Below are 123,776 nucleotides of genomic sequence, written 5' to 3' on the forward strand. Positions count from 1 at the left end.
GAGGGGAATCAGGTAATGAGGGCGAGTGTCCTCCTTGGAGGGGAACCAGGTAAATAGGGTGAGTGTTCTCCTTGGAGGGGAACCAGGTAAAGAGGGTGTGTGTCCTCCTTGGAGGGGAACCAGGCAAAGAAGGCGTGTGTCCTCCTTGGAGGGGAACCAGGTAAAGAGGGCGAGTGTCCACCATGGAGGGGCAGCAGGTAAAGAGGGCAAGTGTCCTCCTTGGAGGGGAACCAGGTAAAGAGGGCGTGTGTCCTCCTTGGAGAGGAACCAGGTAAAGAGGGCGAGTGTCCTTCTTGGCGAGGAACTAGGCAAAGAAGGTGAGTGTCCTCCTTGGAGGGGAACAAGGTAAAGAGGGCGAGTGTCCTCCTTGGAGGGGAACCAGGCAAAGAGGGCGAGTGTCCTACTTGGAGTGGAAACGGGTAAAGAGGGGAAGTGTCTTCCTTGGAGAGGAACCATGTAAAGTGGGCGAGTGTCCTCCTTGGAGGGGAACCAGTTAAATAGTGCGAGTGTCCTCCTTGGAGCGGAACCAGGTAAAGAGGGCGAGTGTCCTCCTTGGAGAGGAACCAGGTAAAGGGGGCGAGTGTCCTCCTTGGAAGGAACCTGGTAAAGAGGGCGAGTGTCCTCCTTGGAGGGGAACGAGGTAAAGAGGGCGAGTGTCCTCCTTGGAAGGGAACCAGGCAAAAAGGGCGAGTGTCCTCCTTGGAGAGGTACCATAAAAATGATGAGTGTCCTCCTTGGAGAGGAACCAGGTAAAGAGGGCGAGTGTTCTCCTTGGAGGGCAACCAGGCAAAAAGGGGGAGTGTCCTCCTTGGAGAGGTACCATAAAGATGGCGAGTGTCCTCCTTGGAGAGGATCCAGAAAAAGAGGGCGAGTGTCCTCCTTGGAGTGGAAGCAGGCAAAGAGGGCGTGTGTCCTCCTTGGAGGGGAGCCAGGTAAAGAGGGCGAGTGTCCTCCTTGGAGGGGAACCAGGTAAAGAGGACCAGTGTCCTCCTTGGAGAGGAACCAGGCAAAGAGGATGAGTGTCCTCCTTGGAGACGAACCAGGCAAAGAGGACGAGTGCCCTCCTTTGAGGGGACCCAGTTAAAGAGGGCGAGTGTCCTCCTTAGAGGGGAACCAGGTAATGAGGGCGAGTGTCCTCCTTGGAGGGGAAATAAGGAAAGATGGCGAGAGTCCTCCTTGCAGAGGAACCAGGTAAAGAGGGTGAGTGTACTCCTTGGAGGTGATCCAGCTAAAGAGGAAGAGTGTCCTCCTGGGAGGGGAACCAGGTAAAGAGGGTGTGCGTCGTCCTTGGAGGGGAAACAGGTAAAGAGGGCTAGTGTCCTCCTTGGAGGGGAATGAGGTAAAGAGGGCGAGTGTCCTCCTTGGAGAGGAACCAGGTAAAGAGAGTGAGTGTCCTCCTTGGAGGGAACCTGGTAAAGAGGGCAAGTGTCCTCCTTGGAGAGGAACCAGGTAAAGAGAGCGAGTGTCCTCCTTGGAGGGAACCTGGTAAAGAGGGCGAGTGTCCTCCTTGGAGGGGAACCAGGTAAAGAGGGCGAGTGTCCTCCTTGGAGGGGAACCAGGCAAAAAGGGCGAGTGTCCTCCTTGGAGAGGTACCTTAAAGATGGCGAATGTCCTCCTTGGAGAAGAACCAGGTAAAAAGGCCGAGTCTCCTCCTTGGAATGGAACCAGGCAAAGAGGGCGAGTGTCCTCCTTGGAAGGGAACCAGGTAAAGAGGGTGAGTGTCCTCCATGGAGGGGAACGATGTAAAGAGGGCGAGTGTCCTCCTTGGAGGGGAACAAGGTAAAGAGGGCGACTGTCCTCCTTGGAGGGGAACCAGGTAAAGAGGGCGAGTATCCTCCTTGGAGGTGTACCAGGCAAAGAGGGCAAGTGTCCTCCTTGGAGGGGAACAAGGTAAAGAGGGCGAGTGTCCTCCTTGGAGGGGAACCAGGTGAAGAGGGCGAGTGTCCGCCTTGGAGGGGTACCAGGTAAAGACGGTGAGTGTCCTCATTGGAGGGAACCAGGTAAAGTGGGCGTGTGACCTCCTTGGAGGGAGAACAGGTAAAGAGGGCGAGTGTTCTCCTTGGAGGGGAACCAGGCAAAAAGGGGGAGTGTCCTCCTTGGAGAGGTACCATAAAGATGGCGAGTGTCCTCCTTGGCGAGGATCCAGGTAAAGAGGGCGAGTGTCCTCCTTGGAGGGGAGCCAGGCAAAGAGGGCGACTGTCCTCCTTGGAGGGGAACCAGGTAAAGAGGGTGAGTTTCCTCCATGGAGGGGAACCAGGTAAAGAGGGCGAGTGTCCTCCTTGGTGAGGAACCAGGTAAAGAGGATGAGTGTCCTCCTTGGAGTGGAAGCAGGCAAGGAGGGCGTGTTTCCTCCTTGGAGGGGAGCCAGGTAAAAAGGGCGAGTTTCCTCCTTGGAGGGGAAGCAGGTAAAGAGGACCAGTGTCCTCCTTGAAGAGGAACCAGGCAAAGAGGATGAGTGTCCTCCTTGGAGACGAACCAGGAAAAGAGGACGAGTGCCCTCCTTGGAGGGGACCCAGTTAAAGAGGGCGAGTGTCCTCCTTGGAGGGGAACCAGGTAAAGAGGGCGAGTGTCCTCCTTGGAGAGGAACCAGGTAAAGAGGGCGTGTGTCCTCCTTGGAGGGTAACCAGGTAAAGAGGGCGAGTGTCCTCCTTGCAGGGGAAACAAGGAAAGAGGGCGAGAGTCCTCCTTGGAGAGGAACCAGGTAAAGAGGGTGAGTGTCCTCCTTAGAGGGGAACCAGGTAAAGAGGGCGCGTGTCCTCCTTGGAGTGGAATCAGGTAAAGAGGGCGAGTGTCCTCCTTGGAGAGGAGCCAGGCAAAGAGGACAAGTGCTCTCCTTGGAGGGGAACCAGGTAAAGAGGGCGAGTGCCCGCCTTGGAGTGGAATCAGGTAAAGAGGGCGAGTGTCCTCCTTGGAGAGAAACCAGGGAAAGAGGACGAGTGCCCTCCTTGGAGTGGAATCAGGTAAAGAGGGCGAGTGTCCTCCTTGGAGAGGAACCAGGTAAAGAGGGTGAGTGTATTCCTTGGAGGGGAACATGGTAAAGAGGGAGTGTGTCCTCCTTGGAGTGGAACCAGGTAAAGAGGGCGAGTGCCCTCCTTGGAGGGGAACCAGGCAAAGAGGGCGAGTGTCCTCCTTGGAGAGGAACGAGGTAAAGGGGGCGAGTGTCCTCCTTGGAGGGAAACTGGTAAAGAGGGAGAGTGTCCTCCTTGCAGGGGAACCAGGTAAAGAGGGCGAGTGTCCTCCTTGGAGAGGAACCAGGTAACGAGGGCGAGGGTCCTCCTTGGAGGGGAACCAGGCAAAGAGCGCGAGGGTTCTCCTTGGAGGGGAACCAGATAAAGAGGGTGAGTGTCCTCCAAGGAGGGGAACTAGGTAAAGTGGGCGAGTGTCCTCCTTGGAGGGGAACCAGGTAAAGAGAGCGAGTGTGCTCCTTGGAGGGGAACCACGTAAAGAGGATGAGTGCCCGCCTTGGAGTGAAATCAGGTAAAGAGGACGAGTGTCCTCCTTGGAGAGGAACCAGGCAAAGAGGACAAGTGCCCTCCTTGGAGTGGAATCAGGTAAAGAGGGCGAGTGTCCTCCTTGGAGGGGAACAAGGGAAAGAGGACAAGTGCCCTCCTTGGAGTGGAATCAGGTAAAGAGGGCGAGTGTCCTGCTTGGAGGGGAACAACGGAAAGAGGACGAGTGCCCTCCTTGGAGTGGAATCAGGTAAAGAGGGCGAGTGTCCTCCTTGGAGAGGAACCAGGTAAAGAGGGTGTGTGTCCTCCTTGGAGGGAACCAGGTAAAGAGGGCAAGTGCCCTCCTTGGAGGGAGCAAGGTAAAGAGGGCGAGTGTCCTCCTTGGAGCGGCACCAGGTAAAGAGGGCGAGTGTCCTGCTTGGAGAGGAACGAGGTAAAGGGGGCGAGTGTCCTCCTTGGAGGGGAACCTGGTAAAGAGGGCGAGTGTCCTCCTTGGAGGGGAACGAGGCAAAAAGGGCGAGTGTCCTCCTTGGAGACGTACGATAAAGAAGGCGAGTGTCCTACTTGGAGAGGAACCAGGTAACGAGGGCGAGTGTCCTCCTTGGAGGGGAACCAGGCAAAGAGCGCGGGTGTCCTCCTTGGAGGGGAACCAGGTAAAGAGGGCAAGTGTCCTCCATGGAGGGGAACTAGGTAAAGTGGGCGAGTGCCCTCCTTGGAGGGGAACCAGGTAAAGAGGGCGACTTTTCTCCTTGGAGGGGAACCAGGTAAAGAGGGCGAATATCCTCCTTGGAGGGGAACCAGGTAAAGAAGGCGAGTGTCCTCCTTGGAGGGGAACAAGGTAAAGACAGTGAGTGTCCTCCTTGGAGGGAACCAGGTAAATAGGGCGAGTGCCCTCCTTGGAGGGGAACCAGGTAAAGAGGGCGAGTGTCTTCCTTGGAGGGGAACCAGGCAAAGAGGGCGCGTGATCTCCTTGGAGGGGAACAAGGTAAAGAGGGTGAGTGTCCTCCTTGGAGGGGAACCAGGTAAAGAGGGCGAGTGCCCTCCTTGGAGGGGATCCAGGCAAAGACGGCAAGTGTCCTCCTTGGGGAGGAACTAGGCAAAGCGGGCGAGTGTCCTCCTTGGAGAGGAACCTGGTAAAGAGGGTGAGTGTCCTCCTTGGAGGGGAACCAGGTAAAGAGGGAGTGTGTCCTCCTTGGAGGGGAACCAGGTAAAGAGGGCGAGTCTCGTCCTTGGAGGGTAACCAGGTAAGGAGCGCGAGTGACCTCCTTGGAGCGGCTCCAGCTAAAAAGGGCGAGTGTCCTCCTTGGAGAGGAATTAGGTAAAGGAGGCGAGTGTCCTCCTTGGAGGGAACCTGGTAAAGAGGGCGAGTGACCTCCTTGGAGGGGAACCAGGTAAAGAGGGCGAGTGTCCTCCTTGGAGGGGAACCAGGCAAAAAGGGCGAGTGTCCTCCTTGGAGAGGTACCATAAAAATGATGAGTGTCCTCCTTGGAGAGGAACCAGGTAAAGAGGGCGAGTGTTCTCCTTGGAGGGCAACCAGGCAAAAAGGGGGAGTGTCCTCCTTGGAGAGGTACCATAAAGATGGCGAGTGTCCTCCTTGGAGAGGATCCAGGAAAAGAGGGCGAGTGTCCTCCTTGGAGTGGAAGCAGGCAAAGAGGGCGTGTGTCCTCCTTGGAGGGGAGCCAGGTAAAGAGGGCGAGTGTCCTCCTTGGAGGGGAACCAGGTAAAGAGGACCAGTGTCCTCCTTGGAGAGGAACCAGGCAAAGAGGATGAGTGTCCTCCTTGGAGACGAACCAGGCAAAGAGGACGAGTGCCCTCCTTTGAGGGGACCCAGTTAAAGAGGGCGAGTGTCCTCCTTAGAGGGGAACCAGGTAATGAGGGCGAGTGTCCTCCTTGGAGGGGAAATAAGGAAAGATGGCGAGAGTCCTCCTTGCAGAGGAACCAGGTAAAGAGGGTGAGTGTACTCCTTGGAGGTGATCCAGCTAAAGAGGAAGAGTGTCCTCCTTGGAGGGGAACCAGGTAAAGAGGGTGAATGTCCTCCTTAGAGGGGAACCAGGCAAAGAGGGTGTGCGTCGTCCTTGGAGGGGAAAAAGGTAAAGAGGGCTAGTGTCCTCCTTGGAGGGGAATGAGGTAAAGAGGGCGAGTGTCCTCCTTGGAGAGGAACCAGGTAAAGAGAGTGAGTGTCCTCCTTGGAGGGAACCTGGTAAAGAGGGCAAGTGTCCTCCTTGGAGAGGAACCAGGTAAAGAGAGCGAGTGTCCTCCTTGGAGGGAACCTGGTAAAGAGGGCGAGTGTCCTCCTTGGAGGGGAACCAGGTAAAGAGGGCGAGTGTCCTCCTTGGAGGGGAACCAGGCAAAAAGGGCGAGTGTCCTCCTTGGAGAGATACCTTAAAGATGGCGAATGTCCTCCTTGGAGTAGAACCAGGTAAAAAGGGCGAGTCTCCTCCTTGGAATGGAACCAGGCAAAGAGGGCGAGTGTCCTCCTTGGAAGGGAACCAGGTAAAGAGGGTGAGTGTCCTCCATGGAGGGGAACCAGTTAAATAGTGCGAGTGTCCTCCTTGGAGCGGAACCAGGTAAAGAGGGCGAGTGTCCTCCTTGGAGAGGAACCAGGTAAAGGGGGCGAGTGTCCTCCTTGGAAGGAACCTGATAAAGAGGGCGAGTGTCCTCCTTGGAGGGGAACGAGGTAAAGAGGGCGAGTGTCCTCCTTGGAGGGGAACCAGGCAAAAAGGGCGAGTGTCCTCCTTGGAGAGGTACCTTAAAGATGGCGAGTGTCCCCCTTGGAGAAGAACCCGGTAAAAAGGGCGAGTGTCCTCCTTGGAGAGGAACGAGGTAAAGAGGAAGAGTGTCCTCCTTGGAGGGGAAACAAGGAAAGAGGGCGAGAGTCCTCCTTGGAGAGGAACCAGGTAAAGAGGGTGAGTGTACTCCTTGGAGGTGATCCAGGTAAAGTGGAAGAGTGTCCTCCTTGGAGGGGAACCAGGTAAAGAGGGTGAATGTCCTCCTTAGAGGGGAACCAGGCAAAGAGGGTGAGTGTCCTCCTTGGAGGGGAACCTGGTAAAGAGGGTGAATGTCCTCCTTAGAGGGGAACCAGGTACAGAGGGCGACTGTCCTCCTTGGAGGGGAACCAGGTAAAGAGGGCGAGTGTCCTCCTTGGAGGTGTACCAGGCAAAGAGGGCGTGTGTACTCCTTGGAGGTGTACCAGGCAAAGAGGGCAAGTGTCCTCCTTGGAGGGAAACCAGATAAAGAGGGCTATTGTCCTCCTTGGAGCGGAACCAGGCAAAGAGGGCGAGTGTCCTCCTTGGAGGGGAACCAGGTAAAGAGGGCGAGTGTCCTCCTTGGAGGGGAACCAGATAAAGAGGGTAAGTTTCCTCCTTGGAGGGGAACAAGGTAAAGAGGGTGTGTGTCCTCCTTGGAGGGGAACCAGGTAAAGAGGATGAGTGTCTTCCTTGGAGGGGAACCAGGTAAAGAGGGCGAGTGTCCTCCTTGGAGGGGAACCAGGTAAAGAGGGCAAGTGTCCTCCTTGGAGGGGAACCAGGTAAAGAGGGCGAGTGTCCTCCTTGGAGGGGAACCAGGTAAACAGGGTGAGTGTCCTCCTTGGAGGGGAACCAGGTAAAGAGGACGAGTGTCCTCCTTGGAGAGGAACCAGGTAAAGAGGGTGTGTGTCCTCCTTGGAGGGCAACCAGGTAATGAGAGCGAGTGTCCTCCTTGGAGAGGAACCAGGCAAAGAGGACGAGTGTCATCCTTGGAGAGGAAGCAGGCAAAGAGGATGAGTGCCCTCCTTGGAATGGAATCAGGTAAAGAGGGCGAGGGCCCTCCTTGGAGTGGAATCAGGTAAAGAGGGCAAGTGTGCTTCTTGGAGAGGAACCAGGTAAAGAGGACGAGTGCCCGCCTTGGAGTGGAATCAGGTAAAGAGGGCGAGTGTCCTCCTTGGAGTGGAACCAAGCAAAGAGGACGAGTTCCCTCCTTGGAGTGGAATCAGGTCAAGAGAGCGAGTGTCCTCCTTGGAGAGGAACCAGGTAAAGAGGGTGAGTGTCCTCCTTGGAGGGGAACCAGGCAAAGAGTGCGAGTGTCCTCCTATGAGGGGAACCAGGTCAAGAGGGCGAGTGTCCTCCATGGAGGGGAACTAGGTAAAGTGGGCGAGTGTCCTCCTTGGAGGGGAACTAGGTAAAGAGGGCGAGTGTGCTCCTTGGAGGGGAACCAGGCAAAGAGGGCAAGTATCCTCCTTGGAGGGGATCCATTTAAAGAGGGCAAGTGTCCTCCTTGGAGAGGAACCGGGTAAAGTGACCGAGTGTCCTGCTTGGAGGGGAACCAGGTAAAGTGAACGAGTGTCCTACTTGGAGGTGAACCAGGTAAAGTGAGCGAGTATGCTCCTTGGCGGGGAACAAGGTAAAGTGGGCGTGTGACCTCCTTGGAGGTAAACCAGGTAAAGAGGGCGAGTGTCCTCCTTGGACCAGAACCAGGTAACGAGGGTGAGTGTCCTCCTTGGAGGTGAACCAGGTAGAGGGCGAGTGTCCTCGTTGGAGGGGAACCAGGTAAAGAGGGCGAGTCTCCTCCTTGGAGGGGAACAAGGTAAAGAGGGCGAGTGTCCTCCTTGGAGGGAAACCAGGTAAAGAGGGCGAGTGTCCTCCTTGGAGGGGAACCAGGTAAAGAGGGCGAGTGTCCTCCTTGGAGGGGAAGCAGATAAAGAGGGCGAGTTTCCTCCTTGGAGGGGAAACAAGGAAAGAGGGTGAGAGTCCTCCTTGGAGAGGAACCAGGTAAAGAGGGTGAGTGTACTCCTTGGAGGGGAACCAGGTAAAGAGGGCGAGTGTCCTCCTTGGAGGGTAACCAGGTAAAGAGGGCGAGTGTCCTCCTTGGAGCGGCACCAGGTAAAAAGGGCGAGTGTCCTCCTTGGAGAGGAACTAGCTAAAGGGGGTGAGTGTCCTCCTTGGAGGGTACCTGGTAAAGAGGGCGAGTGAACTCCTTGGGGTGGAACCAGGTAAAGAGGGCGAGTGTCCTCCTTGGAGGGGAACCAGTCAAAAAGGGCGAGTGTCCTCCTTGGAGAAGAACCCGGTAAAGAGGGCGAGTGTCCTCCTTGGAGAAGAACCCGGTAAAGAGGGCGAGTGTCCTCCTTGGAGAGAAACCAGGTAAAGAGGAAAAGTGTCCTCCTTGGAGGGGAAACAAGGAAAGAGGGCAAGAGTCCTCCTTGGAGAGGAACCAGGTAAAGAGGGTGAGTGTACTCCTTGGAAGTGATCCAGGTAAAGTGGAAGAGTGTCCTCCTTGGAGGGGAACCTGGTAAAGAGGGTGAATGTCCTCCTTAGAGGGGAACCAGGTAAAGATGGTGACTGTCCTCCTTGGAGGGGAACCAGGTAATGAGGGCGATTGTCCTCCTTGGAGGTGTACCAGGCAAAGAGGGCAAGTGTCCTCCTTGGAGGGAAACCAGGTAAAGAGGGCTATTGTCCTCCTTGGAGCGGAACCAGGCAAAGAGGGCGAGTGTCCTTCTTGGAGGGGAACCAGGTAAAGAGGGTGAGTGTCATCCTTGGAGGGGAACCAGGTAAACAGGGTGAGTGTCCTCCTTGGAGGGGAACCAGGAAAAGAGGATGAGTGTCCTCCTTGGAGAGGAACCAAGTAAAGAGGGTGTGTGTCCTCCTTGGAGGGCAACCAGGTAATGAGAGCGAGTGTCCTCCTTGGAGGGGAACCAGGTAAAGTGGGTGAGTGTCTTCCTTGGACTGGAACCAGGCAAAGAGGGCGATTGTCCTCCTTGGAGAGGATCCAGATAAAGAGGATGAGTGTCCTCCTTGGAGAGGAACCAGGTAAAGAGGGTGTGTGTCCTCCTTGGAGGGCAACCAGGTAATGAGAGCGAGTGTCCTCCTTGGAGGGGAACCAGGTAAAGTGGGTGAGTGTCCTCCTTGGACTGGAACCAGGCAAAGAGGGCGAGTGTCCTCCTTGGAGAGGATCCAGGTAAAGAGGGCGAGTGTCCTCCTTGGAGGGGAACCAGGTAAAGAGGACGAGTGTCCTCCTTGGAGAGGAACCAGGCAAAGAGGACGAGTGTCATCCTTGGAGAGGAAGCAGGCAAAGAGGATGAGTGCCCTCCTTGGAATGGAATCAGGTAAAGAGGGCAAGTGTCCTCCTTGGAGGGGAAACAGGTAAAGAGGGCGAGTGTCCTCCTTGGAGGGGAACCAGGTAAAGAGGGCGAGTATCCTCCTTGGAGGTGTACCAGGCAAAGAGGGCAAGTGTCCTCCTTGGAGGGGAACAAGGTAAAGAGGGCGAGTGTCCTCCTTGGAGGGGAAGCAGGTGAAGAGGGCGAGTGTCCACCTTGGAGGGGTACCAGGTAAAGACGGTGAGTGCCCTCATTGGAGGGAACCAGGTAAAGTGGGCGAGTGTCCTCCTTGGAGGGGAATCAAGTAAAGAGGGCGAGTGTCTTCCTTGGAGGGGCACCAGATAAAGAGGGCGAGTGTCCTCCTTGGAAGCGAACAAGGTAAATAGGGCGAGTGTCCTCCTTGGAGGGGAACCAGGTAAATAGGGTGAGTGTCCTCCTTGGAGGGGAATCAGGTAATGAGGGCGAGTGTCCTCCTTGGAGGGGAACCAGGTAAATAGGGTGAGTGTTCTCCTTGGAGGGGAACCAGGTAAAGAGGGTGTGTGTCCTCCTTGGAGGGGAACCAGGCAAAGAAGGCGTGTGTCCTCCTTGGAGGGGAACCAGGTAAAGAGGGCGAGTGTCCACCATGGAGGGGCAGCAGGTAAAGAGGGCAAGTGTGCTCCTTGGAGGGGAACCAGCTAAAGAGGGCGTGTGTCCTCCTTGGAGAGGAACCAGGTAAAGAGGGCGAGTGTCCTTCTTGGCGAGGAACCAGGCAAAGAAGGTGAGCGTCCTCCTTGGAGGGGAACAAGGTAAAGAGGGCGAGTGTCCTCCTTGCAGGGGAACCAGGCAAAGAGGGCGAGTGTCCTACTTGGAGTGGAAATGGGTAAAGAGGGGAAGTGTCTTCCTTGGAGAGGAACCATGTAAAGTGGGCGAGTGTCCTCCTTGGAGGGGAACCAGTTAAATAGTGCGAGTGTCCTCCTTGGAGCGGAACCAGGTAAAGAGGGCGTGTGTCCTCCTTGGAGAGGAACCAGGTAAAGGGGGCGAGTGTCCTCCTTGGAAGGAACCTGGTAAAGAGGGCGAGTGTCCTCCTTGGAGGGGAACGAGGTAAAGAGGGCGAGTGTCCTCCTTGGAGGGGAACCAGGCAAAAAGGGCGAGTGTCCTCCTTGGAGAGGTACCTTAAAGATGGCGAGTGTCCCCCTTGGAGAAGAACCCGGTAAAGAGGGCGAGTGTCCTCCTTGGAGAGGAACGAGGTAAAGAGGAAGAGTGTCCTCCTTGGAGGGGAAACAAGGAAAGAGGGCGAGAGTCCTCCTTGGAGAGGAACCAGGTAAAGAGGGTGAGTGTACTCCTTGGAGGTGATCCAGGTAAAGTGGAAGAGTGTCCTCCTTGGAGGGGAACCAGGTAAAGAGGGTGAATGTCCTCCTTAGAGGGGAACCAGGCAAAGAGGGCGAGTGTCCTCCTTGGAGGGGAACCTGGTAAAGAGGGTGAATGTCCTCCTTAGAGGGGAACCAGGTACAGAGGGCGACTGTCCTCCTTGGAGGGGAACCAGGTAAAGAGGGCGAGTGTCCTCCTTGGAGGTGTACCAGGCAAAGAGGGCAAGTGTCCTCCTTGGAGGGAAACCAGATAAAGAGGGCTATTGTCCTCCTTGGAGCGGAACCAGGCAAAGAGGGCGAGTGTCCTCCTTGGAGGGGAACCAGGTAAAGAGGGCGAGTGTCCTCCTTGGAGGGGAATCAGATAAAGAGGGTAAGTTTCCTCCTTGGAGGGGAACAATGTAAAGAGGGTGTGTGTCCTCCTTGGAGGGGAACTAGGTAAACAGGATGAGTGTCTTCCTTGGAGGGGAACCAGGTAAAGAGGGCGAGTGTCCTCCTTGGACGGGAACCAGGTAAAGAGGGCAAGTGTCCTCCTTGGAGGGGAACCAGGTAAAGAGGGCGAGTGTCCTCCTTGGAGGGGAACCAGGTAAACAGGGTGAGTGTCCTCCTTGGAGGGGAACCAGGTAAAGAGGATGAGTGTCCTCCTTGGAGAGGAACCAGGTAAAGAGGGTGTGTGTCCTCCTTGGAGGGCAACCAGGTAATGAGAGCGAGTGTCCTCCTTGGAGGGGAACCAGGTAAAGTGGGTGAGTGTCCTCCTTGGACTGGAACCAGGCAAAGAGGGCGAGTGTCCTCCTTGGAGAGGATCCAGGTAAAGAGGGCGAGTGTCCTACTTGGAGGGGAACCAGGTAAAGAGGACGAGTGTCCTCTTTGGAGAGGAACCAGGCAAAGAGGACGAGTGTCATCCTTGGAGAGGAAGCAGGCAAAGAGGATGAGTGCCCTCCTTGGAATGGAATCAGGTAAAGAGGGCGAGGGCCCTCCTTGGAGTGGAATCAGGTAAAGAGGGCAAGTGTGCTTCTTGGAGAGGAACCAGGTAAAGAGGACGAGTGCCCGCCTTGGAGTGGAATCAGGTAAAGAGGGCGAGTGTCCTCCTTGGAGTGGAACCAGGGAAAGAGGACGAGTTCCCTCCTTGGAGTGGAATCAGGTAAAGAGAGCGAGTGTCCTCCTTGGAGAGGAACCAGGTAAAGAGGGTGAGTGTCCTCCTTGGAGGGGAACCAGGCAAAGAGTGCGAGTGTCCTCCTATGAGGGGAACCAGGTCAAGAGGGCGAGTGTCCTCCATGGAGGGGAACTAGGTAAAGTGGGCGAGTGTCCTCCTTGGAGGGGAACTAGGTAAAGAGGGCGAGTGTGCTTCTTGGAGGGGAACCAGATAAAGAGGGCGAGTGTCCTCCTTGGAGAGGAACCAAGCAAAGAGGACAAGTGCCCTCCTTGGAGTGGAATCAGGTAAAGAGGGCGAGTGTCCTCCTTGGAGAGAAACCAGGCAAAGAGGACAAGTGCCCTCCTTGGAGTGGAATCAGGTAAAGAGGGCGAGTGTCCTCCTTGGAGGGGAACCAGGCAAAGAGGGCGAGTGATCTCCTTGGAGGGGAACAAGGTAAAGAGGGTGAGTGTCCTCCTTGGAGGGGAACAAGGTAAATAGTGCGAGTGTCCTCCTTGGAGGGGAACCAGGTAAAGAGGGTGAGTGTCCTCCTTGGAGGGGAACCAGGTAAAGAGGGCAAGTGTCCTCCTTGGAGAGGAACCAGGTAAAGAGGACGAGTGTCCTCCTTGGAGGGAAACCAGGTAAAGAGGGCGAGTGTCCTCCTTGGAGGGGAACCAGGCAAAGAGGGCGAGTGACCTCCTTGGAGGGGAACAAGGTAAAGAGGGTGAGTGTCCTCCTTGGAGGAGAACAAAGTAAATAGGGCGAGTGTCCTCCTTGGAGGGGAAACAGGTAAAGAGTGTGAGTGTCCTCCTTGGAGGGGAACCAGGTAAAGAGGTTGCGTGTCCTCATTGGAGGGGAACCAGGCAAATAAGGCGTGTGTCCTCCTTGGAAGGGAACCAGGTAAAGAGGTCGAGTGCCCTCCTTGGAGAGGAACCAGGTAAAGAGGGCGTGTGTCCTCCTTGGAGAGGAAGCAGGTAAAGAGGGTGAGTGTCCTCCTTGGAGAGGAACCAGGCAAAGAGGGCAAGTGTCCTCCTTGGAGGGGAACCAGGTAAAGAGGGCGAGTGTCCTCCTTGGAGGGAAACCAGGTAAAGAGTGCAAGTGTCCTCCTTGGAGCGGAACCAGGCAAAGAGCGCGTGTGTCCTCCTTGGAGGGGAACCAGGCAAAGAGGGCGAGTGTCCTCCTTGGAGGGAAACCAGGTAAAGAGTGCAAGTGTCCTCCTTGGAGCGGAACCAGGCAAAGAGCGCGTGTGTCCTCCTTGGAGGGGAACCAGGCAAAGAGGGCGAGTGCCCTCCTTGGAGGGGAACCAAGCAAAGAGGGCAAATGTCCTCCTTGGAGGGGAACCACTTAAAGAGGGCAAGTGCCCTCCTTGGAGAGGAACCGGGTAAAGTGACCGAGTGTCCTCCTTGGAGGGGAACCAGGTAAAGTGGGCGAGTGTCCTACTTGGAGGTGAACCAGGTAAAGTGAGCGAGTGTCCTCCTTGGCGGGGAACAAGGTAAAGTGGGCGTGTGACCTCCTTGGAGGGAAACCAGGTAAAGAGGGTGAGTGTCCTCCTTGGACCGGAACCAGGTAACGAGGGTGAGTGTCCTCCTTGGAGGTGAACCAGGTAGAGGGCGAGTGTCATCGTTGGAGGGGAACCAGGTAAAGAGGGCGAGTGTCCTCCTTGGAGGGGAACAAGGGAAAGAGGGCAAGTGTCCTCCTTGGAGGGAAACCAGGTAAAGAGGGCGAGTGTCCTCCTTGGAAGGGAACCAGGTAAAGAGGGCGAGTGTCCTCCTTGGAGGGGAACCAGATAAAGAGGGTGAGTTTCCTCCTTGGAGGGGAATCAAGGAAAGAGGGCGAGAGTCCTCCTTGGAGAGGAACCAGGTAAAGAGGGTGAGTGTACTCCTTGGAGGGGAACCAGGTAAAGAGGGAGTGTGTCCTCCTTGGAGGGGACCAGGTAAAGAGGGCGAGTGTCCTCCTTGTAGGGTAACCAGGTAAAGAGGGCGAGTGTCCTCCTTGGAGCGGCACCAGGTAAAAAGGGCGAGTGTCCTCCTTGGAGAGGAACTAGCTAAAGGGGGTGAGTGTCCTCCTTGGAGGGAACCTGGTAAAGAGGGCGAGTGAACTCCTTGGAGGGGAACCAGGTAAAGAGGGCGAGTGTCCTCCTTGGAGGGGAACCAGTCAAAAAGGGCGAGTGTCCTCCTTGGAGAGGTACCATAAAGATGGCGAGTGTCCTCCTTGGAGAAGAAACCGGTAAAGAGGGCGAGTGTCCTCCTTGGAGAGAAACCAGGTAAAGAGGAAGAGTGTCCTCCTTGGAGGGGAAACAAGGAAAGAGGGCGAGAGTCCTCCTTGGAGAGGAACCAGGTAAAGAGGGTGAGTGTACTCCTTGGAGGTGATCCAGGTAAAGTGGAAGAGTGTCCTCCTTGGAGGGGAACCAGGTAAAGAGGGTGAATGTCCTCCTTAGAGGGGAACCAGGCAAAGAGGGCGAGTGTCCTCCTTGGAGGGGAACCTGGTAAAGAGGGTGAATGTCCTCCTTAGAGGGGAACCAGGTAAAGAGGGTGACTGTCCTCCTTGGAGGGGAACCAGGTAATGAGGGCGAGTTTCCTCCTTGGAGGTGTACCAGGTAAAGTGGGCGTGTGACCTCCTTGGAGGTAAACCAGGTAAAGAGGGCGAGTGTCCTCCTTGGACCAGAACCAGGTAACGAGGGTGAGTGTCCTCCTTGGAGGTGAACCAGGTAGAGGGCGAGTGTCCTCATTGGAGGGGAACCAGGTAAAGAGGGCGAGTCTCCTCCTTGGAGGGGAACAAGGTAAAGAGGGCGAGTGTCCTCCTTGGAGGGAAACCAGGTAAAGAGGGCGAGTGTCCTCCTTGGAGGGGAACCAGGTAAAGAGGGCGAGTGTCCTCCTTGGAGGGGAAACAAGGAAAGAGGGCGAGAGTCCTCCTTGGAGAGGAACCAGGTAAAGAGGGTGAGTGTACTCCTTGGAGGGGAACCAGGTAAAGAGGGAGTGTGTCCTCCTTGGAGGTGAACCAGGTAAAGAGGGCGAGTGTCCTCCTTGGAGGGTAACCAGGTAAAGAGGGCGAGTGTCCTCCTTGGAGCGGCACAAGGTAAAAATGGCGAGTGTCCTCCTTGGAGAGGAACCAGGTAAAGAGGGCGAGTGAACTCCTTGGAGGGGAACCAGTCAAAAAGGGCGAGTGTCCTCCTTGGAGAAGAACCCGGTAAAGAGGGCGAGTGTCATCCTTGGAGAGAAACCAGGTAAAGAGTAAAAGTGTCCTCCTTGGAGGGGAAACAAGGAAAGAGGGCGAGAGTCCTCCTTGGAGAGGAACCAGGTAAAGAGGGTGAGTGTACTCCTTGGAAGTGATCCAGGTAAAGTGGAAGAGTGTCCTCCTTGGAGGGGAACCAGGTAAAGAGGGTGAATGTCCTCCTTAGAGGGGAACCAGGCAAAGAGGGCGAGTGTCCTCCTTGGAGGGGAACCTGGTAAAGAGGGTGAATGCCCTCCTTAAAGGGGAACCAGGTAAAGAGGGTGACTGTCCTCCTTGGAGGGGAACCAGGTAATGAGGGCGAGTGTCCTCCTTGGAGGTGTACCAGGCAAAGAGGGCAAGTGTCCTCCTTGGAGGGAAACCAGGTAAAGAGGGCTATTGTCCTCCTTGGAGCGGAACCAGGCAAAGAGGGCGAGTGTCCTTCTTGGAGGGGAACCAGTTAAAGAGGGCGAGTGTCCTCCTTGGTGGGGAACCAGGTAAAGAGGGCGAGTGTCCTCCTTGGTGGGGAACCAGGTAAAGAGGGCGAGTGTCCTCCTTGGAGGGGAACCAGTTAAAGAGGGCGAGTGTCCTCCTTGGTGGGGAACCAGGTAATGAGGGCGAGTGTCCTCCTTGGAGGGGAACCAGTGAAAGAGGGCGAGTGTCCTCCTTGGTGGGGAACCAGGTAAAGAGGGCGAGTGTCCTCCTTGGAGGGGAACCAGGTAAAGAGGGCATGTGTCCTCCTTGGAGGGGAACAAGGTAACGAGGGTAAGCTTCCTCCTTGGAGGGGAACAAGGTAAAGAGGGTGTGTGTCCTCCTTGGAGGGGAACCAGGTAAAGAGGATGAGTCTCTTCCTTGGAGGGGAACCAGGTAAAGAGGGCGAGTGTCCTCCTTGGAGGGGAACCAGGTAAAGAGGGCGAGTGTCCTCCTTGGAGGGGAACCAGGTAAAGAGGGTGAGTGTCATCCTTGGAGGGGAACCAGGTAAACAGGGTGAGTGTCCTCCTTGGAGGGGAACCAGGTAAAGAGGGTGAGTGTCATCCTTGGAGGGGAACCAGGTAAACAGGGCGAGCGTCCTCCTTGGAGGGGAACCAGGTAAAGAGGGCGAGCGTCCTCCTTGGAGGGAAACCAGGTAAAGAGTGCAAGTGCCCTCCTTGGAGCGGAACCAGGCAAAGAGCGCGTATGTCCTCCTTGGAAGGGAACCAGGCAAAGAGGGTGACTGTCCTCCTTAGAGGGGAACCAGGCAAAGAGGGCAAGTGTCCTCCTTGGAGGGGAACCATTTAAAGAGGGCAAGTGTCCTCCTTGGAGAGGAACCGGGTAAAGTGACCGAGTGTCCTCCTTGGAGGGGAACCAGGTAAAGTGGGCGAGTGTCCTACTTGGAGGTGAACCAGGTAAAGTGAGCGAGTATCCTCCTTGGCGGGGAACAAGGTAAAGTGGGCGTGTGACCTCCTTGGAGGTAAACCAGGTAAAGAGGGCGAGTGTCCTCCTTGGACCAGAACCAGGTAAAGAGGGCGAGTGTCCTCCTTGGAGGGAAACCAGGTGAAGAGGGCGAGTGTCCTCCTTGGAGGGGAACCAGGTAAAGAGGGCGAGTGTCCTCCTTGGAGGGGAAGCAGATAAAGAGGGCGAGTTTCCTCCTTGGAGGGGAAACAAGTAAAGAGGGCGAGAGTCCTCCTTGGAGAGGAACCAGGTAAAGAGGGTGAGTGTACTCCTTGGAGGGGAACCAGGTAAAGAGGGCGAGTGTCCTCCTTGGAGTGTAACCAGGTAAAGAGGGCGAGTGTCCTCCTTGGAGCGGCACCAGGTAAAAAGGGCGAGTGTCCTCCTTGGAGAGGAACTAGCTAAAGGGGGTGAGTGTCCTCCTTGGAGGGAACCTGGTAAAGAGGGCGAGTGAACTCCTTGGGGTGGAACCAGGTAAAGAGGGTGAGTGTCCTCCTTGGAGGGGAACCAGTCAAAAAGGGCGAGTGTCCTCCTTGGAGAAGAACCCGGTAAAGAGGGCGATTGTCCTCCTTGGAGAAGAACCCGGTAAAGAGGGCGAGTGTCCTCCTTGGAGAGAAACCAGGTAAAGAGGAAAAGTGTCCTCCTTGGAGGGGAAACAAGGAAAGAGGGCGAGAGTCCTCCTTGGAGAGGAACCAGGTAAAGAGGGTGAGTGTACTCCTTGGAAGTGATCCAGGTAAAGTGGAAGAGTGTCCTCCTTGGAGGGGAACCAGGTAAAGAGGGTGAATGTCCTCCTTAGAGGGGAACCAGGCAAAGAGGGCGAGTGTCCTCCTTGGAGGGGAACCTGGTAAAGAGGGTGAATGTCCTCCTTAGAGGGGAAACAGGTAAAGAGGCTGACTGTCCTCCTTGGAGGGGAACCAGGTAATGAGGGCAAGTGTCCTCCTTGGAGGTGTACCAGGCAAAGAGGGCAAGTGTCCTCCTTGGAGGGAAACCAGGTATAGAGGGCTATTGTCCTCCTTGGAGCGGAACCAGGCAAAGAGGGCGAGTGTCCTTCTTGGAGGGGAACCAGTTAAAGAGGGCGAGTGTCCTCCTTGGTGGGGAACCAGGTAAAGAGGGCGAGTGTCCTCCTTGGAGGGGAACCAGGTAAAGAGGGCATGTGTCCTCCTTGGAGGGGAACCAGGTAAAGAGGGTAAGCTTCCTCCTTGGAGGGGAACAAGGTAAAGAGGGTGTGTGTCCTCCTTGGAGGGGAACCAGGTAAAGAGGATGAGTCTCTTCCTTGGAGGGGAACCAGGTAAAGAGGGCGAGTGTCCTCCTTGGAGGGATCCAGGTAAAGAGGGCAAGTGTCCTCCTTGGAGGGGAACCAGTTAAAGAGGGCGAGTGTCCTCCTTGGAGGGGAACCAGGTAAAGAGGGTGAGTGTCATCCTTGGAGGGAAACCAGGTAAACAGGGTGAGTGTCCTCCTTGGAGGGGAACCAGGAAAAGAGGATGAGTGTCCTCCTTGGAGAGGAACCAAGTAAAGAGGGTGTGTGTCCTCCTTGGAGGGCAACCAGGTAATGAGTGCGAGTGTCCTCCTTGGAGGGGAACCAGGTAAAGTGGGTGAGTGTCCTCCTTGGACTGGAACCAGGCAAAGAGGGCGATTGTCCTCCTTGGAGAGGATCCAGGTAAAGAGGATGAGTGTCCTCCTTGGAGAGGAACCAGGTAAAGAGGGTGTGTGTCCTCCTTGGAGGGCAACCAGGTAATGAGAGCGAGTGTCGTCCTTGGAGGGGAACCAGGTAAAGTGGGTGAGTGTCCTCCTTGGACTGGAACCAGGCAAAGAGGGCGAGTGTCCTCCTTGGAGAGGATCCAGGTAAAGAGGGCGAGTGTCCTCCTTGGAGGGGAACCAGGTAAAGAGGACGAGTGTCCTCCTTGGAGAGGAACCAGGCAAAGAGGACGAGTGTCATCCTTGGAGAGGAAGCAGGCAAAGAGGATGAGTGCCCTCCTTGGAATGGAATCAGGTAAAGAGGGCAAGTGTCCTCCTTGGAGGGGAAACAGGTAAAGAGGGCGAGTGCCCTCCTTGGAGTGGAATCAGGTAAAGAGGGTGAGTGTGCTCCTTGGAGGGGAACCAGGTAAAGGGGACGAGTGACCGCCTTGGAATGGAATCAGGTAAAGAGGGCGAGTGTCCTCCTTGGAGGGGAACAAGGGAAAGAGGACGAGTGCCCTCCTTGGAGTGGAATCAGGTAAAGAGAGCGAGTGTCCTCCTTGGAGGGGAACCAGGTAAAGAGGGTGAGTGTCCTCCTTGGAGGGGAACCAGGCAAAAAGGGTTAGTGTCCTCCTTGGAGAGGTACCATAAAGATGGCGAGTGTCCTCATTGGAGAGGAACCAGGTAACGAGGACAAGTGTCCTCCTTGGAGAGGAACCAGGCAAAGAGTGCGAGTGTCCTCCTATGAGGGGAACCAGGTCAAGAGGGCGAGTGTCCTCCATGGAGGGGAACTAAGTAAAGTGTGCGAGTGTCCTCCTTGGAGGGGAACTAGGTAAAGAGGGGGAGTGTGCTCCTTGGAGGGGAACCAGATAAAGAGGACGAGTGTCTGCCTTGGAGTGGAATCAGGTAAAGAGGGCGAGTGTCCTCCTTGGAGAGGAACCAGGCAAAGAGGACAAGTGCCCTCCTTGGAGTGGAATCAGGTAAAGAGGGTGAGTGTCCTCCTTGGAGGGGAACCAGGTAAAGAGGGCAAGTGTCCTCCTTGGAGAGGAACCAGGTAATGAGGATGAGTGTCCTCCTTGGAGGGGAACCACGTAAACAGGGCGAGTGCACTCCTTGGAGGGGAACCAGGTAAAGAGGGCGAGTGTCCTCCTTGGAGAGGAACCAGGTAAAGAGGGTGAGTGTCCTCCTTGGAGAGGAACCAGGCAAAGAGGGTGAGTGTCCTCCTTGGAGGGGAACCAGGTAAAGAGGGCGAGTGTCCTCCTTGGAGGGAAACCAGGTAAAGAGTGCAAGTGTCCTCCTTGGAGCGGAACCAGGCAAAGAGCGCGAGTGTCCTCCTTGGAGGGGAACCAGGCAAGCAGGGCGACTGTCCTCCTTGGAGGGGAACCAGGCAAAGAGGGCAAGTGTCCTCCTTGGAGGGGAACCATGTAAAGAGTGCAAGTGTCCTCCTTGGAGAGGAACCGGGTAAAGTGACCGAGTGTCCTCCTTGGAGGGGAACCAGGTAAAGTGGGCGAGTGTCCTACTTGGAGGTGAACCAGGTAAAGTGAGCGAGTGTCCTCCTTGGAGGGGAAAAAGGTAAAGTGGGCGTGTGACCTCCTTGGAGGGAAACCAGGTAAAGAGGGCGAGTGTCCTCCTTTTACCGGAACCAGGTAATGAGGGTGAGTGTCCTCCTTGGAGGTGAACCAGGTAGAGGGCGAGTGTCCTCGTTGGAGGGGAACCAGGTAAAGAGGGCGAGTGTCCTACTTGTAGGGGAACAAGGTAAAGAGGGCGAGTGTCCTCCTTGGAGGGAAACCAGGTAAAGAGGGTGAGTGTCCTCCTTGGAGGGGAACCAGGTAAAGAGGGCGAGTGTCCTCCTTGGAGGGGAACGAGATAAAGAGGGCGAGTGTCCTCACTGGAGGGGAACCAGGCAAAGAAGGCGTGTGTCCTTCTTGGAAGGGAACCAGGTAAAGAGTGCGAGCGTCCTCCATGGAGGGGAACCAGGTAAAGAGGGTGAGTGTCCTCCTTGGAGAGGAACCAGGTAAAGAGGGTGGGTGTCCTCCTTGGAGAGGAACCAGGTAAAGAGGGTGAGTGTCCTCCTTGGAGAGGAACCAGGCAAAGAGGGTGAGTGTCCTCCTTGGAGGGGAACCAGGGAAAGAGGGCGAGTGTCCTCCTTGGAGGGAAACCAGGTAAAGAGTGCAAGTGTCCTCCTTGGAGCGGAACCAGGCAAAGAGCGCGAGTGTCCTCCTTGGAGGGGAACCAGGCAAGCAGGGCGACTGTCCTCCTTGGAGGGGAACCAGGCAAAGAGGGCAAGTGTCCTCCTTGGAGGGGAACCATGTAAAGAGTGCAAGTGTCCTCCTTGGAGAGGAACCGGGTAAAGTGACCGAGTGTCCTCCTTGGAGGGGAACCAGGTAAAGTGGGCGAGTGTCCTACTTGGAGGTGAACCAGGTAAAGTGAGCGAGTGTCCTCCTTGGAGGGGAAAAAGGTAAAGTGGGCGTGTGACCTCCTTGGAGGGAAACCAGGTAAAGAGGGCGAGTGTCCTCCTTTTACCGGAACCAGGTAATGAGGGTGAGTGTCCTCCTTGGAGGTGAACCAGGTAGAGGGCGAGTGTCCTCGTTGGAGGGGAACCAGGTAAAGAGGGCGAGTGTCCTACTTGTAGGGGAACAAGGTAAAGAGGGCGAGTGTCCTCCTTGGAGGGAAACCAGGTAAAGAGGGTGAGTGTCCTCCTTGGAGGGGAACCAGGTAAAGAGGGCGAGTGTCCTCCTTGGAGGGGAACGAGATAAAGAGGGCGAGCTTCCTCCTTGGAGGGGAAACAAGGAAAGAGGGCGGGAGTCCTCCTTGGAGCGGAACCAGGTAAAGAGGGTGAGTGTACTCCTTGGAGGGGAACCAGGTAAAGAGGGAGTGTGTCCTCCTTGGAGGGGAACCAGGTAAAGAGGGCGAGTGTCCTCCTTGGAGGGTAACCAGGTAAAGAGGGCGAGTGTCCTCCTTGGAGCGGCACCAGGTAAGAAGGGCGAGTGTCCTCCTTGGAGAGGAACTAGGTAAAGGGGGCGAGTGTCCTCGTTGGAGGGCACCTGGTAAAGAGGGCGAGTGAACTCCTTGGAGGAGAACCAGGTAAAGAGTGCGAGTGTCCTCCTTGGAGGGGAACCAGGCAAAAAGGGCGAGTGTCCTCCTTGGAGAGGTACCATAAAAATGGCGAGTGTCCTCCTTGGAGAGGAACCAGGTAAAGAGGGCGAGTGTTCTCCTTGGAGGGGAACCAGGCAAAAAGGGACAGTGTCCTCCTTGGAGAGGTACCATAAAGATGGTGAGTGTCCTCCTTGGAGAGGATCCAGGTAAAGAGGGCGAGTGTCCTCCTTGGAGGGGAACCAGGCAAAGAGGGTGACTGTCCTCCTTGGAGGGGAACCAGGTAAAGAGGGCGAGTGTCCTCCATGGAGGGGAACCAGGTAAGGAGGGCGAGTGTCCTCCTTGGAGAGGAACCAGCTAAAGAGGATGAGTGTCCTCCTTGGAGTGGAAGCAGGCAAAGAGGGCGTGTGTCCTCCTTGGAGGCGAGCCAGGTAAAGAGGGCGAGTTTCCTCCTTGGAGGGGAAGCAGGTAAAGAGGACCAGTTTCCTCCTTGGAGAGGAACCAGGCAAAGAGGATGAGTGTCCTCCTTGGAGACGAACCAGGCAAAGAGGGCGAGTGTCCTCCTTGGAGAGGTACCATGTAAAGAGGGCGTGTGTCCTCCTTGGAGGGGAACCAGGTAAAGAGGGCGAGTGCCCTCCTTGGAGGGGAACCAGGCAAAGAGGGCAAGCGTCATCCTTGGGGAGGAACCAGGCAAAGCGGGTGAGTGTCCTCCTTGGAGAGGAACCAGGTAAAGAGGGTGAGTGTACTCCTTGGAGGGGAACCAGGTAAAGAGGGAGTGTGTCCTCCTTGGAGGGGAACCAGGTAAAGAGGGCGAGTGTCAACCTTGCAGGGTAACCAGGTAATGAGCGCGAGTGTCCTCCTTGGAGCGGCTCCAGGTATAAAGGGCGAGTGTCCTCCTTGGAGAGGAATTAGGTAAAGAGGGCGAGTGTCCTCCTTGGAGGGGAACCAGGCATAAAAGGGCGAGTGTCCTCCTTGGAGAGGTACCATAAAAATGGTGAGTGTCCTCCTTGGAGAGGAACCAGGTAAAGAGGGCGAGTGTTCTCCTTGGAGGGGAACCAGGCAAAGAGGGCGACTGTCCTCCTTGGAGGGGAACCAGATAAAGAGGGCGAGTGTCCTCCATGGAGGGGAACCAGGTAAAGAGGGCGAGTGTCCTCCTTGGAGAGGATCCAGGTAAAGTGGGCGAGTGTCCTCCTTGGAGGGGAACCAGGCAAAGAGGGCGACTGTCCTCCTTGGAGGGGAACCAGATAAAGAGGGCGAGTGTCCTCCTTGGAGAGGAGCCAGGTAAAGAGGATGAGTGTCCTCCTTGGAGAGGAGCCAGGTAAAGAGGATGAGTGTCCTCCTTGGAGATGAACCAGGCAAAGAGGACGAGTGCCCTCCTTGGAGGGGACCCAGGTAAAGAGGGCGTGTGTCCTCCTTGGAGGGGAGCCAGGTAAAGAGTGCGAGTTTCCTCCTTGGAGGGGAACCAGGTAAAGAGGACCAGTGTCCTCCTTGGAGAGGAACCAGGCAAAGAGGATGAGTTTTCTCCTTGGAGATGAACCAGGCAAAGAGGACGAGTGCCCTCCTTGGAGGAGACCCAGGTAAAGAGGGCGAGTGTCCTCCCTGGAGGGGAAACAAGGAAAGAGGGCGAGAGTCCTCCTTGGAGAGGAACCAGGTAAAGAGGGTGAGTGTACTCCTTGGAGGGGAACCAGGCAAAGAGGGCATGCGTCGTCCTTGGAGGGGAACCAGGTAAAGTGGGCGAGTGTCCTCCTTGGAGGGGAATGAGGTAAAGGGGGCGAGTGTCCTCCTTGGAGAGGAACCAGGTAAAGAGGGTGAGTGTCCTCCTTGGAATGGACCAGGTAAAGAGGGCAAGTGTCCTACTTGGAAAGGAACCTGGTAAAGAGGGCGAGTGTCTTTCTTGGAGGGGAAACAGGCAAAGAGGGCGAGTGTCCTCCTTGGAAGGGAGCCAGGTAAAGAGGGTGAGTGTCCTCCTTGGAGGGGAACCAGGTAAAGAGGGCGAGTGTCCTCCTTGGAGAGGAACCAGGTAAAGAGGACGAGTGTCCTCCTTGGAGGGGAACCAGGTAAACAGGGCGAGTGCACTCCTTGGAGGGGAACCAGTTAAAGAGGGTGTGTGTCCTCCTTGGAGGGGAACCAAGCAAAGAAGGCGTGTGTCCTCCTTGGAAGGGAACCAGGTAAAGAGGGCGAGTGTCCTCCATGGAGGGGAACAAGGCAAAGAGGGTGAGTGTCCTCCTTGGAGGGGAACCAGGTAAAGAGGGAGTGTGTCCTCCTTGGAGAGGAACCAGGTGAAGAGGGTGAGTGTCCTCCTTGGAGAGGAACCAGGCAAAGAGGGCGAGTGTCCTCCTTGGAGGGGAACCAGGCAAAGAGGGCGAGTGTCCTCCTTGGAGGGGAACCAGGTAAAGAGGGCAAGTGTCCTCCTTGGAGAGGAACTGGGTAAAGTGACCGAGTGTCCTCCTTGGAGGGGAACCAGGTAAAGTGGGCGAGTGTCCTACTTGGAGGTGAACCAGGTAAAGTGAGCGAGTGTCCTCCTTGGAGGGGAACCAGGTAAAGTGGGCGTGTGACCTCCTTGGAGGGAGACCAGGTAAAGAGGGCGAGTGTCCTCCTTGGACCGGAACCAGGTAACGAGAGTGAGTGTCCTCCTTGGAGGTGAACCAGGTAGAGGGCGAGTGTCCTCGTTGGAGGGGAACCAGGCAAAGACGGCGAGTGTCCTCCTTGGAGGGTAACCTGGTAAAGAGGGCGAGTGTCCTCCTTGGAGGGAAACCAGGTAAAGAGGGCGAGTGTCCTCCTTGGAGGGGAACCAGGTAAAGAGGGCGAGTGCCCTCCTTGGAGGGGAACCAGGCAAAGAGGGCAAGTGTCCTCCTTGGGGAGGAACCAGGCAAAGCGGGCGAGTGTCTTCCTTGGAGAGGAACCAGGTAAAGAGGGTGAGTGTACTCCTTGGAGGGGAACCAGGTAAAGAGGGAGTGTGTCCTCCTTGGAGGGGAACCAGGTAAAGAGGGCGAGTGTCCTCCTTGGAGGGTAACCAGGTAAAGAGCGCGAGTGTCCTCCTTGGAGCGGCTCCATGGAAAAAAGGGCGAGTGTCCTCCTTGGAGAGGAATTAGGTAAAGGGGGCGAGTGTCCTCCTTGGAGGGAACCTGGTAAAGAGAGCGAGTGACCTCCTTGGAGGGGAACCAGGTAAAGAGGGCGAGTGTCCTCCTTCTAGGGGAACCAGGCAAAAAGGGCGAGTGTCCTCCTTGGAGAGGTACCATAAAAATGATGAGTGTCCTCCTTGGAGAGGAACCAGGAAAAGAGGTCGAGTGTTCTCCTTGGAGGGGAACCAGGCAAAAAGGGGAAGTGTCCTCCTTGGAGAGGTAGCATAAAGATGGCGCGTGCCCTCCTTGGAGAGGATCCAGGTAAAGGGGGCGAGTGTCCTCTTTGGAGGGGAACCAGGCAAAGAGGGCGACTGTCCTCCTTGGAGGGGAACCAGGTAAAGAGGGCGAGTGTCCTCCAAGGAGGGGAACCAGGTAAAGAGGGCGAGTGTCCTCCTTGGAGAGGAACCAGGTAAAGAGGATGAGTGTCCTCCTTGGAGTGGAAGCAGGCAAAGAGGGCCTGTGTCCTCCTTGGAGGGGAGCCAAGTAAAGAGGGCGAGTGTCCTCCTTGGAGGGGAACCAGGTAAAGAGGACCAGTGTCCTCCTTGGAGAGGAACCAGGCAAAGAGGATGAGTGTCCTCCTTGGAGATGAACCAGGCAAAGAGTACGAGTGCCCTCCTTGGAGGGGACCCAGTTAAAGAGGGCGAGTGTCCTCCTTGGAGGGGAACCAGGTAATGAGGGCGAGTGTCCTCCTTGGAGAGGAACCAGGTGAAGAGGGTGAGTGTCCTCCTTGGAGAGGAACCAGGCAAAGAGGGTGAGTGTACTCCTTGGAGGTGATCCAGCTAAAGAGGAAGAGTGTCCTCCTTGGAGAGGAACCAGGGAAAGAGGGTGAATGTCCTCCTTAGAGGGGAACCATGCAAAGAGGGTGTGCGTCGTCCTTGGAGGAGAACCAGGTAAAGAGGGCGAGCATCCTCCTTGGAGGGGAATGAGGTAAAGGGGGCGAGTGTCCTCCTTGGAGAGGAACCAGGTAAAGAGAGTGACTGTCCTCCTTGGAGGGGAACCAGTTAAAGAGCGCGAGTGTCCTCCTTGGAGCGGAATCGGGTAAAGAGGGCAAGTATCCTCCTTGGAGAGGAAACAGGTAAAGAGGGCGAGTGTCCTCCATGGAGGGAACCTGGTAAAGAGGGCGAGTGTCCTCCTTGGAGGGGAACCAGGTAAAGAGGGCGAGTGTCCTCCTTGGAGGGGAACCAGGCAAAAAGGGCGAGTGTCCTCCTTGGAGAGGTACCTTAAAGATGGCGACTGTCCTCCTTGGAGAAGAACCAGGTAAAAAGGGCGAGTGTCCTCCTTGGAGGGGAACCAGGAAAAGAGGGCGAGTGTCCTCCTTGGAGGGGAACCAGGTAAAGAGGGTGAGTGTCCTCCATGGAGGGGAACGAGGTAAAGAGGGCGAGTGTCCTCCTTGGAGGGGAACCAGGTAAAGAGGGCGACTGTCCTCCTTGGAGGGGAACCAGGTAAAGAGGGCGAGTGTCCTCCTTGGAGGTGTACCAGGCAAAGAGGGCAAGTGTCCTCCATGGAGGGGAACGAGGTAAAGAGGGCGAGTGTCCTCCTTGGAGGGGAACCAAGTAAAGAGGGCGACTGTCCTCCTTGGAGGGGAACAAGGTAAAGAGGGCGAGTGTCCTCCTTGGAGGGGAACCAGGTGAAGAGGGCGAGTGTCTGCCTTGGAGGGGTACCAGGCAAAAAGGGCGAGTGTCCTCCTTGGAGGGGAACCAGGTAAAGAGGGCGAGTGTCCTCATTGGAGGGGAACCAGGCAAAAAGGGCGAGTGTCCTCCTTGGAGAGGTACCATAAAAATGATGAGTGTCCTCCTTGGAGAGGAACCAGGCAAAGAGGATGAGTGTCCTCTTTGGAGACGAACCAGGCAAAGAGTACGAGTGCCCTCCTTGGAGGGGACCCAGTTAAAGAGGGCGAGTGTCCTCCTTGGAGGGGAACCAGGTAATGAGGGCGAGTGTCCTCCTTGGAGGGGAACCAGGTAAAGAGGGTGAATGTCCTCCTTAGAGGGGAACCATGCAAAGAGGGTGTGCGTCGTCCTTGGAGGAGAACCAGGTAAAGAGGGCGAGTATCCTCCTTGGAGGGGAATGAGGTAAAGGGGGCGAGTGTCCTCCTTGGAGAGGAACCAGGTAAAGAGAGTGAGTGTCCTCCTTGGAGGGGAACCAGTTAAAGAGCGCGAGTGTCCTCCTTGGAGCGGAACCAGGTAAAGAGGGCGACAGTCATCCTTGGAGGTGAACCAGACAAAGAGGGCGAGTGTCCTACTTGGAGTGGAAGCGGGTAAATAGGGGAAGTGTCCTCCTTGGAGGGGAACCAGTTAAAGAGCACGAGTGTCCTCCTTGGAGGGAACCTGGTAAAGAGGGCGAGTGTCCTCCTTGGAGGGAACCTGGTAAAGAGGGCGAGTGTCCTCCTTGGAGGGGAACCAGGTAAAGAGGGCGAGTGTCCTCCTTGGAGAGGAACCAGGTAAAGAGGGCGAGTGTCCTCCTTGGAGGGAACCTGGTAAAGAGGGCGAGTGTCCTCCTTGGAGGGGAACCAGGTAAAGAGGGCGAGTGTCCTCCTTGGAGGGGAACCAGGCAAAAAGGGCGAGTGTCCTCCTTGGAGAGGTACCTTAAAGAGGGCGAGTGTCCCCCTTGGAGAAGAACCCGGTAAAGAGGGCGAGTGTCCTCCTTGGAGAGGAACCAGGTAAAGAGGAAGAGTGTCCTCCTTGGAGGGGAAACAAGGAAAAAGGGCGAGAGTCCTCCTTGGAGAGGAACCAGGTAAAGAGGGTGAGTGTACTCCTTGGAGTTGATCCAGGTAAAGTGGAAGAGTGTCCTCCTTGGAGGGGAACCAGGTAAAGAGGGTGAATGTCCTCCTTAGAGGGGAACCAGGCAAAGAGGGCGAGTGTCCTCCTTGGAGGGGAACCTGGTAAAGAGGGTGAATGTCCTCCTTAGAGGGGAACCAGGTAAAGAGGGCGACTGTCCTCCTTGGAGGGGAACCAGTTTAGGAGGGCGAGTGTCCTCCTTGGAAGTGTACCACGCAAAGAGGGCAAGTGTCCTCCTTGGAGGGGAACAAGGTAAAGAGGGCGAGTGTCCTCGTTGAAGGGGAACCAGGTAAAGAGGGCGAGTGTCCGCCTTGGAGGGGTACCAGGTAAAGACGGTGAGTGTCCTCCTTGGAGGGAACCAGGTAAAGTGGGCGAGTATCCTCCTTGGAGGGGAACCAGGTAAAGAGGGCGAGTGTCTTCCTTGGAGGGGAACCAGGCAAAGAGGGTGAGTGTCCTCCTTGGAGGGGAACTAGATTAAGAGGGCGAGTGTCCTCCTTGGAAGCGAACAGGGTAAATAGGGCGAGTATCCTCCTTGGAGGGGAACCAGGTAAATAGGGTGAGTGTCCTCCTTGGAGGGGAACCAGGTAAAGAGGGCGAGTGTCCTCCTTGGAGAGGAACCAGGTAAAGAGGGTGAGTGTCCTCCTTGGAGGGGAAGCAGGTAAAGAGGGCGAGTGTCCTCCATGGAGGGGCAGCAGGTAAAGAGGGCGAGTGTCCTCCTTGGAGGGGTACCAGGTAAAGAGGGCTTGTGTCCTCCTTGGAGAGGAACCAGGTAAAGAGGGCGAGTGTCCTCCTTGGAGAGGAACCAGGCAAAGAAGGTGAGTGTCCTACTTGGAGTGGAACCAGGTAAAGAGGGCGAGTGTCCTCCTTGGAGTGAAACCAGGTAAAGAGTGCAAGTGTCCTCCTTGGAGGGGAACAAGGCAAAGACCATGAGTGTCCTCCATGGAGGGGAACCAGGCAAAGAGGGCGACTGTCCTCCTTGGAGGTGAACCAGGCAAAGAGGGCGAGTGTCCTACTTGGAGTGGAACCGGGTAATGAGGGGAAATGTCTTCCTTGGAGAGGAACCAGGTAAAGTGGGCGAGTGTCGTCCTTGGAGGGGAACCAGGTAAAGAGGGCGATTGTCCTCCTTGGAGGTGAACGAGGTAAACAGGGCAAGTGTCCTCCTTGGAGGGGAACCAGGTAAACAGGACGAGTGTCTTCCTTGGAGGGGAACCAGGCAAAGACGGCGAGCGTCCTCCTTGGAGGGGAACCAGGTGAAGAGGGCGTGTGTCCTCCTTGGACTGAAACCAGGTAAAGAGTGCAAGTGTCCTCCTTGGAGGGGAACCAGGCAAAGAGGGCGACTGTCCTCCTTGGAGGGGAACCAGGCAAAGAGGGCGAGTGTCCTCCTTGTAGGGGAACCAGGTAAAGAGGGCAAGTGTGCTCCTTGGAGAGGAACCAGGTAAAGTGGGCGAGTGTCCTCCTTGGAGGGGAACCAGGTAAAGAGGGCAAATGTCCTCCTTGGAGGGGAACCAGGTAAAGAGGACCAGTGTCCTCCTTGGAGAGGAACCAGGCAAAGAGGATGAGTTTCCTCCTTGGAGACGAACCAGGCAAAGAGGACGAGTGCCCTCCTTGGAGGGGAACAAGGTAAAGAGGGCGAGTGTCCTCCTTGGAGAGGAATCAGGTAAAGAGGGCGTGTGTCCTCCTTGGAGGGGAACCAGGTAAAGAGGGCGAGTGTCCTCCTTGGAGGGGAAACAAGGAAAGAGGGCGAGAGTCCTCCTTGGAGAGGAACCAGGTAAAGAGGGTGAGTGTACTCCTTAGAGGTGATCCAGGTAAAGAGGAAGAGTGTCCTCCTTGGAGGGGAACCAGGTAAAGAGGGTGAATGTCCTCCTTAGAGGGGAACCAGGCAAAGAGGGTGTGGGTCGGCCTTGGAGGGGAACCAGGTAAAGAGGGCAAGTGTCCTCCTTGGAGGGGAATGAGGTAAAGGGGGCGAGTGTCCTCCTTGGAGAGGAACCAGGTAAAGAGGGTGAGTGTCCTCCTTGGAGGGGAACCAGTTAAAGAGCGCGAGTGTCCTCCTTGGAGCGGAACCAGGTAAAGAGGGCGAGTGTCCTCCATGGAGGGGAAAAAGGTAAAGAGGGCGAGTGTCCGCCTCGGAGGGGTACCAGGTAAAGACGGTGGGTGTCCTCCTTGGAGTGGAACCAGGTAAAGAGGGCGAGTGTCCTCCTTGGAAGTGAACAAGGTATATAGGGCGAGTGTCCTTCTTGGAGGGGATCCAGGTAAATAGGGTGAGTGTCCTCCTTGGAGGGGAACCAGGTAAATAGGGTGAGTGTTCTCCTTGGAGGGGAACCAGGTAAAGAGGGTGTGTGTCCTCCTTGGAGGGGAACCAGGTAAAGAGGGCGAGTGTCCTCCATGGAGGGGCACCAGGTAAAGAGGGTGAGTGTCCTCCTTGGAGGGAAACCAGGTAAAGGGTGCAAGTGTCCTCCTTGGAGGGTATCCAGGCAAAGACCACGAGTGTCCTCCATGGAGGGGAACCAGGCAAAGAGGGCAACTGTCCTCCTTGGAGATGAACCAGGCAAAGAGGGCGAGTGTCCTCCTTGTACGGGAACCAGGTAAAGAGGGCGACTGTCCTCCTTGGAGAGGAACCAGGTAAAGTGGGCAAGTGTCCTCCTTGGAGGGGAACCAGGTAAAGAGGGCGAGTGTCATCCTTGGAGAGGAACCAGGCAAAGAGGGCAAGTGTCCTCCTTGGAGGGGAACCAGGTAAAGAGGGCGAGTGTCCTCCTTGGAGGGGAACCAGGTAAATAGGGCGAGTGTCCTCCTTGGAGGGGAACTAGTTAAAGAGGGTGTGTGTCCTCCTTGGAGGGAAACCAGGTAAAGAGGGCAAGTGTCCTCCATGGAGGGGAACCAGGTAAAGAGGGCGAGTATCCTCCTTGGAGGGGAACCAGGTAAAGAGGGCGAGTGTCCTCCTTGGAGGGAAACCAGCTAAAGAGGGCGAGTGTCCTCCTTGGAGGGAAACCTATCCTCAAAATCAGTCCATTCTCGTTGTTTGGCTATTGATGAGCAGCAATGAGCAGTTTTTTTTTCTATTTTGAACATAAACACAATGGCCCAGAAATTCCAGAACAGGGCTTGCAGCGCGTGCAAGCCCCGTATTTGCACTTACCCCGCGCTCATGCCGATCAGCTTCTGGGACGCCTGAACTTGCAGAAATAGAAAGCACATTCCCGGGCAGCGTATGACGTCACGCCGCCCAGGAGTGCAGCCAGTGCGAAGCCAGGAGCGTGCAGTGTAAGTGAGACACGCCCCTTGAGGTCTCAGTTTCACTGGACACGCCCCCAATGTTTCTGTCAAGCTGCTAAAGATTTTTACATGCAAAGCAGCAGTTTAAATAGATTTTTGGAAGTTTTTTGAAGATTTTGGTAACTTTTATAAACTTTTTAAAATGTTTACATTATTTTGAGTAATCTGAAGTAGTTTTAAAGAGAATTAAAGCAATTTAAAGACTTTTAAAAGCCCTAAAAGAATTTTTTAAATTCCATTTCTTTATTTAGCAATGTCGTCGTCATACGTGTCTTCACACTGTTCCCTTTGGGGAACTGTATGAAGTGCTGGAAGGATTTATGGCCATGATTAACGCTCATTCCGTGACCGTAACCACCTTTGAACCAGCCATTAGGGCGGTTAGTCCTATGGCGGGAGGGTTTTACGGGCTACCACAAGCTATACAAGGAGGGGGGGCCACCCACACCCACGGACGCAAATATCCCACTGGATGTCAACCCAGAATTTAGAGCCGGAGCTCTGACTCCACTTGCCGGGACTGTCTGGAGTGGGGTTCGAAACCCTACCCTGATCTGGCCCAGCGGCAGGGATCCTACCGCTATGACAAAGGCCCAATCCAATTAGCAACGTGAAATGGCAGCATAGGGCTCCAGTCACGGGGAGGGAAAAGGCGCAGGAAACGTATGGGTGTCACCTTTTGTGCGGAGTGGGCCTTTTGCGTAGCAGTAAGCATCCCCGCCGCTGGGCCAGAAGGAGTAGGGTTTTGAACCCCACTCCAGACAGTCCCGGCAAGTGGAGTCGGAGCTCCAACTTTAAATTCTGGGTGGACATCCAGCGGGATACTTGCGTCCGTGGGTGTTGGTGGCCCCCCCCCCTCAGATGGGTTGTGGGAGCCCGTAAAACCCTCCCGCCATAGGACTAACCACCCTAATGGCTGGTTCAAAGATGGTTACGGTCACGGAATGAGCGTTAATCACGGCCATAAATCCTTCCACCACTTCATACAGTTCCCCAAAGGGAACAGTGTGAGGGTACGTACGATGATGACCTCTTGCGCAATGCACCTCCTTGGACCCTCAGTCGCAGATGCGAGGGGGCAAGTCGTGCAATTGTTAAATTTTTTATTTTATTGACATGTAAAATGTTGGCCCAGTAATTCCCTTCCAAATGCGCTAGTACGGTCGGGGTACTTACGCATCTGGCCGGATGAAATGCCGGTTTTCAGCATGCACAGTGCATGTGGGGAAAACCGGCATTTCCTGTCCTCTGAACGAAGGGGTTCAGAGGCAGAACGCGTGCGACTGCACAGGCAGCGCGTGCGCAGTATAATTCGCCGCTTTCATTAATGCTTTCAGTGAGGTCCAGTCATTACAACTTACACATGAAAAAAGCATGGGTACAGTTGCTCCAGAGGCTGCGGAGGAAGATATTTCTTATCGTGGAGCTTCTGAAAGTATGTATGTCTGTACATATTCCTTTGCGTGTTATGTATATATTCCTTTACTTATGTGTATGAATGTATTATTTAATTATGACTTTCAGAGAAAGTAACTTATTGGAAAATCATAATTAAAAATATACATTCATACACATTAGTAAAGGAATATAAAACATACATACATATACGTAAAGGAATATATGTGGACATACATACATAACTCATTCTCACATTCCATTCACACAGCCACAATTGCTCCTTCTACCTACCGTTCTGAAAACCCGTTTAAAAAAAAAAAATTAAAGTTTAAAACTTACTTAAAATTTCTTAAAATAACTTCCCTCCCTTTCCCAAACCTAAATATTGCATTTCATAAGCTCCTCCATAAAATATATCTCCTTCCCCAGCCAATGAACAACTTTACACTTGCTTTTTTCAAGTGTAAGTTCTAGGGACTTACCCTCACTGAATCCATCAGTGAAATCTACAAAGTTCACTGCGCAAGCGCTGCCTGTGCAGTCGCACGCGCTGTGAATAGACCTCGGGTCTGGAAATGCCGGCGTTCCCCGCATGCGCTGTTCCTGCTGAACGCTGGCATTTCCAACGGCCAGATGCGTGAGTAACCCGACCGTACTCACGCTTCTGGCCTGGAATTTCTGGCCCAATAGCTCTACTAGACATGTTAAACTACTAGTTATTTAATCAGGGCTGCAGCTACTGAAAGTTCGACTGTACTGAGGTTTGTGGCCATAGCTGGCAGACGTATTGTTCTGAAGTCTGATGTCTCACACCTGAAGAGTCTGTTTATGGCGTGTTGTAATGACCTTTTTCTGTTGCCTGGAGTCAGAAATAGAAATCAAAGGGAGATGATTCCCCACTCTGTTAATCAACTCTTTGACACATTATATAATATATATCTCCAACTTTGACTAGTGTATCCTGTCTGATATAAACCAACCCCACAGTCACTGAAACATAAACTAACCCACAGTCACTGACACCCATCTCCTCCTGTCTGATATAAACCAACCCCAGTCACTGGCACCAACCTCCTCCTGTCTGATATAAACTAACCCCACAGTCACAGACACCAATCTCCTCCTGTCTGATATAAACCAACCCCAGACACTGACGCCAATCTCCTCCTGTCTGGTATAAACCAACCACACACTCACTGACACAAATCTCCTCCTGTCTGATATAAACCAGCCCCAGACACTGACGCCAATCTCCTCCTGTCTGATATAAACTAACTCCACAGTCACTGACACCAATCTTATCCTGTCTGATATAAACCAACCCCACAGTCACTGACACCAATCTCCTCCTGTCTGATATAAACCAACCCCACAGTCACTGACACCAATCTCCTCCTGTCTGATATAAACCAGCCCCACAGTCACTGACACCAATCTCCTCCCATCTGATATAAACCAAACCCAGTCACTGACAACAATCTCCTCCTGTCTGATATAAACCAAACCCACTGTGATGAAATATTCCATTCATCACTGCCTGTGACTGTGGTCGGTTTCAGTGTCATTTCCCTTCCCCCAGTCCTCATTGTATTGTTTATTGGAATGTGCTGGAATGTGCTGTGTGTGTAGGGCTCCGCCCATACCTGGCCCCTTTTGTAAGCTAGCTCAGTCTGGCCTCAGTCTCCAGAAGGAAGATACCTCTCTCTCTTACGTGTTACTTTCTAAGTTAATAAAAGCCTTGTTTTGTTTCGCTAACATCGAGTCTCGGAATTATTGAGGCACATCAATTTTATTGACTTATTTTTCAACACTATGGATCAACTCCTGAAACCCGAATGTTTGGATTTGGATCAACATGCTCCGGACGCATCAGCACGCTTCAGACACTGGTTTGAGTGTATGGAATTCTTCCTGGACAATTCCGCAGCCGTCAAAGATGCTACGGACGCTGCGAGGATGAGACTCGGAATTCTGCGGAATTGGGTAAGCCACCGGGTTTACCCCCTCATCCAAGACGCCGATACGTACCTGGCCGCCTGCGACATCTTAAAGGCGCATTACCAGCAGCCTACGAATGAGGTGTATGCTAGGCATCTGCTCGCTACTCGCGCACAGCGACCTGGGGAATCGGTGGAGGAGTTCCTAAGCACCCTGAAAATGCTTGGCAAAGACTGTAAGTGCCGAGATGTAAAAGCCGCAGTGTACACTGACGAGCTTGTTCACGATGCCTTTATCACAGGCCTCAGCTCCACTTACATCCGGCAAAGACTGCTGGAAAAAACGGGGTTGGACCTGAAACAGGCTGCGGACACCGCGCGATCCCTGGATGTGGCCCAGAGAAACTCGGACGCCTACTCTTCAGCCCGCGCCATCCACACCGCCACGTGTGCACCGAGGGCGCCGCCATCTTGGAAGGCATCTTCCCCGCCCGGCAGCCCGACACCGGCGGGGCCCCGCTCTCCCCCCAGAAGCCCTACGACAGCCGCGACGCGTCAGGGACCCAACTGCTACTTCTGCGGGCAGCCAAAACACACCAGAAAACTGTGCCCGGCGAAAGGCACCACCTGCTTTAAGTGCGGTAAGAAGGGGCACTTTGGGAAGGTGTGCAGAGGGAACCCCGCCGGAAAACCAACCGCCGGAAAACCCGCCACCGCCGCGTGTGCGCCGTGGGAGCGGCCATCTTGGACGCCATCTTGCCCGACCTCGTGGGGTCCGCCATCTTATGAGCAGACAGCGTGGACGCCATCTTGTATCGATCAGGGCCCTACAGTGGCATCGGTCACAGTGGACCAGACCAGGCCGCACCCGCTATCCAAATCAATGGTGGACATCGAGGTAAACGGGTGCCGGGTTAAATGTTTAATTGACAGTGGAAGCACGGAGAGTTTTATCCACCCTGAACTGGCACAGCAACTCTCCCTAAAGGTGGTCCCTGCTCAGGGTACCATCTCTATGGCTGATAAAACCCAGACATCGACCATTCTGGGTTACTGCACGGTACAATTGGGTGTTAACGGAACTGTATACGATAATTTTAAAGTATTAATCATGAAGAACCTATGTGCGAGCGTGATCTTGGGCCTGGATTTCCAGTGCAACCACCAAAGCATCACGCTCAAGTACGGTGGGTCCCAGCCGCCCCTCACAGTGTGCGGTCTGGCTACCCTGAAGGTAAAGCCGCCTTCGCTATTCGCGAACTTACCCCTAACTGCCGGCCAATAGCGACCAAAAGCAGGAGGTACAGCTGGGAGGACAGGCGGTTTATCGCGACCGAGGTAGACAGGCTCCTGAAAGAGCGCATTATTGAACGCAGCAACAGCCCGTGGCGCGCCCAAGTGGTAGTGGTAAGGGGTAGCGAGAAGAAACGGATGGTGATCGACTATAGTCAAACGATCAACAGGTACACCCAACTAGATGCCTACCCGCTACCCCGCATATCAGAAATGGTGAACCAAATCACCCAATACCGGGTGTTCTCCACCATCGACCTCAAGTCAGCGTACCACCAGCTCCCTATCAGACCAGAGGACCGCCCGTACACCGCCTTCGAGGCGAACGGATGCCTCTACCAATTCCTCAGAGTCCCCTTTGGGGTGACGAATGGGGTCTCGGTTTTTCAGAGGGAGATGGACCGCATGGTCGATGACCACCACTTGCAGGCAACCTTCCCCTACCTCGACAACGTCACCATCTGCGGCCACAATCAGTAGGATCACGACTCGAACCTCGAGAGGTTCCTGGAAACCGCACAAAAACTCAACCTCACCTACAACGAGGACAAGTGCATTTTCAACACCACGCGCCTCTGCATACTAGGCAGCGTGGTGGAGAATGGGGAAATCGGACCAGACCCCGACCGATTGCGCCCCCTATGGGAGCTGCCCCTGCCCAACACTCCCAAAGCCCTGAAAAGGTGCCTGGGGTTATTTTCTTATTATTCCCAATGGGTCCCCAACTACTCCGACAAAGCCCGCCCCCTCTTGAAAGCATCCTCTTTTCCGCTCTCTGCTGAGGCCCACGCCGCCTTCAAAAGCATTAAGCAGGATATTGAGTGGGCCACGCTACAGGCAGTGGACGAGAACACTCCATTTCAAGTGGAAAGTGATGCGTCTGACTTCGCCTTGGCGGCCACCCTCAACCAGGTGGGGCGGCCCGTAGCTTCCTTCTCGAGGACCCTCCAAGGGCCCGAGATCAGACACTCCTCCGTGGAAAAGGAGGCCCAAGCCATCGTGGAGGCAGTGCGCCACTGGCGCCACTACCTAGCCGGCAAACGCTTCACCCTACTTACCGACCAGCGGTCGGTAGCGTTTCTGTTCAATAATAAACAGAGGGGGAAGATTAAAAATGATAAGATTCTTAGGTGGCGGATCGAGCTCTCCACCTTCGAGTACGACATCATTTACCGGCCAGGGGCCCTTAACAAATCCCCTGACGCCCTCTCACGAGGGATGTGTGCCAGCGCCACCGGGGATCGGCTACAGACCCTCCACAACGACCTCTGCCACCCAGGGGTCACGCGGCTGTTCCACTTCATAAAGTCCCGTAACTTACCCTACTCGATTGAGGAAGTTCGGTCTCTGACCAGGAACTGCCGCACTTGTGCTGAGTGCAAGCCTCGGTTCTACCACCCAGATAGAGCCCACTTAATCAAAGCTACATGGCCCTTTGAGTGGCTCAGCTTAGATTTCAAGGGCCCCCTCCCATCCGTCGACCGCAATGTTTACTTCCTGAACATTGTGGACGAATACTCCCGGTTCCCATTCGCCTTCCCCTGCCCAGACATGACCAGCGCCACAGTCATTAAATGCCTCAACAGCCTGTTCTGCCTGTTCGGTATGCCGAGCTACATCCATACGGATAGGGGGGAGTCCTTCATGAGTGAAGAGCGATGCCAGTACATGCTGTCCAAGGGGATCGCCACGAGCCGTACCACCAGCTACAACCCCCGGGGTAACGGCCAAGTGGAGCGAGAGAACGGGACAGTATGGAAAGCAGTCACTCTAGCTCTAAGGACCAAGGGCCTCCCTATCTCCCGCTGGCAGGAAGTCCTCTCAGATGTGCTCCATTCGATACAGTCGCTATTGTGTACTGCCACTAATGCCACGCCTCATGAACGAATGTTTGTCTTTCCCCGGAAATCCACCTCAGGCGTATCCATGCCGTCATGGCTCTCCACCCCAGGTCCGGTACTCGTGCGAAGGCATGTGAGGGGCCACAAGACGGACCCTCTCGTGGAGCCAGTACACCTACTCCACGCCAACCCTCAATACGCATATGTCCGGCACGCCGACGGAAGGGAGGACACCGTGTCCATTAAAGACGTCGCCCCAGCCGGCATCGACAACAACCACGGCAATAGCAGCAACAACGATCACAGCAACTCTTACCCACCCACTACTCTTTCATCACCCCCGGAAGAACATCGACCAATGGCACCCCCACCAACTACCCCTTCAACAACCCTGGCGGCACCCCCGGCAGAGACCCAGGAGACTACCGGGGACACCCAGCCGACACCCGCGGCACCACAACAGCCACGTCGGTCGCAGAGGACTATCAAACCCCCGAACAGACTAAATCTATAGAAGGGGTGAATGTGATGAAATATTCCATTCATCACTGCCTGTGACTGTGGTCGGTTTCAGTGTCATTTCCCTTCCCCCAGTCCTCATTGTATTGTTTATTGGAATGTGCTGGAATGTGCTGTGTGTGTAGGGCTCCGCCCATACCTGGCCCCTTTTGTAACCAACTCAGTCTGGCCTCAGTCTCCAGAAGGAAGATACCTCTCTCTCTTATGTGTTACTTTCTAAGTTAATAAAAGCCTTGTTTTGTTTCGCTAACATCGAGTCTCGGAATTATTGAGGCACATCACCCACAGTCACTGACACCATTCTCCTCCTGTCTGATATAAACCAGCCCCAGTCACTGACACCAATCTCCTCCTGTCTGATATAAACCAACTCCACAGTCACTGACACCAATCTCCTCCTGTCTGATATAAACCAACCCCTCAGTCACTGACACCAATCTCCTCCTGTCTGATATAAACCAACCCCACAGTCACTGACACCAATCTCCTCCTGTCTGATATAAACCAACCCTACAGTCACTGACACCAATCTCCTCCTGTCTGATATAAACCAACCCCACAGTCACAGACACCAATCTCCTCCTGTCTGATATAAACCAACCCCACAGTCACTGACACCAATCTCCTCCTGTCTGATATAAACCAACCCCACAGTCACTGACACCAATCTCCTCCTGTCTGATATAAACCAAGCCCACAGGCCTAGAAGGCTTAAACTCAGCCCGTTACTATAACTGGACTTGTCTCCATTCCCGTGCCGAGGGGATTGCTGTACCAGATGGGAGGGGCAACATTAGGGGACTCTCGATTCTCCACCAATTCCCATTCCCCTTCTTTCTGCTGGATCATGGAGGTGCCACTGTGTGTAATGTGCAAGTCAGTAAGAATTGTCAGTGAGGATTAATCAGCACTTTCTAATTGGAGATGTAAATCAGTGGAAACTTTCAGACACTGAATTGTAAATTTTGTACCAAAGATTAATTTAGGATTGAAGTAAAATACATAATTTTTTTGTAAACTAATTTCTGATCAAAGTCCCTGAATTAAGGGGAAAAGTTCACAGACAGCGGTTCTCAAAGGGACACTGCAGCCCTGAGAAGTCAATCAGCTGTATATCCAGAAAATTAAACTCCAGCCCAGTTATAGGGATATTAACATCAGCAGATACAAACCCCAAATCTGAGAATGAACATGGTTCAATCCTGGATGTGATTAACAGCAGAATCCAACCCATGCAGTCACTTGTGAACTCGCTGGTGTGTCAGTAGGTTGGATGTCTGATTGAATCTCTTCCCACACACGGAGCAGGTAAACAGCCTCTCCCCAGTGTGAACTCGCTGGTGTGTCAGCAGGGTAGATGAACAAGTGAATCCCTTCCCACACACGGAGCAGGTGAACGGCCTCTCCCCATTGTGAAGTCGTTGGTGTGTCAGCAGGTTGGTTGATTTAATGACTCTCTTCCCACACATACAGCAAATGAATGGCCTCTCCCCAGTTGGTGTACAATGAGATTGGATGACTGCCTGAATCTCTTCCCACAGTGAGAGCAACTGAATTGTTTATCGTCGGTGTGAACTCGCTGGTGTTGAATCAGTTCCTCAGAGCTTTTAAAGCAGTTCGCACAGTTGGAGCATTTAAAAGGTCTCTCGTCAGTGTGAATTCGCTGGTGTCTCAGAAGGTGGGATGAATTAGTGAATCACTTCCCACACACGGAGCAGGTGAACGGCCTCTCCCCGGTGTGCCGGTAGCGATGTGTTTTCAGCTCAGACGGGCAAGTGAATCCCTTCCTACAGTCCTCACATTTCCACAGTTTCTCCATGGTGCGGGTGTCCTTGTGACTCTCCAGGTTGGATAATCAGTTGAAGCCTCATCAACACACAGAACACGTGTACGGTTTCTCCCCGCTGTGAACGGTGCAATGATTTTTCAGGCTCTGTAATTGGTTAAAACAATTCTCCGTCCACATTCAAAGGCCGATATTATTCACGTCCAAATGTATCGAGAGCCTTTGTCAGATCTTGAGGTGATGTTTGGTTTGAGTTTCCCATCTACAAATCCTCCCCTTCTAATACCCTGTAAAAAGAGTTTACAAAAGACATGACTGAGAGTACAGGATAGAAATTCAGAACAGACAATTCTAGGTACTGACTCTGGCTGGGTTCAGTTCTACACTCACTGGTTCCCCTCCCTCTCCTCCCCTGAAGGTGCTGACTCTGGCTGGGTTCAGTTCTACACTCACTGGTTCCTCTCTCTCTCCTCTCCTGAAGGTGCTGACTCTGGCTGGGTTCAGTTCTACACACACTGGTTCCCCTCTCTCTCCTCTCCTGAAGGTGCTGGCTCTGGCTGGGTTCAGTTCTACACTCACTGGTTCCCCTCCCTCTCCTCCCCTGAAGGTGCTGACTCTGGCTGGGTTCAGTTCTGCACTCACTGGTTCCCCTTCCTCTCCTCCCCTGAAGGTGCTGACTCTGGCTGGGTTCAGTTCTACACTCACTGGTTCCTCTCTCTCCTCCCCTGAAGGTGCTGACTGTGGCTGGGTTCAGTTCTACACTCACTGGTTCCTCTCCCTTTCCTCCCCTGAAGGTGCTTGTAACGATCAAAAACATGTCATTCTATAGTGGACACTAGGTGGAGCCGTAGAGCTGTATATAGCTGTATGTATTAAGACTACACTACCCAGCTGTATATATATTATTAAGACTACATTACCCATGAGGCTAGGCTACCCACAAGGCAGCAGTCAAGATGGAAGCCTCTACAAGATGCTGTACAAGTCCACATGTGCTCAATAAAAGTGTCTAGCAAAAGCTAGCTGTGTTCATAATAAGAATGTCTATTTATTAATGAACATAACATGGTACCAGGGTGGTGAAGATCTGCTGAAATTGTGAAAAGCAACATGGAGAATTTGAAGCCACCAGAGCATTTGAATCTCACAGAAAAAATCGACTACAACTGGCAGACTTTTAAACAGCAATTTGAACTCTACATTGCAGCCATCGGATTCGGTACGAAGCCAGATGCAAGGAAGATAGTGTTGCTGCTCACGGTTGCAGGCCCACAGGTGATAGAGGTATTTAATACATTTGTATTTAATCCAGCGGAGAACAGAGAAAAATTAGAAGATGTGCTAAAAAAATTTGATGCACATTGCTCTCCCAAAAAGAATGAGACGTATGAAAGATACATCTTCCGTTCTCGGACACAGCAACAAAATGAGACTTTTGTTAGCTTTATAACTGATCTGAAACTGAAAGCACAGACATGTAATTTCCCTGAGCTGAAATCATCCATGATTCGTGACCAGATTGTGTTTGGTATTCATGATAAAAAAGTCAGGGAACGTCTGTTGAGAGAAACCGAACTAAATTTGGAAAATGCAGTGAAAATATGCCAAACCAGCGAGCTAGCTCGAAAGCACGCGAAGACTTTCAGTGAAATCAATAATGATGCGATTGTAATGAGTGAAAATGCTGCTGTCGGTGCTGTGCCCTACAAGGGGAAGAAACGTGGGCAGAACAGAAATGAAAAGCAATCGGAGGATGACATTTTTAATTGTAAATGCTGTGGTTACAAACACCAGTTAAGACAATGCCCAGCGTTTGGAAAAATGTGCACAAAGTGTAATGGAAAGAATCACTTTGCCAAACAATGCTTTTCAAAAGTACAAACTAAGAAAGGGCAACGAGTTAATGTAATTGAGGACACTGATTTAAGTGAGACATTTTTTGTCGGAATGGTGTCATGTGACGATATCAAAAAAGATACAGAAAATGTGCAGCCCTCAGAAATGGACAATGCTGAACATAAAGTCAATGCAGTAAAAGTGGACAAATGGATGAGCCCACTGCAGGTAAATGGAGCATTAGTTACCTTGAAACTAGACACTGGGGCAAAAGCAAACTTAATCAGTATGAGTGACATTAACAATATGAAAGAAAAGCCCAAAATACAGAAAAAGTCAGTACTACTGAAGAACTATAATGGATAGAAAATAGATAGCTTAGGTGTATGCAGACTTAAAGTGACAGTCAAAGACAAAGTGCATCATCTCATGTTTTCTGTTGTGGCTGAAAGACTTGATTCGATACTAGGTGACAAAGCTTGTGAAGACTTAGAACTGGTCAAGAGAGTCTACCATATAAACTGTGCCATAAGCAGACCAGATGACTCAGGTGATGAAGCAGAGAGCCCATCAAGGATGAAAAGGCCAAAGGGTATCCATGTCTTCAAAAAGCCTAGTTTCTCCAAGAAGAAAGACAAAGACTTTAAGGTCAAAGAGAAGCCAAAGGAAGAAAAGCACAAAGAGGAAAAACACAAGGAGAAAAAGTCCAAAAATATAACCGCAGCAGATGTTGTTAAGTAGTGGAAAGAGAAAAAGAAAAAGAAGAAGCCTGCACCAGAGCAGGAAGCAGTTCCGGTGGATACTCCTTCTTCCCTCAGGCCAATCTTTGGTGTTCCATTAGCCGAGGCTGCTGAGAGGACTATGCTGTATGATGGGATCCAGCTGCCAGCAGTTTTTCGAGAGTGCATTGATTACATTGAGAGTTATGGCATGAAGAGTGAAGGAAACACTGAAACCCTCTCCAAGCAAAGATCGCAAGGAGACCTCGATCTATACAAGAGCAGATTGATGACAATGCCGCAACTGCATCTTGTCATTCACCGCCAGAACAATCTCATGAAGACACATCAGACTTACCCATGTTGAGAAGATCCACACGTGAAGTAAAAGAGCCTGATAGACTTAATCTTTGAGTACAATGTAAAGCTTTGAAAATGTGTTGACTGTTTTGAAAATGTTTATGTTTATAGAGCACTAACAAAAGTGTTACTGATATTATCTTTATTGTTTTCTTGAAAGTTGATTGATATTGATTTTGTTAAACCTCAAAGAAAGGGGGATGTAACGATCAAAAACATGTCATTCTATAGTGGACACTAGGTGGAGCCGTAGAGCTGTGTAGAGCTGTATATAGCTGTATGTATTAAGACTACACTACCCAGCTGTATATATATTAAGACTACATTACCCATGAGGCTAGGCTACCCACAAGGCAGCAGTCAAGATGGAAGCCTCTACAAGATGCTGTACAAGTCCACATGTGCTCAATAAAAGTGTCTAGCAAAAGCTAGCTGTGTTCATAATAAGAATGTCTATTTATTAATGAACATAACAGTGCTGACTCTGGCTGGGGTCAGTTCTACACTCACAGGTTCCCTTCCCACTCTGCCCCTGAAGGTGCTGACTCTGGCTGGGGTCAGTTCTACACTCACTGGTTCCCCTCCCTCTCCGCCCCAGAAGGTGCTGACTCTGGCTGGGTTCAGTTCTACACTCACTGGTTCCCCTCTCCTCTCCTGAAGATGCTGACTCTGGCTGGGTTCAGTTCTAGACTCACTGGTTCCCCTCCCTCTCCTCCCCTGAAGGTGCTGACTTTGACTGGGTTCAGTTCTACACTCACTGGTTCCCCTCCCCTGAAGGTGCTGACTCTGGCTGGGTTCAGTTCTACACTCACTGGTTCCCCTCCCTCTCCTCCCCTGAAGGTGCTGACTCTGGCTGAGTTCAGTTCTGCACTCACTGGTTCCCCTCCCTCTCCTCCGCTGAAGGTGCTGACTCTGAACGGGTTCAGTTCTGCACTCACTAGTTCCCCACCTTATGAACTGCTTCGGGCACTTTGTTAAACACACACACAGCAGAAGCACATTAATCTGATGGGAGATCACTGACACAGGGGATATGGGGAGAAAGCAGGGACTGGGTACATTTGGATGATCAGCCATGATCGCATTGAATGGCGGAGCAGGCTCTGGGGTCTGAATGGCCTGCTCCTGCTCCTATCTTCTATGTTTCTATGTTTCTATAAACCCCGTGCTTCTGTAGAACAAAATATTTACCCCACTATTCAAAAAAGGGTGGTAGAGAGAAAATGGGGAATTATAGACTGGTAAGCCTGACATCAGTAGTAGGGAAAATGCTAGAGTCCATTATAAAAGATGTAATAGCAGAGCACTTGGAAAACAGTGACAGGATCGGACAAAGTGAACATGGATTTACAAAAGGTAAATCGTGCTTGACTAATCTACTGGATTTGTTTCAGGATGTAACTGGTAGAATAGATAAGGGAGAAGCAGTGGATGTGGTGTATTTAGACTTTCAGAAGGCCTTTGATAAGGTCCCACATAAGAAATTAGCATGTAAATTTAAAGCACATGGGATTGGGGGTAAGGTACTGACTTAGATAGAGAACTGGTTGGCAGACAAGAAGCAAAGAGTTGAAATAAACGGATCTTTTTCCGAGTGGCAGGCAGTGACTAGTGGGGTACCGCAGAGATCGGTGCTAGGACCCCAGCTATTCACAATATATATTAATGATCTAGACGAGGGAACTAGATGTAATATCTCCAAGTTTGCAAACAACACAAAGCTGGGTGGGCGTGTGTGCTGTGAGGAGGATGCAGATAAACTCCAGTATGATTTGGACAGGTTGGGTGATTGGGCAGATGCATGGCAGATGCAGTATAATGTGGATAAATGCGAGGTTATCCACTTTGGTGGCAAAAACAGGAAGGCAGCTTATTATCTGAATGGCAATAGATTGGGAGAAGGGGAACTGCAGCGAGACCTGGGTGTCCTTGTGCACCAGTCGCTGAAGGTAAGCATGCAGGTGCAGCAGGCGGTTAAGGCAAATGGTATGTTGGCCTTCATAGCGAGAGGATGTCTTGCTGCAGTTGTACAGGGTCTTGGTGAGACCACAACTTGAGTATTGTGTGCAGTTGTGGTCACCTTATCTGAGGATGTTCTTGCTATGGAGGGAGTGCAGCAAAGATTCACGAGACTGATACCTGGGATGGCAGGAATGACATATGAGGAGAGATTGGGTCGATTGGGCTTATATTCGCTGGAGTTTAGCAGAATGAGAGGGGATCTCATTGAAACTTACAAAATTCTAACAGGACTAGACAGACTAGATGCAGGAAGGATGTTCCCGATGACGGGGGAGTCCAGAACCAGGGGTCACAGTCTAAGAATAAGGGGTAAGTCATTTAGGACAGAGATGAGGAGGAATTTCTTCACCCAGAGAGTGGTGAACCTGTGGAATTCTCTACCACAGAGGGCAGTGGAGGCCAATTCATTAAATATATTCAAGAAGGAGTTGGATATATTTCTAAAGGCTAAAGGGATCAAGGGATATGGAGAGAAGGCAGGGACAGGGTACTGAATTTGGATGATCAGCCATGATCTCATTGAATGGCGGAGCAGGCTCGAGGGGCCGAATGGCCTACTCCTGCTCCTATCTTCCATGTTTCTGTGACACACGAGCAGCCAGCAGTGTGGAACCTCCCGAGAGTCCGGCTTCCTGACTCGCTGGGGATTTCCCAGCACTTCCTGGTTGTCCCAGAGTTTCTGTCTTAAACTGGCGGGTAGTTGTGGGCGGGTAATGTTGAGTGTTTTAATAATGGGGCCTGGGGCCGCACTCGGGGTGTGAGCAGCCCGCGTCCCCCCGGGGTTCATGAACCCGCTCCCTGAGCTCGGGGTGTGAGCAGCCCGCGTCCCCCCGGGGTTCATGAACCCGCTCCCTGAGCTCGTGGTGTGAGTGGCCCGCGTCCCCCGGGGTTCATGAACCCGCTCCCTGAGCTCGGGGTGTGAGTGGCCCGCGTCCCCCCGGGGTTCATGAAACCGCTTCCTGAGCTCGTGGTGTGAGTGGCCCGCGTCCCCCCGGGGTTCATGAACCCGCTCCCTGAGCTCGGGGTGTGAGCAGCCCGCGTCCCCCCGGGGTTCATGAACCCGCTCCCTGAGCTCGGGGTGTGAGTGGCCCGCGTCCCCCCGGGGTTCATGAAACCGCTTCCTGAGCTCGGGGTGTGAGAGGCCCGCGTCCCCCCGGGGTTCATGAACACGCTCCCTGAGCTCGGGGTGTGAGCAGCCCGCGTCCCCCCGGGGTTGATGAACCCGCTCCCTGAGCTCGGGGTGTGAGCGGCCCGCGTCCCCCCAGGGTTCATGAACCCGCTCCCTGAGCTCGGGGTGTGAGCGGCCCGCGTCCCCCCGGGGTTCATGAACCCGCTCCCTGAGCTCGGGGTGTGAGCAGCCCGCGTCCCCCCGGGGTTGATGAACCCGCTCCCTGAGCTCGGGGTGTGAGCGGCCCGCGTCCCCCCGGGTTTCATGAACCCGCTCCCTGAGCTCGGGGTGTGAGCAGCCCGCGTCCCCCCGGGGTTCATGAACCCGCTCCCTGAGCTCGGGGTGTGAGCGGCCCGCGTCCCCCCGGGATCCATGAACCCGCTCCCTGAGCTCGGGGTGTGAGCGGCCCGCGTCCCCCCGGGGTTCATGAACCCGCTCCCTGAGCTCGGGGTGTGAGCGGCCCGCGTCCCCCCGGGGTTCATGAACCCACTCCCTGAGCTCGGGGTGTGAGCGGCCCGCGTCCCCCCGGGATCCATGAACCCGCTCCCTGAGCTCGGGGTGTGAGCGGCCCGCGTCCCCCCGGGGTTCATGAACCCGCTCCCTGAGCTCGGGGTGTGAGCGGCCCGCGTCCCCCCGGGGTTCATGAACCCGCTCCCTGAGCTCGGGGTGTGAGCAGCCCGCGTCCCCCCGGGGTTCATGAACCCGCTCCCTGAGCTCGGGGTGTGAGCGGCCCGCGTCCCCCCGGGGTTCATGAACCCGCTCCCTGAGCTCGGGGTGTGAGCAGCCCGCGTCCCCCCGGGGTTCATGAACCCGCTCCCTGAGCTCGGGGTGTGAGCAGCCCGCGTCCCCCCGGGGTTCATGAACCCGCTCCCTGAGCTCGGGGTGTGAGCAGCCCGCGTCCCCCCGGGGTTCATGAACCCGCTCCCTGAGCTCGGGGTGTGAGTGGCCCGCGTCCCCCCGGGGTTCATGAACCCGCTCCCTGAGCTCGGGGTGTGAGTGGCCCGCGTCCCCCCGGGGTTCATGAACACGCTCCCTGAGCTCGGGGTGTGAGCGGCCCGCGTCCCCCCGGGGTTCATGAAACCGCTTCCTGAGCTCGGGGTGTGAGCAGCCCGCGTCCCCCCGGGGTTCATGAACACGCTCCCTGAGCTCGGGGTGTGAGCGTCCCGCGTCTCCCCGGGGTTCATGAACCCGCTCCCTGAGCTCGGGGTGTGAGCAGCCCGCGTCCCCCCGGGGTTCATGAACCCGCTCCCTGAGCCCGGGGTTCTTTTTTTTTTGTTAATTAATCTTTTATTTAAATCTGTTAGTACTTGTTACAATTCATCAATTACATGATAAATCCATTACATTCATTAACCACAATAAGGCTAAGCCTTAGAAAAAACAGCTTTAGGATTAACAGTACAAATACAATAATAAATTTTTCCAGACAAAACCAATGTCAACAATACAGGTACCCATAGTAAAAAACAATACATACCAGTCCTACTGGCAATCTCGTAACTCTTCATTTTTGCTTGGGATAACCTGTTCTTTTTTTAAAAATTTTTACATTGAAGTACAGCAGTACTTATACAACTCAACAGTTACATAGTAAATCCATTACATTCATTGACCAATTATGGTCAACAATATAAATACAACACTAAATTTTACAGGTAAATCAATAATGTTTACAGTACAAACTGCAACTATTTAATAAACCAAGAATCCGTACACGCCAGTCCAACTGGCATTGTTCAATCATTCAGTCATTCATTCCTCCATTCGTCCGATCATTCGCTCAAGCGTAAGTTCCATGTGCATGACTGTGTACATGTGTGCCGTTTCTATCTGCGTGCATGCCTATGTGTTCGTTCATCTGTCCAGCAGGCTTCACGCTCACCAAGCCGACTTTCACCTGGGGAGCGAGGGCCCTTCATTCGGTCGAACGTAAGTTCCATTGTGTACGCGTGCGTGCGTGCATATATTTGTATCCGCATGCGTGTGTTCACTAGAGCATTCGTTCGATTAAGGAAGGCTTTAACACTAAATAACACAATGTAGAAAATCCCACAACCATATCAAAAAATCACTTAAGACTTCAAGTAAACTACTTTTAACCAGAACCCGAAACTTCTTCAAAAACAAGTAATACCAGTTCAACACCAGTCCTATTGGCACTCTAATAACTCCTCGTCTTCACTTGATGTTATCCAACCATATAATGTCATAATCCTTATCCACAGTCTTCAGCCTTTCCACAGAAAAGAAGCTGACCACTTTCTCAAATCCCGTAAAAGAGGAAAACGACTACTCAAATTTCCTTCTTCTTGCTGTTATCACTCACAGGACCCAGCCATCAAGACATTCGTTATTCCTTGCCGATATACCTTGTTTTGTCTTTTAATTTCCTTTTTTACTTTTATCCCGCTCTCTTTTCCCATCTTATGGCTGTTCAAGCACCATACTATAGATAGGAACAGTCTGTCTTTCCTCCACCAAATGGCGGCGCACAAACCCGATCCCATCACCGAAACAAAGCCTCACAGCTGCTACCAGATGGAGCACAGGCGGGGCCGAGACTGTTCTTCGACCTGTAGAAACCATACAACATGCTCACCCACAGCATCATCCGACTCCGCTTCTGGGGTCCTCCATGCTGGGCCTCCCGACTAGGACACTCTCCTCTGGGTCTTCCACCCTGGGCCTTCTGCACTGGGCCCTCCGCACTGGCATTTCCCGTGAGCAGCCGGGGTGTGGAGCAGCCCGTTCACACAGCACCGAGCAGAGCTGAGCTGAGCTGCTGAGAATCTCGCAGCCTCCCCCGGGGTTCATGAGCCCGCTCCCTGAGCTCTCTCACCTGATGTGTCAGCGGCTGCTGCCAAGGTCCGCGCATGCTCAGCTCACACTGCTCGGGTGATTGACGGGACCTCCAGACCATTAGGAAGAGAGGGGCAGGGCTGGAGGACCGAGCGGGCGGCGGGTTCTCCAACCAATCGGAGTGTGTGAGGGGCGGGGCTTGACCTTTAATCCTGAACAACTGAAGGTGAGCTGAACATGCACGGGCCTTGGCAGCAGCCGCTGACACATTAGGTGAGAGAGCTCAGGGAGCGGGTTCATGAACCCTGGGGGAACGCGGGCTGCTCACATCCCGAGTGCGGCCCCAGGCCCCATTATTAAAACACTCAACATTATCCGCTTCACAAACACCCGGGGTGGGCCTCAGGCCCCGAACAAGAGCCTCCGGGCTGGGCGTTTGCCCCGAGCGGGGCGGCAGCTGCAGGGCTTTCTCCCGGTGACAGGCCTGGGTTAACGGCCGCCATCTTGAGAGGCTCAGGGGGCAGCAGGGCGCATGCGCGGCCCCCTTGGCCAGGAACCAGGAGGAGAGAATCTTGTCAATTTCTATCCTGGACTCACAGTGATGGCTTTTGTAAACTCCTTTTACAGGCTGTGAGAAGGGCAGCATTTACACACTGCAAACTCAAACCAAACATCACATCAAGATCTGACAGAGTCACTCCATTCATCAGGACCCGAATATCATTGGCCTTTGAATGTGGAAGGAGAAATGTTCATCTATTCTGTCTGTGGGAAAAGATTTCAACCATCAGTGTGGACTGGAAAAGCACCGAGACACACACACCCGAGTGAGAGTGTTCCAGTTCACTGACGGTGGAAAGAGCTTTAACCAGTTACACAGCCTGAAAAAACATCGCACCATTCACAGCAGGGAGAAACCGTACACGTGTTCTGTGTGTGGACGAGGCTTCAACCGATCGTCCAACCTGGAGAGACACAAGGACACCCGCACCATGGAGAATCCATGGAAATGTGGGGACTGTGGGAAGGGATTCCATTACCCGGCTCAGCTGGAAACTCATCAACAGTCACACTGGGGAGAGGCCGTTCACCTGCTCCGTGTGTGAGAAGGGATTCACTCGCTTGTGCATTCTCTGAACACATCAGCGAGTTCACACTGATGAGAGACCATTCAGCTGCACTCACTGTGGGAAGAGGTTCAAGCAGTCATCCAACCTCATTCTACACCTGCGAGTTCACACTGGGGAGAGGCCGTTCACCTGCTCCGTGTGTGGGAAGGGGTTCTCTCGGTCATCCCACCTGTTAACACACCGGCAAGTTCACATCGTGGAGAGGCTATTCACCTGCTCAGTGTGTGGGAAGGGATTTAATCAGTCATCCAAACTGCTGACACACCAGAGAGTTCACACTGGGGAGAGGCCGTTCACCTGCTCCGTGTGTGAGAAGGGATTTAATCGATCATCTAAACTGCTGACACACCAGCGAATTCACACAGAGGAGAGGCCGTTCACCTGCTCCGTGTGTGAGAGGGCATTTAATCGTTCATGCAACTTGCTGACACACCAGCGAGTTCACATGTGACTGCAGCGGTTGGATTCTGCTCTTAATCACGTCCAGGACTGAACCATGTTCATTCTGACAGTTGGGGTTTGTTTCTGCTGATATTAATAACCTTTATAACTAGGCTGGAGTTTAATATTCTGCATATATAGCTGATTGACTTGTTGGGTCTACAGTGTTCATTTAAGAACCGCTGTCTGATCTTTCCCCTTAATTTCTGATGAGAGACCGTGAATTATTTTACAATAAAATTATGAACTTTTACTTCAATCCTAAATTGATCTTTGGTACAAAATCTACAATTCATTGTCTGAAAAGTTCCACTGATTAACATCTCCAATTAGAAAGTGCTGATTAATCCTCGCTGACAATTCTTACTGACTTGCACATTGCACACAGTGGCACCTCCATTATCCACCAGAAAGAAGGGGAATGGGAATTGGTGGAGAATCGAGAGTCCCCAAATGTTTCCCCTCCCGCCTGGTACAGCAATTCCCTTGGCACGGGAATGGAGAGAAGTCCAGTTATAGTGACGGGATGAGTTAAAGGTATTTACTCAGACGGGCGGAAGGTGGGAAGTGGTGTTCCACGGGGATCGGTGCTGGGACCACTGTTGTTCACCATTTACATGAATGATTTGCGCTTGGGAATCAGAAGTACAATTTCAAAATTTGCAGGTGACACGAAATTGGGGGGTGTAGTTAATACTGAGGAAGACTGTGATAGCATCCTTGTAGAATTATTCAGTTGTGTTCAGTAAATAGCAGCATCTTTTAATTTGCTTTGACTGATCACATCACTATATAGTTATGTGAAAAACAGAAATCATTAAACAGCTCCCAATTTCAGAATTGTCAGATTCAAACTCAACTTCTTCCAAGTACAATTTAACATTTCAAAAATTGTAATGGATGTAGGCGAGATATTAGGACTGTTGTCTAACATAATCCAAACACACTGACACACAGACAGATGGGCAGGTGTAGCTTCACAGTGAATCCTTTCAAGCCTCACTAAAAAGTGGCAGACTGACAATCCATTGTTCACTAATGGAGTTGTGATCTTTGTAAATTAAGAAATGGAAATGTGTCAAAGAGTTGATTAACAGAGTGGGGCATCATGTCCCTTTGATTTCTATTTCTGACACCATGCAACAGAAAAAGTATAGTGTATGTACCTTTAAGAGGAACTATGTTTTTGAAGCCCCTCTATACTGTAGTACCAGTAGTGACCACTCGGGTATATAAGCCTGTGTAGCGTCTTGTGTAGTTTTAGTTCACCTCCAGACTTTGTTCAGTAAACACTTGTTAAATCAACTCCTGCATTCCGTGTTCCATTAACACACGGATCTAACAGTGGCGACGAGTTAGAAACGAACTTACCTGCAATTCGGCAGCACCTCAAGGGGATCGATTCCTCAGACGAAGATCGAAGCCAGAAGCAAGAAAAAAAACCTGTGGTTTCACCAGCTAAACGGGCTGGTGGCAGGTAGTGCACTGATCCTTCCTGGGCTGCTGCGGGCTAGAGCTCGATCGGGTGGCTCTGCAACGGGGCCAGGCAGCGAGTCGGGAAGCAGAAGCAAAGAGAGAGAGAGGGTGGAGCACTCAGGGCACAGCCGGTGCTGCAAAGCAGGTCGGCGTTCGGACCGAGCAGAGGGAGGGGAAAGTCCCAGAGGGTCCGCTCCACGACGGGAACGGTTCTCCAAGTAATGGAGAAACTATTGAAGCGATATATAAAAAAAAATAGAAATACTGCGAAAAGCTGCAGGTCGCAACGGGAACCACGGAGAACAGCGTTGGCAGCAGCGGCAGTGGCGGGAAAGCGCGGGAGGCGCCATCTTAACTCGGCGGGGAAGAAAGAAAAGCACGGGAGGCGCCATTTTGATCCATCGGGGACGGAGGAAAACGCGGGAAGCGCCATTTTAGATTTTCAAGATGCCGAAGACTGGCAATATTACTGCTTTCGATAGTGATATAGAAGATTGGACCACATATGTGGAAAGAGTGGAGGTATATTGCAAGGCGAATGAAGTAGCGGATGATAAAAAGGCATCGGTACTTCTAAATCTGATGGGCGCAAGGACATACGGGCTGTTACGAAACTTGATCACTCCAGCCAAACCGATGGACAAGAATTTTAAGGAGATTGTTGATACCTTACAGGAGCACTTAAACCCAACACCGCTGCTGATAGCGGAACAATTCAAATTCTTCAGGAGGAATCAGCACAAGAATGAAAGTAACGCTGATTACCTCACCGAATTACGAAAGCTGTCAAAGCACTGCCAATTCGGGGCAGGACTGGCAGATTCTCTACGAGACAAATTCGTCTGCGGTCTCCTAAGCGAAGGAACACAGAAAAGACTACTTTCTGAGAAAGATTTGACACTGGACAAGGCTTTCAGTGTGGCTGTATCATACGAAGCAGCAGCAAGAGGAGCTGCAGAGATACAGCAAAAGCCACAGGACTTCGGCACCCATGAAATGACATGGGGTTTCGAGAGATGTTATTGCTGCGGCAGATCCACCCATGACCAGAAGGACTGCTGGTTCAAGGACAAAGCATGCAGGCAATGCGGAAAGATGGGACACATTGCACGTGTATGCAGATCTGGAAAGAAATCCGCTGACAGTAAAAAGGTCAATAAGGAAAAGTACAGAAAGGTACAAATGATGACGGACAGTAGCTCCGAAGACCAGAAGAGTGATAGTGACTCCGAAACAAGAGACTAAGCTGTCTCAAATTACATAATGTAATTGCCAAAGAAGATTACCAGACCATTTGGGTTACCCTCACGATAGCGGGGTCCCCAGTCAAAATGGAGTTAGATACAGGATCAGCTCTGACCGTCATGAGTCGATGGGATTACGAGCGGCTATTTCCGCATATACCTTTGAAAGACACATCCATTATCTTGAAGACATATACAGGGCAGAAAGTATACCCCAGAGGGAAAATAAGGGTGCCTGTTGTATACAACGGCAAGGAAATACAGAAGTTGTATTTATACGTTCTGCAAGATGGTGGTCCACCGTTGTTGGGACGTGAATGGATCAGAAAGATACGTTTAGACTGGCACTCCATTCAGGCACTGACGGTGACCAGTAAGAAAAAAACGATGATGACGTCATACCTGGACGATTAAAAGAAATCTTGGTTAACGCCAAAGAAGTGTTTCAACAGGAACTAGGAACCCTGAAAGGCGCCACTGCCTCAATAAAAGTGGAAGATGCGGCAATTCCCAAGTTTTTTAAGGCAAGGCCGGTGCCATACGCAATTCGTCCAGCCGTCGAGGCAGAGCTGGAGAATTTGGAAAAAGCAGGCGTGTTATCCAAGGTAGATTGGAGCGAGTGGGCAACTCCCATCCTCCCGGTCATGAAGAAAATGTTGAATAATGATAAATCTGAAGAACAGAGAAAAGTTCGCATCTGTGGGGACTTCAAGGTGACTGTAAACCCGGTTCTTCACACGGTACAGTATCCTCTTCCGAGGATAGAAGATATTTTCGCCTCACTATCCGGAGAGAAACGTTTCACCAAAATTGAATTAGCACAGGTATATCTACAGATGGAGGTTGAGGAGGCCTCTAAAAAGTATCTCACGATAAACACACACAAAGGCCTGTACCAGTACAATTGACTGGTTTTCGGAGTGGCATCAGCTCCGGCTATCTGGCAAAGAGCTATGGAGCAAGTCCTGCAAGGGATTCCGGGGACTCAATGCTACCTAGACGACATCCTTGTAACAGGAGAAAACGACAACGAGCACCTTGCCAACTTGGAGCAGGTGCTCACGAGGCTACGAGCAAATCGCCCCAAGTGCGAATTTTTCCAGAAACAAATATCATATTGTGGCCATGTCATTAACGAAGAAGGGTTGCATAAGTCACCTGAAAAAATTGAAGCGGTCGTAAAGGCCCCAGTGCCTGAAAATGTCTCACAATTAAGGTCGTTCCTGGGATTAGTCACTATCATAAATTTTTACCAAACTTGTCGACGGTTCTGCACCCTCTTAATGCACTGCTACAAACGGGAGTAGTTTGGAAATAGAGCGAAGACTGTAAACGTGCCTTCCATAAATGCAAAGGCTTGATCACGTCCAGGGAAGTGTTGGCTCATTACAACCCATCACTGCCAATCAGACTGGCGTGCGATGCATCCCCTTGCGGCGTGAGAGTGGTATTATCGCATAGATTCCCTGATGGCTTGGAGCGGCCGATAGCTTTTGCGTCACGCTCATTGAACTCAGCTGAGCGTAACTATGCCCAGATCGACAGGGAGGCACTCAGCCTGGTGTGGGGGGTGAAGAAATTCAACCATTACCTACACGGACAAAAATTTACCTTGTTGACTGACCATCAACCCCTCGTCTCCATATTCAACCCTAAAAAGGGCGTTCCCATTATGACAGCGCAAAGGCTACAGAGGTGGTCCCTTTTCCTAGGGGCACACCAATATGACATAGAATACAAAGGAACAAAACAGCATGGGAATGCTGACGGGTTATCGCGCCTACCGTTGCCAATGGTGGAAGAGGCGCCTACAGTTGGCCCAGTGGAGATGTTCCACTCGACCATAGTGGAATGTCTACCGGTGACAAATTCTACCATTGAAAAGGAAACACTAAATGACCCGACTCTCTCACGAGTCTACGATTTAACGGTGAAGGGATGGCCAGCACATGGCGAACCATTGTTGCCAGCATTCTCGCAAAGAAGAGAACAGCTGTCAGTGTGCTGAGGAACCTTGATGTGTGGATCCAGAGTGGTGATTCCACCCAAACTCAAGGATAGAGTGCTAAAGGAGCTTCACGAGGGGCATCTGGGTGGAGTGAAAATGAAGAACTTAGCCAGAGCGTTTGTGTGGTGGCCAGGTATCAATGGAGACATCGAAGAAATGACCAAGAGCTGCCTAGGATGCCAGAAGGTCCAAAACGCTACACCACAAGCCCCTCTACATCCATGGGAGTGGCCCTCATCTCCATGGCAAAGGGTACATATCGACTTTGCTGGTCCATTTATGGACTCAATGTTCTTAATCGCGGTGGATGCACACTCCAAATGGCCGGAGGTAATAAAGATGTCCTCCACCACCACGGAAAAAAACATCACTGTATTAAGGACCATATTCGCCAGGAATGGGCTGCCTGAACAGATCTGTTCTGATAATGGACCGCAATTTGTATCTGAAGAATTCAGGAAGTTCTTAAAAAACAATGGGGTTAAGCACTACATGTCCGCCCCATACCATCCCGCCACCAATGGATTAGCTGAAAGGTTTGTCCAGACCTTCAAGAAGGCCATAAAAGCCATGGGTAATGAAGACATAAATCTACAACATAAGGTAGATAACTTCTTGTTTGCGTACAGGAATGCAACACATGTGGTTACAAACCAAACCCCCGCCATGATGTTTTTCAATAGAAGCCTAAGATGCCAGCTGGATTTGGTCAAGCCAAACGTCAGAAGGGACATAGAGAACCGGCAATTTCAAAACATGAATGAAAGGCGAACTAGAACCTTCCAGATAGGTCAACCAGTTTTGGCCCGGGACTACCGTACCGAGAAATGGCAGCCTGGAACTATTTGCACACGACTAGGACCGCTGATGTATACCGTGGACATTGGAGAAAGCATAATAAGGCGCCATGCTGACCAGATCATAGAGTCATCCGAAAAAGGACAACCTACACCACAACTCTATACGCCTAGTGATGAAGCAGAGATACCCATAGTATCTACCTCCGATCCGGTGATACTGGAACCAGATGAACCCGACACTGGCATTGAGGCCGAATCGACCTTGCCAAAAGAACCTACTGCACCACCGAGGCGTTATCCGGACCGAGTCAGGAAGCCTCCAGAGAGACTGAATTTGTAATTGATTAACTTCAGCAAATGTGTATATTATTGTTCTTGTAAAAATGTTATTTAATGATTACTTAAAATGTTATGTACTATTTATCTAAAAGGGGAGGAATTGTAGTGTATGTACCTTTAAGAGGAACTATGTTTTTGAAGCCCCTGTATACTGTAGTACCAGTAGTGACCACTTGGGTATATAAGCCTGTGTAGCGTCTTGTGTAGTTTTAGTTCACCTCCAGACTTTGTTCAGTAAACACTTGTTAAATCAACTCCTGCATTCCGTGTCTCCATTAACACACGGATCTAACAAAAAGGTCATTACAACACAACATAAACAGACTCTTCAGGTGTGAGACATCAGACTTCAGAACAACACGTCTGCCAGCTCTGGCCACAAACCTCAGTACAGTCAACCTTTCAGCAGCTGCAGCCCTGATTAAATAACTAGTAGTTTAACATGTCTAGTAGAGCTTTTGTATTTCTATTCAAAATAGAACAATATGTATTTGTGACACACACACAATTAATAATTACATCACAATGTGATTGTGAGGATCGATTATCGTCTCTTTAACCCGAGGTGTCCACCGGTCGAGGAAGGTAGCAAGTGAACCGGTGGACACCGCCTGCTCCCTCTCCAGGGCCACCCGGGCAGGAACAAGACCACGGGAGAGAGGCAGGCAGCCAGAGTGATCCCCCCCATGGGCCCCGCCCAGCCTGGGCCTACAAATTGCTGTTTTCACCAGGCCCAAGAGCAGGTCCAGGAGAAGATCCTCCGACTTACCCACCCCCCTCCGCACCGGGCGGGCAAAGATTAGGAGTGTGGGGCTAAAGTGTAACCAAGAGTTGAGGAGCAGCCCATTCAGGTAACTATACAGGGGCTGCAACCTCTCACACTGAATATATACACGGCCCGTGGACTCCTCTAGGCCGCAAACATCACATCTGGCATTGGAGTCCGGAAAGGGGCTTAAAAACTGTTGCACACAACAGCTCCTTACAACAGTCTCCACCCCAGATCCCCAATGGTGCAGGGAAGGACCCCCGCGTAGAGAGCCCTCCACTGGGGAACCTCGCCTCCGCCGGACAGCAAGATGACCCACCAATCTGATTGAGATTGGGCAATAAACAAATGAATCAATAAATGATACAGAAACCCGAGTCCCCGGGTCCTCAGCCCCGGTGTGAAGTACGCTGGCCACCAATTTTCCGTTACTAACTCGCACCTCAGGCCCCGCCCAGTCTGGTTTAATTACTAAATGTTTTCTAACTCAGGCTCAGGCCTGTCATTGTGAGGGAAACAAGGCCTCAGTTATTGGTGTGTCCCACCCGAGCGGCTGTTAATGGCTTTAATAAACTGGCAGCAAGGTTGTTTTTAAAGGTGGAAAGAGGTGAAAAACGCCATCAGCGATGCCTCAAAACTCACAGACAGAGAAATCCACTTCATCAGCGCCCCTGCCACAGGACTCAATATCCACCCCCTCCACCACTGGTGCACTGTGTCTGCAGTATGTGTGGTCTACAAGATGACCACGGTCAGGCCGTGTGGAGTCAAAGGCCAGGCAGCAGAATGGATGGAAAGATCGCAACAAACTTCCCTTAACTCCAACCCTCTGATTTCTGTTTTGCAGCCATCTTTCCATCTATTCTGCTGCCTGGCCCTTCACTCCACACAGCCTGACCTTGGTCATCTTGTCGATCTTACAAACTTTATGGATAGCAAGCTGGTTACAAAACAGAAAACAGAGAGTAGGGGTTGGGAGTAGCTACTCAGACTGGCAAAAGATAGGAAGTGGTGTTTCACAGGGATCGGTGCTGGGACCACTGTTCTTCACCATTTACAGAAACGGTTTGGACTCGGGAATCAGAGGTACAATTCCAAAATTTGTCAATGACGCCAAATTGGGAGGTAGAGTTAATACTGAGGAAGACTGTGACAAAATCATGGGTTAAAGTCCCTCTCTAACAGCACTGTGGGAGCAACTTCACCACACGGACTGCAGCGGTTCAAGGCAACGGCTCACCACCACCTTCTCAAGGGCAACTAGGGATGGGCAATAAATGCTGGCCTTGCCAGCGACGCCCACATCCCATGAACGAATATTTAAAAAACGCAAGACTTCCAGAATGGGAGGGCAATTAGCAAATGAATTTTAAGAAAGGTGGTGCATTTTGGTAGGAAGAATAAGGAGGCCACACACTACTTAGAAAATAAGAGTTTAAATGGGGTAGAGGAGCAAAGGGATCTCGGGGTCCAGATACACAAATCACTAAAAATAGCGACGCAGGTTAATGAGGCCATAACAGGAGCAAACAATGGACTGGGGATCATTTCTAGAGGGATAGAATTGAAAAGCAGAAAAGTTATGTTAAACTTGTATAGAACCTTGGTTAGACCACACTTGGAGTACAGTGAACAGTTCTGGTCTCCATATTATAAAAAGGATATCGAGGCACTGGAGAAGGTGGAAAAAGGCTTTGCAAGGATGATCCCAGAACTGAGATGGTATATTTATCAGGAAAGGCTGAACAGGCTGGGGCTCTTTTCTCTAGAATAAAGAGAAGGCCGATGGGTGACCTGATCGAGGTCTTTAAGATGATGAAAAGGTTATATCGGGTGGACCTGGAGAAAATGTTTCCACTTGTGGGGGAGTCTAAAACTACAGGTCATAAATATAACACAGTCTCTAATAAATCCAATGGGGAATTCAGGGGAAACTTCTTTACCCAAAGAGAGGTCAGAATGTGGAACGTGCTACCACAAGGAGTAGTTGAGGCGAATAGCACAGATACATTCATGGGGAAGGTAGATAAGCACACGAGGGAGAAAGGAATAGAAGGATATGCTAATAGGGTTAGATGAAGAGTGGTGGGAGGAGACTCGTGTGGAGCAGAAACACCGGCATTGACCAGTTGGGCCGAATGGCCTGTTCCTGTGCTGTAGACTCTGTAATTCTATGTAACTCTGTGTAACTATGTCTTCTGACTCCTGACATAGCTGGAAAAGCTTTTACTATTATAACCACAATTGTACACCATCTTCATTTCCAAAGATCTCTGAGCCTCTCTAATGGCTGCTTTTGGCTCCCTCAATTGTGGGTGATATTTGTCCCTATTCTCCTGTAAACTGAATGAATCTTGTTACAAACTGGGTTCAATGTAAGACAGTTCGGGGAGTCAGGCATCATTGACCCTTAGACCTACACTGGCCGGTAAAACCCCAGACGGTTCCTCAGTAAAGATTCCGCTGGTTCCTCGCCATATATTTATCAGGATACTGAAGCCCAGCTTTCTTACCGTCCACTCCTGGAGGCCCCGCTCCCTGAGCCTACAACCTTCAGCAGGGTCAGTGGTGGAGTTCCACAGCGGGAGTGATCCCAGAGTAACTGTCGGGATCGCACCCCCGTGGATGTTCCAGGTCGTGTATTTTTAGTTATCCTGGTGTCTAACACACACACATCAATAAAACAGGGAATTCCTGGAAACACGCTGCAGGTCCTTATTTATTTGGAGATCAAATGTCTGTTGTATAATTGTACCAGCAGTTAACAGGCTCCTGTGAACTCCTCCTTCTGCTATTTTAGTGCAGACTTTAACCAATTTATTTTAAACGGGTTTATTTTAAATGGGTTAACGCCTGCCTTAAAATGTTGGACTCAGGACTGTCACACACACACATTAAATCCTCATAGAATAATTGCCAGTCATTTTTAGACTGGAAACTTAAACCTGCCGTTTCACTTTCAGTCAGGAACAGATCGCAGTTTGACACCAATCTCTGATTTGACAGCATGTTCCCAGCATTCACTGTTGTTCTTCCTGACTCTAAACACAGTTGTAAAGGAGCCTTCTGTTCCGTGCCTTGGAGCTCTGAACCATGGAAGAGAGCGGATGGGACACATTTCTTACAGGCCTCAAGAGTAACCCTCACGGAGCCTTTGCTGTCAATGAAGAGAGACGAGAAAGACCAAAGTGTTGTTTGCCCCTCTCAGTGTGGCCCTGAAGGACTGTGTCCAGGCTGAAATTCTGTTCCCACCGTACGATCCTCCCCCAGATTGTCCTTTCTGAGCTCCAGCCAGGTGATGCTGAACACTCAGGTGGGAAAGACAAAAATCTACAACAATGTGTTTAACACAAAGCTGACACATATCCAGAATATTAAACTCCAGCCCAGTTATAGGGGTCATTAACCTCAGCAGAAATAAATCCCAACTGTCACAATGAACATGGTTCAGTCCTGGATGTGATTAACAGCAGCAATGACAGCAGAATCCAACCCCTGCAGTGAATTGTGAACTCGCTGGTGTCTCAGCAGGGTGGATGACTGAGTGAATCCCTTCCCACATACGGAGCAGCGGAACAGCCTCTCCCCAGTGTGAACTGGCTGGTGTCTCAATAGGGTGGATGGCTGAGTGAATCCCTTCCCACACATGGAGCAGGTGAACAGCCAATCCCCAGTGTGAGTACGTTTGTGTTGTATCAGTTTCCTTTTGCTTTTAAAACTCTTCTCACAGTCAGAACATTTAAAAGGTCTCTCATCAGTGTGAACAAGTTGATGATCAGTGAGGTGGGATGAGCGAGTGAATCCCTTCCCACACACGGAGCAGGTGAACGGTCTCTCCCCAGTGTGAGTGCGCTGGTGTACAATGAGTTCAGATGACTGCCTGAACCCAGTCCCACAGTGAGAGCACCTGAACGGTCTCTCATCAGTGTGAACACGTTGATGGCACATCAGTTCCCCGGAACTTTTATCGCACTTCCTGCAGTCCGAGCATTTAAAAGGTCTCTCCTCAGTGTGAACTCGCTGGTGTGTCAGCAGGTTGGATGAATTAGTGAATCCCTTCCCACACTCGGAGCAGGTGAACGGCCTCTCCCCAGTGTGAGTGCGTTGGTGTCTCAGCAGACCAGTTGCACTTTTAAAGCTCAGCTCACACTTAGAACATTTAAAAGGTCTCTCCTCAGTGTGAACTCACTGGTGTGTCAGCAGGTTGGATGAATTAGTGAATCCCTTCCCACGCTCGGAGCAGGTGAACGGCCTCTCCCCAGTGTGAGTGCGTTGGTGTCTCAGCAGACCACTTGCACTTTTAAAGCTCAGCTCACACTTAGAACATTTAAAAGGTCTCTTATCAGAGTGAACAAGCTGGTGTTTCAGCAGGTTGGATGACTGCGTGAATCTCTTCCCACACACGGAGCAGGAGAACGACATGTCTTCAGTGTGAACTCGCTGGTGTCTGATCAGGTAGGATGAGTGAGCGAATCCCTTCCCACACATGGAGCAGGTGAACGGCCTCTCCCCGGTGTGACTGCGTCGATGAGTTTCCAGGTGGGACGGGCAACTGAATCCCTTTCCACAGTCCCCACATTGCCACGGTTTCTTCGTGGTGCGGGTGTCCTTGTGTCCCTCCAGGTTGGACAATCGGTTGAAGCCTCGTCCACACACAGAACACGTGTACGGTTTCTCCCCGCTGTGAATGGTGCGATGATGTTTCAGGCTGTGTAACTGGTTAAAGCTCTTTTACAGTCAGTGCACTGGAACACCCTCACTCGGGTGTGTGTGTCTCGGTGCTTTTCCAGTCACACTGATGTTTGAAATCTTTTCCCATAGAAAGAACAGAGAAAAAGGCCGATGATATTCAGGTCCTGATGAATTGAGCGACTCTGTCAGATCTTGACGTGATGTTTGGTTTGAGTTTCCCGTCTGTCAATCCTCCCCTTCTCACACCCTGTAAAAGGAGTTTACAAAAGTCATTACTGGAAGTACAGGATAGAAATTCAAAACAGACAATTCTAGTTTCTATGGAACATTCTTTCCTCTCTTGTTCCCCCAAAGCTGTAAATCCCCGTCCCACACACTCTCCCTCCTCCCTGTGCTGAAATCCAAACCCATCGCACCACCGCCAACATTTCTTTCCTCCACTCCCAGTTTTCCCCCTCCCTCTACTCTGGTTGGGTTCAGTTCTACAGCCGCTGTGTGCAGAGTAAGAATAAAATCAATGAGTCAATGATTGTCTCTCGTGGTCACTGGGACCCTGAAGCCCCGCCCACTCCCTGTTCCTGTATCAAGATGGCCACGCATGCGCTGTGCTGCAGGTGGAACCAGCATGTCTTTCCTCCACCAAGATGGCGGCGCGTAGCCCGGGCCTATTACCGAGAAAAAGCCTCACCGCTGCCGTCCGGTGGAACACAGACCGGGCCGTGGGATCTCATTCAGGCCTGAGGCCGTTCTACAACTTTATAAACCCTGCGGCGCGGCCTACCCGCAGTTTATTAATCTCCCGCCCCCGCTCCCGCCGACCTGCAGCTCCGCCCGGCGACCGCGCGAAGCTTTTTTTGTAAAGTCGGTGAGGGACACCTGACCCGGGCCCATGGCCTGATTGACGGGAGCTTCTGACCAATAGGGAATGAGTGGGGCGGGGCTGGAGGAGCGAGCTGGCGGCGGGTCCTCCAACCAATCAGGGAGCCCGAGGGGCAGGACTAGCGCCGGCTGATTGTCTGATCCGCAGGGCAGTGAGTTTCCCCAGTCCCTTGTTCGGGGCCCGGGGCCTGTGGGCCTTTATTCCCCTTATTGGACACAAGGCGCTTTGTCTCACAATAACAACAGAAAATGCTGGAAAAACTCAGCAGGCCAGGCAACATCCGTGGAGAGAAATTAGAGTCAACGTTTCGGGTCAAACCCTTTATCAAGACTAAAGAGGCACAGGGAATGAAATAGATTAAGAGATTATTTCATTCCCTGTGCCTCTTTAGTCTTGATAAAGGGTATTGACCCAAAACGTTGACTCTAATTTCTCTCCACGGATGTTGCCTGGCCTGCTGAGTTTATCCAGCATTTTCTGTTGTTATTTCGTATTTCCAGCATCTGCAGTATTTTGCTATTGTCTCACAATACAGCGGCTCAGGTTTTTAAAATGTTTGATTCGCCAGAAAATGACGTAGTACATTAAATAAATCTGGAATGAAAAGTTTGTATCAGTGACACTGGACAAACAGGGGGCTAAAGGGGGGGAGGAGCTAAGCATTTCCAAATTTGCAGACGACACTAAACTAGGAGGTGGGGTGGGCTCAGAGGAAGAGACCAGGAAGCTCCAGAGCGATTTGGACAGACTGGGCGATTGGGCGGATAAATGGCAGATGCACTATAATGTGGACAAGTGCGAAGTTATCCACCTTGGGTGCAGGAACGGGAGGGCAAATTATTATTTAAATGGCAATAGATTGGGAGAGGGGGAAGTACAGAGAGACCTGGGTGTTCTTGTACACCAGTCACTGAAGGCGAGCATGCAGGTGCAACAGGCGGTCAAGAAGGCAAACGGTATGCTGGCCTTCATAGCAAAAGGGTTAGAATACAGGAACAGGGATACCTTGCTGCAGCTGTACAGGGCACTGGTGAGACCACACCTCGAGTACTGTGTACAGTTTTGGTCGCCTCATCTGAGGAAGGATGTTCTTGCCATGGAGGGGGTGCAGCGGCGATTCACCAGGCTGATACCAGGAATGGCGGGAATGACCTATGAGGAGAGACTATGTAGTTTAGGGATGTACACACTGGAGTTTAGAAGATTGAGAGGGGACCTCATAGAAGTGTATAAAATTCTGACAGGTCTAGACAGACTGGATGCAGAAGGAATGTTTCCCTTGGCGGGTGAGAACAGAACTAGAGGACATAATTTAAGGATAAGGGCTAAACCATTTAGGACAGAGATGAGGGGGAATTTCTTCACTCAGAGAGTGGTGAACCTGTGGAACTCATTGCCACAGAGGGCAGTGTACGCCAGCTCATTAAATATATTTAAGAGGGAATTAGATATATTTCTACGGGCAAAAGGGGTTAAGGGTTACGGAGAGAAGGCGGGGACGGGATACTGAATTAAAGGATCAGCCATGATCTCATTAAATGGCGGAGCAGGCACGAAGGGCCGAATGGCCTACTCCTGCTCCTATCTTCTATGTATCTATGTATCTATGTATAAAATCACTAAGGAAGTGGTACTCGGTAAAATAATGGGACTCAAGGCGGATAAATCACCTGGATCTGATGGCTTACATCCTAGGGTCTTGAGGGAAGTGGCGGTAGGGATTGTGGATACATTGGTAATAATTTTCCAAAACTCCCTGGACTCGGCAAAGGTCCCGGCAGACTGGAAAACTGCTAATGTAACACCCTTATTTAAAAAGGGCAGTAGACAGAAGGCTGGAAACTATAGGCCGGTTAGCCTAACATCTGTGGTAGGTAAAATTTTGGAGTCCATTATTAAGGAGACAGTAACAGGACATTTGGATAATCATAATTTAATACGGCAAAGTCAGCATGGTTTTATGAAGGGGAAGTCATGTTTGACAAATTTGCTGGAGTTCTTTGAGGAAGTAACATATAGGGTGGATAAAGGGGAACCAGTGGACGTAGTGTATTTAGACTTCCAAAAGGCATTTGACAAGGTGCCACACAAAAGATTATTGCTTAAGATAAAAAATCACGGGATTGGGGGTAATATTCTGGCATGGATAGAGGATTGGCTATCTAACAGAAGGCAGAGAGTTGGGATAAATGGTTCATTCTCAGACTGGCAATCAGTAACTAGTGGTGTTCCGCAGGGGTCAGAGCTGGGTCCCCAACTCTTTACAATCTATATTAACGATTTGGAGGAGGGGACCGAGTGTAACATATCAAAGTTTGCAGATGATACTAAGATGGGAGGGAAAGTAGTGAGTGAGGAGGACATAAAAAACCTGCAAGGGGACATCGACAGGCTAAGTAAGTGGGCAGAGATTTGGCAGATGGAATACAATACTGGAAAGTGTGAGGTTATGCACTTTGGCAGGAAAAATCGTAGAGCAAGTTATTATCTTAATGGCAAGAAACTGGAAAGTATTGAAGTACAAAGGGATCTGGGGGTCCTGGTGCACGAAACTCAAAAGGTTAGTATGCAGGTGCAGCAAGTGATTAAGAAGGCCAATGGAATGTTGGCTTTCATTGCTAGGGGGATAGAATATAAAAATAGGGAGGTATTGCTTCAGTTGTACAAGGTATTGGTGAGACCGCACCTGGAATACTGCGTACAGTTTTGGTGTCCATACTTAAGAAAGGACATACTTGCTCTCGAGTCAGTACAAAGAAGGTTCACTCGGTTAATCCCGGGGATGAGGGGATGGACATATGAGGAGAGGTTGAGTAGATTGGGACTCTACTCATTGGAGTTCAGAAGAATGAGAGGCGATCTTATTGAAACATATAAGATTGTGAAGGGGTTCGATCGGGTGGATGCAGGGAAGATGTTCCTGATGATGGGTGAAACTAGAACTAGGGGGCATAGTCTTAGAATAAGGGGCTGCTCTTTCAAAACTGAGATGAGGAGGAACTACTTCACTCAGAGGGTGGTAGGTCCATGGAATATGCTGCCCCAAAAAGCTGTAGAAGCTACATCATTACATAAATTTAAAACAGAAATAGACAGTTTCCTAGAAGTAAAGGGAATTAAGGGTTACGGGGAGCGGGCAGGAATTTGGACATGAGTCTAGGTTCGGATTGGTCATGGCCCTGTGGGTAGCGGAGCGGGCCCAGGGGCTGTGTAGCCTGATCCTGCTCCTATTTCGTGTGTCTAATTCTGTTAGAATCAGGAGATGGTTCTGTGAGATTCAGGAGATGGTTCTGTGATAGAAGATTTGAGGTTAGGATCAGATCAGCCATGATCTTATTGAATGGTGGAGCAGGCTCGAGGGGCCGATTGGCCTACTCCTGCTCCTATTTCTTATGTTCTTATGTTCTTATGTGATGGTGACCATGAAACTATCGGATTGTGTAAAAACCCATCTGATTCACTAATGTCCTTTAGGGAAGGAAATCTGCCGTCCTTACCCGGTCTGGCCTATTGGTGACTCCAGAACCACAGCAATGTGGTTCACTCTTAACTGCCCTCTGAAATGGCCCAGCGAGTCACTTAGTTGTATTCAGAAGGCGGCTCACCACCACCTTCGAGGGCAATTAGAGATGGGCAATAAATACTGGCCTTGCTGGCGATGCCCACATCCTGTGAATGAATAAAAACACACAGTGGTCACCTTCAGAACGTAAGAATTAGGAGCAGGATTGGGCCATATGGCCCCTCGAGCCTGCTCCGCCATTCAATAAGATCATGGCTGATCTTCAACCTCAACTCCAATTTCCCACCTGATCCACATATCCCTTGATTCCCCTAGAGTCCAAAAATCTATCTCAGCTTTGAATATACTCAACGATTCAGCATCCACAGCCCTTTGGGGCAGAGAATTCTAAAGATTCACAGCACTCTGAGTGAAGAAATTCCTCCTCATCTCAGTCTTCAATGGTCGACCTCTTATCCTGAGACTATGCCCCCTATTTCTCGACTCTCCAGCCAGGGGAAACAACCTCTCAACATCTACCCTGTCAATCCCCCTCAGAGTCTTGTAAGTTTCAATGAGGTCACCTCTCATTCCTCCAGGTCCCATCAAGGACTACCAGGGCAGGTACAGCACAGGTTAGATACAGAATAAAGCTCCATCTACACTGTCCCATCAAACACTCCCAGGTCAGGTACAGCACAGGTTAGATACAGAATAAAGCTCCATCTACACTGTCCCATCAAACACTCCCAGGTCAGGTACAGCACGGGTTAGATACAGAGTAAAGCCCCCTCTACACTGTCCCATCAAACACTCCCAGGGCAGGTACAGCACGAGTTAGATAAAGCCCCCTCTACACTGTCCCATCAAACACTCCCAGGGCAGGTACAGCATGGGTTAGATACAGAGTAAAGCTCCCTCTACACTGTCCCATCAAGCACTCCCAGGGTAAGTACAGCACTGGTTAGATACAGAGTAAAGCTCCCTCTACACTGTCCCATCAAACACTCCCAGGGCAGGTACAGCACGGGTTAGATACAGAGTAAAGCTCCCTCTACACTGTCCCATCAAACACTCCCAGGGTAAGTACAGCACTGGTTAGATACAGAGTAAAGCTCCCTCTACACTGTCCCATCAAACACTCCCAGGGTAAGTACAGCACGGGTTAGATACAGAGTAAAGCTCCCTCTACACTGCCCCATCAAACACTCCCAGGACAGGTACAGCACGGGTTAGATACAGAGTAAAGCTCCCTCTACACTGTCCCATCAAACACTCCCAGGGTAAGTACAGCATGGGTTAGATACAGAGTAAAGCTCCCTCTACACTACCCCATCAAACACTCCCAGGGCAGGTACAGCACGGGTTAGATACAGAGTAAAACTCCCTCTACACTATTCCAATGAACACTCCCAGGGCAGGTACAGCATGGGTTACATACAGAGTAAGGTTCCCTCTGCACTTCAGCCAATGTCCCAGATTCCTCCATCACCATCCCTGGATATGTCCTGTCACACTGGCAGGACAGACCCAACAGGGCTGGTGGTGGTACAGTGGTATACAGTTGGGAAGGAGTGGCCCTGGGAGTTGTCAACATTGACTGTGGACCCCATGAAGTCTCATGGCTTCAGGTCAAGCATGGGCAAGGAAACCTCCTGCTAATTACCACCTACCGCCCTCCCTCAGCTGATGAATCAGTACTCCTCCATGTTGAACACCACTTGGAAGACGCACTGAGAGTAGCAAGGACACAGAATGTACTCTGGGTGGGGGACTTCAATGTGCAGCACCAAGAGTGGCTCGGTACCACCACTACTGACCGAGCTGTCCCATTCCTGAAGGACATAGCTGCCAGTCTGGGCCTGTGACAGGTGGTGAGAGAACCAACACGAGGGAAAACCCTACTTGACTTCGTCCTCACCAATCTACCTGTCGCAGATGCATCTGTGCATGACAGTATTGGTAGAAGTGACCACCGCACACAGTCATTGTGGAGACGAAGTCTCATCTTCACACTGAGGACACCCTCCATCATGTTGTGTGGTACTACCACCGTGCTAAATGGGATAGGTGCAGAACAGTTCTAGCAGCTCAAAACTGGGCATCTATGAGGTGCTGTGGGCCATCAGCAGCAGCAGAATTGTATTCGAACAAAATCTGTAACCTCATGGCCCGGCATATCCCTCACTCTACCATTACCATCAAGCCAGGTTTAATAAGGAATGTAGAAGAGCATGCCAGGAGCATCACCAAGCGTAACTACAAATGAGGTGCCAACGTGGGGAAGCTGCAACACAGGACTACATGAATGCTAAAAAGTAGAAGCAGCATGCTATAGACAGGGCTAAGCAATCCCACAATCAACAGATCAGATCAAAGCTCTGCAGTCCTGCCACATCTAGTCATGAATGGTGACCATTAAACAACTAACAGGAGGAGGAGGCTCCATGAATATCCCCATCCTCAATGATGGTGGAGCGCAGCATGTGAGTGCAAAAGACAAGGCTGAAACATTTGCAACCAGAAGTGCCGAGTGGATGATCCATATCGGCCTCCTCTTCAGGTCCCCAGCATCACAAATGCCAGTCTTCAGCCAATTCGATTCACTCCACGTGATATCAAGAAACAGCTAAGCGCACTGGATACAGCAAAGGCTATGGGCCCCGACAACATCCCGGCTATCGTGCTGAAGACTTGTGCTCCAGAACTAGCCCCACCTCTAGCTAAACTGTTCCATTACAGCTACAACACTGGCATCTATCCGACAATGTGGAAAGCTGCCCAGGTTTGTCCTGTCCACAAAAAGCAGAACAAATCCAATCCGGCCAATTACCACTCCATCAGTCTACTCTCAATCATCAGCAAAGTGAGGGAAGGTGTCATCGATAGTGCTATCAAGCGGCAGTTACTCACCAATAACCTGCTCACTGATGCCCAGTTTGGGTTCCGCCAAGACCACTCGGCTCCTGACCTCATTACAGCCTTGGTCTAAACATGGACAAAGGAGCTGAATTCCAAGGTGATGTGAGAGGTAAGCGTGACTGCCCTTGACATCTACAAGGCACAAGTAAGTAGTGTGATGGAATAGTCTCCACTTGCCTGGATGAGTGCAGCTCCAACAACACTCAAGAGCCTCGACACCATTCAGGACAAAGCAGCTCACTTGATCAGCTCCCCGTCCACCACCTTAAACATTCACTCCCTCCACCACTGGCGTACCGTGGCTGCAGTGTATACCATCTACAAGATGCACTGCAGCAACTCGCCAAGGCTTCTTCAGCAGCACCTCCCAAACCCGTGACCTCGACCACCGAGAAGGACAAGCGCAGCAGGCGCATGGGAACACCACCACCTCCAATTTACACCAAGTCACACGTCATCCTGACTTAGAATTGAGGAAAATAGATTAAAGGGTATGACGATACATGATCAGTGGTGTACATTTAAGGAGTTATTTTACAACTTCCAAAAAATATATATTCCACTGAGAAGAAAAGGGTGTAAAAGAAAAGACAGCCATCCGTGGCTAAGTAAAGAAATTAAGGATAGTATTCAACTAAAAACAAGGGCATATAAGGTAGCCAAATCTAGTGGGAGGATAGAGGATTGGGAAAACTTTAAAAGACAGCAAAAAATAACAAAAAGATTGATTAAGAAAGGGAAGATAGATTATGAAAGTAAATTAGCAAAAAATATAAAAACAGATAGTAAGAGTTTTTATAGTTATATAAAAAGAAAAAGGGTGGCTAAAGTAAATGTTGGTCCCTTAGAGGATGAGACCGGGAAATTAATGGTGGGAAATATGGAGGTGGCAAAAACACTGAATGAATATTTTGTATCAGTCTTTACAGTAGAGGACACTAAGAATATCCCAACACTGGACAAACAGGGGGCTATAGGGGGGGAGGAGCTAAGCACGATCAAAATCACTAAGGAAGTGGTACTCGGAAAAATAATGGGACTCAAGGCGGATAAATCACCTGGACCTGATGGCTTACATCCTAGGGTCTTGAAGGAAGTGGCGGTAGGGATTGTGGATGCATTGGTAATAATTTTCCAAAGCTCCCTGGACTCAGCAAAGGTCCCGGCAGACTGGAAAACTGCTAATGTAACACCCTTATTTAAAAAGGGCAGTAGACAGAAGGCTGGAAACTATAGACTGGTTAGCCTAACATCTGTGGTAGGTAAAATTTTGGAGTCCATTATTAAGGAGACAGTAACAGGACATTTGGATAATCATAATTTAATAGGACAAAGTCAGCATGGTTTTATGAAGGGGAAGTCATGTTTGACAAATTTGCTGGAGTTCTTTGAGGAAGTAACATATAGGGCGGATAAAGGGGAACCAGTGGACGTAGTGTATTTAGACTTCCAAAAGGCATTTGACAAGGTGCCACACAAAAGATTATTGCTTGAGATAAAAAATCACGGGATTGGGGGTAATATTCTGGCATGGATAGAGGATTGGCTATCTAACAGAAGGCAGAGAGTTGGGATAAATGGTTCATTCTCAGACTGGCAATCAGTAACTAGTGGTGTTCCGCAGGGGTCAGTGCTGGGTCCCCAACTCTTTACAATCTATATTAACAATTTGGAGGAGGGGACCGAGTGTAACATATCAAAGTTTGCAGATGATACTAAGATGGGAGGGAAAGTAGTGAGTGAGGAGGACATAAAAAACCTGCAAGGGGACATAGACAGACTAAGTAAGTGGGCAGAGATTTGACAGATGGAATACAATACTGGAAAGTGTGAGGTTATGCACTTTGGCAGGAAAAATCGTAGAGCAAGTTATTATCTTAATGGTAAGAAACTGGAAAGTATTGAAGTACAAAGGGATCTGGGGGTCCTGGTGCACGAAACTCAAAAGGTTAGTATGCAGGTGCAGCAAGTGATTAAGAAGGTGATGCACTATCAATTGCTACAAAAGACTGGGAATTGAGAAAGTAATAAACAGGCTTTTATTACCAAAGAACAGAGCATGCCTCTTGTGGTTGCCTGGTATCCAAAAGGGCCAGGGGCTGCCGAGCAGCGACCTTTATACCCAGCCATGAGGGTGGAGCCAGGGGCGGAGTCAGCTGAGGCATGCACAGACAAGTACAACAATATGCAAGAGTGAACAACAGTACTAACAGTGAACAACTGTACTAACAACAGTGGTGAACAACAATACTAACAACAGTGGTTTACCACATTCACCCCTTGTTTAGAATTGAGTCTGGCGGGGTGAAGTGCACTAAAAATTTGTGTACTGAAGTCTATCAGGAGGCCTTGTAAGCCGTCCTGAGCGTCGCAGCAGCGGCGGTGATGGTGCAGCATCCAACGTTGAACCCGGTGTCTCGTTCAGAGGAGGTGTAGCAGGTGGCGGACCCTGGGGCTGCTGCATGCCGTCTACAGGGGTCAGAGCATGGGTAATAGGAGGTAGCGATGGTGGTCTCTCAGGGGCACCCGAAGGTGCGAGGTCTCGTGCGGGGACTGTGTCCTGGGGGTAGGCAGGAGTAGCGGTGGGTGGCGAAGAGGGTGTTTCAGGAGCACCCGCAGGTGCGAGGTCTCGAATGGAGACTGTGTCCTCCCGCCCGTCCGGGTACACCACGTAAGCATACTGCGGGTTGGCGTGGAGGAGGCTCACCCTCTCGACCAGGGGGTCCGCCTTATGGGTCCTCACGTGCTTCCGCAGTAGGACGGGTCCTGGAGAAGTCAGCCATGTTGGTAGCGAAATCCCCGACATGGACTTCCTGGGGAAGGAGAACATTCTCTCGTGAGGAGTGGCATTGGTGGGTGTACAGAGCAGCGACCGAATGGAATGGAGCACCGCAGGGAGGACCTACTGCCAGCGGGAGGTCGGAAGGCCCTTAGATTTTAAGTTTAAAAGGACTGCCTTCCAGACTGTCGCATTCTCCCTTTCCACCTGGCCGTTACCCCGGGGGTTGTAGCTGGTGGTCCTGCTTGTAGCAATGCCTCTCGCGAGCAGGTACTGCCGAAGTTCGTCGCTCATAAAAGATGAGCCCCTGTCGCTATGGATATAGCTAGGGAAACCGAACAATGCGAAGAGGTCATTCAGACATTTAATGACCGTGGTACTGGTCATGTCCGAGCAAGGGATGGCAAACGGGAAACGGGAGTACTCATCAATTATATTGAGGAAGTACACATTGCGGTCAGAGGAGGGGAGGGGCCCTTTAAAATCGATGCTCAGCCGTTCGAAGGGGCGCGTGGCTTTGATCAGGCTCGCTCTGTCTGGCCTATAAAAATGCGGCTTGCACTCGGCACAGATCTGGCAGTTCCTGGTCATGGTCCTGACCTCCTCGATGGAGTAGGGCAGGTTACGGGATTTGATAAAATGGAAGAACCTGGTGAGCCCCGGGTGGCAGAGGTCATTGTGGAGGGTCTGTAATCTATCAGCCTGCGCGTTGGCGCACGTACCACGTGATAGGGCATCTGGGGGCTCATTGAGTTTCCCGGGCCGGTACAAGATATCGTAATTGTAGGTGGAGAGTTCAATTCTCCACCTTAATATCTTGTCATTCTTGATTTTGCCCCGCTGCTTATTATGAAACATAAAAGCTACTGAACGCTGGTCAGTGAGCAGGGTAAATCGTTTTCCGGCCAGGTAATGCCGCCAATGTCGCACGGCTTCCACAATGGCCTGGGCCTCCTTTTCGACAGAGTGTCGAATCTCGGGGCCCTGGAGGGTCCTTGAGAAAAAGGCCACGGGTCTCCCCGCCTGGTTAAGGGTTGCAGCTAGGGCAAAGTCGGATGCGTCGCTCTCCACTTGAAAAGGGAGGGACTCATCCACAGCGTGCATTGTGGCCTTCGCAATATCGCTTTTTATGAGAGTGAAGGCTGCACAGGCCTCTGCTGTCAGGGGGAAGGAGGCGGACTTGATGAGGGGTCGGGCTTTATCCGCATAGTTGGGCACCCACTGAGCATAGTAAGAGAAAAACCCCAGGCAGCTCTTCAGTGCTTTCTGGCAGTGGGGGAGGGGGAGCTCCATAAGAGGGCGCATTCTATCGGGGTCTGGGCCGATGACTCCGTTCTCCACTACGCAGCCAAGAATAGCAAGGCGCTTAGTACGAAACATACATTTGTCTTTGTTGTATGTGAGATTCAGCCGCTGGGCCGTCCGGAGGAATTTCCCTCGATTAACGTCGTGGTCCTGCTGGTCATGGCCGCAGATGGTGACGTTGTCTAGATATGGGAAAGTGGCCTGGAGCGCGTTCTGGTCAACCATCCGGTCCATCTCCCGTTGGAAGACAGAAACTCTGTTGGTGACGCCGAAGGGAACTCTGAGAAAGTGATAGAGCCGACCGTCAGCTTCAAAAGCTGTGTAGTGGCGGTCCTCAGCCCTAATGGGGAGCTGGTGGTATGCCGACTTCAGATCAATCGTCAAGAACACCCGGTATTGTGCTATCTGATTGACCATGTCAGATATGCGGGGGAGTGGGTATGCATCCAACTGGGTGTAGCGATTGATCATCTGGCTGTAGTCAATAACTAGGTGCTGTTTTCCGCCAGTCTTCACCACCACCACTTGTGCTCGCCATGGGCTATTGCTGCTCTCGATAATCCCTTCCTTCAGGAGTCTCGCTACCTCGGATTTAATGAAACCCCTATCCCCGGCACTGTAACGCCTACTTTTGGTAGCGATGGGCTTACAGTCGCGGGTGAGGTTAGCGAACAAGGAGGGGGGGGGAGACTTTAAGGGTGGAGAGGCTGCAAATGGCGCGCGGCGGGCGATTTAAAAACTGCTGGCTGCAGACCGTGAGAGGGGGGAGGGGTCCACCGTACGCTAAAGTGACACTCTTAAGGTGGCACTGAAAATCCAACCCTAGTAGGACGGCAGCGCAGAGATCGGGCAGGACCAGAAGTTTAAAATTTTTGTATTCAGTACCCCGCACTGAGTCACCATACAGTAGCCACCGACTTCCGCTGACTGGGCTTTGGAAGCCATAGAGATGCGATGACGCGTCGGCAGGACCGGGAGAGAGTAACTGCGCACCGTGTCGGGGTGTATAAAACTCTCCGTGCTCCCGCTGTCAAAAAGGCAGGTAGTGGCGCGGCCGTTTACCGTAATGTCCATCATGGACCTGGACAGTTGATGCGGGAGAGATTGATCCAGCGTCACGGAAGCCAGCGTATGTTCAAGCGCATCGATGCGGTCGTCCGATGAGGCGGTGGTGGAGTCCGGGTCCCCCATAACCGAAGTCGGAGGCGTCCAAGATGGCGGACAAAATGGCGGCGCCCACGGTCCCGATCCCCACGCGGCTGGGGGAGCCCAAGATGGCGGGCAAGATGGCTGCGCCCACGGTTCGCACGCGGCGCTGCTGGCGTTAGCGGTCTTCCCTTTGCAGGCACTAGTAGTGACCTTTTTCCCGCAGCCGGAGCAGGTAGCATTCTTTGTGGGGCAGCGTGCTCTAGGGTGTTTAGCTTGGCCACAAAAATAGCATTTTTGTGCCTTGGACATCGCTGCAGCAGTCGGAGGTGGCGGTCCCATGGCCCAAGATTGCGGCGTCCACGGCGCGGGGCGATTAGGGGAGAAAGCGTCCATATTTCTGTGGGCCGCGTCGAGCGAGAGGGGCACTGCCTTTGTCAGGTCTATTTCACCCTTCTCCAGCAGCCTCTGCCGGGAGTAGTCGGACCTTAGACCCGCAACAAAAGCATCTCGTATCAGTCCCTCCGCATGTGCCGCGGCCGATACTTCCTTGCAGTCGCAGCCGCGTCCGAGTACCCGCAATGCCCGTAGGAAGGCCTCCACCGATTCCCCAGACTGCTGTCTGCGAGATCTTAAAAGGTGCCTGGCATAGACCGTGTTAACCGGGCGTGCATACTGCCCTTTCAGTAGGTCGATAGCCGCCGCGTAGGTCGTCGCATCTTGGATTAAAGTATAGACTTGGTGGCTCACCTTCGAGGCTAGGATTTTCAGTTTATTTTCATCAAGAGTCACGGTCGAGGCTTCCAGATACGCCTCAAAGCAACGCAGCCATTGTGCGAATTTAGTCGACGAACCCGCTTCTTGGGGGTCTAGGTCCAGGCATGTTGGTCTGAGGGCTCGCAGCAGTGCCTGCTGCTCAGCGTTTTGCGCCATCGGTTGATCAGCATCCGCAGCCAACATTTAACTTTGGTAATAAAATTGATGCACTATCAATTGCTACAAAAGACTGGGAATTGAGAAAGTAATAAACAGGCTTTTATTACCAAAGAACAGAGCATGCCTCTTGTGGTTGCCTGGTATCCAAAAGGGCCGGGGGCTGCCGAGCAGCGACCTTTATACCCAGCCATGAGGGTGGAGCCAGGGGCGGAGTCAGCTGAGGCATGCACAGACAAGTACAATATGCAAGAGTGAACAACAGTACTAACAGTGAACAACTGTCCTAACAACAGTGGTGAACAACAATACTAACAACAGTGGTTTACCACAGAAGGCCAATGGGACGTTGGCTTTCATTGCTAGGGGGATAGAATATAAAAATAGGGAGGTATTGCTTCAGTTGTACAAGGTATTGGTGAGACCGCACCTGGAATACTGCATACAGTTTTGGTGTCCATACTTAAGAAAAGACATACTTGCTCTCGAGTCAGTACAAAGAAGGTTCACTCGGTTAATCCCGGGGATGAGGGGATGGACATATGAGGAGAGGTTGAGTAGATTGGGACTCTACTCATTGGAGTTCAGAAGAATGAGAGGCGATCTTATTGAAACATGTAAGATTGTGAAGGGGTTGGATCGGGTGGGTGCGGGGAGGATGTTCCCGATGATGGGTGAAATTAGAACTAGGGGGCATAGTCTTAGAATAAGGGGCTGCTCTTTCAAAACTGAGATGAGGAGGAACTACTTCACTCAGAGGGTGGTAGGTCCATGGAATATGCTGCCCCAAAAAGCTGTAGAAGCTACATCATTACATAAATTTAAAACAGAAATAGACAGTTTCCTAGAAGTAAAGGGAATTAAGGGTTACGGGGAGCGGCCAGGAATTTGGACATGAGTCTAGGTTCGTATTGGTCATGGCCCTGTGGGTAGCGGAGCGGGCCAAGGGGCTGTGTAGCCTGATCCTACTCCTATTTTGTGTGTCTAATTCTGTTAGATTCAGGAGATGGTTCTGTGATAGCAGATTGGCGGTTAGGATCAGATCAGCCATGATCTTATTGAATGGCGGAGCAGGCTCGAGGGGCCGATTGGCCTACTCCTGCTCCTATTTCTTATGTTCTTATGTAGAAGTATATCGCTGATCCTTCATCGTCGCTGGGTCAAAATCCTTGAACTCCCTGCCTAACAGCACTGTGGGAGCACCTTCACCACACGGACTGCAGCGGTTCAAGGCGGCGGCTCACCACCACCTTCTCAAGGGCAATTAGGGATGGTCAATAAATGCTGACCTTGCCAGCGGTGCCCACATCCCATAAAAACGAATACATTTTGATTTTAAAAACACTGTCCCATCAAATGCTCCCAGTGCAAATACAGCATAGGTTAGATACAGAGTAAAGCTCCCTCTACACTGTCCCATCAAACAGTCCCAGGGCAGGTACTGCACGGGTTAGATACAGAGTAAAGCTCCCTCTACACTGTCCCATCAAACACTCCCAGGGCAGATACAGTATGGTTTAGATACAGTCACTGACACCAATCTCTTCCTGCCTGATATAAACCAACCCCACAGTCACTGACACCAATCTCCTTCTGTCTGATATAAACCAATCCCACAGGCCCAGAAAGATTAAACTCAGCCACTTACTTGGATTGGACTTGTCTCCAGATGGGAGGTGAATCATTTGGGGACTCTTGATTCTCCACCAATTCCCATTCCCCTTCTTTCTGGTGGATAATGGAGTTGCCACTGTGTGTAATGTGCAAGTCAGTAAGAATTGTCAATGAGGATTAATCAGCACTTTCAAATTGGAGATGTTAATCAGTGGAACTTTTCAGAGAATAAATTGTAGATTTTGTTCCAAAGGTCAATTTAGGGTTAAAGTAAAATTCATAATTTTATTTTCAAATAATTTATGAAAATCCTGAATTAAGGGGAAAGATCAAAGACAACGATTCTTAAAGGGACACTGCAGCCCCAACAAGTCAATCAGCTATATATCCAGAATATTAATAACCCTATAACTGGCTGGAGTTTAACATCAGCAGAAACAAACTCCAACTGTCAGAATGAATATGGTTCAGTCCTGGATGTGATTAACAGCAGCAATAACAGCAGAATCCAACCCCTGCAGTCACTTGTGAACTTGCTGGTGTCTCAGCAGGTTTGATGACTGAGTGAATCCCTTCCCACACACAGCGCAGGTGAACAACCTCTCCCCGGTGTGAACTCGCTAGTGTGTCCGAAGGCTGGATGAACAAGTGAATCCCTTCCCACATACGGAGGTGAATGGCCTCTCCCCGGTGTGAGTGCGCTGGTGTACAATGAGATTGGCTGAATACCTGAACCTCTTCCCAGTGAGAGCAACTGAATGGTTTATCGTCAGTGTGAACTCGCTGGTGTTGAATCAGTTCCTCAGAGCTTTTAAAGCAGTTCGCACAATCGGAGCATTTAAAAGGTCTCTCGTCAGTGTGAACTCGCTGGTCTCTCAGAAGGTGGGATGAATTAGTGAATCCCTTCCCACACAGAGCAGGTGAACGGCCTCTCCCCAGTGTGAACTCGCTGGTGAGTCAGCAGGTTGGATGACTGAGTGAATCCCTTCCCACACATGGAGCAACTGAATGGCCTCTCCCCAGTGTGACTGTAGCGATGAGTTTCCAGCTGGGATGGGGAAATGAATCCCTTCCCACACACAGAGCAGGTGAACAGCCTCTCCCCAGTGTGACTGCGTCGATGAGTTTCCAGCTCAGACAGGTAATTGAATCCCTTCCCACAGTCCCCACATTTCCATGGTTTCTCCGTGGTGCGGGTATCCTTGTTTCTCTCCAGGTTGGATGATCGGTTTAAGCCTCGTCCACACACAGAACACGTGTACGGTTTAGAGTCATAGAGTCATAGAGTAATACAGCACGGATAGAGGCCCTTCGGCCCATCGTGTCCGCGCCGGCCATCAAGCCCTGTCTAATCTAATCCCATATTCCAGCATTTGGCCCGTAGCCTTGTATGCTATGGCATTTCAAGTGCACATCCAAATGCTTCTTAAATGTTGTGAGGGTTTCTGCCTCCACAACCCTTTCAGGCAGTGAGTTCCAGACTCCAACCACCCTCTGGGTGAAAAAGTTCTTTCTCAAATCCCCTCTAAACCTCCCGCCCTTTACCTTGAATCTATGCCCCCTAGTTATCGACCCCTCTACTAAGGGAAAAAGCTCCTCAGCATCCATCCTATCTATGCCCCTCATAATTTTGTACACCTCAATCATGTCCCCCCTCAGCCTCCTCAGCTCCAAGGAAAACAAACCCAACCTGCCCAGTCTCTCTTCATAGCTGAAGCGCTCCAGCCCTGGTAACATCCTGGTGAACCTCCTCTGCACCCTCTCTAACGCGATCACATCCTTCCTGTAGTGTGGTGACCAGAACTGCACACAATATTCCAGCTGTGGCCTAACCAGTGTTTTATACAGCTCCATCATAACCTCCTTGCTCTTATATTCAATGCCTCGGCTAATGAAGGCAAGTATCCCATATGCCTTTTTTACCACCTTATCCACCTGTTCCGCCGCCTTCAGGGATCTGTGTACTTGCACACCCAGATCCCTCTGACCCTCCGTCTTGCCTAGGGTCTTTCCATTCATTGTGTATTCCTTTGCCTTGTTAGTCCCCCCAAAGTGCATCACCTCGCACTTTTCCGGGTTAAATTCCATTTGCCACTGTTCCGCCCATCTGACCAACCCATCTATATCGTCCTGCAGACTGAGGCTACCCTCCTCGCTATTTACCACCCTACCAATTTTTGTATCATCCGCGAACTTACTGATCATACCCTTTACATTCATATCCAAGTCATTAATGTAGACCACAAACAGCAAGGGACCCAGCACCGATCCCTGTGGTACCCCACTGGCCACAGGCTTCCAGTCACAAAAACAACCTTCGACCATCACCCTCTGCCTTCTGCCACTAAGCCAGTTTTGTATCCAATGTGCCAAGGCACCCTGGATTCCATGGGCTCTTACCTTCTTGACCAGTCTCCTGTGCGGGACTTTATCGAAGGCCTTACTGAAATCCATGTATACCACATCCACTGCGTTACCCTCATCCACACACCTAGTCACCCCCTCAAAAAATTCAATCAAATTAGTCAGACATGATCTTCCCTTGACAAAGCCATGCTGACTATCCCTGATTAATCCTTGCCTCTCCAAGTGGAGACAAACTTTGTCCCTCAGGATTTTTTCCAATAATTTTCCTACCACTGATGTTAGGCTCACTGGCCTGTAGTTCCCCGGTTTTTCCCTACTACCCTTCTTGAATAATGGTACTACATTAGCGGTTCTCCAGTCCTCTGGCACATCCCCTGTGGCCAGAGAGGTCCTGAATATATGTGTTAGAGCCCCCGCAATCTCCTCCTTTGCCTCCCACAGCAGCCTGGGATACATTTCATCCGGGCCTGGGGATTTATCCATTTTTAGGCCAGCTAAAACCGCCAATACCTCCCCCCGCTCGATGTTAATATGTTCGAGCATATCACAGTCCCCCCGCCCTATTTCTATGTCTACATCGTCCTTCTCCATAGTGAAAACAGACGCAAAAAATTCATTCAGAACCCCTCCTACATCTTCCGGCTCCACACACAGATTGCCACTTTTGTCCCTAATGGGCCCTATTTTTTCCCTAGTTATCCTCTTACCCTTAATATACTTATAAAACATCTTCGGATTTTCCTTTATTTTGCTTGCCAGTGTTATTTCATGGCCCCTCCTTGATCTCCTAATTTCTTTTTTAAGTATCCCCCTGCACTTTTTGTACTCCTCTAGGGCTTCCTCCGTCTTTAGCCTTTTGTATCTACCAAAAGCCCTCCTTTTTTTCCTAATCCATTCCCGTATATCCCCTGACATCCAAGGTTCCCTGTGGTTTTTGGAACCACCCTTGACCTTTACGGGAACATGTTGCCATTGTATGATCTCAATCTCCCTTCTGAAAGCCTCCCATTGCTCCGATGCGGATTTTCCTACAAGTAGCTGATCCCAGTCCATTTTGGCCAGATCCTGCCTTATCCTATTAAAATCGGCCTTCCCCCAATTTAGAACCTTTATTTCCGGCCCATCCCTGTCCTTTTCCATGGCCACCTTAAATCTTACCATATTATGGTCACTATCACCAAAGTGCTCACCTACTAGCACTTTTTCCACTTGGCCGGCCACATTCCCTAGAATTAGGTCCAGTACCGCCCCCTCTCTTGTAGGACTTTCTACATGCTGGCTCAAAAAGCTCTCCTGGATGCACTTTAAGAATTCTACACCCTCTGAGCCTTTCACACTCTGACTATCCCAGTTAATATTGGTTTCTCCTCGCTGTGAATGGTGCGATGTTTTTTCAGGCTGTGTAACTGGTTAAAGCTCTTTCCACAGTCAGTGCACGGGAACACTCTCACTCGGGTGTGTGGGGCTCGGTGCTTTTCCAGTCACACTGATGTTGCGGTGATGTTTGGTTTGTGTTTCCTGTCTGTAAACCCACCCCTTCTAATGCCCTGTAAAAGAAGTTTACAAGAGACATCACTGTAAGTACAGGATAGGAATTCAGAACAGACAATTCTAGTTTCTATGGAACAATCTTTTGTCTTTTTCCCCAAAGCTGTAAATCCCCGTCCCACACACTCTCCCTCCTCCCTGTGCTGAAATCCAAACCCATTGCACCATCTCCAACATTTTTCCTTTCAATCGACTTTTCTTCCTCCCCCTGAAGGTGTTGACTCTGATGGGTTCAGTTCTAAACTCATGAGGGACTGGAAGCCAGCACCCTGCGGGGACCGGACTCTGTCATAAAATAATGGCTTCAGAAGAGAAATTGAAGAAACTATTTGAAAGAAGGTGTGGTGGTGAAATGTTGGGCGGGTGCTCAGCATCTCACACATTGTGTAAGATTAACATTCCACATGTCTGAACCTTTCATTCCGTCCCTGATTTGGGCATCTCTTGAGCTGGCACTTCTTGTCCCATTATACCGAGTTGGTGCAACAGGAGAGCCAGGGATCAGGGGGATTTTGGACAGGAAGCACACAGCACGGACATTACACTGCAGGTGGGATATGTGAGAGTGTTACAGTGAGGGCTTCGGGCACTTTATTAAACACACAGACAGCAGAAGCACATTAATCTGATGGGAGATCACTGACACACGAGCAGCCAGTGGTGTGGAGCCTCCTGAGAGTCCAGCCCCTTTACAGCCAGTATTTACAGGAGCTGGGACACAGAAAGAGTCTCATTAAAATCACTGATATATTTGTTCACACAAACCAACCCCCAAAAAAATGCTGAATAATTTCTCCCAAATGCTCCCTGACCAGTCTCCATTTCTCCTCCATTTACAGACACTCCCTGGCCAATTTCCATTTCTCCTCCATTTACAGACACTCCCTGACCAATCTCCATTTCTCCTCCATTTACAGATGCTCCCTGACCAGTCACCATTTCTCCTCCATTTAGACATTCCCTGACCAGTCACCATTTCTCCTCCATTTACAGACGCTCCCAGACCAGTCACCATTTCTCCTCCATTTACAGACGTTCCCTGACCAGTCACCATTTCTCCTCCATTTACAGACGCTCCCTGACCAGTCCCTATTTCTCCTCCATTTACAGATGCTCCCTGACCAGTCTCCATTTCCCCTCCATTTACAGACGCTCCCTGACCAGTCTCCAGTTCTCCTCCATTTACAGACGCTCCCTGACTCACTTCCTGTCTGTCCCGGAGTTTGGCGCTTTGTTGTGATTCGGGCCGGAGTGAAACGGGAACCCGCGGGTGGGGGCAGATAATGTTCACTGCTCTTATAATCGGGCCTGGGGCCGCACTGGGGGTGTGTGAAGCCCGCGTCCCCCCGGGGTTCATTAACCCGCCACCCTCTGATCTGCTGCAACCTCGCCACCCGCGCATGCTCAGCTCACACTGCCCAACAATCAGCCTCTCCCGCGCATGCTCAGCTCACCATCTGTTGTTCAGGTTTAAAGGTCAAGCCCCGCCCCTCACACACACCAATTGATTGGAGGACCCGCCCCGCTCTTCCTATTGGTCCGGAGCACCCGTCAATCTGAGCTGAGCATGCGCGGACCTTGGCAGCAGCCGCTGACACATCAGGTGAGAGAGCTCAGGGAGCAGGTTCATGAACCCCGGGGGGACGCGGGCCGCTCACACCCCGAGCTCAGGGAGCGGGTTCATGAACCCCGGGGGGGACGCGGGCCGCTCACACCCCGAGCTCAGGGAGCGGGTTCATGAACCCCGGGGGGACGCGGGCCGCTCACACCCCGAGCTCAGGGAGCGGGTTCACGAACCCCGGGGGGACGCGGGCCGCTCACACCCCTAGCTCAGGGAGCGGGTTCATGAACCCCGGGGGGACGCGGGCCGCTCACACCCCGAGCTCAGGGAGCGAGTTGGTGAACCCCGGGGGGACGCGGGCCGCTTACACCCCGAGCTCAGGGAGCGGGTTATATTATCAACATTTTATTTTCTGTATCTGATAAACCATTGCTAACTGAAATACTGAGTTGCATGTAATCAAGGAAAGGGAAATCAGTTGAGTTCTTTCTTTGAAATATTTCCGAACATACGAATTCGGAGCAGGAGTGGCCACTCGGCCCTTCGAGCCTGCTCCACCATTCAATGAGATCGTGGCTGATCCGATTACTCCAGTTTCCCGCCTACCCCCAATAACTTGTCTCAGTTTCTTGCTGAAATAGTTCTACTTTTTGTGGCATCTTTTTTCAATCTACTATTTCATGAGTGAATTACAGTATTTTACTGTGACATGTCAGTCTTTTTGAAAGTGCTGTACTACAAAGTATTGATACTTTTACAAAAATAAAACGCTTATGTTTTGTGTTCTTTTGGACACTTTCTGGGCTTTTGAATAATTTATATTTCAGCCCAAAAAGCTTGGCTGATTGCTGGATTCATGTTGCTTTAGAAAGTGGTGTTCCGCAGGGATTGATGCTGGGACCACTGTTGTTCACCATTAGAAACATAGAAGATAGGAGCAGGAGTAGGCCATTCGGCCCCTTGAGCCTGCTCCGCCATTCAATGCGATCATGGCTGATCGTCCAAATTCAGTACCCTGTCCCTGCTTTCTCTCCATATCCCTTGATCCCTTTAGCCTTAAGAAATATATCCAACTCTTTCTTCAATATATTTAATGAATTGGCCTCTACTGCTTTCTGTGGTAGAGAATTCCACAGGTTCACCGCTCTCTGGGTGAAGAAATTCCTCCTCATCTGTCCTAAATGGCTTACCCCTTATCCTTAGACTATGACCCCTGGTTCTGGACTCCGCGACCATCGGGAACATCCTTCCAGCATCTAGTCTGTCTAGTCCTGTTAGAATTTTATAAGTTTCGATGAGATCCCCTCTCATTCTTCTAAACTCCAGCGAGTACAAGCCCAATCGACTCAATCTCTCCTCATACTTGGGATGGCAGGAATGACGTATCAGCCTGGTGAATCTTCGCTGCAATCCCTTCATGGCAAGAACATCCTTCCTCAGATAAGGTGACCAAAACTGCACACAATACTCCAAATGTGGTCTCACCAAGGCCCTGTACAACAGCTGCAAGACATCCTTGTTCCTGTACTCAAACCCTCTCGCTACGAAGGCCAACATACCATTTGCCTTCTTAACCGCCTGCTGCACCTGCATGCTTACTTTCAGCGACTGGTGCACAAGGATGCCCAGGTCTCGTTGCACTTCCCCTTTTCCCAATCTATTGCCATTAAGATAATAATCTGCCTTCCTGTTTTTGCCACCAAAGTGGATAACCTCGCATTTACCCACGTTATATTGCATCTGCCATGCTTCTGCACAATCACCCAACCTGTCCAAATCATACTGGAGTTTCTCGGTATCCTCCTCACAGCACACACGCCCACCCAGCTTTGTGTCGTCTGCAAACTTGGAGATATTACATCTAGTTCCCTCATCCAGATCATTAATATATATTGTGAATAGCTGGGGTCCAAGGACCGATCCCTGCGGTACCCCACTAGTCACTGCCTGCCACTTGGAAAAAGACTCGTTTATTCCAACTCTTTGCTTTCTGTCTACCAACCAGTTCTCTATCCAAGTCAATACCTTGCCCCCAATCCCATGTGCTTTAATTTTACACACTAATCTCTTATGCGGGACCTTATCGAAAGCCTTTTGAAAATCCAAATACACCACATCCACTGGTTCTCCCTTATCCAATTTACCAGTTACATCCTCAAAAAATTCCAGTAGATTAGTCAAGCACGATTTACCTTTTGTAAATCCATGTTGACTTTGTCCGATCCGGTGACTTTTCTCCAAGTGCTCTGCTATTACATCTTTTATAATGGACTCTAGCATTTTCCCCACTACCGATGTCAGGCTTACCGGTCTGTAATTCCCCGTTTTCTCTCTACCACCCTTTTTGCACAGTGGGGTAACATTAGCCACCCGCCAATCCATGGGTACTGTTCCAGAGTCTATCGAATTTTGGAAGATGACCAGCAATACATCTACTATTTCTAGGGCCACTTCCTTAAGTACCCTAGGATGTAGATTATCAGGCCCTGGGGATTTATCGGCCCTCAATCCCATCAATTTCCCTAACACCATTTCCCTACAAATACTGATTTCGATCAGTTCCTCCCTGTCATTAGACCCTATGTTCCCCGACATCTTTGAGAGGTTATTTGTGTCCTCCTTTGTGAAGACAGAACCAAAGTATGTATTTAATTGGTCTGCCATTTCTTTGTTCCCCATTATAAATTCCCCTGATTCTGACTGCAAGGGACCTGCGCTTGACTTCGCCAATCTTTTTCTCTTCACATATCTATAAAAGCTTTTACAGTCAGTTTTTATGTTCCCTGAAAGCTTACTCTCATACTCTATTTTCCCCCTCTTAATTAATCCCTTTGTCCTCCTTTGTTGAATCTTAAACTGCTCCCAATCCTCAGGTTTACTGCTTTTTCTGGCCAATTTATATGTCCTCTCCTTGGATCTTATTCTATCCCTAATTTCCCTTGTTAGCCATGGTTGAGTCACCTTTTTTGTTTTATTTTTATGCCAAATTGGGATGAACAAATTCTGTCGTTCATCCATGCGATCTTTGAATGTTTGCCATTGCCCATCCACCGTCAACCATTCGAGTGTCATTCCCCAATCAATCCTACCCAACTCGCACCTCATACCATCGCAGTCCCTTTTATTTAAATTCAGGACCCTAGTCTCTGAGTCAACTATTTCACTCTCCATCTTAATGAAGAATTCTATCATATTATGATCGCTCTGACCCAAGGGGCCTCGCACAACAAGATTGCTAATTAATCCTTTCGCATTACATAATACCCAGTCTAAGATGGCCTGATCTCTAGTTGGTTCCTCGACATATTGGTCCAGGAAACCATCCCGTATATACTCCAGGAATTCCTCCTCCACAGTATTGTTACTAATTTGGTTAGCCCAATCTATACGTAGATTAAAGTCACCCATGATAACTGCTGTGCCCTTATTGCACGCTTCTCTAATTTCCCGTTTAATGCCATCCCCGTCCTCCGCATTACTGTTTGGAGGTCTATATACCACTCCCACTAACGTTTTCTGCCCCTTGGTATTTTTCAGTTCTACCCATACAGATTCCACATCATCAGAGCTAATATCCTTCCTTTTAATTGTGCTAATCCCCTCTTTAACCAGCAATGCTACCCCACTTCCCTTTCCTTTTTGCCTATCTTTCCTGAATATTGAATACCCCTGAATATTGAGTTCCCAGCCTTGACCACCCTGGAGTCATGTTTCCGTAATCCCAATCATATCATATTCGTTTACCTCTATTTGCGCAGCTAATTCATCCACCTTATTACGAATGCTCCTTGCATTAAGATACAAAGCCTTCAGACTTGTTTTTTAACGCTCTTAGATCCTTTAGAATTATTATTCACTGTGGCCATGTTTGATTTCTCTGCCTGCCACTTTTGTTTTTCTCCTTCCTGTCTTTTGCTTTTATCCTTGTTTCCCTTTCCTCTGTCTCTCCACTCAGGTTCCCAACCCCCTGCCATTTTAGTTTAAACCCTCCTCCAGAGCATTAGCAAACACTCCCCCTAGGACATCGGTCCCGGCCCTGCCCAGGTGCAAACCGTCTGTTTTGTACTGGTCCCACCTCCCCCAGAACCGGTTCCAATGTCCCAGGAATTTGAATCCCTCCCCCTTGCACCATTCCTCTAGCCACGTATTCATCTGAAATATCCTTCTATTTCTACCCTGACTAGCATGTGGCACTGGTAGCAATCCTGAGATTACTACCTTTTGAGGTCCTATTTTTAAAATTTACCTCCTAACTCCATTGACAGAAACGATTTGGACTTGGGAATCAGAGGTACAATTTCAAAATTTGTCGATGACACCAAATTGGGAGGTAGAGTTAATACTGAGGAAGACTGCGACAACATGCAAGAAGACATTAACAAACTTGCAGAATGGGAGGGTAATTAGCAAATTAATTTTAAGATAGGTGGTGCATTTTGGTAGGAAGAATAAGGAGGCCACACACTACTTGGAAAATAAGAGTCTAAATGGGGTAGAGGAGCAAAGGGATCTCGGGGTCCAGATACACAAATCACTAAAAGTAGCGACGCAGGTTAACGAGGCCATAACAGGAGCAAACAATGGACTGGGGCTCATTTCTAGAGGGATAGAATTAAAAAGCAGAGAAGTTATGTTAAACTTGTATCGAACCTTGGTTAGACCACACTTGGCGTACAGTGAACAGTTCTGGTCTCCATATTATAAAAAGGATATAGAGGCACTGGAGAAGGTGGAACAAGGCTTTGCAAGGATGATCCTAGAACTGAGAGGTTATACTTATCAGGAAAGGCTGTACAGGCTGGGGCTCTTTTCTCTAGAATAAAGAGAAGGCCGATGGGTGACCTGATCGAGGTCTTTAAGATTATGAAAAGGTTATATCGGGTGGACCTGGAGAAAATGTTTCCACTTGTGGGGGAGTCCAAAACTACAGGTGAAAAATATAACACAGTCTCTAATAAATCCAATGGGGAATTCAGGAGAAACTTCTTTACCCAAAGAGAGGTAAGAATGTGGAACGTGCTACCACAAGGAGTAGCTGAGGCGAATAGCACAGATACATTCATGGGGAAGGTAGATAAGTACACGAGGGAGAAAGGAATAGAAGGATATGCTAATAGGTTTAGATGAAGAGTGGTGGGAGGAAAGCTGGAGATGCCCAGGCTCAGTCCACCACCAGGTCTTAACAATGTGATAATTAAATGATGACTTCACCTGGGCAGCTCCAGCTGTCCCAGGTCAAGCATTAGGGAGGGGTGTTTGCTAGTGGTGTGTGTGGCCTAGTTTTTACAAGAGCCACACACACACCCCTAGATGTTTTCTTCTCCTTCTTTCCTCCCCCCACTTAAATACAAAGTCTTTATGAGAGTGCACCATGAAACACCCACCTGTAGAAGTTTTCCAATGGCTCTCCCTCCTTCTGAACAGATGTAGGATGTTCGTTTTTCTCCCCTCTCTCCCTCTCCTGTAATGGAGACTGTAATGTATATACCTTTAAGGGGGGAACTACTTTTTACAGCTCATGTATACTGTAGTACCGGCAGTGACCACACCTGTATATAGCACTGAGTAGTAATCTGTACAGGCAGTTGCAGTATGAGCTACGTTGAGTAAACACCTGTTGTACCGTTCTCCGCAGTCTGTGTCTTATTATACACGGACGCAACATTGACAACGAGGCAAGTTCGAACCTACCTGCAACTCTGCATCACCTCCCGGGGATTCATTCCTGGAGATCAGTGGATTGGAGGTCAAGGCCAGAGACTCGGGCGTCGACCACGGGCAACCGCCCAGTCATCCAGCAGAGACTCGAGAATTGCGGGGGAGGCTGTCGAGAGCCAGGCTTGGCTTTCCAGTCGAGGTGGTCCAGCGAAACGGGCTGGCAACAGGTAGTGTGCAGACCCTTCCCGGACAGCGGCGGGCTAGAGCCCGACCGAGTGGCACAGCAAAGGGCCGAGCAGCGTCAATGGGGGAGAGAGAGAGAGGGCAGAGCGCACAGGGCGCAGCCGGTGTTCAGGGGCCGAGCAGCGTCGAAGAGAGGGAGAGAGAAGCGTGCGAAACCTACAGGGCGCCGCCATTGCCACGAGAACTGCCGGGAGCGGCGTTGGCAGCAGCGGGGGAGGAAGGAAAGCGCGGGAGACGCCATTTTAAGCCACACCCAAAATGCCGAAGAGTGGCAGTATCACCGCAGTTGACAATGAAGTCGAAGATTGGACTACTACATATGTCGAACGAATAGAGGTGTGCTGCAAGGCAAATGAGGTGTCAGATGACAAGAAAGCGTCGGTATTGTTAAATTTAATGGGTGCAAAGACGTATGGTTTATTACGAAATCTAGTAACCCCAACGAAGCCAATGGAAAAGAGTTTTGAAGACATAGTAACGATACTACAGGAACATTTAAACCCCACACCGCTGCTGATAGCAGAAAGATTCAAGTTTCACAAACGGAACCAGCATAAGGATGAAAGCAATGCTGATTATTTAACAGAACTGCGCAAACTATCGAAACACTGCCAGTTTGGAGCGAGACTGGCAGATACCTTAAGGGACAAGTTTGTGTGTGGGCTTCAAAGTGAAGGAACCCAGAAACGGCTTTATCTGAAAAGGACCGTACGCTGGAAAAGGCTTTCATATGAAGCAGCAGCACGGGGCGCTGCAGAGATACAACAGAGACCGCAAGAATATGGCACAAACGAAATGTCATATGGAACAGAGAAGTGCTATCGCTGCGGCAGAACAACACACGACCAGAATGATTGCTGGTTCAAAGACAAAGTGTGCAGACAGTGTGGAAAAGTAGGACACATAGCACGAGTCTGCAGGTCGGGAAAGAAAACCAGCAATTAGAAACCTACCAAAGGAAAGTACAAGAAGGTACATAAGATGACGGAGAATAGTTCAGACGAACAAAAGAGTGATAACGACTCCGAAAGCAGGGAACTGAGTTGTCTGAAACTACATAATGTGATCACAACGGAGGATCACCGAACCATTTGGGTCACTCAAGTTAGCAGGAGTCCAGGTAAAGATGGAATTGGACACAGGATCAGCCCTAACAGTCATAAACCGACGGGACTATGAGCAGCTATTCTCACACATACCCTTGAGAGAGACACAAATTATTTTGAAGACGTACACGGGGCAAAAAGTCTACCCCAAAGGAAAAATAAGGGTGACCGTTATATATAATGGTAAGGAAACACCAAAACTAGACCTGTATGTATTGCAAGATGGAGGACCACCATTACTGGGACGTAAATGGATCCGGAAAATACAACTGGATTGGCTTTCCATACAGGCACTGACTGTGGCTGACCAAAAAGGATGACGACGTCACACCTGGGCGACTGTCAAAGATCCTAACTGACGTGAAAGAAGTGTACCAGCAAGGACTCGGAACACTAAAAGACATGACAGCGACGATTAAAATTGAAGAAAACGCAAGCCCAAAATGTTTTAAGGCCAGACCGGTACCTTATGCGATCCGTCCAGCCGTCGAAGCAGAGCTGGAGAGTCTGGAACGTTCAGGTGTACTGTCCAAGGTAGACTGGAGCGAGTGGGCTACACCCATCGTCCCTGTGATGAAAAAGTCGTTGAGCAGCATGCCTGGGGAACCAAGGAAGATTCGCATCTGTGGGGACTTTAAGGTAACAGTGAACCCAGTCCTTCACACTGTACAATATCCACTTCCGCAGATTGAAGATATTTTCGCCTCGCTATCTGGAGGGAAACGCTTCACTAAGATTGATCTGGCCCAGGCGTATCTGCAAATGGAGGTAGAAGAAGCATCAAAAAAATACCTCACAATCAACACCCATAAAGGTCTCTACCAATACAACCGGCTGGTATTTGGGGTAGCATCAGCTCCGGGTATTTGGCAGAGGGCAATGGAACAAGTCCTGCAAGGGATCCCAGGGACCCAGTGTTATTTGGACGACATCCTGGTCACGGGCGAAAATGACAGTGATCACCTTGCCAACCTGGAGCAGGTGCTCACTAGATTGCAGGAATATGGGCCCCGAGCTAACCGCCCCAAATGCGAGTTTTTTAGAAAACGGATCTCGTATTGTGGCCACGTTATCGATAAAGAGGGGTTACATAAGTCCCCAGAGAAGATTGAGGCAGTGGTCAAGGCTCCAGCACCGGAAAATGTGTCACAACTGAGGTCGTTCCTCGGGCTGGTAAACTACTACCATAAGTTCTTGCCAAATTTGTCTACAATACTACACCCACTGAACACCCTACTGCAAACTGGGGTGCCATGGCAGTGGAGTGACGAATGTAGACGAGCTTTCCAGAAGAGCAAAACACTAATCACATCGAAAGAGGTATTGGCCCATTACAACCCAGCATTACCAATTCGGTTGGCATGTGATGCATCACCCTACAGCATTGGAGCGGTGCTGTTGCACAAATTCTCGGACGGCTCAGAGAGGCCAATAGCCTTTGCCTTACGATCACTAACCTTAGCCGAGCGTAACTATGCCCAGATTGACAGGGAGGCCCTCAGCCTAGTGTGGGGAGTGAAAAAGTTCAATCACTATCTGCACGGGCAGAAATTCACCTTGCTGACTGATCACCAGCCTCTTGTCTCCATTTTTAATCCGAAGAAGGGCGTTCCGGTGATGACTGCGCAACGACTACAAAGATGGTCACTTTTTCTATGGGCGCACCACTATGAGATTGAATATAAGGGCACGAAACAGCATGGAAATGCTGATGGGCTATCACGCCTGCCACTGCCTACTGCGGAGGAAGTACCAGCAGTGGATCCTGTCGAAATATTCCATTCGACTATAGTTGAATACCTACCGGTAACTAACGCTTGTATTGAAAAGGAAACCCGAAATGACCCGAAACTGTCTCGGGTATATGATTTGACGGTGAAGGGATGGCCAGCACATGGCGACTCACTGTTGCCAGCATTCTCGACAAGGAGAGAACAGCTGTCAGTGTGCCGGGGGACCTTGATGTGTGGATCCCGAGTGGTAATTCCACCCAAGTTAAGGGATAGAGTGCTCAATGAGCCTCATGAGGGTCATCTGGGAGGGGTAAAAATGAAAAGCCTAGCCAGGGCTTATGTGTGGTGGCCGGGAATCGATAAACAAATCGAGGACACGACCAAGAGCTGCTCAGGATGCCAGAAAGTCCAAAATGCACCACCACAGGCCCCTCTACACCCATGGGAGTGGCCCTCATCTCCATGGCAACGGGTGCATATTGATTTTGCTGGTCCCTTCATGGACTCAATGTTTTTAATAGCCGTGGATGCGCACTCAAAATGGCCTGAGGTCATCAAAATGTCCTCCACCACCACGGAGAAAACTATTGCAGTCCTACGGACCAATTTTGCCAGGAATGGCTTGCCAGAACAGATTTGCTCCGACAACGGACCACAGTTTGTGTCCGAAGAGTTCCGGTGGTTCTTGAAAAAGAATGGGGTAAGGCATTACACATCCGCCCCGTATCATCCAGCCACAAATGGATTGGCTGAGAGGTTCGTACAACCCTTTAAGAAGGCAATAGAGGCTATCTACAATGATAACATTCCGCTGCAGCACAAGGTGGACAATTTCCTGTTCGCCTACCGGAATGCGACACATGCAGTCACAAACCAGGCCCCAGCCATGATGTTCTTTAACCGAAGGTTAAGATCTCGCCAGGATTTGCTCAGACCAAACGTACGAAGAGATGTTGAGAGTAAGCAATTCCAGCACATCCATGAGAAGCCAACAAGGAGCTTCAATGTAGGGCAACCAGTCTTGGCCCACGACTACCGAACAGAAAAATGGCAGCCAGGAACAATATGCACACGGCAGAGCCCACTAATGTACACAGTGGACTTTGGGGAGAGCATCGTGAGACGCCATGCTGACCAGATCCTAGAGTCACAGGAACAAGTCAACCCCATGCCTCGCCCATACGTACCTGGTGATGAACCCGACGTACAGGTTGCATCTACCCCAGAAACAGTAGCATCGGAAGCTGATGAACCAACCGACGACAGGGGGCCAGAATCGCCTCCGCACCAAGAGCAAGACACTCGGGAAAGGCGCTATCCAGAAAGGATCAGGGAGCCTCCCCAAAGACTGAATATATAAATAGACTATTTTCAGCTAATGTTGCATGTTAAAAGTGTTCATTGTAATTAGTTTGATATTTAATTGTTAAATGAGTGTTATGGTACTGTTAATCTAAAAGGGGAGGAATTGTAATGTATATACCTTTAAGGGGGGAACTACTTTTTACAGCTCATGTATACTGTAGTACCGGCAGTGACCACACCTATATATAGCACTGAGTAGTAATCTGTACAGGCAGTTGCAGTGTGAGCCACGTTGAGTAAACACCTGTTGTACCATTCTCCGCAGTCTGTGTCTTATTATACACGGACGCAACAGAGACCAGTTGGGGAAGCAGTGATGGAATGGCTTCCCTTTGTTGTTAGCTCTGGTCTGGTCTGGTCTCTCCTCTCGTCTGGCACCCCAATAGTAGCTGCAGCAGCAACAGATGTAGTCTCTCCTCCTGGACAGAGAGAGAGACCTCTCCTCCCCTCTCTTCTGGCACAGCAGCAGCACAAGACTCCTGGCTGGCTATCAGGGATCCCGGGGTTCATTTTTTTTTTCTAGGATTAACAGTACAAATACAATAATAAATTTTTCCAGACAAAACCAATGTCAACAATACAGGTACCCATAGTAAAAAACAATACATACCAGTCCTACTGGCAATCTAGTAACTCTTCATTTTTGCTTGGTATAACCTGTTCTTTTAAAAAAAAAATTAACATTCAAGTACAACAGTACATATACAACTCAACAGTTACATAGTAAATCCATTACATTCATTGACCAATTATGGTCAACAATATAAATACAACAATAAATTTTACAGGTAAATCAATAATGTTTACAGTACAAACTGCAACTATTTAATAAACCAAGAATCCGTACACGCCAGTCCAACTGGCATTGTTCGATCATTCAGTCATTCATTCCTCCATTCATCCGTTCGTTCGCTCAAGCGCAAGTTCCATGTGCATGACTGCGTGCATGTGTGCCGTTCCTATCTGCGTGCATGCCTATGTGTTCGTTCTTCGGTCTGGCAGGCCTCACGCTCACCAAGCCGACTTTCACCTGGGGAGCGAGGGCCCTTCATTCGGTCGACCGTAAGTTCCATTGTGTAAGCGTGCGTATCATTTGTCTACCTGTGTGCATGCGTGCGTCCGTTCATTCGTCCGGCAGGCCTCACGCTCACCGAGTGACCCCCATTCTGGAGTGCGAGCCCTTCATTCGGTCGAACGTAAGTTCCATTGTGTATGCGTGCGTGCGTGCATATATTTGTATCCGCATGCGTGCGTTCATTCGTTCGATTAAGGAAGGCTTTAACACTAAATAACACCACAATATAGAAAATCCCACAACCATATCAAAAAATCACTTAAGACTTCAAGTAAACTACTTTTAACCAGAACCCGAAACTTCTTCAAAAACAAGTAATACCAGTTCAACGCCAGTCCTATTGGCCCTCTAATAACTCCTCGTCTTCACTTGATGTTATCCAACCATATAATGTCATAATCCTTATCCACAGTCTTCAACCTTTCCACAGAAAAGAAGCCGACCACTTTCTCAAATCCCGTAAAAGAGGAAAACGACTACTCAAATTCCCTTCTTCTTGCTGTTATCACTCACAGGAGCCAGCCATCAAGACATTCGTTATTCCTTGCTGATATACCTTGTTTTGTCTTTTATTTTCCTTTTTCACTTTCATCCCGTTCTCTTTTCCCATCTTATGGCTGTTCAAGCACCATACTATAGATAGGAACAGTCTGTCTTTCCTCCACCAAATGGCGGCGCACAAACCCGATCCTATCACCGAAACAAAGCCTCACAGCTGCCACCAGATGGAGCACAGGCGGGGCCGCTGGAACTCATTCGGGCCGGAGACCGTTCTTCACCTTTAGAAACCGTGCAGCATGCTCACCCACAGCATCTCCCGACTCCGCTTCTGTCGACTAGCCGCTCCGCCCTAGGCCCCCCGCCTGGGGTCCTCCGTGCTGGGCCCCCCGCCTGGGGTCCTCCGTGCTGGGCCTCCCGCCTAGGACACTCTCCTCTGGGCCTTCTACACTGGGTCCTCCGCACTGGCATTCCCCGTCAGCAGCCGGGGTGTGGAGCAGCCCGTTCACACAGCACCGAGCAGAGCTGAGCTGCTGAGAATCTCGCAGCCTCCCCCGGGGTTCATGAACCCGCTCCCTGAGCTCGGGGTGTGAGCGGCCCGCCTCCCCCCGGGGTTCATGAACCCGCTCCCTGAGCTCTCTCACCTGATGTGTCAGCGGGTGATTGACGGGAGCTCCGGACCAATAGGAAGAGTGGGGCGGGGCTGGAGGACCGAACAGGCGGCGGGTCCTCCAACCAATGGCGGCGCAGCAAGGGGGCGGGACCTGGTGACCAGCTCAGGTGCGCTGCGGCCGATTGTGACGCGCTGTCCCCAGGTGAGTCGCACTTACTGCGGTCCTTCTCCCAGATTCAAGCCCCAGCCCTGTCAGTTGGACGGAGCACGTGATCTCCTCGGGGACACGTGACCCGGACCCGCGGCCTGATTGACGGGAGATTCCGACCAATAGGGAGCGAGCGGGGCGGGGCTGGAGGAGCGAGCCGGCGGCGGGTCCTCCAACCAATCGGGGAGCCCGAGGGGCGGGACTAGCGCCGGCTGATTGTCTGATCTGCAGGGCAGCGAGTTTCTCCAGTCCCTTGTTCAGGGGCCGGGGCCAGGGGAGGCTGTGGGCCTTTATTCCCCTTATTGGACACGAGGCTCTTTGTCTGACAACACACTGGCTCAGGTTTTAATAGAGACTTTTAAATTCATCAATAAAAGCAGATAAACCCCGTGGAACAAAATATTTAATATTTGGGAGTAAAAATACTGTTATTTTTCCCTGTGGCATTTGTTAGTTTCAGACAATAACAACAACTTCTATTTATATAACATCTTTAATGTAGTAAAATGTCCCAACGCGCTTCACGGGAGTGCTTTAAAACAAAATTTGACACCGGGTACAAACCAAGCATATTCCCATAAGGAGGAAAGATGGGGCGTCCAAAGCTCGAGCTCCCTGGATGACAAAGGATGTAGAGGTTAGAATAAAACAGAAAAAGGAGGTTTACGACAAATGTCAGGTACAGAATACAGTCAAAAACCAGGAGAATACAGAGAGTGTGGGGGAAATTGAAAAAGGATATGAAAGAAAGACTTAGAAACATAGAAACATGGAAGATAGGAGCAGGAGTAGGCCATTCGGCCCTTCGAGCCTGCTCCGCCATTCAATGAGATCATGGCTGATCATCCAAATTCAGTACCCGGTCCCTGCCTTCTCCCCATATCCCTTGATCCCTTTAGCCTTAAGAAATATATCCAACTCTTTCTTGAATATACTTAATGAACTGGCCTCCATTTCTATAGCGCCTTTCACGACCACCGGACGTCTCAAAGCTCTTTACAGCCAATGAAGTACTTTTGAAGTGGAGTCACTGTTGTAATGTGGGAAACACAGCAGCCAATTTGTGCACAGCAAGCTCCCACAAACAGCAATGTGATAATAACCAGATTATCTGTTTTTGTTATGTTGGTTGAGGGATAAATATTGGCCAGGACACCGGGGATAACTCCCCTACTCTTCTTCAAAATAGTGCCATGGGATCTTTTACATCCACCTGAGAGAGCAGACAGGACCTGTTTAAAGTCTCATCAGAAAGACAGCACCTCCAACAGTGCAGCACTCCCTCAGCACTGCACTGGAGTGTCAGCCTAGCTTTATGTGCTCAAGTCCCTGGAGTGGGACTAGAACCCACAACCTTCTGATTCAGAGGTGAGTGTGCTACCCACTGAGCCACAGCTGACACAAGGGAGAGAGTACGAGAAAAGATTAGTGGGTAACATAAAAGGGAACCCAAAAATCTTTTATAAACGTATCAAAAGTAAAAGGATAGTTAAAGGAATGGTGGGGCCGATTAGGGACCAAATAGGAGCTCATCATACGGAGACAGAGGGCGTGGCTGAGGTACTCAAAAGAATAGGATGAAGTTAATGTCGCAGTAGAGGAGGGGGGAGTAGAGAAATTGGATAAAAATGGATAGAAAGGAGGTGCTAAATAGGTTGTCATCACTCAAAGTTAACAAGTCACCCGGTCCAGATGCGATGCATCCTAGATTGCTGAGGGAAGCTAGGGTGGAGACAGCAGAAGCTCTGACCACAATCTTTCAATCTCCCTCAGATATATGGGAGTGGTGCCAGAAGACTGGAGGATTGCAAATGTTACACCCCTGTTCAAAAAAGGGGAGAGGGATAAACCTGGTAACTACAGGCCAATCAGTCCAATGTCAGTGATGGGTGAACGACTAGAGACCATTGTCAAGGACAAAATTAATTCTCACTTGGAGAAGAATGGGTTAATAAGGGGCAGCCAGTATGGATTTGTTAAACGTAAATCATGTCTGACTAACCTGATTGAGTTCTTTGATGAAGTAACAGAGGGTTGATGAAGGTAGTGCAGTAGATGTTGTATATATGGACTTTCAAAAGGCATCTGATAAAATACCACATAAGAGACTTACTCGGGGAATAGAAGCACAGGGAATTAAAGGGCTGATGGTCATTTGGGTATATAATTGGCTAAGGGAGAGGAGACAGTGAGCAGTGCTGAGGGATGTTTTTCTGACTGAAGGGAAGTATGCAGTGGGTTCCCCCAGGGGTCGGGATTAGGACCATTGCTTTTCTTGTTATATATAACTGACCTGGACTTGGGTATAGGTGTACAATTTTGAAGTTTATGGATGATACAAAACTTGGCAACGTTGTAAATAGTGAGCATAGTAGTAGCAGACTTCAGGATGACAGAGACAGACTGTGAAATGAGCAGACACAAGGCAGATGAAATTAAATGAGGATAAGTGTGAAGTGATGCACTTTGGGAGAAACAACAGGGAGAGGCCGTATAATCTAAATGGGACTATTTTGAGGGGGTGCAAGAGCAGAGGGACCTGGGGGTCCATATTCACAAATCTTTGAAAGTGCCACGGCAAGTTGGTGAGGCGGTTCAGAAAGCGTATGGGATACTTGGCTTTGTAAATAGGGCCATTGAATACAAAAACAAGGAAGTTACACTAAACCTTTACAAATCACGAGTTAGGAACATAGGACAGGAGGAGGCCATTCAGCCCCTCGAGCCTGTTCCGCCATTCAATGAGATCATGGCTGATCTGTGACCTAACTCCATACACCCGCCTTTGGCCCATATTCCTTAATACCTTTGGGTAACAAAAACCTATCAATCTCAGATTTAAAATTAACAATTGATCTCGCATCAGTTGCTGTTTGCGGAACAGAGTTCCAAACTTCTACCACCCTTTGTGTGGAGAAGTGTTTCCTAATTTCATTTCTGAAAGGTCTGGCTCTAATTTTTAGACTATGCCCCCAGTCCTAGAATCCCCAACCAGCGGAAATAGTTTCTCTCTATCTACCCTATCTGTTCCCCTTAATATCCTGAAAACTTCGCTCAGATCACACCTTAACCTTCTAAATTCCAGGGAATACAACCCTAATTTGTGTAATCTCTCCCCGTAACTTAACCCTTGAAGTCTGGGTATCATTCTGGTAAACCTACGCTGCACTCCCTCCAAGGCCAATATATCCTTCCTAAGGTGTGGTGCCCAGAACTGCTCACAGTACTCCAGGTGTGGTATAACCAGGGTTTTGTACAGCTGCAGGGTTTTGGCCTCAGCTGGAGTCTTGTGTACAGTTCTGGGCACCACACTTTAGGAAGGATGTCAAGGCCTTGGAGAGGGTGCAGAGGAGGTTGACCAGGATGGTACCAGGGATGAGGGACTTCAGTTATGTGGAGAGATTGGAGAAGCTGGGATTGTTCCCCTTAGAGCAGAGAAGGTTAAGAGGAGACCTAATAGAGGTGTTCAAAATTACGAGGGGGTTTTGATCGAGCAAGTAGGGAGAAACTGTTCACTCTGGCAAGTGGATCGGTAACCAAAAGTCACATTTGAAATCGTTGCTAAAAGAACTAGAGGGGAAATGAGAATTGTTTTCACACAGAGGGTTGTTCAGGTCTGGAACGCACCATCTGAAAGGATGCTGGAATCAGGTTCCACAGGAACTTTCAAACGGTAATTGGACATGTTCTTGAAGAGGACTAGTTTGCAGAGTTATGGGGATAAAGCTGGGGTTTGGGACTAAATTGGACAGCTCTTTCAAAGAGCCGGCACAGACACAATGGGCCGAATCACCTCCTTCTGTGCTGTTACATTCTATGATCAGTGTGAAGACGCTGGTGTCTCTTAAGGCTCTTCGAGCTTTTAAAGCTCTTCCCACAGTCAGAACATTGAAAGGGTCTCTCATCAGTGTGAACAAGCTGGTGTGACAGGAGGTTGGATGAATGAGTGAATCCCTTCCCACACACGGAGCAGGTGAATGGCCTCTCACCAGTGTGGAGGAGCCAGTGTCTCTTCAGATCCGCGGAGCTTTTAAAGATCTTTCCACAGTCAGAACATTTAAAGGGTCTCCTGTCAGTGTGAACTCGCTGATGTGACAGGAGGTTGGATGACTGAGTGAATCCCTCCCCACACACAGAGCAGGTGAATGGTCTCTCTCCAGTGTGAACTCGCTGATGTGCCAGCAGGTGGGATGACTCAGTGAATCCCTTCCCACACACGGAGCAAGTGAATGGCCTCTCACCAGTGTGAACTCGCTGGTGTCTCTTCAGCTCCCCGGAGCTTTTAAAGCTCTTTCCACAGTCAGAACAGTTAAACGGCCTCTCATCAGTGTGAACAAGTTGGTGTGTCTGCAGGTTGGACGATTCAGTGAATCCCTTCCCACATTCAGAGCAGGTGAATATCCTCTCCCCAGTGTGGAGGCGCTGGTGTTGCTTGAGCTCCCGGGGGATTTTAAAACTCTTCCCACACTCAGAACATTTAAAGGGTCTCTCATTAGTGTGAACTCGCTGGTGTCCCTTCAGCTCCCCGGAGCTTTTAAAGCTCTTCCCACAGTCAGAACAGTTAAACGGCCTCTCATCGGTGTGAGCTTGCTGGTGTTGCTTCAGATACCGGGGGCTTTTAAAGCTCTTCCCACAGTCAGAACACTGAAATGGTCTCTCATCAGTGTGAACAAGCTGGTGTCGCTTCAGATACTGGGGGCTTTTAAAGCTCTTCCCACAGTTCGGACACTGAAATGGTGTCTCATCAATGTGAACAAGCTGGTGTCCCTTCAGATCCTGGGGGCTTTTAAAGCTCTTCCCACAGTCAGAACATTGAAATGCTCTCTCATCAGTGTGAACAAGCTGGTGTCCCTTCAGTTCCCCGGGGCTTTTAAAGCTCTTCCCACAGTCAGAACACTGAAATGGTTTCTCCCCAGTGTGAACTCGCTGGTGTGTCTGCAGGTGGGATGAACAAACAAATCCCTTCCCACACACGGAGCAGGTGAACGGACTGTCCCTGGTGCGACTGTGCCACTGAACTTCGAATGCAGACGGGGAACTGAATCCCTTCCCGCCGTCCCCACCTTTACCTGGTTTCTCCTCGGTGTGACGGTGCACGTGTCTCACCAGGTCAGGCGATCGGCTGAATCCGCGTCCACACACCGAACACGTGTGCGGTTTGTCATCGCTACGATCGCTGCTTTCTCCTTCCATGTGCAAAGGCCGATGATATTCAGGTTCTGATGAATCCAGCGACTCTGTCAGATCTTGACGTGATGTTTGGTCTGAGCTTCCCGCCGGTAACTGCTCCACTTCTATAACCCTGTAAATTGAGATCAGAAAAGGATCAGAGGCAAACTGTTGTTTAATTTTCCTCTTTCCGAACCCAGGGGCGGTGAAGCTGATTTTCAGGCTCCAGCTGCTGCACAGGTTGGTTGAAAGGATCAGCAGTAATGGCAGCTGTAATACCCACAAGCCCCGGCACTCCAGAAAGCACTCTGTTGACACTGAGTCCCGCGCATGTGCTCATGGCCCCTGCGCTCTCCCTCCTGCTCCACAATCGTCCGTCCCGATCGGTCTGCAACGCGCATGCTCAGCACACAAAACCCCGCGGTTGGAACATCGGGTGCGTTTGCGGAGCCGCAACATCTGGTACGTGTGCACAGCTCAGGTGGGGGCGAGTCGGTGTTTCGCCTCAGCCGCCAGGGAGGTGCGCATGCGCAGGATGACCCAACATTCTTCCTGTCAGCAATCACTCCCTCGTTTCTTTAATAAAAACAGAAAATGCTGGAAATACTCAGCAGGTCAGGCAGCATCTGTGGAGACAGAAATAGAGTTAACGTTTCAGGTCGATGACCTTTCATCAGAACTGCTTGTTCTTTAGTGTCAGCCAGTGGCTCAGTGGGTAGCACACTCGCCTCGGAGTCAGAAAGTTGTGGGTTCAAGACCCACTCCAGAAACTTAAACACAAAAATCCAGACTGACACTCCAGTGCCGTGCTGAGGGAGTGCTGCACTGTCGGAGGTGCCTCTTTTTGGATGAGACGTTAAACTGAGGCCCTGTCTGCTCTCTCAGGTGGATATAAAAGATCCCATGGCACTATTTCGCAAAATATAGGCTTGCATTTATATAGTGCCTTTCATGACCACCAGACGTCTTGAAGTGCTTTACAGCCAATGAAGTACTTTTGGAGTGTCGTCACTGTTGTAATGTGGGAAAGAGCAGGGGAATTATCCCCGGTGTCCTAGCCAATGTTTATCCCTCAATTATCATAACAAAATGATAGATTATCTGGTCATTATTGCATTGCTGTTTCTGGGAGCTTGGTGTGCGCTAATTGACTGCCACGTTTCCTACATTACAACAGTGACTGCACCTTAAAAGTACTTCATTGGTCGTCCGGTGGTGGTGAAAGGCGCTATATAAATGCAAATCTTTCCTCCTTCACTGGTCTCACCAGCGACCTCTTCTGGCTGATGGTTGATTGACAGCTGAGAGTCTGCGCATGCGCACGCGGGACGGCGGTTTGGGCCGAGTCCGACACAGCGACCCCTCCCGGTCACCATTGGTAAGAACCGCGCATGCCCAGAGGAGACCAACCCCCCTCCCCCACTCGGAGCTGCGCTTGCGCACTCGGATCCCGTCGGACGGAGTCGGCGCGGGGCATTCCGGGAAAGGCCTTGGTGTCGGTTCCAGAGTCGCGACCGGTGACGCAAAGTGAGTTTTCTCCGTTCCGATTGGGTGGTGAATCGCGCGGGGGGTGGGGGGGACGGGTGGATCGGGAGAGAATAAAGAGAAACAGAAAAACCTGAGAGTCCGCGCGGCCCCGGACCGAGCGGCGTCAGTTGGTCGGTGGACATAAGCGCCTCGGGGACACGTGACCCGGGCCCACGGTCTGATTGACGGGAGCTTCTGACCAATAGGGAGCGAGCGGGGCGGGGCTGATGGAGCGAGCTGGCGGCGGGCCCTCCAACCAATCGGGGAGCCCGAGGGGCGGGACTAGCGCCGGCTGCTTGCCTGATCCGCAGGGCAGCGAGTTTTTCCAGTCCCTTGTTCAGGGCCAGGGGCGGCTGTGGGCCTTTATTCCCCTTATTGGACACAAGGCTCTTTGTCTCACAACACACTGGCTCAGGTTTTAATAGAGACTTTTAAAATTCTATAGGTATGTGAAAAGGAGAAGAGGAAGTGCAACGAGACCTGGGTGTCCTTGTGCACCAGTCGCTGAAGGTAAGCATGCAGGTGCAGTAGGCGGTTAAGAAGGCCTTCGTAGCGAGAGGGTTTGAGTACAGGAACAAGGATGTCTTGCTGCAGTTGTACAAGGCCTTGGTGAGACCACATCTTGAGTATTGTGTGCAGTTTTGGTCAACTTATCGGAGGAAAGATGTTCTTGCCATGGAGAGAGTGCAGCGAAGATTCACCAGGCTGATACCTGGGATGGCAGGAATGACGTATGAGGAGAGATTGGGACGATTGTACTTATACTCGCTGGAGTTTAGAAGAATGAGAGGGGATCTCATTGAAACTTATAAAATTCTGGCAGGACTAGACAGACTAGATGCAGGAAGGATGTTCCCGATGGTCGGGGAGTCCAGAACCAGGGGTCACAGTCTAAGGATAAGGGGTAGGCCTTTGAGGACAGAAATGAGGAGGAATTTCTTCACCCAGAGAGTGGTGAACCTGTGGAATTCTCTACCACAGAAGGCAGTAGAGGCTAATACATTAAATATATTCAAGAAGGAGTTAGATATATTTCTTAAGGCTAAGGGGATCAAGGGATATGGGGAGAAGGCAGGGACAGGGCACTGAATTTGGATGATCAGCCATGATCTCATTGAATGGCAGAGCAGGCTCAAGGGACCGAATGGCCTACTCCTGCTCCTATCTTCTATGTTTCTATTCGGCCCTTCGAGCCTGATCCTCCATTCAATGAGATCATGGCTGATCTTCTGCCTCAACTCCATTCACCAGCCCTATCGCCATATCCCTTGATGCCATTACTAGTCAGAAATCTATCGACTTCTGTTTTGAATTTACCCAAGGTGTTTCTGCGGCCGCAAATGAGACTGCAGGATGGTGTGTTGCCTCCCTGGTGCAAGGGTCAAGCATGTCTCAGACTCAACATCCAGGGGTATTCAGTATTCAGGAAAGATAGGCAAAAAGGAAAGGGAGGAGGATGCCGAGAAACTCCAGGATGATTTGGATAGGTTGGGTGATTGGGCAAAAACATGGCAGATGCAATATAACGTGGATAAATGTGAGGTTATCCACTTTGGTGGCAAAAAGAGGAAGGCAGATTATTATCTGAATGGCAATAGATTGGGAGAAGGGGAAGTGCAACGAGACCTGGGTGTCCTTGTGCACCAGTCGCTGAAGGTAAGCATGCAGGTGCAGCAGGCGGTTAAGAAGGCAAATGGTATGTTGGCCTTCGTAGCGAAAGGGTTTGAGTACAGGAACAAGGATGTCTTGCTGCAGTTGTACAGGGCCTTGGTGAGACCACATCTTGAATATTGTGTGCAGTTTTGGTCGCCTTATCTGAGGAAGGATGTTCTTGCCATGGAAGGAGTTCAGCGAAGATTCACCAGGCTGATACCTGGGATGGCAGGAATGACATATGAGGAGAGATTGGGACAATTGTACTTGTACTTGCTGGAGTTTAGAAGAATGAGAGGGGATCTTATTGAAACTTATAAAGTTCTGACAGGACTGGACAGACTAGATGCAGAAAGGATGTTCCCGATGGCCAGGGAGTCCAGAACCAGGGGTCACAGTCTAAGGATAAGGGGTAAGCCATTTAGGACAGAGATGAGGAGGAATTTCTTCACCCAGAGAGTAGTGAACCTGTGGAATTCTCTACCACAGAAGGCAGCAGAGGCCAATTCATTAAATATATTCAAGAAGGAGTTGGATATATTTCTTAAGGCTAAAGGGATCAAGGGGTATGGGGAGAAAGCAGGGACCGGGTACTGAAATTGGATGATCAGCCATGATCGCATTGAATGGCGGAGCAGGCTCAAGGGGCCGAATGGCCTACTCCTGCTCCTATCTTCTATGTTTCTATGAAATACTTACCTGCTTTCTGGTGACGTCACACTTCGATTACTTTTTACTCCTCTCCCTCTCTCTGAGATTGGTAAGCCTACCTGGTCTCTGCCACCTCTTTATAGCCTCGCCGCCGCCACCGCTCTGAGGCCTACCTGGTCTCTGCCGCCTCTTTATAGCCTCGCCACCGCCAAGTTTCCCGCCCCCACCGCTCTCTTCTACCGTGAAGACAGATACAAAGTATTTGTTCAGATTGTCTGCCATTTCCCCGTTCCACAGTATTAATTCCCCAGTCTCATCCTCTAAGGGACCAATGTTTAGCTACTCTCTTCCTTTTTATATACCTGTAGAAGCTCTTACTATCCGTTTTAATATTTCTTGCCAGTTTACTCTCATAATTCACCTTCTCTCTCTTTATTTTTTTTTAGTCATCATTTGCTGGTTTTTAAAAATTTCCCAATCCTCTGGTCTCCCACAATCTTGGCAACATTGTATGCCTTTGTTTTCAATTTGATACCATCCTTTACTACCTTAGTTAGCCACGGATGGTGCTCCTTTCTCTTAAAATCTTTCTCACTGGAATATATTTTTGTTGAGAGTTATGAAATATCTCCTTAAATGTCCGCCTCTGCATTTCAACTGTCTTACTCTTTAATTTATTTTGCCAATCCACTTTAGCCAGTTCTGCCCTCATGCCATTGTAATTGCCTTTGTTTAAGATCAGGACACTTGTTTGAGATACAACTTTCTCACCCTCCAACTGAATTTGAAATTCAACCATACTATGATCACTCTTTCCTAGAGGATCCTTTACTATGAGATCATTTATTACACAGTACCAGATCCAGGATAGCCTGCTCCCTGGTTAGTTTCATTCCATGCTGTTCTAGGAAACCATCCCGGATGCACTCTATGAACTCCTCCTCAAGGCTACCATGGCCAATTTGATTTGTCCAATCAATATGGCAATTAAAACCACCCATGATTATTACCATACCTTTTTTACAGGCCTCCATTGTTTGTTGATTTATACTCTGTCCAACAGTATTGCTACTGTTCGGGGGCCTGTAGACTACACCCACCAGAGACTTTTTCCCCATATTATTTTTTATCTCCACCCAAACTGATTCTACATCTTGATCTTCTGAGCCAATATCACTTCTCACCACTGCACTGATCCCATCCTTTACCAACAAAGCCCCCCCACCTCCCTTTCTGTTAACCTTCCGAATTGTCAAATACCCTGGAATATTCAGTTCCCAGCCCAGGTCACCTTGCAACCACGTCTTTGTAATTGCGATCAGATCATACCCATTTGTATCTATTTGTGCCGTAAACTCATCTATCTTGTTACGAATGCTGCGTGCATTCAGATATAGAGCTTTTAACTTTGTCTTTTTACCATTTCTCCTTGTTTTGGCCCCATTTTCTGTTGCACTCTTATTTTTAAACATCCTGTCCCTTCCTGTCACACTCTGGTTATTATTTCCCCTATCTCTATCCTGCTCTATTGCTTTCTCATTTCTCATTGACTTTTTAAATTCCCACTCACCTGGACCCTCCCCCACACTATTTAGTTTAAAGCGATCTCTACAGCCCTAGTTATTCGATTCGCCAGGACTCTAACCCCAGCATGGTTCAAGTGAAGCTCGTCCAAACGGAACAGCTCCCTCTTATCCCAGTACTGGTGCTGGTGCCCCACAATCGAAACCCATTTCTCTCAGCATAGAACATGATTTACTGTGATCGGATTGAGGACTGGAACCATGTTCATTCCAGCAGTTATGGTTTGTTTCTGCTGATCTTAATACCCCTGTACCTGTGCTGGAGATTAATATTCTGTATAAATAGTGAATAAATCAGCTTTGTTTCAAACACACAGTGTGTCAAATATTTGATTTCTCCATGAGAAGAGAAGACAAATTGATGTTCTGTTACCGACTGTTTAATTTTTGGGCCTTTTCTTACTCTACATTATTTCCGTTCTCAACTAGTTCGCCTTCTACCACATCAAACCCCAAGCTTGCTCCGTTTGAGTACACGACTTGTGGGTGTCATAGACTGAACTGTAGTGTCTCACTTACACTCATCTGCCATCAACTGGTCCAGGCAGCGGGCGGTCGAGGAGGTCATTCGGCTCAACTGCCTGCCTCTCTTCCACAGCCACGTTCATGCCCGGTGGCCCTGGAGATGTAGCACGCGGTGTCCGCCGGCACGCTCGAGGCCTTCCGCGACTGGTGGGACTGGAGTACACCATCACCACCGGTAATGGAATTTTAATTTAATTTATTGTTTCCTTTAATGTTTTAAGTTAATTTACAGTTTATTTATTAGCACAAAAGAGTACACTCATCTGCAATTCTTTATAGAACTATCTTGCATAAGATTTGAAATCTGTTATTATTTGTATAATTTAACTCTGTGGATTTGATTTAGTAAAACTCCTCCACACATACTGCACGTGATAACCTTTGAAAGGTTCTGATCTTTGTAATAGTAATTTCTGAGCTTGATAGTCTCGTTGATTTAATTTCTTGTTACAAACATACCTTGCACTATTTCTATCATCGAGATAATTGTTTCAAACACTTCCATTCTTTAGCTCCTCCATTGATCCCTGTCAATGATCCTTTGTTAGGGGCTGGGGTTAGGGTGTAGGCTTAGTGGTTAGTGGTTGTGGCTCTTGGTTATTGGTTAGGATTGGGGTTAGTGGTTGGGGCTTGTGATTATTGGTTAGGATTGGGGTTAGTGGTTGGGGCTAGTGGTTATTGGTTAGGATTGGGGTTAGTGGTTGTGGCTCTTGGTTATTGGTTAGGATTGGAGTTAGTGGTTGGGGCTTGTGATTATTGGTTAGGATTGGGGTTAGTGGTTGGGGCTAGTGGTTATTGGTTAGGATTGGAGTTAGTGGTTGGGGCTTTTGATTATTGGTTAGGATTGGAGTTAGTGGTTGGGGCTAGTGGTTATTGGTTAGGATTGGGGTTAGTGGTTGTGGTTCTTGGTTATTGGTTAGGATTGGGGTTAGTGGTTGTGGCTCTTGGTTATTGGTTAGGATTGGGGTTAGTGGTTGGGGCTAGTGGTTATTGGTTAGGATTGGGGTTAGTGGTTAATGGTTAGGATTGGGGTCAGTGGTTGGGGCTCTTGGTTATTGGTTAGGATTGGGGTTAGTGGTTGGGGCCAGTGGTTATTGGTTAGGATTGGGGTTAGTGGTTGGGGCTAGTGGTTATTGGTTAGGATTGGGGTTAGTGGTTGGGGCTAGTGGTTATTGGTTAGGATTGGGGTTAGTGGTTGGGGCTCGTGGTTATTGGTTAGGATTGGGGTTAGTGGTTGGGGCTAGTGGTTATTGGTTAGGATTGGGGTTAGTGGTTGGGGCTAGTGGTTATTGGTTAGGATTGGGGTTAGTGGTTGGGGCTCGTGGTTATTGGTTAGGATTGGGGTTAGTGGTTGGGGCTCGTGGTTATTGGTTAGGATTGGGGTTAGTGGTTGGGGCCAGTGGTTATTGGTTCGGATTGGGGTTAGTGGTTGGGGCTAGTGGTTATTGGTTCGGATTGGGGTTAGTGGTTGGGGCTCGTGGTTATTGGTTCGGATTGGGGTTAGTGGTTGGGGCTCGTGGTTATTGGTTAGGATTGGGGTTAGTGGTTGGGGCCAGTGGTTATTGGTTAGGATTGGGGTTAGTGGTTGGGGCCAGTGGTTATTGGTTAGGATTGGGGCGAGTGGTTGGGGCCAGTGGTTATTGGTTAGGATTGGGGCGAGTGGTTGGGGTAATCAATTGGAGGTTAGGCTTAGGCATTAGTGATTAGGGTTCGAAACCACTATTAACAACACAGGTGTCACTGGACGCGTCCTTTTTCATTTAGTGTTTTTTAACCTCACACAGACGAGACAGAAAACAGCCTCGTGAATTGTTCATTCGAGAAACATTCTTTCTGGCTGGAGCCTGATTTTTTTCTCTTCTTTCACACCTCGACATTTCTCACAGAAAAAGACATCAGGGACATTTGACTTTGGGATTTGGGGATAAGAACAAGCAGATCCAGGTGTTGGGCTGGTTACATCAAATCATCAGCCTGCCTGAAAAGTGCTTATGACAACAACCTGTCACCATCTGATTCCACCGTCATATCTTCATCCATTACCCTCCTTTCGCCCTCACTAGAGCAGTTTTCACCACCATGACCATTCTCCAAACTGAGGCTCTCTGATTTCCATTTATAGTCTCAATAAAAGTGGTCCCTGGATTTGGTGTCCAGATTCTTTTCCAGCCATTTTGAGATGTCCCTTACCCTGACACCAGAAAGGCAACACACCCTTCGGGACTCTCAATCCTGACTGTAAAGACTACTATCTATCCTTCTAGTTATAGAATCCCCTATACTACAATGTTTCCACTCTGCTCCTCCACCCCTTGGACAGCCTCCTGTTCCACGGTGCCTTGGGCAACATTCTAGTTGTCCTTCCCAGTCTTTCTCCTTATCCTCACAGGTATCGAGTACTTTGTACCTGTTGGACAGGAGCAGTGTCTGCTGGACTTCCTTCACTACTTCTCCTACATTCCCCTTACCCGGCTGACTGACAGTCGCACTCTCCCCTTCCTGCACCTGTGCTTTCTTCTGGTGTGTGACTGTACTCGAGTAAATTATCCAGTAATTCCTGCTCCTCCCTTATATGTCGGAGTGTCTCTAGCTCGGACTCCAGCTCACCGACTCTGAGCTGGAATGTCATGAGGCAGAGACATTTGTTGCAGATGTGGCAGTCTGGGAAAGTCTCGTTGTTCACCAACTCCCACATACCACAATCCCCACACACTGCCTGGTCTTTATTAATGAATGAATGAATTTATTTTTTGTTATCTGTAGTTTATTTCTTGAACTGTGATTAATTACTTCGCTATTTATCAGTTATGAGCGTCTTTAAAAGCAGTTAGAATTTAATCACTTACATCGTTTTCCTTTGACTTACACTTACTTGCACTAATAAATCCTTAATAAGTCAAGCTTAACACTAAAGGGACTAAACACACAAAGGGATATCGCTGCTCTTATCGATATACTTATGTTAATTTACTCTGCTGTGTGTTGATTATAACGTCACATTTTCTGTGTCCTCCGGTGTGATTATTTATTATTTACTGTTGCTCCTTGGTTTAAATTACTGAGCACCTCCTTCCCCCTCAGCATCCAATTCCCATTCTCACCAAATTCCACTTACCACTCTGTTTAGCAAGCCACTCCGTTTAGTAGATTCTCCAGCTCTGTGCCACACCGCTCATCCTCCTCCTGTTCCCTACTCCAAAGGTATCTCTGTCCTCAGCTACCCTACTCACTTTTCTGCCATATTGTTGTTGACCAAAATGGCGGCGGTTTTTACCCAGAATACGGCGTGGGCTAGAATAGGCCCTATCAATGCTGCAGGGGGCTGGTGTGCGCAGGCGCGGGGGGGGGGGCGCTGGTGTGCGCAGGCGCGGGGGGGGGGCTAGGCGCGGGGCGGGTCCCGCGCGTGCGCAGTGCCGCCAGTCGGGTGATGGTGGCGGAAGGCAGAGCGAAGATTCCGAAGCGGGGAGGAGGCGGAGCGCAGGGGAGCAATAGAACCAGCGGGGAGACTTTATAAACAGCCGGGGTGGGCCTCAGGCCCCGAACAAGAGCCTCCAGGCCGGGCGTTTGCCTCGAGTGGGGCGGCAGCTGCGGGGCTTTCTCCCGGTGACAGGCCCGGGGTAACGGCCACCATCTTGAGAGGCTCAGGGGGCAGCAGGGCGCATGCGCGGCCCCCTTGGCCAGGAACCAGGAAGAGAGAATCTTGTCAATTTCTATCCTGGACTCTCAGTGATGGCTTTTGTAAATTCCTTTTACAGGCTGTGAGAAGGGCAGCATTTACACACCGCAAACTCAAACCAAACATCGTATCAAGATCCGACAGAGTCACTCCATTCATCAGGACCCGAATATCATCGGCCTTTCAATGTGGAAGGAGAAATGTTTTTCTGTTCTGTCTGTGGGAAAAGATTTCAAACATCAGTGTGACTGGAAAAGCACCGAGACACACACACCCGAGTGAGAGTGTTCCAGTGCACTGACTGTGGAAAGAGCTTTAACCAGTTACACAGCCTGAAAAACATCGCACCATTCACAGCGGGGAGAAACCGTACACGTGTTCTGTGTGTGGACAAGGCTTCAACTGATCGTCCAACCTGGAGAAACACAAGGACACCTGGACCATGGAGAAACCGTGGAAATGTGGGGACTGTGGGAAGGGATTCAATTACCCATCTGAGCTGGAAACTCATCGACGCAGTCACACTGGGGAGAGGCCGTTTACCTGCACCGTGTGTGGGAAGGGATTCACTCAGTCATCCAGCCTCTATACACACCAACGAGTTCATACTGGAGAGAGGTTATTCACCTGCATTGAATGTGGGAAGGGATTTAATGCTTTATCAACCCTCCTGACACACCAGCTTGTTCACACTGATAAGAGACCTTTTAAATGTTCTGACTGTGAGAAGAGCTTCAAAAGCACAAAGGATTTGTTGACACACCAACGAGTTCACACTGGGGAGAGGCCATTCACCTGCTCCGTGTGTGGGAAGGGATTCACTCAGTCATCTCACCTTCTGACACATCAACTTGTTCACTCTGATAACAAACCTTTTAAATGTTCTGACTGTGAGAAGAGCTTTAAAAGTAAAAAGGATTTACTGATACACCTACGCACCCACACTGGGGAGAGGCCGTTCACCTGCTCCGTGTGTGGGAAGGGTTTCACTTGTTCGTCCCACCTTCTGACACACCAACTTGTTCACTCTGATAAGAGACCGTTTCAGTGTTCTGACTGTGAGAAGAGCTTTAAAAGCAAACAACACCTGCTGAAACACCAACACACTCACACTGGGGAGAGGCCGTTCATCTGCTCCGTGTGTGGGACGGGATTCACCCGATCATCCCACCTGTTGAGACACCAGCGAGTTCACACTGGGGAGAGGCCGTTCATGTGTACTGAGTGTGGAAAGGGATTCACTGATTTATCTGACCTTCTGACACACCAGCGTGTTCACACCGGGGAGAGACCGTTCACCTGCTCTGTGTGTGGGAAGGGATTCACTCAGTCATCCCACCTCACAGAACACCGACATGTTCACACTGATGAGAGACCTTTTGAATGTTCTGACTGTGAGAAGAGCTTTAAAAGCACAAGTGGTCTGCTGAAACATCAACGCACTCACACTGGGGAGAGGCCGTTCACCTGCTCCGTATGTGGGAAAAGATTTACTGATTCATCCTACCTGCTGACACACCAGCGAGTTCACACTAGGGAGAGGCCGTTCACCTGCTCCACGTGTGGGAAGGGATTCATGGATTCCTACAACCTGCTGGCACACCAACCTGTTCACACCGGGGAGTGGACATTCACCTGCTCCATGTGTGGGAAGGGATTCACTGATTCATCCAACCTGCTGACACACCAGCGAGTTCACACCGGGGAGAGGCCGTTCACGTGCTCCGTGTGTGCGAAGGGATTCACTCAGTCATCCTCCTTACTGAGACACCAGCGAGTTCACGACCGACTGCAGAGGTTGGATTCTGCTGTTATTGGTGCTGTTAATCACATCCAGGACTGAACCAGGATGATTCGGACAGTTGGGGTTTGTTTCTGCTGATGTTTATAACCCTATAACTGGGCTGGAGATTAATATTCTGGATAAATATCAAATAAATCAGCTTTGTTTCAAACACACTTTGTGTCGAGTCTGTGATGTCTCCATGATAAGAGGAGACTAATTGGTGTCCTGTTGCTGACTGCTCCATTTTTGAGCCGTTTCTCCTTTCTTACTCTGGATTATTTCGGTTCTGATCTAATTGGCCTACTACCATCCTGGGAGTCCTGTGATACAATGATAATGGATTTGTTGACTAATCACAGCGATCAATCTCTATCAATGAGTCTACAGCAGACCCAGACATGAGGCGAGGAAAACCCAAGTGGTGGAGAGCTTTAGGAGCCATCGGACCAAAGTCACCGCTTCATCCCGAGCATTCTACACTGACCACACGTCATGTCTCAAATTACTCACACACTGTGTCCCAAAATCTTATTCTATGAATGAAATCGGCCCAATTTGCATTTGAATGAATCAACACTAACTGCTTCCACCGTCTCCCTAGGGAGCCTGTCCCATAGATTGACCACTCACTGAACTATTGTTCCCACAGATTGGATTTGAATTTACCCCCTTCAAGCGCAGGCCGTGTCCTCTGGTTCTACTGTTCTGGACAGGGTGAAATAACTTGTCATGCTCTACATTATCCAGTCCCTTTAGAATCCTAAAAACAGCAATCCTATCACCTCTCCACCTTCTCTTTCCAGTGTGAACAGGCGCAGTTTACATAACCTGGACATGTTGGCTCGATACTCAGTTAAATTCTGACACAAACCCTTTGATGCTTCTTAAATTGCATTAACCGACACTTCACAGAATCCTAGAATGATACAGCACAGAAGGAGGCCATTCGGCCCATCGTGCCTGTGCAGCTCTCTGAAAGATCCATCCAATTACAAAAGCAAAATACTGCGGATGCTGGAAATCTGAAATAAAGAGAGAAAATGCTGGAAATCCTCAGCAGGTCAGGCAGTGTCTGTGGAGAGAGAAACAGAGCTAACGGTTCAGGTCACTGACCTTCCATCAGAACCTTTCATCACACATTATAATCTAATGTATTACTCACTCTGGTTTAAGCTTATATTGTGGTTAATAACGGCAAACTCTGTTGTTTCTCCTGATCTGATTACAGTTTCCAACCAGTCGATTCAGTGGAATGTCTTATCAGTGTTGCCATGGCGATCTGTCTGCAGTGAAATGCCTGTTTGACTTCTTGAAAGTGCAAAGTATCTGCTGACAGACCAGCGAGTTCACACTGGGGAGAGGCCGTTCACCTGCTCCGTGTGTGGGGAGGGATTCAGTTTATCATCCAACCTGCTGAGACACCAGCGAGTTCACACTGGGGAGAGGCAGTTCACCTGCTCCGTGTGTGGGAAGGGATTAAGTCCATCATTCAACCTGCGGACACACCAGCGAGTTCACACTGGGGAGAGGCCGGTCACCTGCTCCGTGTGTGGGAAGGGATTCAGTCTATCATCCAACCTGCTGACACACCAGCGAGTTCACAAGTGACTGCAGGGGTTGGATTCTGTTGCTATTGCTGCTGTTAAATCATCCAGGACTGAACCATGTTCATTGTGACAGTTGGGGTTTGTTTCAGCTGATGTTAGTAACCCCTATAACTGGGCTGGAGTTTAATCTGTATCAATGTCAAATAAATGAGCTTTGTTTCCCACACACGCAGTGTGTCAGGTCCTTGATATCTCGACAATAAGACGAGCTGATTGAGGACTTGTTACAAACTGAGTGGAATCCATCTGAGAACTGAGTTCCCACAACTTGTTAAAAGATGGATCTACAAGATGTCCAAGTCTGACAGGACAGAAAATTCTATTATATCACAGGGTCCACTTCAACCCTCCAGGACAGTGAGCCCCTGTAACATTGGATTTTAACCTATGGGAAATATTCTGATAATCTGTTATTGTCACGGGGCAAAGCAGACTTGTTACTTTAACATCAGTTTAATCAAACTCAATGGACAATCCGATCTTCAAAGGGAAACGTCTCCTTAAAGCTGACGGTGTTGGCAGTTCTGCAGCTCATTTCTCAGTGTGAGCGTGTCAGAATGAAAAGCTTTAACAACAGCCGATGTTTCACAATGGGAGACCTCACCAGACCAAAGGCCATTGGTGGAGTTTAATGGGCTGTTTGTGTCACTGGGCTACAGGAGGCCATTTTTAACTGAAGGAAAACTGGTCACAGCAAACAGAGAGTTTAACAGACTGTCCCTGGTCCACTCGAACCCCCACCTTCTCTCTCTCTCTCACTATTTATGGGTACTGCTGCAGTAATTGCTCCTCTGACCTTTCCTCTCTTGTCCCTCCTACACCCCTAATACACGGCCCGACACAATCTCCTTCCCCCTACATCCTCACTGTGCTGGAATCCACACCAGTCTCCCCATCTGCTCCTTGTTCTCTCCCTGGATCTGAAAACTACTGAACTCACTCTTCCCCTCCTGAAGTCTACAGGCTCTAAAACTGAAGCTTGGTGTCCCTCAGTCCCGACTCCTTGATTTTCCTCCCCTTCTCTCCTCCTCTTTCCCCCTTGGTTGTGTTCCACACTCTGGGCCTTGGGCCTTCCCCGGGGATTCTCAGTATGAACAGGTGGGATGTGTTTGGAGACAGGGTGTCCCGGCTCTCCACCTTTAAAGGGACAAGGAGACGACCAGCTGGGCTGAATGGCCCTGCTTTATGACATCACTGCAGTGCCTAGCAACCAACCTCCCTGAGCCCTGCTCATTATGGGCTGGGTTTAGCTCAGTGCTGTTACAGGAAGGGAAACAGGAGCAGGATTCGCTCCGTGTGGAGCCCAGGATTAATGGGGAGAGTTACAGGATCAATTTATACCTTATTGAGTGAGGAATGTCATTGTCCCGGACACTCCCTGTCCCTCGGTATCTGTGTCGGGGAGCGGCTGATGGGTTTACTCTGTATCTGACCCGTGCTGTACCCGACTGGAGTGTGTTTGATGCTGACACTAGGGGCTCAGCTCCACGAGCACAACATTTAACCCAAAGATGATCTGATAAACCCATCAGCTTCTCCCCTGGACACAGGTCCTGAGGGACAGGGAGTGTCTCTGATATTTTGGTCGGTGTCGTTGATCAAGTTTAAACACCTCGCTCACATCTCCTCTCACCCTGCTTTGTTCTAATGAGAAGTGCCCCAGTTTCTCTCGTCTCTCCTGGGAAAGAAAGAGAAGTTCGCCTCAGTTAGAAACTCAAACAGGCGCTTCACTGCAGACAGGTCATCATGAGGAAACATTTCTTTACCCAGCGAGTTATTACGATCTGAAAATGCACTGCCTGAAAGGGTGGAGGAAGCAGATTCAAGAGTAACTTTCAAAAGAGAATTGGATAAATATTTGAAGGGAAAACATTTACTGGGATATGGGGAAAGAGCAAGGAAGTGGGACTAATTGGATAGCTCTCCCAAAGAGCTGGCACAAGCATGATGGGCCGAATGGCCGCCTTTTGTGCTGTATCATTCTCTGATTCTCTGATAACTAAAGCCTCTTATCCGTGGTATAACCTCAGTTAATTTATTCTGCAGCCTCTCTGTGGCCCCGACATCCTTCCTAGTGTAAGATGCCCAAAACTTATTGTAACTGTAGCTGAACCGATGGTTTTGTTTTCTACGCCCCATTTATAAAAAACCTCGGGTAACATTTTTAAACCACTTTATAAACTTATCCTCCAACTTTTAAAGATTTGTGTATCTGATCTCCCTGTAGATTTTAGAGATATTAACATAACATGGCTGAAATACATTGACATCAAATGTCTGATATAATGTGTATTATGGGAAAGAGAAGTTTAGTCTGAGTTAGAAACACAAGCAGTGTTTCACTGCAGACAGGTCGCCATGGCAACACTGATAAGACATTCCATTCACTGAATTGACTGGTTGGAATCTGTAATCAGATCAGCGGAAAGAACAGGTTTTGTCTGTTATTAACCACAATATAAGCTTAGAATCAGAGAATGGTTACAGCACAGAAGGAGGCCATTCGGCCCATTGAGCCCATGCTGGCTCTCTGCAAGAGCACTTCAGCTAGTCCCACTCCACCGCCCTTTCCCCGTAGCCCTGCAAATGTTTTTCTTTCAGCTACTCATCCAATTCCCTTTTGAAAGCCGTGATTGAATCTGCTTCCACCACCCTTTCAGGCAGTGCATTCCAGATCCTAACCATTCGCTGCGTAAAGAAGTTTTTCCTCATGTCGCCTTTGGTTCTTTTCCCAATCACCTTAAATCTGTGTCCTCTGGTTCTCGACCCTTCCACCAATGGGAACAGTTTTTCTCTCTCTACTCTGCCTAGACCCCTCGTGATTTTGAACACTTCTATCTGATCTCCTCCCAACCTTCTCTGCTCTAAGGAGAACCACCCCAGCTTCTTCTGTCTATCCACGTAACCGAAGTCCCTCATTCCTGGAACCATTCTTGTAAATCTTTTCTGCACCATTTCTAAGGCCTTCACATCCTTCCTAATGTGCGGGGCCCAGAATTGGACACAATACTCCAGTTGAGGCCGAGCCAGTGTTTTATGAAGGTTCATCATAACTTCCTTGCTTTTATACTCTGTGCTTTCCTTGCTTTTGTTGCCTCTTGTTGCTGGCTCCAGGCACTGGAGCGGTTCCTGTGTGTTCAGCTCTCAGCTGCAGTCAGTACCTGGGCCGGGCTCAGCACTTTACCCAGCACATCTCTGTCCACGTTGTCATACTTGACACGGAGGGGCTGCGCAGGCTTCTCGTCCACCTCGGTCAGGACGAGAGGTCCCGACCACTCGTACAAGTCTACGGGCATGTTGCGGCCGCACTGCGGACAGCCCGGGCTTAGGCTGCGCGAGCTGGAGCCACGTGAGCTACACCGGAGAAGGTTGAGATTCCAGAAATAGTGGGGAACCAAGGGGCTAATGAGAGTGAGGAACTTAAAGTAATTCATATCAGTCACGAAAAAGTACTTGAGAAACTAACGGGACTAAAAGCCGACAAATCCCCTGGACCTGACGGCCGACATCCTAGGGTTCTAAACGAGGTGGCTGCAGAGATAGTGGATGCATTGGTCGTGATCTTCCAAAATTCCCTAGATTCTGGAAAGGTCCTCGTGGAATGGAAGGTAGCAAATGTAACCCTGCTATTCAAGAAAGGAGGGAGAGAGAAAACAGGGATCTACAGGCCAGTTAGCCTGACATCAGTCCTCGGGAAAATGCTGGAATCCATTATTAAGGAAGTGGAACAGGGCACTTAGAAAATGATTATATGATTAGGCAGAGTCAACATGGTTTTATGAAAGGGAAATCGTGTTTGCATAAAGCTCCAAAGTGGGTTCCAAATCATTAATGCTCCAGATTCTAAGATTGGGAAGTGAACAGCTGTGAAATGGTAGGTTTTAGACCACTTCTGCAGCCTTCACCTATTCAGAGCAATCCACAGTCATTGAGAACCCGACATACTTACCTGACGTGATAGCCGCTCTCCGGGAACCTCGTTAAAAACCTGGGGAAATGGTAAGTACTTGGGAAAATGGTGCTTAACTACCTTTTAACAAGCTTTAAAGTATCTAAATTGGCTGACCCACCGCTTGGTGTCGGGTCTGTTCAGGGATGACAGACCCGACACTTAGAAAACTCACAAGGAGGCGGTTCAGAGCGGGATAACGACTCGCTGTCAGTTTTTGTGATTTTGACAGCGCACTTTCCTCCAAACCCGCACTCTGAGCGCCGGCAAAATTCAGCCCTCAGAGAATGCGTACAGTTCTGGTCACCATATTATAAAAAGGATATAGAGGCACCGGAGAGAGTGCAGAGAAGATTTAGAAGGATGATACCAGAAATGCAAGGGTATACATATCAGGAAAGGATCAACAGGCTGGGTCTCTGTTCACTTGAAAAAAGGCTGAGGGGTGAACTAATAGAGGTCCTTAAAATTATGAAAATGTTTTGGTAGAGTGGATACAGAGAGAATGTTTCCACTTGTGGGGAAGAGCATAACTAGAGGCCATCAATATAAGACAGTCACCAAGAAATCCAGTAAGGAATTCAGAAGAAACTTCTTTACCCAGAGAGTGGTGAGAATGTGGAACTCGCTACCACAGGGAGTGGTTGGAGCGAATAATATCGATGCATTTAAGGGGAGGCTGGACAAGCATATGAGGGAGAAGGGAATAGAGGGTTATGGTGATAGATTTAGATGAGGAAAAATGGGAGGAGACTGGTATGGAGCAGAAACACCAGCATGGACTGGTTGGGCCAAATGGCCTGTTTCTGTGCAGTATATCCTGTGTAATCCTGTGTAATTCTAACAATCTCAGTTTTGCAATTTTCAATTCACTATTCCCTGTAAAGCGATTGTTAAAACCTGAGCCAGTGTGTTGTGAGACAAAGAGCCTTGTGTCCAATAAGGGGAATAAAGGCCCACAGCCTCCCCTGGCCCCGGGCCCCGAACAAGGGACTGGAGAAACTCGCTGCCCTGCGGATCAGACAATCAGCCGGCGCTAATCCCGCCCCTCGGGCTCCCCGATTGGTTGGAGGACCCGCCGCCGGCTCGCAACTCCAGCCCCGCCCCGCTCGCTCCCTATTGGTCGGAAGCTCCCGTCAATCAGGCCGCGGGCCTGGGTCACGTGTCCCTCACCGGGCGGAGCTGCAGGTCGGCGGGAGCGGGGTCGGGAGATTAATAAACCGGGTAGGCCGCACCACAGGGTTTATAAAGTTGGTGGAGAGAGCGGGTTAATGAACCCCGGGGGACGCGGACTGCACACACCCTGAGTGCGGCCCCAGGCCCCATTATTAAAGCACTCAACATTATCTGCTTCACAAACACCTGGGGTGGGCTTCAGGCCCCGAACAAGAGCCTCCGGGCCGGGCCTTTGCCCCGAATGGGGCGGCAGCTGCGGGGCTTTCTTCCGATGACAGGCCCGGCGTAACGGCCGCCATCTTGAGAGGCTCAGGGGGCAGTAGGGCGCATGCGCGGCCCCCTTGGCCAGGAACCAGGAGGAGAGAATCTTGTCCATTTCTATCCTGCACTCACAGTGATGGCTTTTTTAAACTCCTTTTACAGGCTGTGAGAAGGGCAGCATTTACACACCGCAAACTCAAACCAAACATCACATCAAGATCTGACAAAGTCACTCCATTCATCAGGACCCGAATATCATCGGCCTTTGAATGTGGAAGGAGAAATGTTTGTCTGTTCTGTCTGTGGGAAAAGATTTCAAACATCAGTGTGACTGGAAAAGCACCGAGACACACACACCCGAGTGAGAGTGTTCCAGTGCACTGACTGTGGAAAGAGCTTTAACCAGTTACACAGCCTGAAAAAACATTGCACCGTTCACAGCGGGGAGAAACCGTACACATGTTCTGTGTGTGGACGAGGCTTCAACCGATCGTCCAACCTGGAGAGACACAATGACACCCGCCCCATGGAGAAACCGTGGAAATGTGGGGACTGTGGGAAGGGATTCAATTACCCGTCTGAGCTGGAATCTCATCGATGCAGTCACACCGGGGAGAGGCTGTTCACCTGTTCCGTGTGTGGGAAAACATCATTTGTTTCACACTTGGCGCAAAAAGAATATATTAATGGCAACAATTCATTTGAGTTGATTTTAAATAGATTAGTTTACAAATTGAATCATGTTTCTCTCATTGCATTTCCCAACTCAGATTCATGGCCTCGTTTACTTTCTTCCTCTGAGCCCCTGAACCTCATCTGGCAGCGTAATGTTGGCGAGTGGTGATTGATGTCCCTGGGAACCAATAGGAAGAGAGTTCAGAGGCCGGAGGGCCAAGGGAGCAGCGCATTCTGCAACCAATCGCGGTGTTTGAGGAGTGGAACCTGAGTCGGGTGAGTCAGTGTGAAGCCGTTAAACAATTTATTCTTTTAAAACTTAAATTGAGATTTCATTTGTCAACAGAACAGTTTAACATTTGTTAGTATTTTGTTTCCCTGGAGTTCCTATTATGAGTTTCAGACACTTCAGTGCCAAGTGGACCAGGTGTTTACAACCCTCTTAATAAGGAGAAACTGACTCCAGTGTCAGAAGGGTCGGTAACCAGAGGACTCAGATTTAAGGTCATTGTCAAAAGAACCAGCGGCGACATGAGGAAAGAATTTAAGCAGCGAGTTGTTATGACCTGGAAGGCACTGCCTGAAGTGGTGGTGGAAGCAGATTCAATGGCAACTTTCAAAGGGGAATTGGAGAACTACTTGAATTGGAAACAAATTGCGGGTCTGTGGGTATAAAGCAGAGGAGTGGGACTAAATTCAAAGAGCTGGCTCTGGGACAATGGGCCGAAGGGCTGCACCATTCTCTGAGTCTATGAACTCTCTACTCCTCCAATTCTGGCCTGTTGTGCATCCCCCACTTCCTTCGCTCCACCATTGGTGGCCGTGCCTTCAGTTGCCTCGGCCCTAAGGTCAATTTTTGCCTGATTCTGCTCTTGTGAAGCACCTTGGAACGTTTTACTATCTTAAAGCCGCTATGTAAATGCAAGTTGTTGTTGGTGTGCTACCATTGGCCTCAGCTTTTCCAGACAGAATCAGCCAGGGCCGGCGGCTGTGCTGCTCTCCATGGTCGAAATGCTGGCAGCTCACTGTATAGGCCCACAAGCTCAGAATTGCCATTAGCAAGGAATTGGAGGGCAAAGAGTGACTGGGCTGAACCCTATCATCAAGCACCACCTTCAGGAGAGAAAGGGAATAAAATCCGAATTTCTATCCTGTATTTACAGTCATGACTTTTGTAAACTGCTTTTACAGGGCATTAGAAGGCAGACGAGAAATTCAAACCAAACATCACGTCAAAATCTGACAGAGTGACACGATTCATCAGGACCTGGATATCATCGGCCTTTTAATATAGAAGGAGAAATGTTTGTCTGTGGGAGAAGATTTCAAATGTCAGTGTGACTAGAAAAGCACTGAGACACACACACCCGAGTGAGAGTGTTCCAGGGCACTGACTGTGGAAAGAGCCTTAACCAGTTACACAACCTGAAAAAACATTGCACCGTTCACAGCGGGGAGAAACCGTACACGTGTTCTGTGTGTGGACGAGGCTTCAACCGATCATCCAACCTGGAGAGACACAAGGAGACTCGCACGATGGAGAAACCGTGGAAATGTGAGGACTGTGGGAAGGGATTCAGTTCCCCATCGAAGCTAGAAATTCATCGACGCAGTCATACTGGGGAGAGGCCGTTCACCTGCTTCATGTGTGGGAAGAGATTCACTTGTTCATCCGAGCTTCTGAGACACCAGTGCATTCACACTGGGGAGAGGCTGTTCACCTGCTCCATGTGTGGGAAGAGATTCACTTGTTCATCTGAGCTTGTGAAGCACCAGCACATTCACACTGGAGAGGGTCTGTTCACCTGCTCCGTGTGTAAGAAGGGATTCACTCGTTCATCCAAGCTTCTGAGACACCAGCGAGTTCACGCTGAGGAGAGGCCGTTCACCTGCTCCGTGTGTGGGAAGGGATTCACTCAGTCATCCAACCTGCTGACACACCAGCGAGTTCACACCGGGGAGAGACCGTTCACCTGCTCTGTGTGTGGGAAGGGATTCACTCAGTCATCCAACCTGCTGACACACCAGCGAGTTCACACCGGGGAGAGGCCGTTCACCTGCTCCGTGTGTGGGAAGGGATTCACTCAGCACTCCAGCTTGCTGACACACCAGCGACTTCACACTGGGGAGAGGCCATTCACCTGCTCCATGTGTGGGAAGGGATTCACTCAGCACTCCAGCTTGTTGACACACCAGCGACTTCACACTGGGGAGAGGCCGTTCACGTGCTCCGTGTGTGGGAAGGGATTCACTAATTCATCCGATGTTCTGACACACCAGCGAGTTCACACTGGGGAGAGACCGTTCACCTGCTCTGAGTGTGGGAAGGGATTCACTCGGTCATCGCACCTCACTACACATCAACTTGTTCACACAGATAAAAGACCTTTTAAATGTTCTGACTGTGAGAAGATCTTTAAAAGCACAAAGGAACTGCTGATACACCAACGAGTTCACACTGGGGAGAGGCCGTTCACCTGCTCCATGTGTGGGAAGGGATTCACTCAGTCATCTAACCTGCTGACACACCAGCGAGTTCACACTGAGGAGAGGCCGTTCACCTGCTCAGTGTGTGGGAAGGGATTCACTCAGTCATCCAATCTGCTGACACACCAGCGACTTCACACCGGGGAGAGGCCGTTCACCTGCTCAATGTGTGGGATGGGATTCACTCGTTCATCCCAACTGCTGAGACACCAGCGAGTTCACCAGTGTCTGCAGGGGTTGGATTCTGCTGTTGCTGCTGTTAATCACATCCAGGACTGAACCATGTTCATTCTGACAGTTGGAGTTTGTTTCTGCTGGTGTTATTAACCCTATAACTGGGCTGGAGTTTAATATTCTGGATATATGTCAAATAAATCAGCTTTGCTTTCAATGCATTCCTGCAGATTTTTGTCACCATTTCTCCTTCATTTACAGATGCTCCCTAACCAGTCACCATTTCTCCCTCATTTACAGACACTCCCTGACCAGTCACCATTTCTCCTCCATTTACAGATGCTCCCTGACCAGCCACCATTTCTCCTCCATTTACAGACACTCCCTGACCAGTCACCATTTCTCCTCCATTTACAGACACTCCCTGACCAGCCACCATTTCTCCTCCATTTACAGACTCTCCCTGACCAGTCCCTCTTTCTCCTCCATTTACAGACGCTCCCTGACTTCCTGTCTGTCCTGGAGGTTGGTGCGGGGCCCCTATGCTGAGGGAACAGGCGGGTGGATAATGTTCACTGTTTTTAAAGGTAGTAATCTCAGGATTGCTACCAGTGCCACGTGCTAGTCAGAGTAGAAATAGAAGGATATTTCAGATGAATACGTGGCTAGAGGAATGGTGCAAGGGGGAGGGATTCAAATTCCTGGGACATTGGAACCGGTTCTGGGGGAGGTGGGACCAATACAAAACGGATGGTTTGCACCTGAGCAGGGCTGGGACCGATGTCCTAGGGGGAGTGTTTGCTCGTGCTCTGGGGGAGGGTTTAAACTAAAATGGCAGGGGGTTGGGAACCTGAGCGGGGAGACAGAGGAAAGGGAAACAAGGATAAAAGCAAAAGACAGGAAGGAGAAAAACAAAAGTGGCAGTCAGAGAAATCAAGGGTTTAAATCAAACATGGCCACAGTAAATAATAATTCTAAAAGATCTAAGAGCATTAAAAAAACAAGCCTGAAGGCTTTGTGTCTTAATGCGAGGCGCATTCGTCATAAGGTGGATGAATTAGCTGCGCAAATAGAGGTAAACGAATGTGATATGATTGGGATTACGGCAACATAGCTCCAGGGTGGCCAAGGCTGGGAACTCAACATCCAAGGGTATTCAATATTCAGGAAAGATAGGCAAAAAGGAAAAGGAGGTGGGGTAGCATTGCTGGTTAAAGCGGGGATTAACACAATTGTAAGGAAGGATATTAGCTCTGATGATGTGGACTCTGTATGGGTAGAACTGAGAAATACCAAGGGGCAGAAAACGTTAGGTGGGAGTTGTATACAGACCTCCAAACAGTAATGCGGAGGTCACGGATGGCATTAAAAGGGAAAATTAGAGAAGCGTGCAATAAGGGCACAGCAGTTATCATGGGTGAATTTAATCTACATATAGATTGGGCTAATCAAATTAGTAACAATACTGTGGAGGAGGAATTCCTGGAGTGTATACGGGATGGTTTCCTGGACCAATATGTCGAGGAACCAACTAGAGACCATCTTAGACTGGAGGAAAGGATTAATTAGCAATCCTGTTTGTGCGAGGCCCCTTGGGTCAAAGCGATCATAATATGATAGAATTCTTCATTAAGATGGAGAGTGAAGTAGTTGACTTAGAGACTAGGGTCCTGAATTTAAAAAGGAAACTACGATGGTATGAGGCGCGAGTTGGGTAGGATTGATTGGGAATGTCACTCAAAGGTTGACGGTGGATAGGCAATGGCAAACATTCAAAGATCGCATGGATGAACTACAGAATTTGTTCATCCAGTTTGGCATAAAATAAAACAAAAAAGGTAACTCAACCGTGGCTAACAAGGAAATTAGAGATAGCATAAGATCCAAGGAGAGGACATATAAATTGGCCAGAAAAAGCAGTAAACCTGAGGATTGGGAGCAGTTTAGGATTCAACAAAGGAGGACAAAGGGATTAATTAAGAGGGGAAAATAGGAATATGAGAGTAAGCTTGCAGGGAACATAAAAACTGAATGTAAAAGTTTTATAGATATGTGAAGAGAAAAAGATTGGTGAAGTCAAGCGTAGGTCCCTTGCAGTCAGAATCGGGAATTTATAATGGGGAACAAAGAAATGGCAGACCAATTAAATACATACTTTGTTTCTGTCTTCACAAAGGAGGACACAAATAACCTCCCAGAGATGTCGGGGAACATACGGTCTAATGAAAGGGAGGAACTGATAGAAATCAGTATTTGTAGGGAAATGGTGTTAGAGAAATTGACGGGATTGAAGCCCGATAAAATCCCAGGGCCTGATAATCTACATCCAGGGTACTTAAGGAAGTGGCCCTAGAAATAGTAGATGCATTGCTGTTCATCTTCCAAAATTCGATAGACTCTGGAACAGTACCCATGGATTGGCGGGTAGCTAATGTTACCACACTGTTCAAAAAAGGTGGTAGAGAGAAAACGGGGAATTACAGACCAGTAAGCCTGACATCGGTAGTGGGAAAAATGCTAGAGTCCATTATCTATATCTATTTTTATATATATAAACGGATACTACTGTCTCTGTCTATCTGTCTGTCTGTCCTCGTGTGTGCATCTGTCCGGCTATGCGCTCAAAAGTTATAGAGCATACCTACGCGTGCATTACGTCGAAAGAAAGCTTACCGTTCCGAAACGGTC

At 50.3% G+C, this 123,776-nt stretch overlaps 2 protein-coding genes across 3 annotated transcripts; one reads left to right on the forward strand and one right to left on the reverse strand.

The window, feature by feature from the left end:
* Positions 1-38,619: 38,619 nt before the first annotated feature.
* On the reverse strand, positions 38,620-100,962 carry LOC147119182 (uncharacterized). Its single transcript, XM_085984902.1, has 5 exons — positions 98,001-100,962; positions 77,144-77,242; positions 60,235-60,525; positions 39,065-39,232; positions 38,620-38,999 (listed from the first exon to the last, which is right to left on the reverse strand). The coding sequence occupies exons 1-5, from the start codon at positions 99,380-99,382 to the stop codon at positions 38,783-38,785; spliced, it is 2,157 nt and encodes a 718-aa protein (XP_085841028.1). The 5' UTR covers positions 99,383-100,962; the 3' UTR covers positions 38,620-38,782.
* A 179-nt stretch (positions 100,963-101,141) lies between these two features.
* Positions 101,142-121,305, forward strand: LOC147119183 (uncharacterized). 2 transcript variants are annotated; one of them, XM_085984899.1, is made up of 4 exons: positions 101,142-101,395; positions 105,202-105,472; positions 109,053-110,683; positions 120,308-121,305. In XM_085984899.1, the coding sequence occupies exons 3-4, from the start codon at positions 109,416-109,418 to the stop codon at positions 121,191-121,193; spliced, it is 2,154 nt and encodes a 717-aa protein (XP_085841025.1). In that variant the 5' UTR covers positions 101,142-101,395; positions 105,202-105,472; positions 109,053-109,415; the 3' UTR covers positions 121,194-121,305. The 2 variants fall into 2 exon arrangements, with proteins under 2 accessions (XP_085841025.1, XP_085841026.1); XM_085984900.1 differs by lacking the exons at positions 101,142-101,395; positions 105,202-105,472 and having other exon boundaries at positions 109,401-110,266.
* Positions 121,306-123,776: the final 2,471 nt, after the last annotated feature.

Source organism: Somniosus microcephalus, chromosome 4, assembly GCF_052327205.1.
Source record: "Somniosus microcephalus isolate GS21.2 chromosome 4, FLI_Smic_1.0, whole genome shotgun sequence".
Lineage (NCBI taxonomy): Eukaryota > Metazoa > Chordata > Chondrichthyes > Squaliformes > Somniosidae > Somniosus > Somniosus microcephalus.

What these genes read in the sequence shown, in the direction of transcription:
- LOC147119182 (XM_085984902.1), bottom strand. Translation starts at nt 99,382, where the DNA reads ATGGAAGGAGAAAGCAGCGATCGTAGCGATGACAAACCGCACACGTGT. An exon ending in CTTCACACTGATCATAGAAT is followed by an intron (nt 77,243 to 98,000) that starts GTAACAGCACAG and finishes TCATCGCTACAG; the next exon opens with TCACACTGGGGAGAGGCCAT. An exon ending in TGTGGGAAGAGATTCAGGCA is followed by an intron (nt 39,000 to 39,064) that starts GTCATCCAATCT and finishes GTGTGGGAAGAG; the next exon opens with AGTCATTAAATCAACCAACC.
- LOC147119183 (XM_085984899.1), top strand. Translation starts at nt 109,416, where the DNA reads ATGGAGAAACCGTGGAAATGTGGGGACTGTGGGAAGGGATTCAATTAC. An exon ending in CGAGTTCACACCGGGGAGAG is followed by an intron (nt 110,684 to 120,307) that starts GCCGTTCACGTG and finishes CGCTGAGGAGAG; the next exon opens with GCCGTTCACCTGCTCCGTGT.